Source organism: Hylobates moloch, unplaced genomic scaffold, assembly GCF_009828535.3.
Source record: "Hylobates moloch isolate HMO894 unplaced genomic scaffold, HMol_V3 SCAFFOLD_2, whole genome shotgun sequence".
Taxonomy (NCBI): Eukaryota; Metazoa; Chordata; class Mammalia; order Primates; family Hylobatidae; genus Hylobates; species Hylobates moloch.
The window spans coordinates 112232874-112377052 of NW_026652277.1; the positions used below are offsets into that span (position 1 = coordinate 112232874).

Below are 144179 nucleotides of genomic sequence, written 5' to 3' on the forward strand. Positions count from 1 at the left end.
GAGTGGGGGCCGATATTCAACATTCTTAAAGAAAAGAATTTTCAACCCAGAATTTCCTATCCAGCCAAACTAAGCTTCATAAGTGAAGGAGAAATAAAATACTTTACAGACAAGCAAACGCTGAGTGATTTTGTCACCACCAGGCCTGCCCTAAAAGAGCTCCTGAAGGAAGCACTAAACATGGAAAGGAACAACCGGTACCAGCCACTGCAAAAACATGCCAAATTGTAAAGACCATCGAGGCTAGGAAGAAACTGCATCAACTAATGAGCAAAATAACCAACTAACATCATAATGACAGGATCAGATTCACACATAACAATATTAACTTTAAATGTAAATGGGCTAAATGCTCCAATTAAAAGACACAGAATGGCAAACTGGATAAGGAGTCAGGACCCATCAGTGTGCTGTATTCAGGAAACCCATCTCACGTGCAGAGACACACATAGACTCAAAATAAAGGGATGGAGGAAGATCTATCAAGCAAATGGAAAACCAAAAAAAAGGCAGGGGTTGCAATCCTAGTCTCTGACAAAATAGACTTTAAACCAACAAAGATCAAAAGAGACAAAGAAGGCCATTACATAATGGAAAAGGGATCAATTCAACAAGAAGAGCTAACTATCCTAAATATATATGCACCCAACACAGGAGCACCCAGATTCATAAAGCAAGTCCTGAGTGACCTACAAAGGGACTTAAACTCCCACACAATAATAATGGGAGATTTTAACACCCCACTGTCAACATTAGACAGATCATCTAGACAAAAAGTTAACAAGGATATCCAGGAATTGAACTCAGCTCTACACAAAGTGGACCTAATAGACATCTACAGAACTCTCCACCCCAAATCAACAGAATATACATTTTTTTCAGCACCACACCACACCTATTCCAAAATTGACCACATAGTTGGAAGTAAAGCTCTGCTCAGCAAATGTAAAAGAACAGAAATTATAACAAACTGTCTCTCAGACCACAGTGCAATCAAACTGGAACTCAGGATTAAGAAACTCACTGAAAACCGCTCAACTACATGGAAACTGAACAACCTGCTCCTGAATGACTATTGGGTACATAATGAAATGAAGGCAGAAATAAAGATGTTCTTTGAAACCAACGAGAACAAAGACACAACCTACCAGAATCTCTGGGACATATTCAAAGCAGTGTGTAGAGGGAAATTTATAGCACTAAATGCCCACAAGAGAAAACAGGAAAGATCCAAAATTGACACCCTAACATCACAATTAAAAGAACTAGAAAAGCAAGAGCAAACACATTCAAAAGCTAGCAGAAGGCTAGAAATAACTAAAATCAGAGCAGAACTGAAGGAAATAGAGACACAAAAAACCCTTCAAAAAATTAATGAATCCAGGAGCTGGTTTTTTGAGAAGATCAACAAAATTGATAGACCGCTAGCAAGACTAATAAAGAAGAAAAGAGAGAAGAATCAAATAGATGCAATAAAAAATGAAAAAGGGGATATCACCACCGATCCCACAGAAATACAATCTACCATCAGAGAATACTACAAACACCTCTATGCAAATAAACTAGAAAATCTAGAAGAAATGGATAAATTCCTCGACAAATACACCCTCCCAAGACTAAATCAGGAAGAAGTCGAATCTCTGAATAGACCAATAACAGGTTCTGAAATTGTGGCAATAATCAATAGCTTACCAACCAAAAAGAGTCCAGGACCTGATGGATTCACAGCTGAATTCTACCAGAGGTACAAGGAGGAACTGGTACCATTCCTTCTGAAACTATTCCAATCGATAGAAAAAGAGGGAATCCTCCCTAACACATTTTATGAAGCCAGCATCGTCCTGATACCAAAGCCAGGCAGAGACACAACCAAAAAAGAGAATTTTAGACCAATATCCTTGATGAACATTGATGCAAAAATCCTCAATAAAATACTGGCAAACCGAATCCAGCAGCACATCAAAAAGCTTATACACCATGATCAAGTGGGCTTCATCCCTGGGATGCAAGGCTGGTTCAACATACGCAAATCAATAAATGTAATCCAGCATATAAACAGAACCAAAGACAAAAACCACATGATTATCTCAATAGATGCAGAAAAGGCTTTTGCAAAATTCAACAACCCTTCATGCTAAAAACTCTCAATAAATTAGGTATTGATGGGACGTATCTCAAAATAATAAGAGCTATCTATGACAACCCCACAGCCAATATCATACTGAATGGGCAAAAACTGGAAGCATTCCCTCTGAAAACTGGCACAAGACAGGGATGCCCTCTCTCACCGCTCCTATTCAACATAGTGCTGGAAGTTCTGGCCAGAGCAATCAGGCAGGAGAAGGAAATAAAGGGTATTCAATTAGCAAAAGAGGAAGTCAAACTGTCCCTGTTTGCAGATGACATGATTGTATATCTAGAAAATCCCATTGTCTCAGCCCAAAATCTCCTTAAGCTGATTAGCAACTTCAGCAAAGTCTCAGGATACAAAATCAATCTACAAAAATCACAAGCATTCTTGTACACCAATCACAGACAAACAGAGAGCCAAATCATGAGTGAACTCCCATTCACAATTGCTTCAAAGAGAATCAAATACCTAGGAATCCAACTTACAAGGGATGTGAAGGACCTCTTCAAGGAGAACTACAAACCACTGCTCAATGAAATCAAAGAGGATACAAACAAATGGAAGAACATTCCATGCTCATGGGTTGGAAGAATCAATATCGTGAAAATGGCCATACTGCCCAAAGTAATTTATAGATTCAATGCCATCCCCATCAAGCTACCAATGACTTTCTTCACAGAATTGGAAAAAACTACTTTAAAGTTCATATTGGAACCAAAAAAGAGCCCGCATTGCCAAGTCAATCCTAAGCCAAAAGAACAAAGCTGGAGGCATCATGCTACCTGACGTCAACCTATACTACAAGGCTACAGTAACCAAAACAACATGGTACTGGTACCTCAACAGAGATATAGATCAATGGAACAGAACAGAGCCCTCAGAAATGATGCCGCATATCTACAACTATTTGATCTTTGACAAACCTGACAAAAACAAGAAATAGGGAAAGGATTCCCTATTTAATAAATGGTGCTGGGAAAACTGGCTAGCCATATGTAGAAAGCTGAAACTGGATCCCTTCCTTACACCTTATACAAAAATTAATTCAAGATGGATTAAAGACTTAAATGTTAGACCTAAAACCATTAAAATCCTACAAGAAAACCTAGGCAATACCATTCAGGCCATAGGCGTGGGCAAGGACTTCATGTCTAAAACACCAAAAGCAATGGCAACAAAAGCCAAAATTGACAAATGGGATCTCATTAAACTAAAGAGCTTCTGCACAGCAAAAGAAACTACCATCAGAGTGAACAGGCAACCTACAGAATGGGAGAAAATTTTTGCAACCTACTCATCTGACAAAGGGCTAATATCCAGAATCTACAATGAACTCAAACAAATTTACAAGAAAAAAACAAACAACCCCATCAAAAAGTGGGCGAAGGACATGAACAGACACTTCTCAAAAGAAGACATTTATGCAGCCAGAAAACACATGAAGAAATGCTCATCATCACTGGCCATCAGAGAAATGCAAATCAAAACCACAGTGAGATACCATCTCACACCAGTTAGAATGGCCATCATTAAAAAATCAGGAAACAACAGGTGCTGGAGAGGATGTGGAGAAATAGGAACACTTTTACACTGTTGGTGGGACTGTAAACTAGTTCAACCATTGTGGAAGTCAGTGTGGCGATTCCTCAGGGATCTAGAACTAGAAATACCATTTCACCCAGCCATCCCATTACTGGGTATATACCCAAAGGAGTATAAATCATGCTGCTATAAAGACACATGCACACGTATGTTTATTGCGGCACTATTCACAATAGCAAAGACTTGGAACCAACCCAAATGTCCAACAACGATAGACTGGATTAAGAAAATGTGGCACATATACACCATGGAATACTATGCAGCCATAAAAAATGATGAGTTCGTGTCCTTTGTAGGGACATGGATGAAACTGGAAAACATCATTCTCAGTAAACTATCGCAAGGACAAAAACCAAACACCGCATGTTCTCACTCATAGGTGGGAATTGAACAATGAGAACTCATGGACACAGGAAGGGGAACATCACATTCCGGGTACCGTTGTGGGGTGGGGGGTGGGGGGGGCGGGGACAGCATTAGGAGATATACCTAATGCTAAATGACGAGCTAATGGGTGCAGGAAATCAACATGGCACATGGATACATATGTAACAAACCTGCACATTGTGCACATGTACCCTAAAACCTAAAATATAAAAAAAAAAAAAAAAGAAATGCTTTCTCAAGTTTCTCATCATTATTTTTAGTAAGATTTTCCAGTAAAGTCCAAAGGGAAGACCCTGCAAGTGGGCGCATTTGCATCCTTAATGGATTTTATATTCTTCGAGTCTACATTTGGCCTTTACCAATTTTTAACAATTTTTATTTCCAAAACAGTTCTCATGAGTGTTTGACTGCATGTGTCCAGATAATCATGTAAACATGACCATTTTCTACTTATAGGTTTGCATTGATTTCACAGATTTCAGATATCATAGATTTCAATTTGCAATGATTTCAAATTGGTTTTTGCTCTGTAAACTTAGGTCTGAGATGGGTTCAAAAAATGGTACATTTTGTACTGTCTAGTGGTTTGCCGTTGTCACTATTTCTGTAAGGATGAAAATGCACTTTCTATGTTTCTGTTTATACACCTCAACCAGAAACCAAAGTCCTTGGACTTTGCTTTTAAAAGATATTTGCATTAAATATAGAGTCCTACGTTCACAGTTATTCTTATTTTTACATTATTTTTGGATGACATTGTCTTTTGGTTTACAGAGTTCCTGACAAAGTGTCTACGATCATACATTTGTTTCTCTGGCTAGTAAACCTCTTGTTTTCCTTTTGTTGCTTTTCTTTTTAGCAGCTGCTGTAAATAATTCAATTATGAAACGTCTTGGTATTTCCTTAGTTTAGTCTGCTTGTTTACTGAGGTTCTTGAATCTGTGGATTTAAAATATTCATCAAATTTTGAAAAAATAGCCATTATATTTTTAAGGATTGTGTCTGCTCCATAATTCTGGAACTCTGATACATGTGTGAGTCTCCGATTGGATGTATGTTTGATGCATTGCACACAATAGATGTATTGCGATTTTTTTCAGTTTTATTTTTCTAGATGTCCTTAATTTTTCCGTTTGTTTCTGTTGCCATATTTTTGAGTATGCTGATCATTTGTTCTGCAGTATCTCATCTTCTATTAATCCAATCAAGAGGAATTTGCATTTCAAATATTGTGCTTCTTATTTCTTGACATTTGATTTGTGATAATTTTAAATCTTTCATTCCTATCCTTATTATGCTCATGCTTTCCTGTATATCTCTTTACATATTGAGTATTTTTGTAACAGTAGAGTTAATATTCTTGCCTGCTAATTCTATTAAAACCATCATGTTTCAGTTTGTTTCTATCGGTTTCATTTCCTATTTATAAATTAAATGTTCCTGCTTCCTTGCATATATAGCAGTATTTTATTGGATTCTAGGCTTATAAATTTTACACTGTTGAATGCTGGATTTTGTTTTACTCTATTAAACAGTTTTAAACTTTGCTTTGTCTGGCAATCAAGTTATTTAAAGATCAGTTTACTCATTCTGAAGTTTTTTGTTAAGTTTTAATAGTGCACATCTAGAGCAGCCTTTAATCTACTCGAATAAAAACAAATCAAATTTGAGTTTATTATCATTACAATACTGCTAATTCTGTTGCTGCTGTTATCACTGCTGGTACTATTAATACAGAAATGTTCATATTTCTCTCTCAAATGTGTAACCAGGAAAATCTTTAAATTAAATACTTGTTTTTCTCAATAAATTGTTTATTTTTATCTCAAACGTACAATTATTTTTTTCGTTTAAACTTGATCCAGACACTTCCTTTAATCTAGAATTAATTTAGCCCCGCTCCTAAGCTGTGATAATTCTGCTACATTCAGCATGATGTTCAACATGAATTTAACAAGGTGTCTCTGGTTTAGGAGAATTGACATGGCTCCCATTTTCATGTGATTTCTGATAAGTGAATTTAATTCTATAAATTTGCAAAATTGGGTTTCTTTCTTTTTTGTTTGTTTGTTTTGAGAAGGAGTGTTGCTCTTGTTGCCCAGGCTGGATTGCAATGGTGGATCTAGGCTCACTGCAACCTCCGCCTCCAGGTTCAAGCCATTCTCCTCCCTCAGCCTGAGATTACAGGCACACCCTGCCTCGCTGGGCTAATTTTTGTATTTTTAGTAGAGACTTGGTTTCACCACGTTGGCCAGGCTGGTCTCAAACTCCTGACCTCAGGTGATCCGCCCACCTCAGTCTCCCAAAGTGCTGGGATTACAGGCGTGAGCCCCGCACCTGGCCTGCAGAGGGGCTTTGTCTAAAGATGCAATAGGCTCTATATGCAGCTTTGTGGACATCTTTCTCTTCATTTATGTATCCTGTGGTACTCTGCCTATAAATAGGTAGCTAGCTTGTTTAATTCAAACAGTTTCTACCTTTTTGATTGAATGATTCCATTGGGCTCTGTTTGGATTCTTCCTTTCTTGCAGTCCAGAAAATGAGTCTAAGCAGAAAGCCTTGTTAATTGTAGGGCTTACTTCATTTGTTTCCCTGCTCTCCATGATTATGACCAGTGTTGTCTATTTTTCACTGCCTAAAAATTGTTGTTTAATATATTTTTCCAGTTTCCTGGTTGTTTCCTCCTTGCACAAAGCAGACAATTTTTTTTTTTTTCAGTCACAAAACCTGTCATTAAACTAATCCAAGCCAATCTTTTGGCGTCATAGCGGGACATCAATCCCAAATAAAGAGTTTTCAAGTACGGAAAATTTAAATATCACAGACATCTACTACATTAAATCTATATCAATTTACTTGTACCAGGTAATGTAGGCACTGATTTTATACTTTTAGTATTTCCAGGTGTTTATATTTAACTAGGGGTGAAAGTTATTTGATTTTATTATCATTACATTACTGCTAATTCTGTCACTGCTGCTGCCACTGCTCTTGCTGTTAATACAGAAATGCTCAGGCTTCTCTCTCAAATGTGTAAGCAGTAAAATCTTTACAATTCCTGTTTGTTTCCCAATAAAATATTATTTATCTTTTTTACCTCAAATGTACAATATTTCTTCTGTTAAACTTGATCCAGATATTTCCCATAACTGTGTTTCTTTACTCAATAATGGAGAAGCCACTCTTTGTAGGCATGAAGTAGTCTTTAGTATTTTAAAAGTATGGAATCTAGATATTCCCCTCACAGGTGTAAGAAAACTAGTTGTGAAAAATCAGCTTATATTGCATAGGTTCATGACATTTTAAATGTTTAAGAAAAAATATGGATTATAATCTTTTTCTTATTGAATTTGGCAGCCCCCCAAAAATCATTTTTATTGTCAGCTAGAATCTACCTGATTTAATAAGTTCAAGTGAATCTAATTTTGTGTAATTAATAATTTTTTTTATTTTAAATATTTTAAAATCTATAATCCGTGCTATTATAGAATGCAAGTCAGTCAGAAACTGGAAAGCAGTTATGATGTCATGAGTATTCACAGTGGTTATGGAACCTTCAATATTATAAACCTAATAATATTTTATGCTTGAAAAATAAAGATCAAGTTATATAAGCTCAAAGAATATAAACATTGAAGTGGGTCTAAAGAAAGTTTGCTCTGTTTTCCCTTTTTACTTTGCTTTCCTATACATTTTTGTCATTTCCTATGTATTCAGTACCAAATTTTAAAAAAAAAGCAGAAGACTAACAGTTGAAATATATCAGAAATACATAATTAGCCTCATAAAGTAAGAGCTGAAATCTCTCTAATATGTGTGTTTCCTGATGAGATGTAGGCTTCATGAGGACAGAAATCTGTTTCTTTTTATTATTGATATAAGTAGTTAGAGAAACTCTTTGTTGGTAATGGGTGCTTGAAAATAATTATTGAGTACTATTTATTGAATGAATAAATGAATATACTTTACTGAACATGAGTTTTCATTCTAAAAGCATTCACAAAACCATTGATCTTCCCTTTTCTATACCACACCAATTTTTATTGTTGCCAAGCCCAAACCATGTTTCAATGGGGTGTTAATCTGCCTGATGTCATTAAAGGAGAATAGAAGTCTTTTACTTAACATTCTAAGATATTTTTATTATAAATAACTGTATATAACATAGCAGTATTGTAGTTTGGATAAAAGATTATCTGAAAACATATTCCTTGTATATTTTCCAAAGAACTAGAAACATATGTTTATAATATATTCTTAAAATAATATTCTTTGGAAAAAATGAGATAAAATATGTTTTATATAGATACATATACACATGTAAATCTATACTTCTTTGTATTTGTACCTATTCAGCTACTGCTACCCAATTTCACATATATTATTTCTTCATTCACATCTAGTTTTCAGAGTGGGTGTAGCAGTTAATCTATTCCCACATCTTTGTTTTTCAATAATTGCATCATTGGGGTGATGGTTGTTTTGTTTTGCTTTTGTGGTTTGCATTTATTCTATTCCAAATTATTTTGTTTCATAATGTGCATAAGAGATCACATATTATAACTTTAACTTGTTTCATAATTGAAAAATGTAGGTAAGGTTTGGGGCAAGTATAGAACAGTTGTCATTTCTACAAGCACCTTTTCATTCTTTGTGATACAGACATTGGCTAGAAGAAAACATTTAGAAATGAGAGTAGTAAAATATGGTGAATTAGGCAACCACCTGTACGGTTCTAGTACTGGATTTCCATCGAAATGGGCAGGTAATGAGTGGCAGATCCCTTCTCTTGCAATACCTGGTCTCTTCATTTGTACAATCAAGATGACACTAAAATCCCAGGCGATGTATCTGAGGGGCTTTGCTTTATAATTGTGAGTGCCGATTTTACAGTAAGGTGTATTCATGTTTTAAATTTTAGATTGTAGTGACAGTCACAGGCCTCTTTGCTTTTTGCCAGCTACAGAAGTCTGTGTATGTCAAGTAGCACATTAGAAAAATATACTGAATTGAATGGTGGAGAATTATAATTCAGTAAAGCAGACTTTTGGTGTACAGAAATATAAACTGTTGGATTTCTCTCCTGTCTCAGGACAGCTAATGGCATGCAATCCAGCCCGCTTTTCCAGGCCATCAAACTATGAGTTTTGGATATAAACTTCTGTGTGATTCCCCACTGCTTAAAACCCTGCATGTACATATTTTCACCTGGTTATTGTGATTGGTAGCACAATTTTTCTAACATTACCATTTTTCTTGGCCATAACTCTCTAAGAAAAATGCCAGAGATCTTGCTGCACTAGACTGTGAATGATGTACTGCATGAAACCACACACTAAGAATTTCTGACTTAGCAATGTAAAATTAGTTTTTTATTCCCAGAAGGGAGTAATCATTACTTCTATAGTCCTGAAAACACCTAATTTTTTCACAATAGTATTTTTCTAACAATGTTAATATACTTCTCAATTTTATGTGCTTGAGAAATACATTTTCCAAAGGGTGGAAGGAAGAAGAAGTATTGGTCAAGTAAAGCAAAATATATATAATTTTAAATACTTTCATTTAGAAACTCCAATGGTTTACAAATTTTGATGGGGTATCTGAAAGTATATTTTAATATTTAAAAAAAAAACGGTGATCAGTCAGCCATAAGATAATGCTATGAGCATCATAACTGGTCCTAGACAAGCGAAGATGGTTTCTTCTGTGCATGGACACTGTGAATTCCCTAGGCTATTTATCAACAGAGCCTAACTAGGATGAAGCCCTCCAGCCGCCATATGCTCCAATATGCTGATCACAGAGGTTGGGCTAAAAATTACCTTCCAGAGAATAAAAAGGTGACTGTTGCTTTGACCATTTACTTAAGTGCCCTAAGCTCTAAGTGAGGTCCTAATAACAGTACTAACCACCAGTGCTATACTCTGAGGGGAAAAAGCCACATTCACATCATCTCTCAATTTTTTAACATTTATATTGTATCTATGTTCCTAAATACCTTCCCAGCCCCCAAATGTCTCTCTCCCTCTTATGCACTGATGATTTGTATTGTTAGTTTGGAAATTAATAATGACATTATATTTTATTTTGAAGTCTTTTTTTTTTTTTGCTATGTATAATGTAACTACATCTAGCTAGATTAAAAACTCTTTCATTTATTAATTAATGGATTAATATCCATGGGGTTCCAACTGAGAATTGAAAACTTTATCAAAGAGGTTGCAGTATTACGTCAGTCAGCCACATAATTGAATTACTATAATATAATATGTAATATAAGGAATACTAATGCTAATATGGAAAACCAGAAAAATTTCAACTCAGGTATATTCTCTTACATATCTTAGTATCTTTAAATAGGGAGTTTCTTAAGGTTGAAATGTCAGCATTTCCTCTGCATTCTTTACCCTAGAAATTGTATCCACTGCTGCTTTCTAATAGTCACCTCAAAAACAAACAAACAAACAAAAAACAAACAAAAAAACAAAACCTGTTGTTGTGAGAATTATTAGCCCCAATCTTGCTGTAGAGAGAACATTTTTGGGTGTTTCACAGTTACATTGAAATACTCACTGTGAAAATTAAATATAGAGGAAGAAGAAATAGGAAATTAAGTAGCTGTAGCTGTAGCTGAGTAGGTAGAGATACAGAGAGGTATAGATTTCTGTGTCTATCTAGCTACATAAAATATATTTTAATCTAATTTTTCCCAAAGAATTTTATTTTAGTAGCTGTAAGAGATATTTGCTTTGTATGTAACCCATTGCTATCCAGAACTATGTAAAGAAAAACAGGCAAAAACCTTCAACAGGTACTTTTTAAGTTTACTCAAATGGCTGATAAACATATTAAATTTGTTCAACATTGAGGAAAGCATCATGGGAATGCAAAGTAAAACTGTACTATTGTATTATTTTAGAGTTCAAGTGGCTAAAATTAAAAAGAATGACAATTCTAAGAGTTGACTAGGATATGGCCAACTTGAACTCTCATATACTGCTAGTAAGAGTGTAAATTGGAACCATTCCCCTGAACAATCATTTGGCAGTATGTAATAAAGTTTATCATTTTGCATATAAAAAAGAAAACACATACATATGTGCACCACAAATGTACGAGAACTATCATGTTAGCGTAATTTACAATAAGTCAACTTTGGAAAAAACAACACTAAAACAACATGGAATGGATAATACTGTTATGATCACACAATAAAATAGTGATATTTTTCAATGAAAATGCATGAGATCTTGCTCTATATAACAAAACGAATCTTCCAAAGAAAATGTTGAGAGAAAGAGGTTAAAGCAGACTAATACAATCTTTACATTTCTATTAATTTAAATTCTGAAACAGGCAATAAAAATCTATAGTATTCAAAGGCAGAAGATAGTTACTCTTGCATGGGAGAGAAAGGATAGTAAATGGCACTTGCACAAGGGTCTTCTATGATGTTGGTAATGTTTATTATTAATCTAAATGGAGGTTGCATAGGTGTGGTTAGTTTATGACAGTTCATCAAGCTCTACACTATAATTTCTCTATATTTTTCTGCATTATTTGTCAATAAAAAGTTAATTTAAAATTGAAGTTAATTTAATACACATGGATTGTAGCTACTTAAATGCTTAGGATATAGTTCATCTTCATTATTATACCAAATGTGTTAAAAAATTTTACGTAATTGCTGGTACTCATATGTCCTTTTATGTGGATGATATCTTTCCTACTTTTTATCCTTCCTTCATTCACAGTATGCATTGGAATTATTCCATTGGAAAATAGAGTAGTTATCTCATTTTAAATTGTTTAAATACTTGACTCTTCATGTTTTCAAAAAAAGGGCAGAATTTTTACATTGTCAAGCTCTGAGAGCACTTAATGCCTATATACTCTCAAGGAAGAAATCGTTTGTTCATGTATGTCCAAAAGCATATATTTATGAAATAAATTGAAAACTAAAAGCCTTTGCCCCATTATTTGATAAAATCTACCTCTGACATCCCAGAAATATTTGTTTTCGTGATTATTTGTCCAAAATGCTTATGATTATAAAATATACATTTCATCTTTTTAATGGTAAGTATAAAGAACATGTTAACTATATAAACATTATCTCATTATATAACACAATATATATAAATCATAAAAATGTTTTAAAATAATGCAATATTACTCTATAGCAAATAGGTACAATTTAAAGCCAATATAAATATGAGTGTGTTAAAATAATTTCATTAAGTGCATCTTCATTTGCTTATGAATTTGATAAAACACAACTGCATTTTAAAAACATATCACAAATAAGAACTATAGAAGTATTTAAAGCAGTAAATGAATGTATATAATTAATTTCCTAAGCAATAGTTTAAAATCCTATGACTAAAATATTCCAATATAGGCAGCATAGCTCTTTATTAATGGATTTATTTAATATTTTTCTCAATTTGACCTATTATTTGAAGGGCTTAGAATGATCAATATCAGACATTGGCCTATCAGAAACAACTTTAGAGCATAAAAATTCTATCTACTTCACAGAGAGTGCTTTGTTAATCTAAATGTCAAATACAGAATTATGACCATCTGTGCCATTGTACTGGCACATGTTTTTCTTTTATTATTCTGACTTTTAATTATGAATGAAATATTTTTCCACTGGTATGTGAATCATTTTTGAACCGACTGAATACTTGTATTCATAAAAAGTTGGATGTTTATTTTTCCCTCATGTATATGTATTGTTACATACAAAAATAAGAAAAATAACATCTTTTATCCCTTAGATTTTATGCTCTAATTTTGAAAGTTAACAGAGCTTAACACTTAGCTTTTCCTATGTAATCATGTAGAAAAATTACAGTTCTATCACTTTTACTTTATTTTCCTGGATTCTACTATTCTTTGTAACAATTCAATACCTATTTCAAAAATGCATTGGACCATTTTTCACTCTCACTGAAGGAGAAATATCTTTGTTCTTTTTCAAGATCCATTTCTTTAAGAAGCACATTCCAGCAACTATTTCCAAGACATAAACATTAATATTACAGTACACTATTTGTTCATAGCCTGTGGGGAGGATTTCCATGCTTCAACACAGTATAATATTCAAATTAGAAATAAAATTTTTAAAGCTTACGGGGAATAAAGCAACTTGGTTGGGTTGTGACCACCATCTTGAATTACACATTTTCTGACAGAGTGCTCATTTCTTTTCAAGCTTCATTTTCTTTGAAATATAATCTGAATATTTCAAATGTAGATTGAAGTTTATACTTCTCAGAAATCTAATTTATCTGTTCCAAGCTCATAGTTTCTATTTACTTCAAATACCAAAATACACAAAAAACCTTCTCTGTTTGGTTAGTATAGTGAGGACTTTAAAACAAGATGCTATATGAAATGCAATCATGCATGGCTTACCAATTGGAATAAGTTCTGAGAAATGTGCCATTATGCAATTTTGTCGTTGTGCAAACATCATGGAGTCTCTGTACACAAACCTAGATAGTATAGCCTAGTACACATCTAAGTTATATTGTTTAGCATGTTGCTTCTAGGCTACAATCCTGTAAAACATATCACTGCATTGAATACTGTAGGCAACTGTACACAATGATAAATATTGCTGTATCCAAACATATCTAAACCTAAAGAAGTTATAGTACAGTATAAATGATAAAAAATGCTATACCCATGTAGAGTACTTACCATGAACAAAATTTGCAGGACTGGAAATTGCTCTGGTTGAGTCAGGGAGTGAGTGGTGAATGAAACTGAAGTCCTAGAACATTACCATGTATTACTGTAGACTATACTGTACATTTAGGCTACACTAAATGTAAAAAAAGTTTTCTTCAATAATAAATCAACTCTTTGATAATAAATTAACTTTAGCTTATAGTAACATTTTCGTTTATAAATTTTGCATTTTTTTAAATTTTTGATTCTTTTGTAATAACAAATTAAAACTCAAACACATGGTACAGCATTATAAAAATTTTATTTTCTTTATATCCTTATTCTATAACCCTTTTTTATATTTAAAAATTTTATTTTTTTTTTACTTTTAAAAAAATTGGCAGTGCGTAGGTTTGTCTAAACAAGCATCACCGCAAACGTGTGAGGAATATATTATGCCTTGACAATGGCTTCAATTACCTCTAGACAACAGGAATTTTTCAGCTCCATTTTAATCTTATGGGACCATCACTGTATTTATGGTCTGTTGTGAACTAAAACATAACTGTAGATGACGGAAGTAAAGTATCAATATACTTCTACAGATATGTATACTAGGCCAATATAGAACCATAATTGACAAGTGTTCTATTGAAATTGGTTATTTTTATATTTTGATGAAGCAAATAATAATAATGCTATTAAAGTGAGAACTTGGAGATGCAAGCAAGGTTTTGCATCATCTAACAGGACAGTTGCACCATTGGTAGAGTTTCTATTTCTTAATTTTATATTGTGAAAGATGATCTCTGAGTTTGCAAATTACAGGATGAAGTCACTTTTGTCAGACCCAGACAAAATAGGGCTGGGCCAGCACCAAGAAGAGGAAGCTCATGCTTACATGTCTGAGATAAGAATTGTTTTCAAGGACTTTCAAAAAACACCACAGGAAACTCGTTTCTGCCCTTCGCACATCTCTGCTTTTATAAAGTTTATCACTAGACATTCTTTAAAACTGGCGTAATTCAGATAAGATGCTCTCAAAAGAACACTTGCTTAGTAATGGCATCACCACCAACTAACTGACAACTCAGACTCTAAACCTCTGGAAGCAATGAATTCTGTTTCTGAGCTGCTTATGTAAATCTCTTTTGGCTAATAAAAGTTCCCTTTACACTTTCCAGACCAAATGGGCTGGTGGCCTGCCATTCTATACATTCTGGATTAGAATCCTTATTTTTATTCTTGAATAAGCCCAATGTGTTTAGAGAAAATTTTCTCTACTACCTGATGATATGAAATCCAATCATATATTAACAAAGACTGCTATTAGAAAGAAAACGTTTCACGAACCTTTCACTTAGGAAATCCATTTTGCTTTCTAAGATACTATAATCTTGGTAGGGTATATTCCATAATTATTGGAAACTTTTTTTGTCATCTGTGAAATTGTATCTTAAAGACTATAGAAAAAGAAAAGTTGTGCATTAACTGTAATGTAAGTGGACTCTACTTATGGATAAAAAAGAACAGCAACATCTGATTCCTGTGTGACACAGAGAGAGTAGATAGATCTTTGTGATTAGAAGAGTAGACATTTTTAAAAGATGATCTCTGAGTTTGCAAATTACAATATACTGAAAACAAATTTCAAGAAGATGTATATGTTATATTTAAACCATATGTGTGGTACTTTCTAAATGTTTGATTACAAATGTAATTTAGGTCGAATTAAAAAAAAAAGAATTTGTTAGCTATAAGGCAATTATAAAGCATATTTAAATGACATATTTTGCATTCTCAAAATATTCACAAGTTCTTCTTTGTGCTTGTAGTATTGCCTGCTATTGTTGTTTTCTTTTTAAAAATTGCTTATTTCAACATGGTATTGAATGATAAAGGGTAACTGTCAGAAACCTCTGATTCTTAGGAAAATTACTTTTATAGTTGGCATGATACAATCAAATCACATTTTACTAAGACTGAGAAAGTCTTCCTATTTATTATTAAATGGAATGTGTATAGTAAGAGGATTTAATAAAATAAACATTTTAAAGGTGATTTCTTTGTATTTGGGACATCATATATTTCGAACATTTAACTTAGACTTCAGGTGTTTTGCAATAAAACTGTTAGAATTTGTGAATCATGCAGTATAGAAACTTTGAAGGAATATTCTTCCAGTTTGAAACCAACTTAATATAAACTGATGTTTTATAACCACTGAGTCATGCAACGTTTTGCTTTATTGTTTTGTCAAAAAATTATCTCCAGCCCGATTTACTCAAAGTAGTCATCACTGATGTAAAACTGTAATTGCTACCAATACTTTGATCATTGGTTTAGGTCTGCTAAGTAAGACGTTTCCAGCATTATTCAATATCTAAAGTATTTTAATATGTCATGGCACTTATCATTGTTTCTTCCTCATAACAAATAATCAGTAAAAGGTTGTTTTACTGAATATAAATAATATCTCTATATACAAAATTGCAGTCTTAGAAATAATCTGGTTCTCTGATTTTATGGAGAGTATATGACTTGCTTAAATTCATATCACCAAAAACTATTAAAGCCAGAACCAATAGGAATAACTAAATATAGTGACTATTCTACTATACCATATTCTCTCTAATTTATATTGTAATGCATTACATTAGAGTTCTTCTAATTTTATGGTAAACACATCTCTCATGTGATTTGAGTAGTGCTGGGTTACACATATTGTCATTGCACAATTAATAGCAACACTTTAACTTTCAAAATTACCCATATTTGGACAATAAATTATATGGTTGTCCTAGTTAATATCATAATATTGAATTTATGCTAATACTTATATACTCAGGTATGCTTTTGGGCTGAAATTGAACATAAATATATTAAAATGTTAAGTAAGAGGCACATGATATTATAAAAAGAGCATGGACTTTAGAATAACACAGAACTCGGGTCAAATCTTAGCTTGCCACATAGTACCCATCATGCCAGGAGTGTCATGATCTCTGTGGTACTCAGTTTTTGTTTCAGTAGAATGGGGCTTGTAATCCCTGCATTGCTATGTTACTGTGAAGATTAAATCAGCAACATACCAACTATAGTAGCAAACAATAAATGTAATTTCAATTATTTCAGTAACTTTTTATAAAAAGATAATATTTAGCATAATATTTTAGACTATTTATAGCACTAAATAACTTTTCAACAGCTTAACTGAAAACAGGACCTACTGCTTTGTTAGAATCCATTTTGAGCTGAAATTAACAATTGCTCCACTTATCACAGCAAGGAATCCATCTTGCTAAATATAACAAAGGGACATGCTGTATTCCAAAAATGTATATTGGTTTACTTAAAACAAGTGATTTTAAAAGTCTGCAATGAAACAGCTTGAAAATTTTATTTTCTCATTCTCTCATTTCCTCATAGATCATTGTTTTTCCTTATTTTTAACTAAAGCCTTATACATTTTTAGGAATAAGCTGTCATTCTTGATACAACATCCTATTATGTCTCCCAACAATTACTTTTTAAAGAAAAGCAAAATAAAGTTTTACATAGAAATTTCTTCACAGAATTCTTGAAAGATTGAGGTATTGAATGTTTTTATTTAGAAGATATCATAGAAATATATATGATATGTATAGTGCATAAAGACAAGAATTAAATTCTAATATAATTGAAATGGTTTACTCTCAAAAGTTTTATAACAAATATTTTGAAGTCAATATAAATGAAAATATACAATACATTTAAACATTTAGACATAAATTAAGTGCATATCATTTTTATTATTTTGATAAATATTTGTTGAGTTATTTTTAAGGTACTGGCATTTACTGAGGGCATGTCTCCAGGGACAGTGTCTCTACGGTCGTCCTTATTTGACATACATTTTATTCCTTCATTTTCTTAAACTGTGATTCTATATATTTCACAACCAACCCCACCCTCCCCCCACACAGATATGTGAGAGTGTATAAGGAAGATGGGAGGTTATTGACTGTATGAGTATAGGCTTCCGTGGAGATTTTAAAGTTAAAGGTGTGAATTTTGATATTATACACATTTAAACGGCATTAAATCCTCAGATTAAAAACTTGAGTCTTTAATACCATAACATTTCACTATTTTACCTCAAATTAAAAACTTGAGGCACTAATACCTTTTAAATGTGTATAATTTCAAAACTTACACCTTTAACTTTAAACTCTTTTTTTAAGATTTCACTTAAACATTGAGTATGAGTAGAAAAGGGGGGAAAAAAAGCACAGTACCTAACAGGACAATCCAACATTTAGATATCTAGTCTAAGAAGGTCAAATAGACGTGAATACAAAGAAATGGGCTGGATTTTCAATTTCTGTTCTGCTTTATAAGGAACTTGGAATCCTCATTCGGATCCCTAAAATGAGAAAAATACGGAAAAACTGAATAACAATGACTTTTCTTGGTCCAATCTGAAACTGAGTTTGCAAGACAAATCACCACCCCCAAATCTGGGAAGACATGGCTCATTTACATGGAGTAGAAGCCTTTCGTTAAATCAATAGGAACTTAAATGGAAGAAACCCAGCAGTGAGAATATTGACAAATAGCTTGAGACTGAGGATGGTATAGCATAAGAGCGAAAATAATTCTTGGCTACACGGACTCAGGGGAACTCTCTGTTTTGTATGCTTTACATCCAAGAACGCCAGTAATTTTTCATGACTAAAATCTGAGAAATATTCTCTCTATCTCTAGCAATGGGAGAGGGAGATTAATCATTGTGAAATACACCCAGAAGTTTCTTCATATCAAAGTTTTCACTTCAGCAAGAAAAGGCATTTGTAGAACCTAATCCCAGTTGGGCAAAGGATATTCCTCCCAACTTAAACCCCTCTAGACTTTCTGTCTTAGCAAAGGAGTCCAGAACTAGGACAAAAGAAAGTAGGATTCCAATAGAATCGTTTGGGAATACTGAAGCAAGAGAAGGTAGTAAGGAGCAGAGGAGAAAAAACATCTTAAGTCATAGCCTTAAGAAACAGGCTCTTCAAGTGGGGGAAAGGAACAGAAAAAGAGGAAAACAAGACCATCTAAAGATCAGACTCATACATGTCATAGAAATTGCAATCATTAGAGAGTTCTATGGATTGACTGTGATTTGTCCCCACTAAAACTTTGTTGATATCTTATTGCCAGTGTGGTAGTGCTGAGAGGTGGGGCCTAGTGGGAGATGCTTGAGACATGTGGGTGGATTCCTCAGGAATAAACTAATTTTCTATTGTGGGCATGAGAGAATTCTTCTCTTGCAGAACTGGATTAGTTACCTGAGAGCAAGCTGGGCTTCCTAGACTTTCTTTATTGCATCCCTTCTTGCCTTATTATCTCTTTGTACACACCTGTTCTCCTTCCACTTTCCATCATAAACTGAAGAATCCTGAGGCCCTCACCAAACGCAGCTGCCCAGTCTTGGACATTCCAGGTGTCAGAATCATGAGCCAAATAAATATTTTTTCTTTATAAATTACCAATCCTCAGATGTTCTATTATAGCAACCTAAATGAACTAACACAGGATGGGGTTAAATTAAAGGATCTTAATATATTAAAAGTGCTAATAGACAATGTATACAGGATGCAAGAACAGTTGGCTAATGTAAGCAAAGAAATGACAACTCAAAGAATCAAAAATAAATTCTAGAAATGAAAAACACTATAACAAAAATGAATATGCATTAGATTGATCTCTTAGTAGAATAAACACAGTTATAGAATCAGTGACTCTGAAGATAGGTCTATGCCAGCTTCCCAAATTAAAATGCAAAGACAGGCCAGGAGCAGTGGCTCACACCTGTAATCTCAGCACATTGGGAGGCCAAGGCAGTCAGATAACTTGAGGTCAGGAGATTGAGACCAGCCTGGCCAACATGACAAAACCCCATCTCTACTAAAAATACAAAATTTAGCTGGGTGTGGTGATGTGCCCTTGTAATTCCAGCTAGTTGGATGACTGAGGGAAGAGAATCACTTGAACTCAGGAGACAGAGTTTGGAGTGAGCCAAGATCACGCCACTGCACTCCAGCCTGGGAGACAGAAACTGTCTCAAAAACTAAAATAAAAATATAATGCAAAGAGAAAAACAAATTAAAATTAAGAAAAAAAGAGAACAGAAAGAAATGTGAAATAATTTAAAATGGTATAAAATGTGCCTAATGGAAAACCCTAGAAAGAGAAGAAAAAGAGAATGAAGCAGAAAAATTGTTTGAAGTAATAATAGATAAATCTTTCCAAAAGTAATGACAGAAACTAAATCACAGAGGAGTTCAGAGAACATCAAGTAGAATAAATTTTAAAATAACAAATAAATTAGAGCATCTAGATTGGAAAACAAGAATTAACATTATAAAACTTTATTATAAGAAATTTAAAAACCTCTAAATAAATGTAAAGACACTTGATGTTCTTGGGTTGGAAGACCTAAAATTATTAAAATGGTATTAATCCTCAAATTGTTTTACAAGTTCAATACAATTTCTAGCAAAATCCCTACTGACATTTTTGTAGACATTGACAAGCTGATCCTGAGATTTATCTGGATATTCAAGAAATCTTGAACAGCCAAAACAATCTTGAAAAAAGAATAACATAGTTGGTGGACTCATATTTCTCAATTTTGAAAGCTACTTCATATCAACAAGAATTGTCTGTAATATTTTCATAAAAACACATATCAATCAGAGAGACAGAATTAAGAATCAGAAATAAACCTATATATTTATGGTCAATGGATTTTCCACAAGTGTAAGAAAACAATTCAAAGATGTGATAGTTTTTTCAACAAATAGTACTTAGACAGCTAAATATTAACATGCAAAAGAATGAAATTGAACCTCCTACTTCACATCATATACATAAGTTAACTTAAAATGACATAAATGTAAATGTTAAAACTATAAAATTCTTAATAAAAACATAGTTGAAAATATTGTGAATTCAGATTAGGCAATAGTTTCTTAGTTATGATACCAAAAGATTAAGTTAACTAAAAAGTAAATAAATAAATTGGACTTGATCAAATATGAAGCTTCTGTGTTTAAAAGGACACTGTTGAGAAAATGAAAAGTCTATATACAGAATGAAAGAAAATATTCACAAGGTATAAAAATAATAATATCCATGATCCTGAATATATAAAGAACCTTTAAAACTTAGCAATAAAAAAGACATATAACTCAACTTAAAAATGGACAAAACATTTAAATAGGCATTTTTCCAAGAAGAGATACAAATGGTCAAATGTACATGAAAAGATACTCAACTTAATTGGTTAATAGAAAAACGTAAATTAAAGGCTATAATGAGATACTATTTTATACCTACTAGGATAGTTATAAATAAAAAAGAGACAATAACAAATGTTGGTAAGAATGTAAGAAAATTCAAACTCTCACTGACTAGTGTTAAGATTGTAAAATGATGCCATTATTTTAAAAAACACATAGGCAGTTCCCTACTAAGGGAAACACTGGGTTTCAATATTATCCAGCAATTCTACTCTTAGATATACAACTAAGAATTGAAAAATCTATACCCACAGAAAATCTTGTACACAGTTGTTTATAGGAGCATTATTTATAATTGCAAAAAATAACCCAAAAGATCATCAACTGACAAATGGATATGTGATCCAGCCATACAAGGAAATATTATTTTGCCAACAAAGTAAATGCATTACTGATACATACTACAATATGGATAAACCTTGAAAACATTATGGTAAATTTTAAAAAAACGGATACAAAAGATTACATATTGTACGATTATTATTTATAATTATTACCATTTTTGAAACAGGGTCTCACTCTGTCACCCAGGCTGGAGTGTAGTGGTGTGATCTTGGCTCACTGCAACCCTGCCTCCTTGGCTCAGGCGATCCTCCATCTCAGCCTGCCAAGTAGCTGAGACTGCAGGCACATGCCGTCACAGCCGGCTAATATTTGTATTTTTTGTAGAGATAAGGTTTCGCCATGTTGCCCAGGCAGATCTTGAACACCTGAGCTCAAGTCATCCACTCACCTTCACCTTTCTTTTTCTTTTTTCTTTTTTTGAGATGGAGTCTCGCTCTGTCACTGAGGCTGGAGTGCACTGGCACGATCTCTGCTCACTGCAACCTCCACATCTAGGGTTCAAGTGATCTCCTGCCTTAGCCTCCCAATTATCTGGGATTACAGGCATCTGCCACCATGCCCAGCTAATTGTGTATTTTTAGTAGAGATGGGGTTTTGCCACATTGGCCATGCTGGTCTCAAACTCCTGACCTCAGGTGATCCACCCACCTTGGCCTCCCGAAATTCTGGGATTACAATTGTCAGCCACTGCGCCCGGCCCCACCTTCACTTTTCAAAGTTCTGGGATTACAGGACTGCAGTACTGCACTCAGACAGATTATTTTTATATGACATGTCTAGAATAGGCATTCATAAGAGTAGAAAATATGTTGTCAGGGGCTTGTGGGAGGCAAGAAATAGGAGGTCACTCTCAATGAGTATTTGTGATGATGCCAATATTTTGGAATTAGATAGTAGCGATTGTTGACATTTCTGTAAATATACTAAGACCCCCAAAGTTTTACACCTTAAAAGAAAGACTTAAGGTGTGTGAATTATATCTCAAGTAAAACCAACAAAATTATGAGAAGAAACATTATGCATATGCATGGATAAAAGTAAACAGAAGAACAGGAGATTATTTTAAAAATTATTTTAAAAACATAATGAGATACTTCTACACATCTGTTAGAACAGCTAAAATAAAAATGACTGATCCTATTACGTGTTGGAGAGGATGTGAAAGAACTGAACTCTCTTATGCATCTGGTGGGAATGTAACTTGGTACATTCCATTGCTTTTATGGAGCATTTTGCAAACTGCAAACAGTTTGGCAGACTCTTAAAAAGTGAAACTTACACCTACCACATGATCCAGCTATTTCATTTTTAGTTATTTATCTAAGAGAGGTACAGGCATAGTTGCTTTACCTGTAATAGCCAAAGAGTGGAAACAACCCAAATGATCCACGAATGGATCCACGAACAGGTGAATGGATCTACGAACTGTAGTTATAGAAATACAATGGAATGCTATTTTGGCAATAAAATAAATATTGAACATGCAACATTATGACTGAATCTTAAAATAAGTATTCTGGGTGGGGAAAAAAAAACAGAAACAAAAGGACTGCATACTGTGTAACTCTATTTCTATACAACTCTAGAACATGCAACACATCTTTACTAATAGAAATCAGCAGTTGCCTGGGAGAGGAGGTGGTAGGTAGAGTAAGAGGTAGGAGATGTATTTGTTATGTTCATCGTGGTGATGTTTTCATATGCATGTGTGTTTGTGTCAAACCTTTCATATTTACAATTTAAATATGAGCAGTTTGCTGTTATTATTTACATTTCACTAAAGCTGTTAATATTTTCTGTTTCAGAGAGCTACTTTTAAAACATTCATCCATTTTCTATGATTGAGAATATAATATAACATAATAGTAATAAATACATATTCTATGCTATAGAGTTCCTGCTGAGTAAAATCAGTGACTACATTTGTCCTGTTAATATTCTATCCCAGAACTTAGCATATTTCCTCACATTAGGACATTTGTGTTAAAAATATGTTTTGTTACAATTTTATCCAAAAACCAACAGGCCATCTGAAGGAAGCTCACTCAGCAAAGTATGTTCCTAACTGAAAAAAAAAAAAAGAAAAAAGATTTCATGTGACCAAGAATTAAATGCTTTCTTGAAAATACATAATCTGAATAATATTTAACCTTTAGGAAAGTGGTAAGTTAGGATATTAACACTATTTCTTAAATAATTCCATCGTTATTTTATTCTCACAACCATTTATTGAATAACTACTGTGTACCAAGTTCTATACTAGTCGCTCAAATTTAATAAATATTTATTCAGGTCCCCGCCCTGCAAAGTTTCTCTGACACACCTACAGTGCGGGCCCTGATGATCGCTGCCTCAAGGGACTGAACTCACCTCCTGGTCAGTCCGCCTGCCCCGTCTCCACCAGGCTACCAGGCTCCGCACCAGTAGCAGTCGAGGTACTAGGGCCAGAACCCCCGCCACCTGTCGGCCTGTCATCTCGCCTACTCCCTGCTCCCGCCACCGTGGGTCGGAGGTCCCCGCCAGCTACACCCCTACTCCCAGGGCGAGGCTCCGAGCTCCTAGCTGGCCTGCGGAGAAGGCGGGAAGCCAGCTGTCCCCTGAGCCAGGAAGCGGATGGGTGTGAGCGGGTGACCGGGCAGCCCCTTACCTCAGAGGAGCTTGTGGAGGATGAGGCGTGGGGCTGGGATCTTGCACCCAGATGTCACCCCGGGGTGGGGACAAGATGGCCGAATAGAAGCAGCAGCAATCGGAGGCTCCCAACAAAAAGAACGATAATTAGTGCGTGGATCCTGCACTGGCAACCAAGGTATCCAGGTTCTCTCATCAGAACTGACTAGGTGGCTGGCGTGATCCACGGAGAGAAAGGAAGAGCAATGTGGTGCAGCGGCACACCGGTCAGGGAAGCCCTCACCACAGCTCCCTGCCCCTCCCCGCCCCCCCCCGCCCCCCTCTCCCCTGCCTCCTCCCCTTCCCCTACCCCGCCAAGGGAGGCGGGGAGTGAACGTGCTACCCAGCCAGGGAAACCATGTTTTTGTTTTTTCCGTGGAACTGTTCAACCCACGCCACCAGGGCCTAGGGTCTCAACCCTGGAGCCATGCAGATTTTCAACAGCCTCTTAGCTAGAATCTGCATAAGCCTGTCAAGCTCCGGGGAGGGAGGGCGACCAGGGCCACAGTTGCGCTGCCTGCTCTCTAAGCTGTTTCAGTTCCTTCCTTGTGGGGAGAGGCAGCAGCCAACAGTGGGACTCATAACTGCCTAAAACGCTAAGCTCCCTGGGCGGGGGAAGGGCGGCATCCATCTCTATAGCTCCAGGCCGCACCCTGCTCCCCTGCTGGAGCCAGGGAGATTGGACAACGTGGTCCCAATACTTGTCCTACACAGCCCAACACACCGGGTATGGCAGACTGTGGCCCGAGCACATCTTCAGGCCTGACCCTGACCCATCCTTCCTCAGGGCGGGGGCTCCCTGCAGGAACTACAACAACTCCTCAGCCATAGGCTCAGGGACAGAACCCTAATCTCCCTGGGCCTGAGCCCCTAGAGGGAAGGGGGTTCTGCAGTCTCTGCGGACTTCCTCCCAGAAGAAGGAGCAGGCACCCATCTTTGCTGTTCTCCAGCCTCCTTGAGTGACATCTGCAGGCACAAGAGTGAACCAGAAGAACCGATGTGAAGCCCCAGAAAATTGCAGCAGCCATACAGAAGAGGGACCTGACCACTGAAAGAAAAACAAACAAACAGAAAGCAACAGCAACGGCATCAACAACAAAAACCCCATCAAAGGGCCAGCAGCCTGAAAGATCGAAACTAGACAAATTCAGGAAGATGAAAAAGAATCAACCAAAAAATGCCGAACACCCAAAAGGCCAGAGTGCCCCTTCTCCTCCAAATGATTGCAATGCCTCTCCAGCAAGGGTACAGAACTGGACAGAATATGAGATGAACAAATTAAAAGAAGTAGGCTTCAGAAGATAAAAAACTCTGCTGAGCTAAAGGAGCATGTTAAAATCCAACACAAAGAAGCTAAGAACTCCGATAAAAGGTTATAGTAACTGCTAGCTAGAATAACCAGTTTAGAAAGAAACATAAATTACCTGATGGAGCTGAAAAACACAGCACAGGAACCTCGTGAAGCATACACAGTATCAATAGCCGAATTGACCAAGCAGAAGAAAGGATATCAGAGTTTGAAGACCATCTTGCTGAAATAAGGCATGCAGAAAAGATTAGAGAAAAAAGAATGAAAAAGAACAAACAAAGCCTCCAAGAAATATGTGACTACATGAAAAGACCAAACCTATGATTGATTGGAGTATCTGAGGGAGATGGGAAGAATGGAAACAAGCTGGAAAACACACTTCAGGATATTATCCAGGAGAACTTTCCCAATCTATCAAGACAGGCCAGTGTGCAAATTCAGGAAATACAGAGAACACCACTAAGACAGTCCATGAGAAGATCAACCCCAAGACACATGAACATCAGATTCTCCAAGGTTGAAATGAAGGAATAAACGTTAAGGGCAGCCAGAGAGAAAGGCCAGGTCATGTACAAAGGGAAGCCCATAAGACTATGGGCAGAACTCTGAGAAGAAACCCTACAAGCCAGAAGAGTTTGGGGGTCAATATTCAACATTCTTAAATAATTTTAAACCCAGATTTTCAATTCAGCCAAACTAAGCTTCATAACTGAAGCAGAAATAAAATCAGAGGAAAAAAATAAATGGTGAGGAATTTCATCACCACCAGGCCTGCCTTGCAAGAGCTTCTGAAGGAAGCAAGCATTAAATATGGAAAGGAAAAGCCAGTAACAGCCACTGCAACAACACACCAAAATATAAAGACCAATGACACTATGAAGAAACTGCATCAACTAGTGTGAAAAATAACCAGATAACATCATGATGAAAGGATCAGATTCACATGTAACAATACTAACCTTAAGTGTAAATAAGCTAAATGCCCCAATTAAAAGACACAGGCTGGCAAATTGAATAAAGAGTCAAGATCCATTGGTGTGCTGTATTCAGGAGACCCATTTCACCTGCAAAGACACACATCTGCTCAAAATAAAGAGATGGAGGAAAATTTATCAAGCAAATGGAAAGCAAAGAAAAACAAGGGTTGCAATCCTAGTCTCTGACAAAACAGACTTTAAACCAGCAAAGATCAAAAAAGACAAGGGCATTACATAATGGTAAAGAGAACAAATCACCAAGAAGAACTAACTATCCTAAATATACTGCACCCAATACAAGAGCACCCAGATTCATGAAACAAGTACTTAGAGACCTGTAAAGAGACTTAGACTCCCACGCAATAATAATTGAGACTTTAACACCCCACTGTCAATATCAGACAGATCAATGAGACAGAAAATTAACAAGGATATTCAGGACTTGAACTCAGCTCTGGACCAAGTAAACCTAATAGATATCTACAGAAGCCTCCACCCCAAATCAAGAGAATATACATTCTTCTCAGTGCCATATGGCACATGTGATAAAAGAACTGAACTTCTCAGTGCTACATGGCACTTATCATAAAAGAATCTTCAGCAAATGCAAAAGAACTGAATTCATAACAAATAGTCTCTCAGACCACGGTGCAATCAAATTAGAACTCAGGATTAAGAAACTCACTCAAAACCACACAATTACATGGAAACTGAACAACCTGCTTCTGAATGACTCCTGGGTAAAAATTGAAATTAAGGCAGAAATAAAAAAGTTATTTGAAACTAATGAAAACAAAGAGACAATGTACCAGAATCTCTGGGACACCGCTAAAGTAGTGTTAAGACAGAAATTTATAGCACTAAATGCCCACGTTAGAAAGCTAGAAAGATCTCCAATCAACACCTTAACATCACAGTTAAAAGAGCTAGAGAGACAAGAGCAAACTAATACAAAAGCTAGCAGAAAAAAAGAAATAACTAAGATCAAAGAAGAATTGAAGGAGATAGAGACAGAAAAAAACTCTCCAAAAATTCAATGAATCCAGGAGGTGGTTTTATGGAAAAAAAAAAAAAAAAAATAGATAGTCCCCTAGCTAGAATAATAAAGGGGAAAAGAGAAAAATCAAATAGACACAATAAAGAATGATAAACGGGATATCACCACTGACCCCACGGAAATACAAACTGCCATCAGAGAATGTTATAAATATCTCTATGCAAATAAACCAGAAAATCTAGAAGAAATTGACAAATTCCTAAACACATACACCCTCCCAAGACTAAATCAAGAAGAAGTTGAATCTGTGAATAGACCATTAACAAGTTCTGAGATTGAGCAGTAATTAATAGCCTATCAACAACAACAACAACAACAAAAAGCCCAGGAATAGATGGATTCACAGCCGAATTATACCAGAGGTACAAAGAGGAACTGGTACCATTCCTTCTTGAACTACTCCAAAAAATTGAAAAGGAGTGACTTGTCCCTAACTCATTTTTTTAAGCCAGCATCATCCTGATACTAAAATCTGGCACAGACACAACAAAAAAAAGAAAATTTCAAGCCAATATCCCTGCTGAATGTTTACGTAAAAATCCTCAATAAAATACTGGCAAACCAAATCCAGCAGCGAATCAAAAAACTTATTCACCACAATCAAGTCGGCTTCATCCCTCGGATGCAAGGTTGGTTCAACATACACAAATCAATAAATGTAATCCCTCACATGAACAGAACCAAAGACAAAAACCACATCATTACCTCAGTCTATTCAGAAAAGGCTTTTGATATAATTCAAAATCCATTCATTTTAAAAACTCTCAATATACTAGGTATTGGTGGAACATGTCTCAAAATAATAAGAGCTATTAATGACAAACCCACATAAAATATCATACTGAATGGGCAAAAGCTGGAAGCATTCCCTTTGAAAACCAGTACAAGACAAGGATTCCCTCCCTCACCACTCCTATTCAATATAGTATTGGAAGTTCTGGCCAGGACAATCGGGCAAGAGAAAAAAATAAAGCGTATTCGAATAAAAACAGAGTAAGTCAAATTGTCTCTCTTTGCAGACAACATGATTCTGTATTTAGAAAAGCCCATCATCTCAGCCCAAACTTCTTAAGCTGATAAGCAACTTCAGCAAAGTCTCAGGATACAAAATCAATGTGCAAAAATCGAAGCATTGCTTTACACAAACAACAGACAAATAGCCAAATCATGAATGAATTCCCATTCACATTTGCTATAAAGAGAATAAAATACCTAGGAATACAGCTAACAAAGGAAGTGAAGGAACTCTTCAAGGAAAACTGCAAATGATTGCTCAAGGAAATAAGAGAGGACACAAACAAATGGAAAAATATTCCATCCTCATGCATAGGAAGAATCAATATTGTAAAAATGTCCATACTGCCCAAAGTAGTTTATAGATTCAATGCTATTCCCATCAAACTACCATTGACATTCTTTACAGAATTAGAAAAGACTACTTTAAATTTCATATGGAATCAAAGAAGACCCTGTATAGCCAAGACAATGATAAGCAAAAAGAACAAAGCTGGAGGCATCATGCTACCTGACTTCAAACTATACTACAAGGCTACAGTAACCAAAACAGCATGGTACTGGTACCAAAACAGACATACAGACAAATAGAACAGAACAGAGACCTCAGAAATAACACCACACATTTACAACCATCTGATCTTTGACAAACCTGACAAAAACAAGCAAAGGAAAATGGATCTCCTATTCAATGAATGGTGCTGGGAAAACTAGCTGGCCATATACAGAAAACTGAAACTGGACCCCTTCCTTATACCTTATACAAAAATTAATTCAAGATGGATTAAAGATTTAAATGTAAAACCCAAAACTATAAAAATCCTGAAAGAAAATCTAGGCAATACCTCTCAGGACATAGGCATGCACAAAGACTTCATGACAAAATCCGCAAAAGCAATTGCAAAAAAAGCCAAAATTGACCAGTGGGATCTACTTAAACTAAAGAGCTTCTGCACAGCAAAAGAAAGTATCATCAAAGTGAATAGGCAGCCTACAGAATGGGAGAAAATATTTACAGTCTACCAATCTGACAAAGGTCTAATATCTAGAATTTATAAGGATCTTAAAAATATTTATGAGATAAAAACAAAACCCCATCAAAAAGTGGGTAAATCATGTGAACAGGCACTTCTCAAAAGAAGACATTTACACAGCCAACAAACATAGGAAAAAAAGCTCAACATCACTGATCATTCGAGAAATGCAAATCAAAACCACAATGAGATACCATCTAATGCCAGTCAGAAGAGCTATTATTAAAAAGTCAAGAAATAATAGATGCTGGTGAAGCTGTGGAGGAATAGGAACACATTTACACTGTTAACGGGAATGTAAATTATTTCAACCATTGGGGAAGACAGTGTGGCAATTCCTCAAGAATATAGAACCGGAAATACCATTTGACCCAGCAATCCCATAACTGGGTATATACCAAAAGGAATATAAATCATTCTACTACAAAGACACATGCAAATGTTTGTTTATTGCAGCACTATTTACAATAGCAAAGTCATGAAACCAACCCAAATTTCAATGAATGATATACTGGATAAAGAAAATGTGGTAAATATACACCATGGAATACTAGGCAGCCATAAAAAGGAATGAGACGTTTGCAGGGACATGGATGAAAGTGGATGCCATCATCCTCAACAAACTAACACAAGAACAGAAAACACAAGAACAGAAAACCAAACACCACATGTTCTCACTCATAAAGGGGAGGTGAACATTGAGAACACATGGACACAGAGAGGGGAACAACACATACCAGAGCCTGTTGGGGGGTAAGGGGTGAGGGGAGGGAACTTAGAGGACAGGTGTTCAGCAAGCCACCATGGCACACGTGTACCTATGTAATAAACCTTCACATTCTGCACATGTATCCCAGAACTTAAAGCAAAATAAAATAAATAAATACATATTTATTCAGTGTAAATAAACCAGACAATTTTCAAGGTTTCAAGGCTCTATACATAAAAGAAACATGAAACCCTGTTTTCATTAATTCACATTATAATAAATTTCTTAAAAATTCAAATGGGTAGTCATGAAATTTCTGTGTGGGTTTAAAGCTGATTGTTCACATGCCTCTGTGTGGGTTTAAAGCTGATTGTTCATATATTTTCCCATTCAGATTACTTTGGAGTTGGAATATTAAAAGCAACCTTAAAAATTACATTGGACATCAATATATAGACTTATTTCAGTGATGCATATAAGAAAGGGACACCAAGCCATGAAGAAATGATCATTTTTCTTTGTTTATTAACTATGCCCCATATGGACTTATCTTAGAGAACTTATAATATAGAATTACAGGGTTTACAAATATTTCTTCCCTGGTACACACTAGGATCCTTGATGTATCTTTTTAACTAAACTGTCTAGCAAGATCAAGACAGAATGGTGATCAATATTTTAAAAGTAGTTTAGCCCAGAATGTTGGAAGTGAGGAAAGGAAAGGGCTTTGAGGGCATACCTAGGTACATAAATCATAATTTGATTTAAAAATATTGCTTAATGTCTAAGGCAGCTATTATATTTCTAAAGAAAGTAGCATTTCATTCAGAGGCTGCCCAGAGTTTAAATTACACTATAGTTTTTCTTTCTTTCTGCAAATCATTCTTTCTGATTTGCAGTTTTTTCCAAACAGAGCCATATTATTGGAACAAAAGTTTGATGTTCATGTCCAACAAGCTCTGATATTTTATGGATACATTTGTATAGAGCAAGAATTCTTGCTCTGAACCCTGGGTGACCACAAATAAATTGAGAGGCCGTGATTATTGGATGCTGAGAGAAAGTAGCATACTTAAACCCACAGTGCAGATAATCAGGAGGCAAGCAAAAACAAAGTTAATATGCCCCATAAATGTCTTCAGTGTTCTTCAGGGTAATTGGGATCTCAAAAGATTTGGTTCAGATCCAAACAAATACACATTCTGTGTTTTAGCTCAGTATTTTTTAAAACAAGAAACTGCCACACAGCAAAAAATTGTTTACTTTGTTGGACAAACCAAATCAGTTCTCAAAAAATGACTGGTGCTTATAAAAAGTTATAAATATCGAATAGCTCTAAAACAAACCACCTGACCAAGAGGGAAGTCAGCTTGTGATTAGTATTTACATTGGACACCAGTTTTGTAATCACTGACTTATGTGCAAACTGGTGCAGAAATTCTATAAACTTTTGCTGTTTTTGATACCTGCTTTTTGTTTCATTTTGCTTTGTTTTGTTTTGTAAAAATGATAAAACTTCAGAAAATAAAATGTCAGTGTTGAATCAAAAAATTTAAAAAATAAAAATTTTGCTTAAATCTCCCACTTTCAATTTGTGGACATGGGAGTAACATTTACTTAAAAAGCTGTGTGAGATTGTGATTATCTGAAACACCATGTATGAGGTATGACACTCAGTAGATAAAACATCAATGGCAATTTTTACTCAAGGATGAAAAGGCTCGATTATATTTTACATGCTATAGATATAAAACTAAATTCATTGATTTAATTCTGATTAATTTTGCTTACAATAAAATTTCTTACATGATAATTTAAATGGAGTATACAGAGTAGTTTATTGGTTCAAATTATTTATTATATTTTAAATTTCCCATAAATCATGTTTCTCCAGCCTAGATTTCTTTTAAGTTACATTTAAAAAAAAATCCCAATTAAAATATAATGACATTAAAATGCATGTTATCATAAAACAAACAATTCAGATATGTTTCTTCCTTTTTTTAAAGATGGTAAGGCAGACTTTATTTTGGAAGGGGGTATGTGGCCTATTGCAAGGGCCCAGGGACTGTTGCAATGGGATCTTACAGTGGGTAAGAAAGATTGAAATCAACTCTCAGGAAAGTTTCCTTAGATGCTTGGTGACATTACAAACAACAGACAGCTATCTAGCATTCCTTTTTTACAGGGTACTATAGAAAAACAAGAAAAGGAAATATATTGTTATATTAACAGCAAGACCTTGGAGTGAAAGCCCTTTCACTGCATATTTAGAAGAGCAACTAGTAAAATTTGCTTTTACAAAATGGATACACAACAACATAAATTAAGGCTATGACTTCTTAATTAAATGAATGAATGCTTTAATTCATTTAGTTATTTACAAATGCATTTCTTAAGTGGTGATTGCTCTTAGGTTTTCTTGCGTCCATTGTTAATTTCATTTAAAGGTGGTGTATCTTTGCATTCAAAAAATGATAAATTATTATCTTCAACAGAATCTAAGAACAAAAGGCAGAAGAATAAGCCAGTAGATAGACATTTTGGAAGAGAAACGGAACTTAACATAGATAACAAGTTTCATTTAAGCCAAGAAGAGGAAATCGTGCTGACAATCAAACTTTTAAACCTCCTTGATTTTTTTTTTAATCAAGTGCCTGGAATAGAAAAGATCCCATCTCAATGGTTTTACATATTTCACCTTCCTTTTAGCTGTTAGGATTTTTTTGAAAACTCATCTGTTTATCATTCATGACTTCAAAGCCATAAACTAAATCTTCAGCCGCTGGGGAAATCCTTCAAAAACCATGATTCACTTTTAAAAAGTGCATTCATGCACTGAAATTTATTTTTCTCTATTTGTTCTATTATATTGGATACTATTTGTACAATTAATAGGCAATGGAAATAGAACTTTGCTTATATTATTTATTAATCTTGAATACATCTGTCTACTATAAACAAAGGCCAATTTGACTGCAGTTTCAGAGGTTAGTGTTTTGGTGAGCAAATGCCTTCTAATAGAAACATCCATTGCAAGTACTAAAGTTAAATAAAATTTGCCAGAATCTACATCTTCGATTTTACACCGATGGTAGTTTATTTGACTTGAATTTAAATAATTTTTTCATTCAGTTTTTTTACTCAGAATGTATCAATCAGATTGGATTTGATCCAACATTTTGTTGTTGTTTTCTTATGAGAGTAACAGTAGTTTTTTTCTTATGAGTATGTTGTTTTCTTATGAGAGTAACAGTAGTTGTGTCCTGGTGTTTCAGTCACTTAAAATGGGGAGGTAGTGTACAATCGACTATTTTCACTATATATGATCATATATGATCCCCTTGTTTCTGTAACAAATACTTTATTATATATTAATTTAAAATAATAACAGATTCCAGAGAGTGAATCGTAGAAGTTGACTAAAGATAACAATAGTAATATTACAATTCCTAGAAATCTCTTAAATGCTTTTAACAATTTAATTCTTAGAAAAGTTCTTTAAGACATCTTTGTCATCAAAATGTAATCTTTGCATTATTTTATGAGTCTACTTTGGTCAGAGATTACATCAACCACAAAGCATTTATACTAATATATACCTGGGTGTAAATAGCCAGAGTTAAAAAAAAAAAATCAAGTAGTAGTTGATTTGGTGGATACTTTTTCAGAAATAAAAATGTATTTTTCTTATGAACTGTAAATGAAAAGGGAAGAGTTGCATAGATGCCTGTCAGTATCATATTCCTCAGTGTTGCAGGCACTTTTCCTGATTTGATAAGGTGAAGTAAATATGCAAATTAATGTCAACCTTATTTTTTGTTTTGTTAATTGCTACACACTCTGAAAGGGAATGTTACTGATAGTAAATCACGACTTTTAAAATAAGTGTTAGGACATTTATTATTTCAATTACCATATGTAAGCAACCTAATAAAAATATTAGCATAATCCCCTAATGCAGCTTTCATCATCTCTTTAGATTTACTTGCTATGCTATCAGTCAGTTATGAATGGAAATCAGAAATAGTTTAAGTAAATTAAGCAAAAATTACTTTGAATGCCTACTGATTTTCTGCTCTGACATATACAGATCTTATCAACTATTCAAAACTGAAGTGCTTTAGCATTATCTTACATTGCTCTTATAATTAACAAGGTTGATACAAAGGACATGGTTGTAAGAAATACATTTTCAACATATTTAAACATAACATTATATATAATTACTGACTCCTCAGATAAATGCAAATCAGTAAGGAATGAAGGAATACTCAGCAGGTCTATTCTAGGCTCCTTTTGTGAACCCCTAGCATAAAGGTAAATTACTGTACTTTATTATACAGTTATCCTAAAGAACTCAAGGAAATGTGTTTTTAATGCATTAAACATCTCGTTTGAGCCTTTTATCCCACATGTGTTTTATTTTGCCTTTCTGTACCTTACTGCCCTTTTGTCCTGTTTCGACATTTGTCTAAAGGATTTGTTCTCCTCCTGATGGGTCTAATATTCTCCCCATGGAACCCTAAATTTCTATATGGGACCTCACATTTCCTACTTCTGAGCAATCCAGTAATGCTACATCAACCTCCCAAGGGAATCAACAATTTGGTGACTTTTATCAATACTTTGCTTTCATTGTGCTCTAATCTTATGAGTATACTTTATCTCACTCAAGGTTTTATTTTATTTGCAGATGATAAATATAATAATTGCATTATGTACTATGGTGCTACAAAAACTATCCCTAAGGGTTCTGAAATCCACCAGTTTATATGAGCTAGCTATTTTTGAAAAGAAAATAATTCAGAACTTTCCAGGGAATTGTAATATATAATCAATTCAAATAAATAAAAATGAAGTTAATTTATAACAGATTGTGTCAAGTTGTGTTATACAATCTCTTTGATTTAGGATAAGGTATTTCTTTTTCAAACATAATCCATTCATCCTCAGTGTTGAAATACATGGGTGAAAATAGATTACACTCACATAAAATTAATTGTTTAGTCACACCCTGTAATGGTTTGAATCATGTCCCCTAAAATTTCATGGCCAGCCAGAACCTCAAAATGTGTCATTATTTGGAAATAGGCTATTTGAAGATGTAATTATTTAATATGAGGTCATACTGAATTAGGTGGGCCCTAATGTTCTTAAAAAAGGAGAGAACACATTTGCACACATGCACACAGTAAAGGCCATGTGTAGACAAAGGCAGAGATTGGAGTAATGCTGCCACAAACCAAGGAAGGCCTGGTCTACCAGAAGCTGGAAGAGGCTATGAAGGATTCTTTCCTAAAGATTTCTGAGAGTAAATGACCTTTCTGATACATTGGTGTTAGACTCCCAGCCTCCAGAAGAGTGAGAGAATAAATATTTGTTGCTTTAAGCCATCCAGTGTGTGGTAATTTGTTACAGTAACGTTAGGAAGCTAATACACATTCATAAGATCTAGCTTAAGGGGAAAAATTGGTGAGAAAAAAATAAAAAAAAAAAGAAGTGTATTGAAAAAGTTATTTATCAGTAACTTGGATGATAATTTTAGGAAATAAACTCATATTAAGCTGTAAAATTGTGACAATTTAGGGATTGTTTTAAAAGAAAGAAAAATAATAGAAATATAGTATGATGAAAACAGAATGGGTTTTATTTAGAAAATGTACAGACCAAATAATATTACTCAAATGTAACTTCTCTATAGTCTTAAATGAATTATCAAGTTGGGATATAAATATCCCAACATTCATATACTTAAAGTGTTTAGAAAATATAGTGATTTTTTTCTCAATAATTATAAGATTTATTATTGATTGTTGTCATTTTGATATTTGATTGACAGTTTTACTATGATGTTCCAAGTTGTAATTTTTTTTTTTTTATTTTATCCACCTGGTGGTTTCTGGAAATACTTACCCTGTTTTTGGATGTCATTTATTACTACTATATTAAGAATTCTGACCAGTATCTCTTCAAACATTGTTTCTTCTGTCTTCCCAATTTCACTTCTGAAACCTGAATTAAATACAAATTATATGCTTTTGTTATGTCCTGTATATTTTTCAACATCCTTTTCTGTATCTTTCAGTCTTTTCTTCTTTTCATGCTTTGACCTGGATATTTTCTACTGACCTCTTTCAGTTCACTTATCCTTTCTAACTCTGTTTTTAATTTGCGGTTAAGTCTATTATGTTCTTAATTTTCACTAATATATTTCAGTGGTAGATATTTTAAAGTTGATAATTTTCTAATAAAATGTCTCTCTAAGTATCTACTTTCTTTATTGTTATCACAGTTATTTTAAGACTGTGACAGAGAATCAGAGAACTCTGCTTTTCTGATTACCTGTGTTGTGTTTCTACGTTCGGTTTTCACTATCTTGATTTTTAATCAATTGATACTGTCTCTGATCAGACCAGCCAATTTTTTATTTGCTACAGATATCTGTGTATAAAATTGTGTGACAAATATTTTATGTTTCTGCAAAAATGATTGACTCTTATTCTGGCAGGCAGTCCTGTAAAGGCAAATCACCCCACTCAAGTCAGGGATTGAGGTGATTTGAGGCTGGATTTTAATGTTTGTGAGGTCGGCCTCTCTCTGATTTGTGATGATTCTTAGGGTGTTAGACTTACCTCAGGGGTCTCAATAAATAAATAAATAAATAAATAAATTCATAAATATAAACAAATAAAAAAGGTGTTTATTTTGTTTCTGCACCTTAATAGACTCTAAAATCCAATCTTTGTTTAACATCATAAGTCTGCCAAGTGCTCTGGTTGGTAATTAGCTCCTCAGATGTCACTTTTACATGAGCACATGACCCCTTGCCAGCTAGGTTTTGGAGTGTACTTATTTATAGGTACACTTTTCAATAATACCATGGTCTCATGGTCACTCAAGTCTGGTTGCCGTGATTACTCAAATTAATTTAAAAGGATGCACTTTTATACAAATTTTGTTTTTCTTCAGGAGAATCCTTCTAAATGCAAGCTGATGCAAGGTAGCTTTTCATATCTAGAAGCAGAGATTACATTAAGAAAATGCATACCTAGACTAAGAATAAGGAGTTTCTTAAATTTTGCAGGAAACTTTTTATTTTTTTGTCAAAGAAAAACTGCAATTTACCTGTGACTAACCATATGAATGAACTTAAATCAGAAACTATGTTTCTTACCATTAGGTCATAGAGATATCTGAGTATTTCTCCTAAGTTAAAAGAAAAATTTCCAGAAGTATAAGTTCTCTTGGTCTTTGTTTTTGGTTTCATAATAAATGGAATCATTCACCAGTCATCATGAGGTTGACTGCTTTTGAATGGAAAAAATGGTCACTAAAAATGGTCCAAATGAAAAACTGCCTTTATCATGTACTAAATTTGCATTTAGGTTTTAAACTATCTCTATTTTTATTGTCAAATAACTAAACTTGGACATACATAACATGCTATTTTAAAATAAAGTTTTAATTTAATTTTCAGAAATTAATGAAAATAAATCATACATTTCTGCAAATCATACACAGGGAAATGTAAATCTTCTCTCACTGCATCCTCTCCACTATTTTCAGCCATATTTTTCTTATGCAGTGTCCATTATATTTACCAATTTATTGTGTATCCTCTTAACCATGGCTATCTAGTCTCAAAGATTGTTCTATTTAAATGTTTATGGAATACTAGTATTTTTAACTGCTGCATGGTATTCCATTCAATCTCTATTTATGTCATTTTTGACTAAGTTATTTTTGGTGATTTTCTAATATAAACAATGACTATCCTAATATATACATTATTGCCCACATAGTTATTTCTGTATAATAAATTTTAGGTGAAGTCTTATTTAATCAATTGATATATGACATCAGATTCTTTTAATTTCTATAGTTTTTGATATGATCAAACTTATACAGGAAATCACATCTTTTATTAGCATTTTGGTAATTCCTGTGCAATTCTTCTTTCATATCACTTTCAGAATTGGCTTACGATGCTTTGTAAAATAGAAACACTTATTTAAATTTTGATTCAGATTATTTTCATTAATACAATAAGTTTTTTTTTAATGGTGAGTCTTCTATCCAGACTCTTAATAAGCCTCTTCATTTACTCTCTTTTTTTTTTTTAATTGTCCTTCTATAAAGTTCCATACTTTTTTCCTTATTGGTCTTCTCATTTCACTTTAGATATTATAATTTATTTTGTAGTCATTGTGACTGAAAACTTTTTTTCATTACTTTTTCTTACTGGTTAAGGATGGCATATAGAGAAGAAAATGTGTTTTATATGATAGTCTTGTAGCCAAATACCTTGCTGACCTCTCTTATTGTTCTCATGGATAGCCTATTTAGATGATACTATCTTCTGCGAATATCAACAGTATTATCTTTTCTTTTACGATGTTTATACATTTCCGATTTTTTGTCATTTGTTTTAAACATTGGTTTGGACCTCAGTACATCTTCTTAATTTTTTGTTCTCTATTTTTTTTAACAGCTTTTTGTAGTATGGCTTACAAAAAAATGGAATTCACCTGCTTTAAGTAAACAATTCAACACTTTTTAGTAAAATTAGAAAATTGGGCAAACATTCCCATTATTGAATTTTGAAACATTTCCTTTACCCTAAAAGATCTCTTGTGCCCATTTGCAGTTATTCACCATTCCATTTCCAGCTCTAATAAACAAAAATCTCATACAGTATTGCATAGTACTAAGTGACTCGTTTGCCAAACTTGCCATTTCTGTAGTTCATGAGAATGGCAGAAATGTTTTATTTTTAAGTGTGATTTGAACAATTAGTTTCTTATCAACTAAGTAAAATAAGTTTCTTTTTTCATGAATTTACTAAGATATTTTTATTTGAAATTTATTTTTAATTTTGTCAAATGGATTTTCTGAATCAATTCGGATAACACCATTTTTTCTCATTGAATCTAGGTAAGTTTATGAAGAAATTTTCTCAGGTTGAGCTTTATTTGCGTTTTCTTTTTGCCTCTATTTGCACATGAAGTATTTGTTTTCAGATATCTGTATTAATTATTCATTGCTGCACAACAAATTCAGTAGTCTACAAAAACAATAATCCTTTATTATTTCTCATGCTTTTTGTGAGTACAGAATTTGGTAGCATTTAAGTTCAGTAGTTCTGGCTCAGCGTCTCTCAAAAGTTGCTGACTAGAGATGTAGTCATCTGAACTGTGGAGCTGGAGGATCCTGTTCAAAGGGGGTTTATTCACAGGCCTGGCAATTAAGGTTAGCAAATGGTTTTCTCTTTTCATGAACCTTTGCACAAGACTTCTTGCATCTTCTTACTATACAAAGGATGACTTCCTCCCCAAACTAGCAATGCAAGAAACCTGGGTGAAGACTGCAGCACATTTATGACCTCACCTTGGCAGTAATACACTGTAATTTCTTTCTTATTCTATTGGTCAAATAGGCCAGCCTCAAATGAATGGAGAGACTAAACAAGGGCAAAAATAATATGAGACAAACATCATTGAAATTAAGATTCACAGATCCTAACATATTCTTTTGCTATTGTTAGTGCATAATTTTAACATTTATGATTCTACATGACATTGGGCTATCCTTTTATTTCTTATGGGATGCTTATTAAGATGGTGTTATATCAACCTTACAAAATTACTTTGCTACATTTCTGAATTTTCAGTTTAGTGCAGCATATTTGTTACCTGACAAATTGTATAAATCCATCATGAGAACAGGTAATTTAAACCTATGTCTCTCAAACATGGTGAGATCAAACAGAAGAAAACAGAGAGTGATAACAAAGATTAGTTGGAAAATATAATTATCAAGCTGGATAATTATGTATAGAAATCTACATTTAACAATTAGAAATTAAACTTCACATATTCTCAAAAAGGAACATGCATCGGTTATGATATTAATTAATTAGCTATATTTTATATAGCTCTTACTACAGGCCAGAACATGTTCAGAAGTCTGTACATATATTAGGTCATTTAATTCTCACAAATAACCCATACTTCTACTATACTTCTACTATATTCATTTTACAGAATATATATCTAAAGAAGAGATGATTGAAAGGTATATAACTGTTAAGTGAACATGATTAGTATTTAAATCTACCATTTTCACTCCAGAATCTGGGGAGTTAGCCAATGCTATATGACCTCTCAAATAGTGACTCTCAACAAATAAATAAATACTTAATGAACTATCCAAAATGGTTTTTGAAAATATAATCAAAGCACAATTATTAAAGAGGATAAAAAAATTTAAAATCGACATTTATTTGAAAAAGCTAAAGATACCCATAAGTAATGTGTGGTTAAAGTAGAGATCATAGTGAAAATCAAAATAATACTATTTGGAATTGAATAGTATATAATAAAACTAAATATACATTTGTGAAATTGAAAAATACATATATTTGAGATAAATGTATACCCTTAAAACTTATGTTAGAAAGTAAGAACATTGAAATTTAGTAAGTTAAAAGGCCATATTAAGAAGTTAGAAAATCATAAATAGACTAAATACAAAGAAGGATGATTAGATGACAAAAAATTGGAGTCAAATATCAATGAAATAGAAAACCAAGAAGCAATATAGAGGATAAAATTTGTGTGTTTTGGTTGTATTTATGAAGAGGAGAGAAATATAACAACCTACAATATTGGATTTGAATGACACCTATCCTCAAGTAGATGTCTCAGGAAGTGTTGATAGGTGTAGAATTTCATCATTACTTATGCATTGAAAACTGTTTTAAATGGTTAAATAATTTATTTGGGAGAATGTAGCTGTATATAAAATCTTTAGAGCACATTTTCTTGAAGTTCTTTAGAAAATTATTCACTATTATTGTTTACCCTGTAAATTGGTCTTGGAATGCTAGTATACAATTTTTTGTCATCCAATCTTTTTTCCTGGAAGCTTTGAAGATTTTTGCCTTTGAAAAGTAACAGTTTTATTATTATAGTTCTCAGCATTGATTGTTCAGAGTTAATTTTCCAAAGTATCTGGTGAGCCCTTTCAGTGTGTATATTCAGACTTTGTTGTATTTCTGAAGTGTTGTTTTGCATTATGGTTTTAAATATTAGTTCTGTTTCATTGTTTTGTTTTTTATCAAAGATTCCAAAATAGTGTGAATGTTATTTTTCTATGCAGGTGTTCCATATTCATATTTATTTTTTGACTTGTTAGATCTCTTCCTTCTTAAAACATATTTTCCTATGTTTCTTCAATGTTTCTTACTAAATTTTCGTTTGAGCCTTGTCTCCCTTGAGCACGAAATAATTCACTTTTATTTAGTTGAGTTAAATTTGTCTTCTTCCATTTCTTTCCTAAGTTCTCTTTTATCCCTAAAATTTCCATTCTGCTATTAAATCAATTTTTTCATATACCTTATAGGTTTAAAATATTTATTTGATTTCTGTTATATTTGTTTTCTAAGGTTCATTTTCTTTTCATTAATTATGAATGTATTTTACTTTGATCATCATTTTAATATCTATATTAAAGTTCTTGACTGTCAATTCTATCATATGGTTATTATCATGGCTGGCATCTGTTGATTGTCTTTTTCTTTGACAGTAGATGGCATTTTCCTGGATCTGCATATATTTAGTAATTTTAGATTATATCTGTAGATAACGAAAACTGCAAATTCTGTTATATTCCTCTGAAGTATTTATTTTTATTTGTCTTTTGTAGAAAATTAACTCATATGTGTTCAAACTGAAAACTCTAGTATGCTTATAGAAAGTGGCTAACATTGTTTGAATGTTCCTGTTAATTCTTAGTTCAAAGGCCATTAAATAACCAGGATCCACCTTAAAACCATATTTCTGCTCCTCTTCTCTGACTTTCTCCTTTTTGGCTCCTTTCTCCTTCTTTAATAGCCTAAAATGTTCAGCCTCCCCTGTCCAGAAACATACTGGGCTTTCTATTACATTTTTAGCTACCCCAAATCGTTGTCTTGGTTGTTGCTGTCAGTGGAAAATATAAGAAAAGAAGGAAAGAGAGAGAGAAGAAGGAAGGAAGGAAGGAAGGAAGGAAGGAAGGAAGGAAGGAAGGAAGAAGGAAGGAAGGAAGGAAGGAAGGAAGGAAGGAAGGAAGGAAGGAAGGAAGGAAGGAATATTACTGCATACCTGGTTGTTTCCTCTAAGTTTTAACTTCCTTTAAAATTTGCCTGCATTTTGTTATTATATTATATATTTGTTTTAACTTGAGTTTACAGCTGGTATCAACAACATTTATTTATCAGTTTCATACTCTGTAATTACAGAAAAATGCCTCTATGGACTTTTTTTAAGAAATTGTTTATTCTTTCTGTTCTTCTGAGTGGACAAATCTACTAATTTGCCATTAAACTAATCAACCTATTTTATTTATTGCAATTTTCAGTTTGCTGTTATCCCTTCCAGTAACTTTTCCATTTCAGATATTTTATTTTAGTTCAAAAATTTCTGTTTGGTTCCTTTTGGAGTTTTTCTTTTTTTGCTGAGATTTCTCATCTGTTCACTTATTTGGACTATCATTTTCTTTAAGTCCTTAAACATTTTTACTTAGCTGCATTAAAGTTTTTTCCAGCTACTTAAAATGAATACACCAATTTAAGTCTTTTTCTACTTTTGTCCATATCTCTTGTTTATGAGATATATTTACCTACTTCTTTGCATGTCAAGTAATTTTGGTTAGGCAGTAGAGATTATATATGGTCTATTATAGATAATCTAGATTTCTTACCCTCTTCTGAAGTGTTTTGATTTTTTTTTTTCCAACAGGTAATAAGGTAGTTTTGGTACTCTTTTCCCTTTAGTTAAAAAATGTTTGGAAAAATTTAGTTAAAAAATCTAAGGAAAATCCCTTAGATTTTGGACATAGTCTTTACTCCAAAAATTGAGCCTCAGTGGAAAGCCTGAGGTGTTTACCAGCTGCCTATAACTTGACAAGTCTCAAACTCACATTTCAGTTACTCCTGCATTGGATAGAGCTTAGATCTCTGGTCAGAAGTTTCAGAATTGCAGCTGACTCATGCTTTCCGGTAAGTCCTTACAAGTATCCCCAACATATACAAAATGCAAGACTCAGTCAAGGTTTGGGGTGTACATTGTATGTAGATTTTAGAGTTCCCAATCTGTGTCAGATTCTTTCCCAGGATTTTTCCACTCAGTCTCCAGCCACATTGACAATGTTTAAGCCCATGCTCTACTTCCCAAAGAAGGAAGACTGTAGTTTTCTACTTGAGTTCTTGATATTTGTGCAATACTAAATGTGGCACTAAAAGTGCCCTCAGAAGAAAAGTCTGTGAAAAAGGGTATTGCTCAAAGTAGTTTATTTCTTACATGGGCTGAGTCCTTTCCATGTCTATCACAATCTCCTTTTGGCCACTCTCCAGTTTCTTTAGAAAGAAGTTTTGTTTTTGTTTTGTTTTCTTTTTCTTTCTGTATTTTCTCGAGCTTTTAAATTAGTATCTGTAGGATAGTTAATCTAATAGAAGCTACTATACCGTTTCTGCAATAAGAACCCTTTCTATTTTATTTTGTATTTGTTAACATACATCTGCAAAATAAGTAAACACAAACATAAGGAGCCAGGAAGTATGCTAACATATTGCAATAAAGCATATTAAAAATAATGGGACACATTAAAAAGTTGTCATTATAATTGTAGGTCCAAGAGAATTTGTCAATTGATTGGTTGTACATTTGTTTATCAGCTTGAGATTTTATTAATAGATACACTTTGCCCTTTATATAGATGCTTTTCTGAGTAAACATTAACTAGAACAATTTCATAACTTGATATTCTGTTGAAATATTCCTACTTCAATGTACCTTGAACTTCTTTTGCTTATAATTGGTTTCATGGACTTTTAGGATCTTAAAATTAGAAGGAACTCTTCTTACCACTTACAGCCCAATCTCCCATTCAGTGCAAGAAATCCTCCACAATCTCCTTAACAAACAATCATTCGAACTCAGATTGAATACTATCAATGATAGAGTGTTCATTATTCTGCTTTCTCTCAGACACAGATGCAAACACGATGTTCTGTGAAAGACACACAATGAAAAAGGACAGGTTCCTCCTTATCCAAATTTCTGCAGAGTTAGTTAGCTGTATTTGACAACTTAATTTCAATTCTTAGCTAACCAATGTTTTCATCTAAAGGGGCCATGACTCAGGCTAAACAGTTCCAAAACCTCTGAGACGTCAAGCATGAGAACAAGGTTTGAGGTGAAAAAAAGAAAAGATCCAATTTTTAAACTATTCTTAGTTAAATTTATGTCCAAAGCATACGGTGAGCAGAGTAGAAAGTTTTGTTTTCTAAGCCAATATTTTTTCTCCTCCAGTTACTTGGAGTAAATTAAGCCTGGTTTGCTACTTCTCAAAGCTTCTCTCTGCAAGGACATACTGGCTTTGCTTTAGGCTGAAACAGACAATGAGGCACAGGTTTACAAATGGCACTAAAGACTTTATGTTTGTACAGCTCGCAAAGTCAAATGCTTTCATTTAAAACTGAATACACTACCTTTCATGTTAGGATAATTTGTTACTATTTATCACCTAATGCAAGAGTAATTTCTACACATTCATTCTGTTTCTTAAAAGTAGGCTTAAATACACAAATTTAAACTTCACACACTGACTGTAGGTTTACATATACTATATGTATTTATAAACACTGACAAAAATGATTCAATATCAGTTTGTGGGCTTTTAAAATATACTTTAGTCATGCAAATTTTTGATGACTGTTCTGTCCAAATGTTTGGTGTCATAAAGCACATAATACAATTTTAAGATGACTAGTTAGTAAGACTCAACTTTGCCACAAATTTCACATGCCTATGGGATATACAACATTACATAATTGCAAATGCTATGATAAATATGGTGGTTTATGGCATGTATATTAAAGTGAAATCTATCTATCTATCTATCTATCTATCTATCTATCTATCTATCTATTATCTATCTATCTATCTATCATCTATCTATCATCTATCTGTCTATCTATAATGTTATTTTAGGGTACTCCATAGACATGCAATTTAGAATCCATGTTGTTTAGGTATGTTCTTATGTATGTTCCTTTATCTGTGAATTGAACTAGATCAAAGAACCATTGACAGTTCACAGGTTAAAACATCAAAGAAAGAGAAAAAATGTTGTTTAAGGCTCTTTGGATCTTCTGTCCTAAGTGCATGTCTTTAAATAAAGCTGCCAAAGCTTACAGAGTTATTTATTTAGGGGATATATTGTAACCTGATGAATGTTGGAAAAATAAAATATCGTATTACTTTTTAGAGGTGATTTTTTTTTTTGACAATGCACAAAGGAAGTAGTCCTCCTCTGCTGTTTTAATAAAATAGAAGATTGTGAGATGATTAAATGGCTGAAGACAAAATCTCAGGATCTGATGTTATCAAGAACCAATGAAAAATAGGGAGTTCATGAGCTTGGCAATTTGCTAAGAGAGTAAGCTGAAAGTATTATAAAAAGAGGCCACATAGAACTGTAGTTTTATGTGATATTTCAAACCTGAGATATATGGAAGCTAAGAAGCTATTTTAATAGCAAAAAGAAATGTGTTAAATTTTCTTTTCTGCCAGAGCCAAGTGTATGTTTGGTAAATGAGAGCCAGTTGCTACTTACTTAGGAGGAAGTTAAGTTTTGGGTAATGTCCATCTATACACTTAGGAGGTATAATACAAAGAGAAAATCGTGAGGTATAAAATTATGATGAGGCAGACAACATTCATAAATATTGAGAAACAGATTCACAATAATTCATAAACAGAAAAGGTAGAGCATGGAGAAGAAAGAAAAGTATGCTTTATTGGAAGCTACACAATAAATAATAATCTCTAATGTTCCATAAACCTATACTTTCTAGAGAGGAAATGCTGAAGAATAAATAAATGAGAGCTGGCTCTGGGAACAAGGTACTCTTTTAAACGGGTGAGCTTCCTGATTTATGGTTGAAATGGTGGCTGAATGCCGGCTTGGAGAACTAGCATACTCAGCATGTATTCTGGTTCCCCTAAAGTATGATCTTAGAATATTCTGAGAGTAAACTGAGATTTAGCAAATGCTCCAATCATAGCAAAGACACAGAGATACAGAGACAGAGAGACAGAGAAAAATACATGACAGAAAGTTGCGAAAGATCTTTGGCAGGAATCTGGATGACAGGGTGCCAGGATAATTTTTCCATTGTTTTCAGACATTTTTTATCTTATATGAAATAAAAGAGTTATAAGAAAAAATGAACTTTTGTCTGTGAAGATTGTTTAAAGCAAAAGTTTCTGATTTTCAAAGTATACGTCATGATCATAGAGAAACAACCTAGGGTTGATGATTGATTGATTGTGTGAACCCCAAATATCTGAGACAGGCCTTGGTCATTTAACAAAGTTTATCTTGCCAAAGTTAAGGACGCACCTGCGACACAGCCTCAGGATGCCCTGAAGAGACTGAGAACCTACTCCTGAGAGAAAGACATTAATCTCCCTTAAGGACCTAATCACCTCTTAAAGGCATCACCTTCCAATACCACCACATTGGGGACCAAGACTCAACATTAGTTTGATGGGGAAAAAATATATTCAAGCCTAACAGTGTTACTTATTTTATTTTATTTTTTTTGAGACTAAGTCTTGCTCTGTCGCCCAGGCTGGAGTTCAGTGGTGTGATCTCGGCTCACTGCAACATCTGCCTCCTGGGTTCAAGTGAATCTCCTGCCTCAGCCTCCCAAGTAGCTGGGATAACAGGTGCCCATCACTATACCCAGTTAATTTTTGTATTTTTATTAGGGATGGGGGTTTCACCATGTTGGCCAGGCTGGTCTCGAACTCCTGACCTCAGGTGATCCACCTGGCCTGGTCTCGAATTCTTGACCTCCCAAACTGCTAGGATTACAGACGTGAGGCACTGCGCCCAGCTAACAGTGTTAGGTTTGTATGCTTATTAGACATCAAGGTATAAATGTCATGCAGTTGAATATACAAGTCTGGAGTGTAAGTAACAGTTTACAAATCTGTCAAATACTCACCTCTGCCTGGAGGGCTTACTAGAATTCTTTCTGATGTTTTTTCAAAATCACAGTCCCCAAATTTCTAATAATTTTTAAAGAAATTATATTATTGTTCTTCAATGTAATATTTCTTCATATAAAAAGAAATATTTTATGGCTGATTTTTATTTGTCATGTAAAGTCCATGGAAACAGAAGTTTCTAAAATTCAGAGGGCAATAATAAAAATAAAACGGAGGCTGTGCACTATTATTTTGAGTCAGAGTTTTACTTTTGTCCCCTTCCACTTCCCCATATATCCTGAGAAATTAACCCTGACTGTTGGAATGAATCCTGAATTATATGGTCAAAACAGTGAAGGTTCTTTAAATGCGTTTTATTCTTGACATCTATAGATTTTTTAATTTCTCTTTCCAAAAACGTTCTTCCTTCGCTTATTTTCTCTTATTTTTATCATCATGTTATAAAAAAAATTCTTCATGAAACATTCCTGTTTTTATAACTCTATGCTCCTTTCTGTTTCTACTTACATAAATGGAAAAAATAGTAGCTTACTTACAATCTCCCTCTAGCTTCTTACTTCCATATGGCTCAGAAGTATGATCTTTGTTCCTGACTTCCTACCATTGAACAGCCTAACTGATTTCTGCCCTCAACTCGAACATATACACTGTATGTCTACTATGTTAATTTGCTACTCTCTTTGAAACTCCATTGTTCCAAGCCCTTCCCTGTTCTGTTTTCAAGGAGTTTTGGCCCTACACACGTATCACCCAATATTACTTGAATTTTAGCCTCTGATTGGGTTTGGCCGGTAGTACCACAGAAAATTAGAGGGCTGGCTGGAACAGAGAAAGATCAAGGTATTTATCACTCCTAACAAACCCCTGTCCTTGCCTTGCTTCAATCTGGGGCAATGACTATATTCGATGGTTGCAATTCTTGCTAGGCAGCTTTACTTCTAAAGCTTCAAACTCTCTACAAGGCTTGAGTAATATTTTTCTTACTCCTTGCTCAGGCAATCTGTCACTAATGCTACAGTATACAATCAGACGTTTCTCTGTCTCTTCATCTTGGCCATACCTGTGTAATGAGTCCTTTCTTCAAAACCTTTTAAATTAAAAACTGAATTTAATGATAGTACTCTGAGTGTTACCCTACTGTGTATAAAGCAGTGGTGTAAGCATTGCCATCATCAGTACATCCAAGGACAAAATAATTCTGCCCAGTTTTGCCATCGTGTAAAACCTTTTATTTAGCTGTGTACAGATGTGGTCTTGGTGGTTCAGCTCAGTCAGTGTCACAGTTTTAAAAAGCACATAGAAATAAGGAGCAATTTACTTGCTGTTACAACGCTCCATTGCCACTCGGAAAAGGAAAATGTGCTAAACACAGAATGCTATCTGTCATTGTTCTCTTCTGAAAGAATGTTTCCATAATTCTTCAGAAATCAAAATATGTGTCTATTGAATTAATGTCAGGGATTCAGTGGTAGTGATTCACTTCCTCCTACACAATTTCAGAGAAGATGGTTTAAAAAAATTGCTTTCACAAAAGTACTTTTGATTTACAGCACAAATGTCAGGCAAAAAAAGTTACAAAAATATATTTATATCAAACAAGTGAATTTTAGAATGCTGTTGTAATTTCTTTTCTAAACTAGTCCTGGATTTTGGTAGATGTAAAAGGCCACAGTATCAGTTACAAAAAAATGCACACACAAACACACACTCATATATACATATATGGATACACAGAAAAACACACACGTATATAGGCATATACATTATCATTTATACACATTTTATGAATTTTGCATTATAAATATATTTTTATTTCTGACCAATAATCGGAGAACACATACAGAAATTCTTTTTTAAAATATGCATCCATTACACTATTTGCTTAATTGGTACAAGTAGTAGGAAGGAACTTGCATATTGACAGGTTTTATGTGAATATTCACATCTGTCAATGTCATCCACAGAAACAGAAGCAGTAGGAGATAGATGATAGATTGATAGATACATAGGTAGATAGACTGATTTCTGGGAATCTGTTATGTGTTCATATGAGGTAGTAAGTCTAATCTAAAATCTGTTGGGCAGGTAGGGATGCTGGGATTGTCCAGCAGTAGCTAATGCTGGAGTCCTGAGAGAAAATTACTTCTTCCTCTAGAAAAGCTCAGTATTGCCTTTAAGGCCTTTCAATTGATTGGATGAGGCTAGCCCACATTATCAAGGAAAATCTCCTTTATTTAGTGTCAACTAAATGTAGATGTTAATCACATCTACAAAATCCCTTCACAGCAACACCTAGATTAGTGTTTTATTGAATAACTTGATACTATACTCCAGCCAAGTTGATATATTACTATCACAGAGAGTAAAAAGTCTGATGTCATAGTGACTGATTTGAATAGTAATTTAAAATAAAACAAAATTACTTTAAAACCCATTATTAGAACTGATCATGTGCAATGGGATTGTGACAGAGGTATTAATGTTATTAGCCCAATTTTTCACTTGAGGCATATGAACCCAAAGTAGTGTATACAAAGTACCGTGAAAGACAACCTATAGGAAAAAAGATTTAAATATCAGAAATGTCTCAGAGAAATCCTTAAGGAGACAGAAACAATAAGAAGATGTTTTTATATTATAGCAACTTATTTGCAAGTATTTTGAAGAAATTAGCAAGGCTGATAGGATTGGCTCTTATGTCAAAATAAATTTTAAAAATTAATTAATTCATTCATTTTATTTGGCCTTTCTCATCTCATTTTTTTCATCTGTATAATGCGTATAAAAGTCAAGTTAACTTGTACAGCTGTTAAGAGGAATATTAAGGAATTCTATGTAGCATGCTAAGTACAGAGCTGTATATATTTTAAGTACACAATATTTGTCAATGTACTTACTCTTTATGTAGCAATCTGCAAGATGTGTTCTTTGTTAGGTCTGCCCCTTCTGTAGAGAGTGAATTTTGTTAGCAAGTAATATTTAGAATACTTCCAAACTGCTAGTTATCACTTCCTAAATTGCCTTTTAACTTGAGGTGACACAGTAACCCCCTTGCATCAAGGAAATTTTCTATGGTTAAAGCTTAAGCACAATATTAAGCACAAGTTATCTGTTTCTAGTATCAATTCTCAATCCCTAATGAATAAGTGATTAGGAGAATTCTTTGCCAGAATTTGTAAGGAAAATATATCTACCCAGTTCCAGAATTTATACAATTCTTTTTTCTGAATTAACTGATCCTCATGTTTTTATTTAGATAATTTAGGATTCACATTGTTCCACTGAATGGTCAATTTCTTGCTTCATATCTTTTAACATCCAATGCAGAAAATCATTTTTTTTTAATCAATGGTATTTCTTAACACTAACTGCTGCGTAGACTTCTGCAGTGCTGAAATACAGGAAAGAATTGAATTTCCCTTAATTCATTGTTAAATGCTGTCTTCCGCTATTTATTGTCCCAGAAATGACTTGTCTCTGAGATTTTTCATGGTCTTTCAGCATTCCTCTCTAACTCTGAAAAGAAACTACAGTTATTCCCAATTATCATCTCTGGTCAAGGTTTAAAGCAGACCTCATGAAAACTTACATTAACCTTTGTACTGAGTAAAAACCAAATGAAAGTAATGGTTTTTTGTTTTTTTTTTTTTTTACCTTTTTTTGGTCTCTTGCCATAGAGTCAAAATATAATACTTTTAAAATATAAAAGAAATATGTACCTGAAGTACATTAAAAGGGCAATAAAGAAAAATATAAGACATAAAGTAAAATTTTAAGAAATAGATTCTTAAAAAATAGGAAAATAAAAGTTTGGGGACAAACTAGGAAAAATTGTCTGTTACATATGATGGATACATTATTTCTATTTTTAGCATTGACAAAATACAAAATGACATATATTGTCAAAAACAATGAGAACCTCCTGAAAACATAATTTGGCAAAATTTTTAAATAAACATTCTGCACAAGAAAAATATCAGTGTTTAATAATAAACACATAAAAATATCTACACTTACTTGTAGTAACAAATATGAAATTAAGTAATATAAAAATACCATGCTTTGCCTATTAAATTGGTAAGATTTAGATCTACGTATTTATGTATTCATGTATCCATCTGTCTGCCAGTGTGAGTAAGAGCCTGGTAAGGAGACATTATGTGACACTGTGGATAGTAGTATGAAGTGGCACAAACTCCTGGAAAGCAAGAGGAGAAAGAAATGAAGATATCTAAACATGATGTATACTCTTTATACAGAAAATCATCTTGTAGGAATTTATAATTATAATTCTGCTGGGTTTTAATATATGTGTCCCCCCCAAATTCATATGTTAAAGTCCTAACTCTCAAGGTTATGATATTAAGAAGTGGGGCCTTTTGAGAGGTGATTAGGTCATGAGGGCAGAGCTTTCATAAATAGGATTTGTGCCCTTTTAAAAGAGGCCTCAGAAAGTTAATTTACGCTTCTGCCATGGGAGGACACAGAAGGCATCCTCTATGAGGAAAAGTTCCTCACTAGAAATGGAATCTGCTGGCCCTTTGATCTTGGACTTCCCAGCCTTCAGAATTGTGAGAAATAACTTTCTGTTGGTTAGAAGCTACCTAGTCTATAGTATTTCCTTATGGCAGCCCAAATGAACCAAGGCAAACTGTAAAAAATTTAAAAAAAAAAAAGAAAAAAAAGTATAAGGATATTCATCTTAATATGATTTCTAACAATGCATAATAGGAAAAAAGTCTGTTTCCTCAAATATTAAATTGCTTAAGTAAATGTCATTCTATATAACTCTTCGAAGTCAAACTGTAGAATACTATTACATGAGTAGAGGAAGCAAGTTTAGAAAGCAAGTCCTCAAATCAGAACTTGTAGTACTTATACCATGTATATTAGGCAAAAATATCAAAAATGTTTTCCTTAGTGATGTGAAAATATGGATGAACTCTTTTTTTGGATTTTAACCAACTTCTTTTGCAGTAAAGATGAACTGGTTTCCTATTAAATAATATCAAATTATGAAAATGAATAAAATGTAGAAAATGTGTTGGAAGGACATTTCTATTTTTTAATGTAAAAAAACAAATTCCTTAGCTCTAATAAATGACACTCAATATGAGAAATGGAGTAAAAAAGAATAGTTTTTACTTCCTCTAGTAACACTGATTTAGAAAGCAAATCTGCAACAAATTGATCTGTAATTAGGTTTAATTTCGATCCTGATGTAGATTTTAAGGGCTTTTTTTAGAAGCATAAATTGCATTATAAATAACATTTTATATTTATTTAATTATGGCAGGAAGTAGAAAAAAAACAGCTAATTATGTAAACAGAAAGCATATTTTGTGCAATGCTATGAATCAGGTTATTGAGAGTTGTGTATAGGCAGGCCTGTGGTCCGTTTCAGCATTGTTAACTCTTCATCCATAATTTCTAATGAAGTCTATTGAACTGTACACTGGGGATAATATATCTGTTTAAAAATGAATTTCTGAGCTTCAAGGGTTTCTTTTTGATCTAAAGAAATTGCAAACTCAAATTCATTATGCATATTTGACCTATGCTCCTCTATTCTAAATAAAAAAAGGACAGAATAGCTATGTTTTCTCCTGTTAAATAAAATAAAATTGTCATTGTGAACATTAATAGAAACTTCATGTATTGATCTAATCTTTAGCTAAGTGTTGTGGATGTCTGCTTTTGATTTTGTCACTTGGCTCTAAAGTTTGTCAATATTTTATTGATTGGAAAATGGAAAGTCAATGGTTTTATTCACTATGGCCAATATAAAGTTTAGTATAGCCTCATAATCAGACATAGGAAGAACTAATAGGTATACAATTATGTTAGAAATTTATTGTTAGACATCATTATTATTTAAAAGAAATTATAGAGAATGACATACATTCAAGCCTCTAAAGAAACTTCGCATTTATTTTTTCACATTAGTTGCAGTAATAAGCTGATGAAAATCCTAGTTACCATACGGTGATGGCATGTTTTATACCCATGAATCAATATTTGACTTGTTACATAAATATCTTATTACAGTTTCTTTGTATATAGAAAATGAGTAAACTAGTCCAACACCAAAACAAGAAAGGACTATAAAATTATGTCAAGGCAGGCAGGCATGCTTTCTCAGCTGCTGGGTGAAATACTTGTTTCAAGTGAAAAATTCCAACTTTTATTTTACCTTATGCTTTTTAATATATCGTGCTATTTAATCTTCTATCTGGATCAGTGCTTACATGCCCATTTTGAAGGTCTCTTTGCTGTACTAGATGCTCTTCGATTTAAAGGCATTCTTAGGTCATTAGTTTCATAAGTAACATTTTTTCAGGTCACTAGGTTCTCAGAGTCCCTTTTTTATGATATATTTTACTTGATATTTCTGTACATGGTCTCTTGATAGACTCTTCTGGGTAAAAGCGCAAAAGAGAATAAAGGGCAAAATATGTAGGCTGTAACCTAAACAGCATTGCCAGATTGTATTAAACTCTATTTGAGCAGATAGAGTGCACAGGCCAATTTTCTGGTTGTAAAGGGGCATTTTTTAAAGGTGTGTAGCAATGAATGTGTGTGAGTGTGCATGTTTGTGCTAATGTATATGGATAAATAGACTTAAAATATTTCTTCAATTCTAGTCACAGTTACAAAGAGGCAAAATCTGTTGAAAAACACAACACTTTCTGTTGAAAGTGCCATTTCATGTTCTTAACTTTCTCTACCCTGAATGAACTTTGTTTGAATAAAAGGAAGTACATATTATCTTGAATTATAACACTTGTTGATATAAACATAAAATAGGAATACAGGAAATGGTTTGACTATCTTTTCTGGAGAAGGTGAAATGGTGCATTTAAACCCTTGAGGAATGAACTCTATCTTACATTTGCCTAAATCCTTTGGGATATATGGAAGGCACTGTTTTTCTCCTACTTTCCTTACCCTCAAGACATGAAAAACAAGCATGATTTAGAGAGAACAAATCCATAAAGTGGAAACTTAAGAATAACAGTCTGGTGTAAAAGAACTGGGGAAAAGCTAAAGTGATAAAAACAACAGAAGTCATTCTGGAAAAGCCAAGGGCCAAGTGGCAGGAACACTCCTTTAGTGGAGAATAAATTCAGAGACTGTGAGGCAAGAACTTCTGGAGAACAGTCCCGAGTTTTCCTGAGAGAGTCTGAGTGACAACCTGTTAAATTTAAGTGAGGAAGGTCCAGGGCAATTGCTGACCAAAGTTGCCACCAAGTGGGGAATATATGGTTGCAGAGCTTGTGTTTAGATGGTTAAAGGGCCCCAGATAGAATGCCATTGGTGTTTTAACCAAAATGTAGATTAAAAATATCAACTGAGTAAAAATTAGATTATTTAAGGTAATTTTCTGAGTGGCTTAGCCCTGTCATATTTGTCTCTTATGTGTATAAAATAGGCAAATATTTTGGGGTTCAATTGAGTAGCAGGAAATATTTAAATATGATGATTATAATTCCTATTCAAGAAATAAATGATAAAGTACTTCAAAGTATTTGTTTAAGCAGAAACTAAAACCAACTATTTTGTGGGGCATTAACTAAGGAAATAATTGGAATATCTTAGTGTTTTCTTTCAATGCTGAATTGTGTGTGTGTGTCTGTCTGTGTGTGTGTGTGTGTGTGTAGATACAAAGTTTTTAGGGACAGGACTGATGTATGGTGGTGGGATGGACCTCATTTTGTTAAAATTTAAAACCCTAGTCAGTAATCTGCCTGGAACAAAAGTTGAACTGTCTTTGCTCTAAAGATAAAGTTTCTTTAAAGCGAAGGTACAAGACATCTAATGAAGCAGTTCTGACTGCTTCAACACATAGATGCATGTTTATAGTAGCTGTTTATTTGCTTGATTATTTAATTTTTTTACTTATACTCACTCCAGTGTGACAGGCACAGTCAGAAGCCAGCCCATACAACGTTGGCATTTCTCCTTCCCATAAATGCTGATGATTTCTTAATGCAACATCTGAAAATTCTTTCTTAAGGATGCTAGGGAGTTAACACCCCAAGTTCAGCTCGCAAGCAAAAATGGGTGGGGATCAATGGATTAATACATTCATTTTCTCTGCCCTGTGGTGGGAAAGTTTGAGCAGGGTTTATACGGTCTTCAAGCGATCCACTGATTCACCCACCAGTGGCCCCAGTACTAACTCTCACATTAATGTGTCTTTGGTTGGCTTTTTTCCTGTCCAAGTCTCACTTTTATTCTTTTTCCACTGTTTCCTTGAACTATCTCTCATAACAACCAAACCTAAGACAACCTCTGTTTTTATATAAGTTTTCATGATAGCTTACAAGAATACAAATGATTTAATAAAATAGAGTGGAGAAATATTAAGTTCCTAAATTATATAATGTAAAGTAAGCTCAAAAAATTTAAAAGTAGGTATTGAAGTCACTTATGATTAAGAAAAAAAGTAATGTTATAATTTTCTCAGCATATTATTGAAATTGCAATACAGTAATATATTTATTAAAAATCATTACCTTGAAATTTGCCCCCCAAATTTTCTGAATATCATTATTAGACCTGATTCATTAAATGTTGAAAGCACAAACCAAAATATTTTAGAATTGTTACTATCAGATGATTTTTTTACACAAGAGAAAGTTTCTAATTGTTTGTGAAAGCCAAACTGTCTTATCAATACTTACAGGCCTTATATTTTTATACCTGAGATGGGACACAATTTGGATAATGAAAAACCATTGCTAGTTGCTAAGATACAAGTTATGTGAAGGGAGATGAGTATATAGCACTTTATATCATTGTGCGTGTGTGTCTATTTTGTGTGTGTGTGCGTGTGTACATTACGCATGTAGTTTCTGATTCTCAAATAGTATTAAAATTCAGTATTTTCAACAAGATGGAATACATGAACTTTTCTCTATTTCTCCCTTCAAGTGTAGCTGAAAACCATGGACAAATGCAATTACATAAAATCAACATAAGATAACAAAAATATGGAGGGAAGAAGGTAGACTGTTGAAGGCCCTCAGGAACAAAGAATGACATGGCAGTGTGTTGTCTGGGTTTTCTTTTTGCTTCATATATGACTGATTGGGAGATAGAGAAGTCGGGAGTCACAAAAACACCAATAGTTAAAGACAGAAAAGCCAAACAAGAGCCTGATCTCTCTAGTTGAAAGGCCGGGGAAAGACAGCCTAGCAGGAAGGAAAACATCTAAGTAAGAACTGCCCCATTGTGGCCAGACATTAAGCTGTGGACTCACAATAGCCCTTCTGAGAAAAACCTAACTGGGGGCCTAGTCTTCCACCCTTAGCCAGCTGTAATGAAGCACCCTTGGATTGCCGCCAGAAGCATGTCACAAAAGGCCAGAAGGCAGAATGAAGAACTGGAATTTTCACTACATCTGCATGATAATGAGAGGTTTTGTTTTGCCCTCACCCATCTCTAGTTAGTGGAGACCATATAAAGATCTTAAACTACATCCACCCTGATTTAATGAGGGTCCCTTTTGGTTCAACCTACTAGGTGTCAGAGGAGGCCAACTGGAGAGCCAGGACTTTTCACAGCCCGAAGATAACATGTCTCTCACCTGTGAGAGAAGGAGGGCATGTGGAGCAGTCATAAGGCACCCCTGACTCTCCAGCCAGCCTAGTACTAGGGAAAGCCTGGGAGAGGTTTCACCACACCCTGCCCTGTAGTAGGGAGGCACCTTCTCACTCCTGGGGTATGAATGGAGGTTGAGTGGAAGACCTGGACTTTCGCCCCATCTGGCAGTAATGAGATAGTACTTTCTCTCCTCTGTGGGCACAGTGTTAGAAAAGGCCTGGTAAAACAGATGATTTAAATATGATTCAGAGTTTCATAACAAAAGATTCAAAATGTCTAAGATTTAATACAAAATCACTTGTTACACAAAGAACATGAAAATCTCAACTGGAATTAGAAAAGTCAATCAATGGAGGCCAACACCCAAATTATACAGATATTGTAATTATATGGCAAGTATATTAAAGCAGCAATCACAAAAATGAGTATACTTGAAACAATTGAAAAATAGAAATGATTAGTAGAGACATAAGAAATACAAAATGATCGAAATGGAAATTTGTTCTTTGGTTCCATTGAATCGAAGCATATAATAACTGAAAGAAAAAGACATTTTAAGAATGGATTGCTTAATATTAGAATGGTGAAGACAAAGGATAGACTCTGTCAACTTGAAGAGAGAACAATAGAAATAATCCACTTGAATAACAGGGAAAACAGATTGAAAACAAAAAAAAAAAGAACAGATCCTCAAGAACTGTAAAGCTGTAACAAAAGACCTAACATTCATGTCATCAATCTGTCTCAGGAGGAGAGGAAGAGAGTGGATGTGAAAAAGTCTTTGGAGAAATAATAGTTATAGAGTCCCCAAATTTTGCAAAATATGTAAATCTACAGATTCAAGAATTTAAGTGCACCCCAAAGTGCACCCCAAAGAGGACCTTTACTCTCACTCAACTATAGTGAGGGAAATCAGGACATTATCAGATGATGGAAAACTAAGAATTCGTTGCCAGGAGATCCAGCCTTTAAAAAATTATGAAAGTGTTAGAAACAGAAAGTAAGTCATAAAAAGAAATATGATGAAAGAAAATACCCACTTTATAAAAGCAAATAAAAAGGTAAAGCACCTCCAGTGACTTCACGTTTTTCAGAATAGAATGCAGTCTTCTTTCTTTAGGCTCCAAGGTCTTAAATGAGTGACCCCTTCCTACCTCTGTGGCCTCAGCTTCTATCATCTTTGCCTTGTTCACTATGCTCAGGGTGTAGCGGGAAATCAGAGACTTGGAGAGACCAGGTGTCCTACTTCAAGGGCTTACTGGCTATTTTCAGTTTCTAAAATTTGTCAACTCCTGCTGCCACCAGGCTGTTGTGCAGGTTGTTTCTTCTGTCTTGAATCCTCCTCCAGTTCCAACATTTTTTCCTCAGCCAACCCATGCTCAGCCTCAGAGAAAAAGTTTCCCATCTCAATTGGAAGTACCACCTGTAACATTTTTTTTCCATCACACTCTGTGCTTTTGTCTCCTAAAACATATCACAGGTAATTGTGCATCTGTGTGTTTCGTGTATATTTCTTCTTCTAGACTTCATCCTCCATGACATTAAGAAGCTCCCTCTGCTTTGTGATTGTAAGCCCTGAAACCATATAAATAGTAGACATTCAATAAACACCTCATGGCTGGAAAAAAAATTTAATGGTAGAATTTAAGTGTTTGGGTATATGGATGTTCAGTATAAGTTTCTCTCAACTGTTCTATACTTTGCAGTTAATTTAACCACTTGCAAATATTCTTGCAATATAACTTGCAAATATTCACAATAAAATGGGAAAAATGTCAGTATTCAATGAACATTAATACCCCAGAGCCAGTATTGTATGCATTATGATTTAGATTTAAATTTTCCTGTGAACATTTAAATTTCAATATATATTCAAAGATCAGGAAAGGTTAATAATGTTATAAATGATCTATTTTTCTTCACAACGTTCCACAAGGTGAAAGAGCATCACAATGATTAATTATGGAATTACTATCCATGCATTCCTTTCTTTTCATACTTTTAGACTCTATTATGTCAACTCATTGATAGGGCCTGTTCTGTGATGGGCTATTTGACCATATAATGAAATGGTATTTTTAAAAGACATATAGATTAAACTTATCCAATAGAAATATAACACAAGTCAAATATGTAATTTTGTTTTTTAGTAGGCATATTTAAAAGAATAAAAAGAAGTGGTTAAATTAACTTCAATAATCTTTTGCTTAATCAAATATATTAAAAATATAATTATTTTAACATGTAAGCAATGTAAAAATTGTTAATGAGTTATACATAACTTTGTATTCTAAAGCTTCATAGTTACAGTATGTGTTTTACATGTTCAACACATCTCAACATGTTTCAAATCCAAGACTAGTGAAGCTAGTGTAAGAAAGATCTAGGCAATAGGGCCAGTGCATTTAGGTTAAAACATAACTTATATTCATGAAATGACTAGTGATCATCAATGTATTCAGAGTTCTTCAGTTAAAATAGACATTGAATAATTCTAGTAGCTAAAGTATGCACTGAGTTCAGTTAAATCAAATGAATTGTTTGAACACGAATCTAGGGCTCCAGACTCATATGACATAATAGGCACCAGGAAACCTGAGGCTTTATTTCAAATGCTATAAACCTGCAAGAGTTAAGCATCCTGAACAATATTAGACATCATTGTTTATCTACAGCCTTTCCTGTGTGTGCCAAATCTTGGACATCTATGTTCAAAATCCATATTTATTGTTTAAATTAGACTCAAGGCTGTCCAAAATTATTTGATTTATTAGGCTTACTTATGCTTTCGTGGTGCAATAAGAAATTTATAGTAAGTTTAACATTTTATAGGGTCCTAAAAAGCTTCTGCAGTGTTTGATTTCATATCCTATCAGACCAACCTTGCCAATGGCTCATGTTTGTTTGTTTTGAGTTTTCTTTCCCTACCCTGTAGTCTGTCAAACTAGAAGCTGAGAGGATGAGATTCACATTTTCCCAAACAGGGACCAAGAAGAATTGCCAATTTCACTTCCTGTAGCTTGTCTTTTATCTCCATTATGTAATCTAAATGAGGAAAGTGGTCTCATTATTCTTTTTTAAAAGTGTATTTTTATTGTAAATTGACAAATTAAAGTAGTATATCTTGAGTTCTCAAAATCATTATTCACACAAGTCGGGCTTATAACACAGAATATACAAATTATGGGAAGCAAAGGGCTTGCCCAAAATCTAGAAAATAAAGTATAATTTAACATATCTCCTTGCTTACGAAGATTGGACAGAACTCCCAAAAAGATTGAACCCAGATCCTTGACAGCCTTATGCATCATGGGAAGAGTGTCAGTCCAGGTCTTCCAGTTAACAGACATTGGGAAGGAGTTAGGAGTACAGGAGGTTTTGGGGGAAATAACATCTGTAAAATATAACGGAAGGGGAAGTAGGATTGAATACAGGCTGAGGTAGAATGAGAGGAGTAAAAGGTGACATGCTATATTTGTCTAAGAACAACTGGATTAACGGTGGTGCTGCTTGCTGAGTGAGGAAAACTGAGAGGAGTAGGTTTGGGAGGAAAAAAGTCAGCATTGCCATATAAGGAACCTATTAGGTATCTATGTGGAGACATTAAACAGGTAGTTAGATATTGGAATTTGAATCTCAGAGGAGCAGTCTTTGCTGAATATATATATGTGTATATATATATATATGAATATATATGTGTATATATATGAATATATATATATGTGTATATATATATGAATATATATATGTGTATATATATGAATATATATATACACACACACTCACACATATACACATAATATATTATATAAATATAATACATGTATACATATATAATATTTATTATACACATATAATGTGTATGTAAACTATGTATTATATGTAACTATGTATATAATTATATGTGAGAACTACGACTTCATATATATGCACATATATATGAATTTCTTTAGGACTGCTTCCCAAACTCAATTATTCTCGGTCTCAACAAATAAATGTGGATTTTCACCTCTGGGCCTACATTGTTTTATATATATTAAGTTATTCTGTAAAGAAGAAAAAAGTGTACCGAATTCTAAGACCACAGAAATAAAATCACAGTATCTTACCATTTAATCCTTCCCTTATAAAAATGTAGCTGCTACTTAGAAAAAGCATTCTACTCTATTAATAAATAATAAATGACACAATAAACGTTTGTTTTTGTGACCATTTAAAGAAATATTTTTCTAATTCTTCTCACCTCATTTGATGGCAGAAGAGTATTTGAATGAATGTAAAACTGAATGTAGGCCTGTGTCTGGTTTGTCGAAGGATTTATAAATATGCATTTTATAGAGACAGTATTTCTTTCCCCAATGCCTTACATGTTGCAAGAGAGACTTATGGGGAACTAATCTTTGATGTTGGCCAATGTCCCATCTTTTATGCCAACTGATTTTTGTTGTTTTGTTTTTCCTCCTCTCATAACTTGATGGAGGTAAGCAAAATTCTGGCTTCAAAACCCCATACACTCTTGTTGCTCTGAGGAGATTAACTTTTCATATTAGCAAACATTTTGTGGTTTGTGATATTCTTCAGCTATTTTATATTTTCTTTGACAGATTTTGAACAACAGTAACTAAGGTCTTCCCAGATGGCATGTGGAAAACCATAGTCACTCTTGTCACTGCTGTTATTTCCCCTTTCTCTCCATTTCCTTCCCTTCTTTTAATTTCTAGTATTCCTTAGAGACCCCCTTTTTATTTTGCAAACTCTGTTTACTATCCCTAGTATCAAACTATATCAGTGACAAGGCATACAAATCATGTGTATTTATTAGCACTTTATTTTTCATGTAAAAGGTGAGTCTTAGCTAAAAAATAGACAACTTATAAATAGAGAAATATCTTGAATTTTTAAAGGAAAATTACCTTTCCAAAATTTCAAGACACTTCATTTTTGCTAGGGAATAAGTGATTTTTACACATCAATCACATACATTAGAGTAGTGTAAGTGTTGTTTTTTGTGTTATTGTCTCTTGACCTCCACAGGGCGCTGAAATCCACAGAAATGCAGTGAGTAGGTGTTCAAGTGGAATAGGGTTGGAGCGGACTATGCAAGACAGGGGTGTTTCACTTCTACATTCACTTCAGCAGAACTGAGAGGCAGAGACTGGTGAAATGTTTTTAATAATTCACTGTCAATGATACCAAGAGGGCTTGTTCAGTGGCTCATTTAATACACAAAATACTTCTCAGGTCCTGAAGTTTTGGAAATTTCTATAGCTCTTTGCTTGGCTCTTAAAAAATTTAATTTCAACATCTACCAAACAAATATATACATTTTTAAAAGTATATTATTATAAAGTATGTTGCACAGAGTTACAAATATATACCCAGGTCTGCAATGGTGAGGAGTGCCTATAGCCCCTACTGAAAGGGATGAAACATCAGGCTTCAGAGGAAATCTCACTTCAGAAAACTGTGAATCTGGAAGGACATGAGGGAACACTGTGAAACTCACACATTCTTATTCACTCATGAGAAGTCCGGCATTTGGACTCTTTCTCAATGTGTTGTCCTGAGAAAGCTCAGGGAAGTTACAACCACAATCTAGCAGTTTTGGAGGGTTGGGCCCTTTCTTTCTCCCTAGGTTTACAAGAAGGACTGGATCCTGAAGGAAAAGATAAATGAGATATCTGAGAGTCAGGCCATGCCTCTCTTTTTTTCCATGTACTTCAGAATCTCTGCTCAAGTCAGCCCTAAGGGCAGAAGAGATGAATAAGTTTAAATTCTGTTTGAAATTGAAGCTTTAAACTGAATGTAATAATAGACAATGATGGACATTTAGGTCGATTCCATTTCTGCTATTGTGAATAGTGCTGCAATGAACGTAAGTGTGCATGTATCTTTATAATAGGATTACTTCTATTCCTGTGGGTATATACCCAGTAATAGGATTGCTGGGTCACATGGTATTTCTGCTTTTAGGTCTTTGAGGAATTACCACACTGTCTTCCACAAGGGTTGAACTAATTTTCACTGCCACCAACAGTGTAAAAGTGTTACTTTTTTTTCCACAACCTCACCAGCCTATGTTGTTTTTTGACTTCTTAGTAATAGCCATTCTGACAGACGTGAGATGGTATCTTATTGTGGTTTTGATTTGCATTTCTCTAATAATCAGTAACATTAAGCTTTTTTTCATATGTTTGTTGGTCACATGTATGTCTTCTGGAAGCCATTTTCCTCAGCATACTAACACAGAAACAGAAAACCAAACACTGCGTGTTCTCACTTATAAGTGGGAGGTGAATGATGAGAACACTGGACACATTGCTGGGAAACAACACACACTGGGGCCTGTCAAGGACCATGGGAAGTGTAGCTAAGGGCTGTCCCTTAGCTCTTTCCATGAAATGTAGCTAAGGAATACTGAGCTTAATACCTAGGTAATGGGTTGACCTGTGCAGCAAGCCATGATGGCACATTTACTTATGTAACAAACCTGCACATCCTGCATATGTACCCCTGAACATAAAATAAAAGTTGAAAAAAAAAATAGTGACTCAAAATTTATGGCATTTGTATATGACATAATTAAGAAGGATGAGAAAACAAAACAAGATTTGAAAGAGCATTGATATGGTTTGACTCTGTGTCCCCACCCAAATCTCATCTTAAACTGTACTTTCTTAATTCCTACATATTGTGGGAGGGCCCCAGCAGGAGATAATTTGAATCATGAGGGCGATTTCCCCCATACTGTTCTTGTGGTAGTGAATAAGTCACAAGATCTGATGGTTTTATCAGGGGTTTTGCTTTTGCATCTCTCTTATTTTTCTCTTGCCACCACCATGTAAGAAGTGTCTTTTGCCTCCCACCATGATTCTGAGGCCTCCCCAGCTATGTGTAAGTCCAATTAAGCGTCTTTTCTTCCCAGTCTTGGGTATGTCTTTATCAGCAGAGTGAAAAAAATGACTAATACAGTAAATTGGTACTGGTAGAGTAGGGCATTGCTGAAAAGAAACCAAAAAATGTGGAAGTGACTTTGGAACTGGGTAACAGGCAGAGGTTGGAACAGTTTGGAGGGCTCAGAAGAACACAGGAAAATACGGGAAAGTTTCGAACCTCCTACAGATCTGTTAGATAGATTTGACAAAAATGCTAATGATATGAACAGTAAGGTCCAGGCTGAGGTGGTCCCAGATGGAGATGAGGAACTTGTTGGGAACAGGAACAAAGGTAACTCTTGTTATGTTTTAGCAAAGAGACTGGCGTCATTTTCCCCTGCCCTAGACATTTGTGGACCTTTGAACTTGAGAGAGATGATTTAGGGTATCTGGCAGAAGAAATTTTTAAGCAGTAAAGCATTTAAGAGGTGACTTGGGTGCTGTTAAAAGCATTCCATTGTAAAAGGGAAACAGAGCATAAAAGTTCAGAAAATTTGCAGCCTGACGATGCAGTGGAAAAGAAAAACTCATTTTTTTTTTTAGGAGAATTTTAAGCTGGCTACAGAAATTTGAATAAGTAACAAGGAGTCGAATGTTAATCCCCAAGACAATAGGAAAAATGTCTCCAGGACACGTGAAAGGTCTTCATGGCAGCCCCTCCTATTACAGACCCTGAAGCCTAGGAGGAAAAAATGGCCTCCTTGGCCAGGCCCAGGGTCCCCATGGTCCCCATGCTGTGTGAGCCAAGGACTTGATGCCCTGTGTCCCAGCCACTTCAGCTGTCACTAAAGGGGCCAAGGCACAGCTTGGCCCATGGTTTCAGAGGGTGCAAGCCCCAAACCTTGGCAGCTTCCACATGGTGTTGAGCCGGCAGGTGCACCAAACTCACAAATTGACATTTGTGAACCTCCACCTACATTTCAGAAGAGGTATGGAAATGCTTGGATTCCCAGGTAAAAGTTTGCTACAGAGGCAGGGCCCTAATGGAGAACCTCTGCTAGGCCAGTGCAGAAGGGTAATGTGGGATCTGAGCCACCACAGCAAGTCCCTACTGGGGCACCCCCCTAGTGGAGCTGTGAGAAGAGGGCAACCATCCTCCAGACCCCAGAATATGTAGATCCGCCTATAGCTTGCACTGTGTGCCTGGAAAAGCTGTATACACTCAACACCAGCCCATGAAAGCAGCCAGGAAGAAGGCTGCACCCTGCACAGCCACAGAGGCAGTGCTGCCCAAGACTATGGAAACCTTCCTTTTGCATCAGCGTTACCTGGATGTGAGACATGGAGTCAAAGGAGATAATTTTGGAGTTTTAAAATTTGACAGCCCCACTGGATTTTAGACTTTCATGGGCCCTATCACCCCTTTGTTTTGGCCAATTTCTCCCATTTGGAATAGCTATATTTAACCAATACCTGTACCCCGATTGTATCTAGGAAGTAACTAGCTTGCTTTTGATTTTACAGGCTCATAGGTAGAAGGGACGTGCCTTGTCTCAGATAAGACTCTGGACTGTGGACTTCTGGATTAATGCTAGAATGAGTTAAGAACTTGGGGGACTGTTGGGAAGGCATGATTGGCTTTGAAATGTGAGGGCACAGGATTTGAAGAGGCCAGGGGCAAAATGATATGGTTTGGCTGTGTCCCTACCCAAATCTCATCTCCCATAATTCCCACGTGTTGTGAGAGGGACCCATTGGAAGATAATTTGAATCATGAGGGAGGTTCCCCCAATACTGTTCTCATGGTAGTGAATAAGTCTCACAGGATCTGAGGGTTTTATCAGATATTTCCTCTTTTGCATCTTTCTCATTTTTCTCTTGTTGCAACCACATAAGCAGTGCCTTCCACCTCCTGCCATGATTCTGAGGGGGGCCTCCCTAGCCGTGTGAAACTGTAAGTCCAATTAAACCTCTTTTTCTTCTCAGTCTGGAGTATGTCTTTATCAGCAGTGTGAAAATGGACTAATACAAGCATTTATTAATTCAGTTAGCAAATTAATATTTACTGAGCACCTACCACATAGCAGGTATTGCTGTAGTTGCTGGCAATACAGCCATGCACAAAACAAATAAAATGCCTGCCCTCAAGGATCTTAAACTTAAATTTGATTGAGAGCATACTTGAATGCAGTGATTGGAGATAAATTAAACCATTTTCTATATTAACTTCACCTAGATGAAATACATCAATAAACCTGTTAAAAGCAGTATAGAAGAATCTATACTGCTTGTATAATCCTTGTACTTGAAATCTGAATTTCAGCTGTTTTTTTCTCAGATATATATGTTTGCAATTTCTTGCAGTAAATAAATTTTTACAAATGTCTCTTTCTGAGGATAACTCTGTGTTCCATGACTCAGTACTTTAAGAATTGCTTATTTTCCTACATTGTCTTTGACTGTATCTGAGAAGGCCATCTGGGCCTTAGGAATGAGTAGCATTTTCAGCTTGTTCTCAGTCCCTAGACTCCTAAGGATCCAATTTTAAGTCTTAAATAGTAACTTTTTTCACTGTTTTCCCAGATCAGTGATTCTTCTAGCATTACATCTCTCATAAATAGTCAGTCAAATACATTTCCAAGTAAACAAGCCCCAAATTCCTTATGAGACAATTTCCAGAAGCAGGATATGCCTTTGCTGTTTCTCCATCTTGGTTCCACTTTACTTAATTGTGTTCACATATAATTCAAGCTTATCTAACTTTGGCGGAAGAGTCAACATTCTTAATTGTTTCTTCCTGAGTCACTTTTTGTCTAATTTAAAGGGTTTGGTTCTCCCTAGACCTTTAGATTTCATCTGAAACATTTCTATTTACCTTGGGTTTTAATCGTATGTGTGATAGCAGACCCGTAAGTCTATCTTTCTTCCCCCACCAAAACATTTTGCATTTCTTCTCTCACCATTTGGAGTATGAAATTAGTTGATTGGCCGGCTTTTCCAACATTGCAAGGCCATGAATTTCCGGTAACCTTGCAATCTTGCTTGCCAATGCAAACTTTTTCTTGAACTCCTCTCTTTCTTATCAAGGAGAAGTCAATACAACATGACAAACAATAATAACATTGTTTTGTGTCTTTTTTCTCTCATCCGACAAATTTATTTTATATGTCACCTGTCTCCCAAGTACTGTATTTCAGGTAAAACTTTCACTGTTTTTTTTTTTATTTTTACCACTGCATAACATTAGTTGTCATCTTTCAAGAATGCAAAATAATGTTTCTGCTGTTCCCTCCTTTGTTTCCAAGAAAAGGTTTACAAACTTTTTAAGTAGCAACCTTCTTCTACAATGAATGACAGGTAGAAGATGGAAAAAATTAGAGTCACATTTTAAAGGGCTAAGGAAGGGATTTTGGGTGAAAAGGCAAGAAAAAGTACTATGGCCTGGGAAATGACAAAGGTGCATTTGGGATGGAGATAAGAAGCTCTGCAATATAGACTGTGGTAAATTGGGTTTAATCCTATAGGAACTATAGGAAAGGATGTTGTATGTTAGACATTTCTTGACTTTGAATGTCTTTTGAGGGATAGAGGTAAAGAATGAATTTCCTTTTATATTAAACCATTGACACTCAAGCTATGTTGTAGTTTCTCAGAGTTTGAACGGTGGGTTATAATTTCAAAGAAGCTATTCAATACAAATCACAATGGCCTCATTTTAAACTTAAAAAAGTCATTATCATAATTTATGGATGTAATAACACTGACATACTTCTAACAAAATGGTGATCTATTTTGCTTTATTGTAATCTCTGATTAGATGTGCCTAGGATTAACCATGTAGATTTAAGGAACAATTTTCCCTTTATCACAGGTTATCTAGAGATTTTTGTATCTTTTTTTAATGTTGAAGATAATTTTTGAAGTGTGAATGGGAGTAAGACAAGAAATAAAACTCAATTATTGTATTTTTCTTCTTTCAACCCAAAAAGTCAGTACAAAAGCCACAAATATTATACTGTTTTATACCTATCATTTTGATTCACAATCACATTAATTTTCTCTACATTTCTCCAAAGCAGAAATACAGATGGATAGCTTAAAATGGGAGAGTAGGGAGCAGTTAAAAGCAATTACATTTTCAAGCCTGTGATGCTTGGATTGAAAATTTATCAGAGTCCTAGGTCAATTGGATTGAGTAATATATATTAAATATATGTTTGAGACTTTTATTTTGCTGAATTTTGCTCACCGTATTTACCTTTAGACATTTGAAGAATAGAGAATAGTGAAAACTCAAATTTAGGGGCTGAATTTCATAGCCTATTCTAATATATTTTATATGTTACAGCATATATTCTCAGGATAAGAGGAGAAAGTGATAGAGTAGTTTAAAGAGCCCAGTGATAAGTTAAGAGATGGTGGTAATTGTCCTTTGACACTAACTATAGCTAGAATTTAACTAGTAACTTATACCTCTCCAAATCCTAATTTTCATCTCTTCATTTGAATGGGCCGATGATTTAATCAAATCCTATTCCACTGTAAAATTTTATTGAAAAATGATTTTGATTAGTTATATGTAACAAAATATTTTCTGGTTTATAATTAGTAAGATCCACAAAATATTAGCTCATTATTATAATTTACTCCCAGTAAGTAAAAAGAACATTTGAACTTGAGTATTCACTCAAGTCCATTTTTCTCTGGAAGAGATGGTTATTATCTCTGCATGTTCTTTCCCAGTTTTCTTATCAGTAAATAGAGAAAATAAAATAATGTATATATCCATTAAAGCAAACTAATAAACTATGCACTAATAAACTGTGAGGCAAATGTGTACTGCATTATTTTCTCTCTTAATATATACGTAAAGATACTTCTTTCAACCCAAGTCAGTACAAAAGCCACAAATATTGTACTGTTTTATACCTATCATTTTGATTCACAGTCACATTAATTTTCTCTACATTTCTCCAAAGCAGAAATACAGATGGATAGCTTAAAATGGGAGGCCCAGCCACAGGCTGGGCACAGTGATTCATGCCTATAATTCCAACACTTTGAGAGGCAAAGTTGGGTGGATCGCTTGTGCCTAGGAGTTTGAGACCAGCTTGGGCATCATGGCAAAACCCTGTCTTTACCAAAAGAAGAAAAAAAAAATAGCTGAGTGTGGCGTTGCGCATCTGTAGTCCCAGCTACTTGGGAGGCTGAGGCAGAAGAATCCCTTGAGCCCAGGAGGTGGGGGTTGCAGCGATCTGAGTTTGCACCACTGCACTCCAGCCTGGGCAACAGAATGAGACTGTCTCTTCCTCTCTCTCTCTCTCACACACACACACACACACAATATTATATAGTATATAATATACATGTATTATATATGATATAATTTATATATTATATATACACATATATATACTTTATCCAACTTAAGCAGAAATAGAATCATATTTTAAACATAGGAGCCATACGTAGAGAATGGGAACACCAATTGATTGTAAGGTCATAGTATTACTGCTTTAAAAACCAAGGGGAAGTAGTCAATGGTGATACTAACCTGCTTACATGATTTTGTGTTTTGAGGACATCAAAATACAATAATGGAAATAAATTACCAGAAAACTATTCATAAACAATTTTGGTGTTCATAATTACTATTTCTACTAACACCAAGAAGGTGTTAGTAGGTGAAGCAATACACTTCTAATCATTTTTTGCAAAACATATCATGTTATGATACTGGATGCTAACCAATCATCATTCTGAAAGTAGAGAGGTATATAGGTAAATACATATGTACAATCATATGGCTAAGTCTACACACACATGCATTCTTACTGTGTTTTTAAATGTAGTTTAATGGATTTCTGTGAAATGGAGAAAATTATCAAAAAGGTTTTTCCTAAAAATGTTTGGAAGTTTACTTATTCTGAGTTATCTCTTTCCAAAAAATTACCAAAAAAATGGGAAAATTATCTATTGGGAACTTCCATTGTTCACAAATGTTAAGATATATTAAGGATTATGGATTTTTTAACAGAAAGCAAGACAGGCTTTTTTCTTTTTTTCTTGGCCAGCACACATTTTTATAGTGAAACATGACCCCACTTGCACAAAGCTTATATTCTCTTTCAATGCTCATTAAACCCTAAAGAGCTCAAATCACCATTTCATGGATTTGAACTCTTTCTAGTCAGTGTCTTCACATTTATTATTTTGTCCATATGTCCTATTAAAAGTAATAGATAATTCTTCTCTCACTTTCTGACTCTTGTTTTCAATATGGTGCTTGTAACTGATAAAGTGCTTGTAATTGATAAAGTGAGATAAGATGAGATCTTTGTTTGCCCCTTAACTTTGTACTGTGTATTTCATTTGGCATCATGTCCTGGGAAATCCATTAGCTACCCCATTCGGAGAAGTCAGAATTCTCTTCATGTTAAATCAGTGAAAATTGCTGTAACTAAATTTTACCAGTTTCTTCAAACAACTATGCTTTAATGGAACATTTCCAAAAAGGGATGTATCTTAATGAATGCTATAGGAAAACTCTGAAATACTGAACTTGTGTCAAAAGTGATTTTTTAAATTAGTGAATGCTTGAAAAGCTACTTATACAAAAACAAATCAGAAATATCTGCATGAAAATCCAAATTCAATATTTTCATTTTTTAGTTACCCAGGGCTTATAAACCACTAACTGTATATGATGATTCTTAATTATGAAAATAAATATACTTTCCATCACATAAAATGTAAATATTATAATTATGTGGTATTGTTTAAGTTTTGAAAGCTAAATTTGTAGAGAAATTAATAATTTAAGGTGTTGTATTTTTTCTATTGTATTTAAGTGTATCTCCATAAAACAAGATAAATTCATCTTTACTATCAGTTAAATGTATAATTTTTTTTCACTACTTACTTTGTTTTATCTGGAATGAATGGTCTTTCAGGTATTTTTGTTTTTGAGTAAATAGACATAAAAGAGTTAAATATATTAGTCAATGAAAAATAGACACAATTTTGTTTTATGAGGTAACAGAAAGAATATTTAAAGAGGTATATTACACAATATTACCATGTTAGGAAAAACAATGAGGTAGCAATAAAGAAGAAATGGATTGTTTCAGGGCAATGTGATTGATTTGTAAGGAGAAAGTCATATTGTATAAAATGCCTGTTCAAGGTTGGAGTATAAGCATGATTCTTTTCATTTTGTACTGCAAATCTCCAACCTAATCTTTCTGAAAGTCTTTCAGAAAAAGATGAGATAATGACAATCTCATGCTTCTTGGCTTACCTTCTCATAAACCCTGCTCTCAAACTTTAGAATATTGATTGTTTTCGAATATTATCCATTTGGTGACCACTTTCTTTTCAACAAATATTACTAGAATGCTCAATTATCAGCTGTTAAATCTCTGAACAATATCCTTTGTCTGGCCAGCTGCTGAAACGTTCAGTTGCTGGGCTTATTTCATCTCAGACACATAGGCAGCCTGCCAATAGCATCACATCCCAGCACCCTTCAAGGGGTCCTGATACCGTCCTTTCAGTGGCCAGCTGTTGCAGTTATAGTTAAACAATTGCCAAACTAAAGGCCACAAAAAACAATGCCTTGTCGTTCTTTTTATTTTTGAGCTTTTATCTTGCCCAAGCTTCATCATCAATGTCATATTGCTATAAGCCATAGCCAGCATCTTACAGATCTCCAGAAAGCTTTTAGAAGTTATTTTGTATTCATTGTAGATGGTGGATAATTGAAGCAATCCACCTGCTCTGGGGCTTGTCTGTCAACTTTGATATTGGTAGCGGCATGAGTGACACTGGCTTACTGTTATGAATTTGGGTACTGGTTTTTTAGACATAGAGAAAAATGTATGTTTTAAGATATATCTCTATAGCTAATTTTGCTCCTGAAAAGTATGACTAGGTATTACACTTTTTAGTATTCATTACTGCATTACTATTTTATCCTTAAACATTTATTTCAAATAAGGAAATAAATTGAATTATGTTTATAAAATAAATATGTGCTAAGTGTACAAAAATATTTAAATTATGGCAAATATATAAAGGAGTAAATAATCTATCTCCTTGACATCAAAATAATCACTTTCAAATATTAGACTTTGCTTCTAGTCTTGCCTCTGAAAACTATGTGTATTTCCATTGATAATTTCTTTTTCTCCCAGAGCTTTAATCTGAAGATTAAAAAAGTTAACATTTACTGTTATCTTTCCATGTCTATCTTTAGGATTTTACAAACCAAAACAAGCATGTGCAGATAAATATAATTCAGCTTTTTTTTAGTTAAAATGTTACTCCATAGTTTTCTGTTTTCATTTAATAAATTTGTGTATTATTTTGGGTAAAGTTATTTTTCTCATAAGTGATATGTTAATAACATTTGCTCATATCAGTAAAAATATTTAAAAATTTAATTTGAATTAAATATAAATTTCCATCTTCTTTATTAACAATCTTTACTTGATCATTAAAATGATGTTTTGAATTTAGGGCATCTATGTTTTTTATTTTATAAACATAGTTGCAATGAGCAACGTGGATTATAAGTGTGGATGGTTTTGATTATTTATTAAGGTTAGGCTTCTAGAACTAAACTTAATGATTAAAGGACATAAAACTTTAAAAAATCTTGATTCAATAATCATTTGATTATTGAATTTGATTAAATTTCAATTTGATTAAAGATTTAAAAAATCTTAAAAGAAAGAAAATATATACTCTAAAAAATAATATAAAAAAGTCTGTTTTGACAAAGCATATATCACTATTTTTATGCTATATATTTCTCATTCAAAGATGGTTATTTTTATATTAATTATTTAAATATTCTATATACAGTTACTTTTAAAATATTTTATTGTTGTATGTAAAAAATCAGAAAAAATAGTTGAGAAAATAATTACTACTTGCATTTTATGAATGCATATGTAGAAGATATATGTTAATTTAAATGGACATGTATGTATAAACATGACCACAGATACTAATGCTATGTCTATATAAAATTTGTCACTTTTTGCAAAGTGGAATCAAACCCTAAAAACTGTTTTATAATCAAATAGAGGACATTACTAGGAGAATAATATAATCTAATCAAACATAGTATTGGGAAAACTGAATTTTTATATTTATAGTCATATAAATCAGAAGGATCAAGAATTAAGTGCAACCAGATTGAAGATTCAAGTGTAAATAAGAGATAACTTTAAAATAATTAACAACGATTTTTTTTTTGCACAAGACTACATTTTCTTAAACAAAATATAAAATGTAAACAAAATATTAAAGATAAACAATGGTATGTGAAACTGGAAAAACTAAAACGTTGAGACATAGTTTAAAAAACCCAGTTTAAATCATAAAATACATGAAATGTTGGAAAAGTTATGGTGAACAACAAATGTTTATTTATTGCTGTGAGAGTACAAATTGTTCTAAACATTTTGGAGTACTATTTGATTATGTTTAGTCCAATTTAAAAGTCATATAACTTAAGGCATAAGAATAGGAATTGTACTTTTAAGTATCTATTTTAAAAAAGCACTCATACATGTACCTACAAAGTTATATAAAGCTCAACCAGCAGCTTGTATGTCTAAATGGTAGAAAACCAGTAAGATGAACAAACATGCATGATGAGATTAAACAGTATTCATTTCCTAGTGAGTCTTTATTTGATGGAATTAGGTTTTTAACTTTAAAAAGCTGACAGGGCTTGTCATTTTTCTCTGATTATTTTAAATCACAAAAAATCTAAAATAAAAAAATATACAAATATATATATATACAACAATAAAAAGCCCAGTCTCTTATAATAATAATAAAAAAATCTAGTTACAGTATTTTCCAAACCTAAGTTCCACCCTGTAGTGAGTGATAAGCCTCTACTCTGAGAACAAGAGTGTAAGTTAGATTACTTTTTCTTTATCTCTCATGGTAACTCACCTTCACAGTTTCTTATCCATTTACCTTCCAAGAATGGAAGCCTAGGGATGGAACAAAATAAGAGAAATTAGATGACATAACAAGTCTATCCAGGAAGTCATTTGTGGTTCCTTACAGAAACTCCCCCACTGCCAGTCATGTCTCACAGCAGTGCCCTCCTTTGGGTCAGGCTTTCTCCCACTCTGAGGTCTTTCTAGCTTTCCTAACTTTACTCTGCTGAGTCTATTTTCCTTGCCAAGTGCATTTCATGGAAAGACCTAGAATGACACTCTCCTGTGCACTCTCCTTTCATAGCTTCCAGCCAGTCTACATAAAACACTAATAATATATATTCATTATTTGCCCTAATAAAATCTTGTCCTAACCAATTCCACTACAACAGAAAGATCTACCTTGGCTTGTCCGTAAGCAGCTAGCTAGTTCACCTCTAGACCTGTAGAGCTGTCAAGAGGGAATTTGACAGTAATACAATGTATTCTTCAGCTATAGAAAATGCATATGGCACTTCCCACATGGCATTCCTTGATTCGATTTCATTAGACTTGAGATGAGGAACACGTACGTTTTATCCCATGAATGCATAGAAAACCAATAGTGATCACCAAAAGTCCTTTAAAAACTGATAGTCTGTTAGTATCCAAGAAATGCACTTATTCTTAATATGTAGTTAAAATATTTAAATATTTTACAATAGTAACCCCTAGAAATAATAAATGGCTATAAGTAATTTAGTTTATTTCATGTGTATAGCAATAAAATTACTTAGCTTTTAAGAATCATTACAAATATGTGCTGAAACCAATTGTTTATGAAAACAAGAATATTGTTAACTATTTTATCAAAATATAATTTATGATTAAAATAAAAATAATAATAGATATTTTGTAGGGCTAGATATAATTATGTAAGATTATAGAATGGATTGGAGGAAAGTACAATAATGATGACTATGTATTAGTGACTACTATCACCAGGAAATAAAAGAAAAGATTTAAGATGGTAGTTAAATAAATAGCTAATGTGTATATATACAATTTTTTTCCCATTTTTCAATTTTTCTTCCAATGTAAAATTTTAAAATAGTCTTACATATATTCAGTTTTCTTAGAAAAGTCATTTGCAAAAGTATGGTTTTCTATATATGCTTCTCATTTTGATTTTTGTTTCCCTTGTTACAAGTTGTCTTATTTTAAAAATATTTGTATGCACAGTGGTCTGACTGCACTGTACATATAAGTATTTTTAAAATAAAACAATGCAATGAAACTAGAACTCAGGATTAAGAAACTCACTCAAACCACTCAACTACATGGAAACTGAACAACCTGCTCCTGAATTACTACTGAGTGCATAACGAAATGAAGGCAGAAATAAAGATGTTCTTTGAAACCAATGAGAACAAAGACACAACATACCAGAATCTCTGGCACACATTTAAAGCAGTCTGTAGAGGGAAATTTATAGCGCTAAATGTCCACAAGAGAAAGCAGGAAAGATCTAAAATTGACACCCTAACATCACAATTAAAAGAGCTAGAGAAGCAAGAGCAAACACATTCAAAAGCTAGCAGAAGGCAAGAAATAACTAAGATCAGAGCAGAACTGAAGGAGTTAGAGACACAAAAAACCCTTCAAAAAATCAAGAAATCCAGGATCTGGCTTTTTGAAAAGATCAACAAAATTGACAGACTGCTAGCAACACTAATAAAGAATAAAAGAGAGAAGAATCAAATAGACACAATAAAAAATGATAAAGGGGATATCACCACCGATCCCACAGAAATACAATCTACCATCAGAGAATACTACAAACACCTCTATGTAAATAAACTAGAAAATCTAGAAGAAATGGACAAATTCCTGGACACATACACCTTTCCAAGACTAAACCAGGAAGAAGTTGAATCTCTGAATAGATCAATAACAGGCTTTGAAATTGAGGCAATAATTAATAGCTAACAAACCAAAAAAAGCCCAGGACCAGACAGATTCACAGCCAAATTCTACCAGAGGTACAAGGATGAGCTGGTACCATTCCTTCTGAAACTATTCCAATCAACAGAAAGAGAGGGAATACTCCCTAACTCATTTTATGAGGCCAGCATCATCCTGATATCAAAGCCTGGCAGAGACACAACAAAAAAACAGAATTTTAGACCAATATCCCTGATGAACATCGATGCAAAAATCCTCAGTAAAATACTGGCAAACCGAATCCAGCAGCACATCAAAAAGCTTATCCACCATGATCAAGTGGGCTTCATCCCTGGGATGCAAGGCTGGTTCAACATATGCAAATCAATAAAGGTAATCCAGCATATAAACAGAACCAAAGACAAAAACCACAAAATTATCTCAATAGATGCAGAAAAGGCCGTTGACAAAATTCAACAACGCTTCATGCTAAAAACTCTCAACAAATTAGGTATTGATGGGACATATCTCAAAGTAATAAGAGCTATTTACAACAACCCCACAGCCAATATCATACTGAATGGACAAAAACTGGAAGCATTCCCTTTGAAAACTGGCACAAGACAGGGATGCCCTCTCTCAGCACTCCTATTCAACATAGTGTTGGAAGTTCTGTCCAGGGCAATCAGGCAGGAGAAAGAAATAAAGGGCATTCAATTAGGAAGAAAGGAAGTCAAATTGTCCCTGTTTGCAGATGACATGAATTGTATATCTAGAAAACCCCATCGTCTGAGCCCAAAATCTCCTTAAGCTGATAAGCAACTTCAGCAAAGTCTCAGGATACAAAATCAATATGCAAAAATCACAAGCATTCTTATACACCAAAAACAGACAAACAGAGAGCCAAATCATGAGTGAACTCCCATTCACAATTGCTTCAAAGAGAATAAAATACCTAGGAATTCAACTCACAAGGGATGTGAAAGGTCTCTTCAAGGAGAACTTCCAACCACTGCTGAATGAAATAAAAGAGGATACAAACAAATGGAAGAACATTCCATGCTCATGGGTAGGAAGAATCAATATCATGAAAATGGCCATACTGCCCAAGGTAATTTATAGATTCAATGCCATCCCCATACAGCCACCAATGACTTTCTTCACAGAATTGGAAAAAAATACTTTAAAGTTTATATGGAACCAAAAAAGAGCCCACATCACCAAGTCAAACCTAAGCAAAAAGAACAAAGCTGGAGGCATCATGCTACCGAACTTCAAACTATACTACAAGGCTACAGTAACCAAAACAGCATGGTACTGGTACCAAAACAGAGATATAGACCAATGGAACAGAACAGAGCCCTCAGAAATAATACCACACATCTAAAGCCATCTGATCTTTGACAAACCTGACAAAAACAAGAAATGGGGAAAGGATTCCCTATTTAATAAATGGTGCTGGAAAAACTGGCTAGCCATATATAGAAAGCTGAAACTGGATCCCTTCCTTACACCTTATACAAAAATTAATTCAAGATGGATTAGACTTAAATGTTAGACCTAAAACCATAAAAAACCCTAGAAGAAAACCCAGGCAATACCATTCAGGACATAGGCATGGGCAAGGACTTCATGTCTAAAACACCAAAAGCAATGGCAACAAAAGCCAAAATTGACAAATGGGATCTAATTCAACTAAAGAGCTTCTGCACAGCAAGAGAAACTACCATCAGAGTGAACAGGCAACCTATAGAATGGGAGAAAATTTTTGCAATCTACTCATCTGACAAATGGCTAATATCCAGAATCTACAATGAACTCAAACAAATTTACAAGAAAAAAACAAACAACCCCATCAAAAACTGGCAAAGGATATGAACAGACACTTCTCAAAATAAGACATTTATGCAGTCAACAGACACATGAAAAAATGCTCATCATCACTGGCCATCAGAGAAATGCAAATCAAAACCTCAATGAGATACCATCTCACACCAGTTAGAATGGCATCCATTAAAAAGTCAGGAAACAACAGGTGCAGGAGGGGATGTGGAGAAATAGGAACACTTTTACACTGTTGGTGGGATGGTAAATTAGTTCAACCACTGTGGAAGACAGTGTGGCGATTCCTCAGGGATTTAGAGCTAGAAATACCATTTGACCCAGCCATCCCATTACTGGGTATATACCCTAAAGATTATAAATCATGGTGCTATAAAGACACATGCACACGTACGTTTATTGCGGCACTATTCACAATAGCAAAGACTTGGAACCAACCCAGATGTCCAACAATGATAGACTGGATTAAGAAAATGTGGCACATATACACCATGGAATACTAGGCAGCCATAAAAAAGTATGAGTTCATGTCCTTTGTAGGGACATGGATGAAGCTGGAAACCGTCATTCTCAGCAAACTATCGCAAGGACAAACAACCTAACACTGCATGTTCTCACTCATAGTTGGGAACTGAACAATGAGAACACATGGACACAGGAAGGGGGACATCACACACCGGGGCCTGTTGTGGGGTGGGGGGAGGGTGGTGGGATAGCATTAGGAGATATACCTAATGTAAATGACAAGTTAATGGGTGCAGCACACCAACATGGCACATGTATACATATGTAACAAACCTGCACATTGTGCACATGTACCCTAGAACTTAAAGTATAATTAAAAAAAGAGAGAAAATATATACATATATATTTGTAAGTACCACTAAAGAGCAAAAGACTTACCTATGTGAAGGGGAAAGAATAACTGAAGGAGGAAGACCCATGAAAATAAAGGAAGAGAATGTGATCAATACTAAAACCAGGGAAGTCATTTTTCCTGTGACATTAGAAAGGACACCTCCATTTGTAATACAAATCTAACCAAGGAAAGGTGGATGTAAATATTATTTTAGATATGCAATAGAGGGAGCTGTTATTTACTTAAATATATGTTTTTTCTTATAATGAATTTCTTCTACCATACTTCCTGCAATTTATCTGTTTCAGATCACTGTAGAAGAGCAGTTTAAGTAATAACAGACATAATCTATGTGAAAAAATAAACATGTTTAACCTATGAACCAAAAGTAAGGGAATGGCTTTTAAGGCAGATAAATTATCGTAATTTAAAACCCACTTTTCTCCACACCTTGGAGAAGAAAGGGCAATTTTGGCATTTTGTAGACAGTGTTTCCTAAATTGGTGGAATAAGTATTTATTGCCACAATCTTGATAAAGTTACAATTTTCAAAGATTATGCAATGGCATTTGCCTATTAATTTTCTTCATCTTGCACAAAAAGCTATATGTTTCTTTCACATATTTTGATATTTCATGCTTGTTTTTCTGTAATTGTAATAATAATAACGTCTTAAGATTTAACTCAAGGGCTAAGGAATGTTTTTCCTTGTTCATTTAAATCATTCCAAGAAGGTGGGTTAGAAAAAGGCCTATGTGACTTTTAATATAATTTATTTATCATCTGTCATCTTTCACAGTTTCACGTAATTCTTATTTGTAATCTCAAAGTATGCATACTGATTTGTTTTTTTAATTTTTTCCTTACTGTGCTTTGAAAAGTTAATCACTTCACGCATTTAAAAAAATGAAATCAATATTATCAATTTGTTTAAATGTTCCCCTCCTTTAGTTACCCTTAAAGATCTTGGAATGTATGTATTTCTTTGACACATGTGGACAGTGGCATGATAATTATTTTCAGTATTATAAATGCTCCCTTGATGCATTTCATCTCTAATAAATGTTATAGAGGCAACAAAATGTAAAGTATATATTGAGGGTGAGCCTGACATTATCCATAGACTCATGCCATGGCCTTAGATAATCAACATATCCACCTGTATTAGTCCATTCTCAAGCTGCTGTAATTATGTACCTGAGACTGCGTAATTTATAAAGGAAAGAGGTTTAACTGACTCACAGATCTGCAGGGCTCGAGTAGCCTCTGGAAACTTACAATCATGGCAGAAGGGGAAGCAAACACATCCTTCTTCACAAGGAGACAGCGAGAAGTGCAGAGCAAAGCTGGGGAAAGGCCTCTCATAAAACCATCACATCTCAGGAGAGTTCACTCACTATCATGAAAACAATAGGAAGATAACCACCCTGTGATTAAACTACCTCCCACTTGGTCCCTCCCACAACATGTGGGGATTATGGGAACTACAATTCAAGATGAGATTTAGGTGGCGACACAACCAAACTAAATCATTCCAACCCTAGACCTTCCCAAATCTATGTCCTCACATTTCAAAATACAATCATGCCTTCCCAACAGTTACCCAAAGTCTTAATGCATTCCAGCATTAACTTAAACGTTCAAGTTCAAAGTCTCATCTGAGACAAGGCAAGTCCCTTCCACCTTTGAGCTTATAAAATCAAAAGCAAGTTAGTTACTTCATAGATATAATGGAGGTACAGGCATTGAGTAAATATACTCATTCCAAATGAGAAAGTTGCTGAAACAAAGGGGCTACAGACCCCATGCAACTCTGAAAATCGATAGGGCAATCATTAAACCTTAAAAGTCCAAAATGATCCCCTTTGACTCCATATCTCATATCCAAGTCACACTGATACAAGAGGTGGGCTCCTTCAGCCTTGGGCAGCTCTGCCCCTGTGGCTTTGCAGGTACAGCCTCCCTCTCAGCCGCTTTCATGGGCTGGCATTGACTGCCTATGGCTTTTTCAGGTGTGCAGTGGAAACTGTTAGTGGATCTACAATTCTGAGGTCTGGAGCATGGTGGCCTTCTTCTCACAGCTCCACCAAGTAGTGCCCCAGTGGGAACTCTGTGGGGGCTTCAACCCCACATTTTCCTTCTGCACTGCCCTAGCAGAGGTTCTCCATGAGGGCTCCACCCTTGCCACAGACTTTGGCCTGGACATCCAGGCATTTCCATGCATCCTCTGAAATCTAGGCAGAGGTTCCCAAGACTCAATTCTTGACTTCTGCACACTTGCAGGCCCAACACCATATGGAAGCTGCCAAGGTTTGGGGCTTGCACTCTCTGAAGCAATGGCTTGAGCTGTTGGCCCCTTTTAGCCATGGCTGGAGTGGCTGGGAAACAGGGCACCACGTCCCAAGCCTGCACAAAACAGCAAGGCCTTGGGCCAGGCCCACAAAACCCATTTTTTTATCCTATGTCTCCAGGCTTGTGATGGGAGAGACTGCTGTGAAGATCTCTGACATGCCCTGGAAACATTTTTCCCATTGTCGTGGAGGTTAACATTTGGCTCCTCATTATGCAAAATTTTGCAGCCACTTGAATTTCTACTCAGAAGATGGCTTTTTCTTTTCTATCTCATTGTCAGGCTGTAAATTTTTCAAACTTTTTTGTTCTGCTTCATCTTGAATGCTTTGCTACTTAGATATTTCTTCTGACAGATACCCTAAATCGTCTCTCTCAAGTTCAAAGTTCCAAAGATCTCTAGGGTAGGGGAAAGTGCTGCCAGTCTCTTTGCATAGCAAGAGTGACCATTACTTCAGTTTCCAAAAAGCTTCCTTATCTCCATCTGAAACCACCTCAACCTCAATATTATTGTCCATATTACTATCAGCATTTTGGTCAAAGCCATTCAACAAGTCTCTAGGTAGTTCCAAACTTTCCCACATCTTCCTGTCTTCTGAGCCCTCCAAATCTCTTGGAAGTTCCAAACTTTCTACATTTTCCTATCTTCTTCTGAGCCCTCCAACTGTTCCAACCTCTGCCTGTTATCCAGTTCCGAAGCTGCTTCCACATATTTAGGTATCTTTACAGCAGTGCCCCGTTACCTGTTACCAATTTATTGTATTTGTCCATTCTCAAGTTGCTATAAGGACTTACCTGATAATGGGTAATTTATAAAGAAAAGAGGTTTAATTGACTTACAGTTCCCCAGGGCTGGGAAAGCCTCAGGAAACCTACAATCATGGTGGAAAGGGAAGAAGACACGTCTTTTTCACATGGAGCAAGAAGTGCAGAGCAAAGTTAGGGGAAAGCCCCTTATAAAACCATCACATCTCATGAGAACTCACTTACCATCAAGAGAATAGCATGGAGGTAATGTCCCCGTTATTCAATTACCTCCTGCTGGGTCCCTCCCATGACACCTGGGGATTACGGGAGCTATAGTTCAAGATAAAATTTGAGTGGGAACACAGCCAAACCATATCACTACCTTTATTTTATCTGACCACAAAATATTACAAAATAATAATATCAGTAATAATCTCAAAGAAACATAGAGAAGATTAATAAAACACAGTTTTAAGGACACTATTTGAGATGCTTTGTGTAAGCCAAAAATATTCCTATTTGAGAAATAAAATATGATTTGCAAACTGTAATTTGGATATTCCATGATGACACATACAAAGAAAACTACAATATTTCCTTAGCTTTACATATAGATTTATAATTTATCAAGTACTTATATATATATATGATATTGTTTTCGTGGCTTAATTATTTCTATTTTATTATTATTAAACAGCTGTTCTTTGAAGAAAATGTTGAAAATGTAGAAAAAACATAAAGAATAAAACCTCGGCCGGGCGCGGTGGCTCACGCTTGTAATCCCAGCACTTTGGGAGGCCGAGGCGGGTGGATCACGAGGTCAGGAGATCGAGACCATGGTGAAACCCCGTCTCTACTAAAAATACAAAAAATTAGCCAGGCGTGGTGGCGGGCGCCTGTAGTCCCAGCTACTTGGAGAGGCTGAGGCAGGAGAATGGCATGAACCCGGGAGGCGGAGCTTGCAGTGAGCCGAGATTGCGCCACTGCACTCCAGCCTGGGTAACAGAGCGAGACTCCGTCTCAAAACAAAACAAAACAAAACAAAACAAAACAAAACAAAAACAAACAAAAAAAAAAACAAAAAAACCTCAGAATGCACCTCCAAGATACAACCAAAATTCATATTTGTTTTTATTTATTTGTTTATTTATTTAAGACAAGTTTTGTCTCTATTACCTAGACTGGAGGGCAGTGGTGCAATCTCGGCTCACTGCAACCTCTGCCTCCTGGGCTTAAGCCATCCTTCCACCTCATCCTCCTGTGTATCTGGGAATATAGGCATGTGCCACCTCACCCAGCTAATTTTGTACTTTTTGTAGAGACAGGGTTTTGCCATCTGGCCCAGGCTGGCCTTGAACTCATGAGCTGAAGCCATCTGCCTGTCTTGTCCTCCTAATGTGCTGAGATTACAGGCATGAGCCACAATGACCAGCCTCACATTTATTTTTAATACATTTACCTGATTATTTGAAATTGAGTGTCTTAAAATACATCTCTTAATTTGAAAATATTTCTGTCACATTTAAAATAAATAATTTATATCCAAAATGTAATGATGACATCAACTGGAGTTTGGGGCCTTACTATCACTAAGGCAGAGCAAGGAGAGACATTCAGAGAGGTAGAGACAGAGAAAAAGGGAATTAACAAGCTTCTTTTAAAATAGGAACTGACAACACTATTTAGGAAATGTTCTTTAGCGTGACTGATTTAATATGCGGAGTTTGAAATCTGACAGAGTCCTAAAGCTACTGAAAGCATTAGTGACTTTTTTCCTGAGTTTATATTAAAGAGTATGAAACATCCTATGAGCCCACCCTTCAAAGCACCAAGTTACAATGCTCTAAAGGCATTTGGCATATTCTTATTGACTTACAGACCATGGAAATAATGACAAAGGGAAAAAAAATTCTGCAGATATTTGAATATATTTATTGTGTTTCTCTTGACAGTCATCTTATAACTTGACTACCAAGTGGGGATTTTGGGGCCTATTAGTGGCAAAGCTATGGGAAAAAAAAAAGTCATTTATTTTAAGCTACTGGAAACTTTAATAGTGCTGGACTACTAGTGCGTTAACTTATCTCTACAACAAATTTTCAATCTACTAAACAAGAAGAAGATAGCGTGAATTCATATAAGATCAAAATGATAAATTCAAGTGATTCTTTTGTATATTTAAGTGTCTCTTGGGAGTTTTGTGGCTGTGCACAGAAGAAAAATTTCTAAGACGCTGCAAACTAAAGAAGGTTTTTAATAAAAAATGAGTTTTATATTCAGCTAAAATGGAATATTAAGTGATTTTGATTTTAAAATAGCAAAGACAAAGAAAAATTTTCCTTGTATGATAATAATAATAGTAATATAATGTAATAGTAATAGGCCTAACATCTATGGAGTCATTGCACAGATGCTGTACAAAATATTTTATACATGTTTTCTTTCTTCTGCCACACAACTCTATGAGGTAGGTTCAGTCATTACTTCCTCCACAGATCATAAAACTCAGCCATAAAACAATTCAGTACCTGGAACAATAGATCCAGTAAGCAGAAGATCTGGGATTTGAATCCACAGAATTTGACTCTAGAGCCTATTATTTGAAATACTAATCTTTAAATCTCATTAAATGAACCACAGATTAATGCAGAGAAATCATTTTGGACATTATCATGAGAGAAGATTACATTTTAGGAATGTTTTTTGGAACTTTTCATTCCCTGCATTTTAGTTCATCCTTTTCTCTCTGTCTTCTACAACTTTTAACTTTGGCCTAAACAATGGCAATTGCTATTCAGCTACTTCTAAACTCAATTCTGGTCACGACATTTTTTACTTTGTTATCTTCAGATTAACAGCAGATAACTGAGGCAATGGAGTATAAAAAGCAAATATTATGTCATGCAATAGTCAATAAAAATATAATATAAAATAGTCTCAAAGAGATTAATATATCAAAAGAAATACTAGGCTCAGCCTGGGCGTAGTGGCTCATGCTGGTAATCTCAAGATTTTGGGAGGCCGAGGTGGGAGGATCACTTGAGTCCACTAGTTTGAGACCAGCCTGGACAACATAATGAGACCCCATCTCTACACAAAATGAAAAAAAAATTAGCCAGGCATGGTGGCATGCACCTGTAGTCCCAGCTACTCCTACTCAGGAGGGCAAGGCCTGAGGATCATTTGAGCCCAGGAGTTTGGGGATCCAGTGAACTATGATTATGCCACTTCACTCTAGCTTGGATTACAAAGTGAAACTCTGTCTCTAAAAGAAATAAAACAAATATTCAAAATATTAGGTTCAAAGGACAGTCATGATGCCACATATTTCATTTTTATCCTCTTGTTGTTGTAGGTGATCCAACAAATAATATTATTTTAGCTATCCAAGTTAAGATCCAGTTAAAAGATAGGAGGGGCAGAAACATGAAAATGGGGATTTGCTCAAATCTGTCATGGCAGCAGTGGCTTGTTAATACTTCACCCATTAATAAGCATCTTTTCTTTGCATACATTGGCAGAGCTAAAAACTTACAGGCCTGTGCACAGTACAGGGACAGGGCCTGCTCCATTAAGTTCACCACATGTCTAAGGCCAAACCAGACTCATACTGGGAAGCAGGAGATACCAAAAAAGGGAGAAGAAAGTAAGGGGCTGAGCAACACATTCTTAGGTCCTTCTTCATAAGGGAAAGTGAGGTAAATTACTGTTCGTGTGTGTGTGTGTGTTTAATTAGATAGAGGTGATCATTGAGGTAAGACAAACGCAAATACTAGCCCTCTCATTTAAAAAAACAGCATTAGAAAATTATATTCCCCTTATCATTATTGTTTATATTTTAGTGTTGAAAGTAGCTTAATACTATCATACCAAACATTCTCATCTTATAACTTTGAAAACATATATGCAAAAATATAAAAATAAAATTTTTCTATAATTTTACCAGCCAGGAGAAAATAACTGTTATGTTTCCTTTGATATCATTTTAGTCTTGTGTTCTTTAAGCATAAAATCATTAATGTACATTCTATTATTTAGATTTACTTGTCTCTTCCCTCTTTCCCAATCTCTTTCTCTCATGCACATGCATATCATGACAATGTTTTCATGATATTATATCTTATCCTAAAACATGTTCCTCACTGCACATAGTTCATAAACAATGAGCTTTTGTTAACAAACTCCTTTGCAGGGACATTTGATTTCTTTCTAGTTTTCATTCCTATTCTCACCACTTGCAACTAGTGGGTAACTACTCATGGTTATGTCACTTTTAATAAGCATATTGGCCATTTGGATATCCTTCTTGGACAATGCCTGTCTGAAATTCTTGTCTACTTTCTTTTAGCTTGTCTACCATTTCTTATGAAATTATAGATCTTTAAATATTCCAATATGACCTTCTTGTCTTAGACATTTTCTCCATAGTTTCCTTTCTCTCACTTACAGACTCCATCATTTCTTTTTGTTTTTATAATATCATTTAATAAGCAATTAAAAATTTTTATGTAGTCCAGTTGAGTAATGTGTTAGTCTTTCAATGATTAACCATTTAAATACATCATGATTTCAAGGTTGTAAAGATGTTCTCTTCTAAATTTTCTTCTGGAAGTATTGTTTTGCTGCTTCCACAAGGTGCCTGGGATTATTTTCTGTAAAGGATATATGATACATATTAAGTTCATTTATTATTAATATTACTACTTATTTGCCCATGTATATATTCAATTGACCAAGCATGGATTATTAAAAATGCCACACTTTTCTACTGTCTACCATGCCACTTTGGCCTGTGCTACATACTATTTCTGGATTCTATACCTGATTGATCGTTTGCCTTCCTCCCCTAATTAGTATAGTTTTAGTATAAATCTCAATGTCCAGTGAAGAATTTTTTCCCACCTTGTTTTCCCTTGTCAAGTATTTATAGAACATTCATGACCCTTTGCATTTCTAGATAACTTCTAATTGCATGTCAACTTCTACCAGAAACCTATGAGATTTTATTGGGATTTCATGGAATGTTTTGGGAACTATTGATAGCTTTAAAACATTGAAATAACTGTTTCATAAATATAATATATCCCTCTATTTTATGTGTTTACTAATGTGTTCAATAATGTTCGAAATGTGTTTGAAGAGTTTATAAGTATCTTTCATTTGGTTTATTTCTAGATTTTACATTTTCAAATTTTATGTTATTGCTAATTACACTTTTTCAGTTTAATGTGTAATTGCTTGTTAATAGTTTAATAAAAATGAGTTGATTTTTGTATATTGACCTTGTATTCATCAATCTGGCCAACATAAACTTTAAATTTTTATGCAGGCTTAATTTTCTATTTTCATAATTAATGTAAATAATGGCAATTTTATTTATTTATTTGCCATCACCCACGTCATATTGTGTTATCGCACTGGTTATGGCTTCTAATAAATGAAAATGGTGATAGTGGACATTCTTAATTCATTTCCAATCTGAAAAAGATTTAACTTTATTTAAAACATTTTACTATTAAATGTGATAGTAGTTATATAAAAGTCACCTATCCATATGTTTTTCTATCCCCTTTTAGATTGATGAATAAATGTCTTCCTAGTTTGCTTAAAGTTTTGTATTAATAATTGTTCAATTATATCAAAGTTTTCCATGTATTGAGCTAATCATGTGAACTGCCTCATTTATTCTCTTAATGTAAAAAATTATACTGATTCGTTTTCAAAAATGTTAAACCAACTCATAATTCTGGAAAACACAAATTTAATTACAATGCAGCATTTTTATATACCATAATAAGTTTGCTAGTATGTTTTGAATCTATGTTTACATTTATGGATTGATCAAATTTTTGATATCCTTACTTATTCTTTGGTGTTCCATCAGTTTCTGCAAAAGGAGTATTAATATTTTCCACTGCATATTTGATGTTTTTCTCTTTTGTATATTTTTGTTTTATAATTTTGAGGCTATATTACTAATGGTATACAAAATTAGTACTATAATATCTTCCTGATCAATAGCATTCTTTAAATCATTATAAAATGATTCTTTATATTTCTAATCATATCTTGTACTACTCTTCCTACACTCCAAACATATTTGGTTCAATTACTTGCTAACACCTTTCAATATATGTTCATGATTAAGACCGCATTATCTTTCTAAAGAGAAAAATCTCTTCAAAAGTCTCCATATGATTCAGGACAGATTGCATGACATGACATAGCAAACCTTCCATGATGTTCATAAAATTGGCTCTCTAATACTGTCTTCCATTATGGCCACCTGATCTTGTGTAGCCAAATCATTCTGGATTTTGAGAAGTTCAGCTCCTAGTTCAAAACTATGTGTAATCTTTTAGGTCCAAACACAGGTAATTACAAAATTTAACTTGGTTAGGTTGGTGCAAAAGTTATTGTGGTTTTTGCCATTACTTTAACTTTTGCACTGACCTAAATGGTTCTAATGGGAGAAAGTTGCCCCTCTCACATCAGATTTGGTGCACAGCCAAGGTATTGCAGGCCCTGAAAATAGTGCAGCCAACATTTCAGGCCTCAATGGCCAGTTATGGTCTTACGCATAACTGCTTTCATAATCTGCATTTGGAAGTCTCCTTATTGGAAGACCTCGAAAACACTTGGTCTCTACTCTGAATCAGCATTCAGTACTTTTCCATTTCTAGCACTTCCCCCCCCCCTCAATACCTGGGACCATAAAGTAGCAAGAATCATTTGTTCACAGCTCCCTGGGCAGTGAGAATTCTCCATGTAGCATTGATCCACCTGATCTTCACCCAGTATTACTCCATGGGGAAAAAATAGAACATTTAGAGAGAGCCAATGCTTTCTTCTATTTAGCCTCTTGCTTAAACGATCACATTAAGTGATTAAAGATTTTACAATTACTGTTATTTTGGCTTATTGTCCGAATTAACTACTTTAACACCTAGAAACTCAGCTGCCTTTAGCCTAGCTTTTGATGAATATGTTATAACTTTGTACATGTTCCTTCCTTTTGCTGTTATAAGTTACTAGAATGTCTATCCACTAAGTTACTTTATCTACACATTTTTATCTTTTAAGAATCACCTCAAATACCAACTCACTTACCAACTCATGTGACTATTTGCCATGTCGACCACTCTTTTAGGTTAGCTTCATATTATTCTTTTTTTAATAACATGTATAAACACACACATATAAAACATATAATATATGATATATACATATATTATTATACATGTGTACATGTTATATATTTATATACATTATATGTTAGTATGTATAATATATGTTTATATATTATATGTAATATATGTGTAATATATTATACATATTATATACATTATACAAAATATATTATATAGCATATGAAACTATAATTTTTATATATATATATACTATATGTAATATTCATTCTAGTTTGCCCAGTCAATTACATATTGGCAAATACAGTACCTCATGCATAGTAGACACTCTCTAAATGTTTGAAGAATGGATGAAGGTAAACTACACAAAAAATGAAAAATTAATGGTATCTTATAGGATATTTAAAATTTTGTTTCCATGTATTTAGTGTTAAGACAACTAGAGTCTAATATTATAACATTTAAATTTTGAGTCAATTAAAAAAATCAGTGCAAAATAGATCTTCCATATTTTAGGTCAATTATGTTTTAGGTAATTAAGTTAATGTTTGCAACAATAGTTTCAAGTAAAAGTTTTAATGCATGTGGAAGTAGTAAATTTAAAATATAAGATTACTCTGCAATAAGAGAAGCACTTTGGGAGGCCGACATGCACAGATCACGAGGTCAGGAGTTCAAGACCAACCTGACCAACATGGTGAAATCCCGTCTCTACTGAAAATACAAAAATTAGCCAAACATGGTGGGTGCTCCTGTAATCCCAGTACTCAGGAGGCTGAGGCAGGAGAATCGCTTGAACTTGGGAGGCGGAGGTTGCAGAGAGCCAAGATCGCACCACTGCATTCCAGCCTAGGAGACAGAGCGAGACTCTGTCTCAAAAAAAAAAAAAAAAAAAAAAAAAGAATAATAAAGGTTAAAAACTTAAATGTAAGACCCGAAACTATGAAAATCCTAGAAGAAAACCTAAGAACTCTTTAAGACATTGGCCTAAGCAAAGAATTTATGTTGAAGATCTAACAATGGGCACACATAGGCATAAAGACAGAAATAACAGATACCAGGGACTCCAAAAGGAGAAAAGGTGGGAGGCAGAAAAGTATGAAAAATTTTCTATTGGTTATAATGTTTACCATTTGGATGATAGAGACAACAAAATCCCAATCCCCACCATGACACAATATACCAAATGTGCATGTTCCCTCTGAATCCAGAATAAAATAAAATTATTTTTTAAGGGATAGATTCATAATGGCACTAAGAATAGTTAGAATAGCCATAAAGTGGCTCAGACTTAAAATAATTTTCTGAACATAATAGTGGATAGTTTGAAGAATACACAAAAACATAGGAAATTATACATCAAAATCAATAAGACAAGATGGCAGTGAGGATGAAACAATTTGCAATTTTTAATGGAGACATTTTGGAGAGAGATTTCAAGGTAGGAGCCCACATAACTGAGAAGGAAAATGGAGAAATAGGACTGTAACCAGAGTAATTAGTTGCCAGTCTACATAGGATATCTATGCCAGTTGTCTTATTCACTCGTTCTGTATCTTTGAACATCCAATATTGGTGACAGCGGTATTGGCTTCTGTGCTAATACAGAGATCTGTTCTCTAAACAACTAAATAATCTGCTTGATAAAATGCTTTTTGGATGAAAATTTCAGAAATTTCAAATAAATATTGTTTACATAATATGAATATTTATCCTACATAACCAGAAGTCTGGGGAAAAGACTAATTATGAACTAGCCTTTTATTCTCCACCTTCCTCAGCACAACACCTCATTTTCATGCTTGTACGGTCATTGACTCAAAATGGACTCACATGAAAGTACAGCAACACAGAAAAAAAAGAAAAATCTATTTTTACTGAAAATTTAGCAGAAGCATCTAAGGACTTCTTTTTTAGTTTCCATTGCCAAAATTGGACCAGATATTTGGCTTATATCTAAACCAAAATTGTTCACTAGAACAATATTTAGCTTGGAGAAATCATGATTTATGCCCTGAGACAAGGCCCCAATTATTTTAAATTAAGAAACACAAACAAATAGATAAAAAAACGAGGTTGCTTTAACAAAATACTAGATGTTTAATCAGCTGTTGGATAAGCAACAATGTTTGCTTTATAGTCTTCTTGGTGCAGATGCTAACAATCTACAGTTTTAACATCCATAATTTTGTATATGGAAAGTTGACATCATGCCTAGCTGATATTTATCCACCCAGTATGATAGTCAATTTGCTTTGTCCATATACAATATAAAGAACCACACTCCATGCAAGGGATAGGGAAAAAGAATAAGTAGTCCTTCATACTCTCTGCGCTTAATATATAACTTAGTTTTGGCAGGGCGCGGTGGCTCACGCCTATAATCCCAGCACTTTGAGAGGACAAGGCGGGCGGATCACGAGGTCAGGAGATCAAGACCATCCTGGCTAATACGGTGAAACCCCATCTCTATTAAAATACAAAAAATTAGCTGGGCGTGGGTGGCGGGCGCCTGTAGTCTCAAAGTGCCAGCTACTCGGGAAGCTGAGGCAGGAGAATGGCGTGAACCCGGGAGAAGAAGCTTGCAGTGAGCTGAGATCGCGCCACTGCACTCCAGCCTGGGAGACAAAGCGAGACTCCATCTCAAAAAAAAAAAAAAAAAAAAACATATATACACACACACACACAGACACACAGACACACAACTTAATTTCCTCATACATAGATATAAATGGAAGTCAAGGATTAGCAGACATCTGAAGAAACAGATCAGGTACAAGATGAATAAACATGATTCAAGGGATGGAAAAAAATTGGAAGATATATTCAATGAAAATGTTGAGAAATAAATTAGAAACTTGCTTTTTCTTACAACACGGAAAATAAATACAAAAACATGGGGAAATCGAGAGAACAGTTAAAATAGAATTCAGGCATCCAACATATTAATCCTGAGATTGCAAGAAACTTCCCTGCTAGTCCAGATTGTTTTCTTTGAAATAGAGGGAAACCTCACTCAAAATTGTTTAACAAATAAAGGCAATATTGGGGTCTCCCATCTGAAAATTATTCTAGGCTTGAATGCTAACATCAGGCATAATATATCCAGAAGGTCCTTTCAAGTCACAAGCTATCCATTATTACTTTTATTTATTTCTGTCTCTAGGCTTTTGCTCTTTTTTTTTTTTTTTTTTTTAACGTATTTTGGCTTCATTCTAAGCTAAATTCTAAGCTAGACTCTCTTTATGTGGTAGTCTTATGCAAAGTTGTATCAGTTTTGTAATTCTAGCAAAATGAAAGCTTATTGGTCTCAGCATTTTCAGCAAAAGTCTTAGGGCTGTAAATAATGCAGTTACATTCATTGGTCTGAAGTAATGTGATTATCTCTGAAGTAACACATATGTCCAATATTTGGCACCAGTCTCACTGGAAAGTCTTGGGTCACAAGTCCATATCTCGAGCCAAAATGTGGAGTCAGACTTGCCTGAATACATGGACTGAGAGTGTGGAAGGGTAGATTTCTTAAAGGAAAAATGTGTTGGCATTCAAAGAAGGGTGGGGAAAATGCTGAACAGATTGAAAACAACACGTCATTATATGCATTATGCCAAACAAGATGAGGGAACACACACATGCGTACACATATGTATGCAAACGCTACTATACAAATACTAATACAATTTCATAACAAAGATTAAGGGAATCTCTTAAAAGTTTTAGGAGAGCACAAATAGATTGTTTACAAAGGGGTAAGGATAACATTGTGTTCATACATCTTAAAAGCAACATTGAGTGCTGGACTATATTGTGACAAAGTGTTAAAAATGAGAAAAAGTTTTTCAAAGCAAAGTGCTGTATCTACTAAAGCTACTAAGTATGTTTGAAGAATAAAAAATGCTATCAAAAATTAACAAATTTATCTCTGTACCTTTTCTCTACTCCAGCATATTATTAATAATTTAAAAAATAGAAGTCCCACAATCTCAAAAACCAGGACCAGTAAGCAATGTAATGATGAGAAATCTCATACTAATAATCATAGAATATTTCTTAAAAAGAAATTAGTATAACATAGAAAAAAAGTAATTCAAGAACTCTAAGTATCTTAAAAATGAGTGAATATTTTCTTCCAAAGCAAAATTCTGTATCTACAGTAGTAAAGTACAAATCATTCACTTAAAAGTTAGTCTATTTAAAATATAGATGTCCTTAAGGATATAGTATATGTATATTATATCAAAAAGAAAAACCAGGCAATCTGGAAATCAAGGAAAAACATAAACTCTATAATAAATTCATGGGGCAAATAAAACAAACTAAAAAGTGCAGAAAATTAATGGAATGTGGTATCATTGGAGTTTGTCATTGATGGTTGGAACATTCTTTGAGAATCACTGTTTAATATACTTTGGATTTACACCTTCTTTATAGGTAGAGTATATTTCTCTAGTGACTAATGTTATGTAATTTTAGTAATTAAACTACAGTTTAGTAGTTTTCAATTTTTAAAATTTTTATCTATACTCACCTTTAACTACCGAGAAGACTGTGGACGTTATAAACCCTAATAATACAAAAGTAATGGTTTAAGTGACAAAGTATGGAAGTTGTGAGTAGAGGAAAAATTAATGGGAAGAATACAAGCAAAAATTTCTCATGTAATAAAATATAGATTCAAGGTCGGATGCAGTGGCGCACGCCTGTAATCCTAACACTTCGGGAGGCTGAGGCAGGTGGATTGCCTGAGTTCAGGATTTCGAGACCAGCCTGGGCGATACGATGAAACCCCATCTCTACTAAAATACAAAAAAATTAGCCAGGCGTGACGGTGTGTGCCTGTAATCCCAGCTACTTGGGAGGCTGAGGCAGGAGAATTGCTGGAACCCAGGAGACGGAGGTTGCAGTGAGCCGAGATTGTGCCACTGCACTCCAGCCTACAGAGCGAGACTCCATCTCAAAAAAAAAAAAAAAAATCTCTCTCTCTCTCTATATAAAATATCTATATTAAAAACTATATATATATATCTTGTTCAGAATCTCAGAATTAATATTTCTAAAACCTTCTCAAATAATTCTTATGCCTGACTAGTTTAGGCCCCACACAACTGTGACATTCTATAATAGTCTAATTCAATTTGATGACTAAAGTGAACTTAAATTGAGGTTGTTTTTCTAACTACATTGCCATGCATGTATGTTCTTCTCTCTTTGTAAATGAAATTGATTTTGTTTTCACTTCCACCCACAGATAATTTTGCTAATTGTTTTTAGCAAACTATTGTATTATTTTATGTTTGGTATTCTTCATGTTGTAAATTAAATTAAAACCAGAAAATATTTTTTAAAGTTATAAAATTCAATAACACATAGTCACACCAAGAAAATTCCCACAATGGTTCTCATATGTCACAACAATGGCAAAGCCAACCTGAGCTCTTTTAATGTAAAATTAAGACATTTTGTCATGGTTGGGCCATTTACTTTCAGCTTTTAAGCACATAAGCAGGTAGAAGAAATTTCTCCAACTTCTGAGGCTTTAGTAATTAGCATTTAGGGTGTCTAAACTCCTCTCCATTTCTCCAAAGTTAATGACCCTATCAGAAATTACTGGGAGGAACGGTGACTGGTCATTAAAACAGTGAGATGCCCTAAGTAAAATGAAACATAATCGCTTCTCCCATTTAAACAGAAGTAGAAGGACTCTGGTCCTTCAGCCACCGCTGTACTAACAGTATCTTTTCCAGCCATTATCTCAATCATTTTTAAAAATTCTGCTTCATGGATCCTTCAGCCCAGCCTCTGCTGATGCTATACAAAATGCTGGACATCACCAAGGATCTTAGTGTAAGGACGCTTTTGCCTGGTTCTGGCACTTGAGTTAAGAGATTTCTTTTAGCAATGCCCTCTGAGGCTTACTTAAAGATTTTAATCCAATTTCACAAGGAATTGTGCGTATCTAAAATCTTTAGTTGAGATCACTAGCCAGATGGCTGTGATCAAATAGGGATAATTTGTGTGACCTTCGCTAAGATCAGCATTGCTAATGTAGGCAGAAAAAATGTAGCTGATGTCTTTGTTCACAACTATTCACAGATCTGCGCTCTGGTTGTATGTCTACACAGCACAGTGAACTGGTGATCTCATAGGTTTTTAGATTAAATTAAATCAATTGATATTAAAATTATATTTTTTCCAGGTTAAATCAATTACTATATGCCATGATTTATTAATAGGACTTTTATTTACTTAATAAATAGGCTTTTATTAAAGTAATACTTTTTATCATATTGTATATTTTCATATTTTTTGTAATTCCGGAATGCCATGTTAAATCAAGCTTAGCCTATAGCTTCTTTCTTATATATTTTAAGTTCAGCCTAAAGGTTTCTCTGTAAATCATGAACTGAAACCTAAATAGATGTGTAGACAGACTGTAGCCTACTCTATATTTTGTTTGTATAATTATTTTTTTCAAACATTTATGAATTTTGTCCAAAAAGCACAGAAGCACACTTACCTACAGCATATTCATTCTTTTTAAAATTATATTAAAGTGTAATACCCCTAGCATCACATTGATACTATTTGTAATATATTGTGGAAATATATGTTATGTATGATAAATTAGTTCAGCTTAAAAATTATGACTTTGACTTAAAAGAGAAATTAAAAATACATAAGTACAATGTAATCTATCAAAGACATATTCAAAAATTTAGTGCTGAATTTTCAAGAGTACCCAATATCCATGTAAAACTGTTGAGCACTTGAAATGTAGTTAGTCCAAACTGAAATATTTGTTAAGTGTAAAAATACACATTAAATTTCAAAAACTTAGTAAAAAAACATATTTTTTGTCTTGATTACATGATAAAATGGTAATCTTTGGGGTATACTAATAACATTTGGATATATTAAATATGTTATATTGTTAAAATTAATAATACTTGTTTCTTTTCATTTTTAATGTGGTTGCCAGACAACTTAAAATTACATATGTGACTTGTTTTGTGTTGCTTTAACACCTTGGCAAATTTAATTTTGCCTTTAACTTCAATGTACATGATTTATTTGGTCTATGACTATAACCCTAGGGTTAAAGTATAGGTTACAAAAGGAGTAGTAAATTACTGACTCAGAATCATTTTCCACAAGTGAAATCAACTGAAATATTTTTATATTGCCAATACTCAAGCATTGTTGACCCATAAAATCAGTTAATTCATGTACCTCAGTTTTTTCATCCTTGATCTTATTTCTTAGATTTAAAAGCTCATTGGAGTATAACTTGTTACACTAAATAACCATGACTATCTCCTTACCTCTAGCATCCAATCTAATTATTTCTGTATCAGTACTCAAAATTCCTATTTTTATAAGAGGTTTATTTGTGTATTAGTCTGTTTTATGCTGCTAATAAAGACATACGTGAGACTGGGTAATTTATAAAGGGAAAAGGTTTAATTGACTCACAGTTCAGTAAGGTTGGGTAAGTCTCAGTAAACTTACAGTTATGGCAGAAGGGGAAGCAAACGCATTCTTCTTTACATGGTGGCAGCAAGGAGAAGTGTACAGCGAAGAAGGAGGAAAGTCCATTATAAAACTATGAGATCTCATGAGAACTAACCCGAGAACAGCATGAAGGTAACCACCCCTATGATTCAATTACCTCCCATTGGGTCCCTCCCAGGACACATGAGGATTATGGGCACTACAGTTCAAGATGAGATTTGCGTGGGGATACAGCCAAACCATATCAATTTGTGGGAATATATTCACATACGCACACACATATATATGCAATACCTAGCCTGTATGGTTCTCTCTATAGTTCCTCTGAAGTCCAGTTTCATAGCTAGCAGCAAAGTCCCTCTTAACAGGCTCAGAACAGTGGGAATTTTAAAACATACACAGTGACACCCTTTGATTTAATGGGGAGAAGAGTTAATCTCAACTCCTTTACTGAGTGTCCCAGAAGCTGATAATAGGGAGAGAGAATGGGAAACTTAGAAGGAAAATTGTAACTGAAGAAGTGAGGCTGTCTGGATCAGAAAGATGAGGCTAAACAGCAAAATTAAAGGACATTTCTGATACAATGTGAGCCTATGCCCAATTGTTCTTTGATCTGACTCCCCTCAGTAGGTAGTATCAACTAAAGAATTGTTTCATTCTTGGCCCAAGAATTTCTCTGAAAAAGCCGAGGAAGAGACAACAAGGAGTGTCCATGATGAAGTTGAGAATGAAAAAGAACATAGAGGTCAATAGAGCAGATAAGCCCAGGTACTGCACAGCCATTGACAGTAGCATTGCAGGATGCTGGCTGGCAAACAAAGTGAACATCAGAGCAGAAAAAAAAAATTAAGTTACAAATAACAGGTCTGATTATGAGTAATAATTCCCCATTCCCAGGGATTGCTAGAGAAACTCTTCAGGGAAGTTAATTATAAAAACAGCCTACGTTTCCAAAGGACGCTAGAAACACGTTGAAGTCTCATCAAGTGAGGACATAGAGAACTTTTCTGAGATATTGTAAATATGACAATTGATTATACTCTCTGGTGCTTTAGGCCAGAGAATAGACAGCACGTTAACAAAAGTTGCATTCTTATTCAGCTTTCCCTACTCACACATTTACATTCTCTCCTGAAGTTTAATTCATAGTGTCTATACTTTGGGGTCAAGCCATTCTGGTCAAATTTAGGACCCATCAGAGTCTGCTTTGATTATAATTCATATGAAAGGCCTCTGTAAATTTCAGTAGTGTGTGTTTTGTCATATAAGTTAAGGCTTCCCTCAGGTTTATCTTTTATATGGAGACATTGTGATATATAGTTTAGATTTTAAGATAATTTTTCTATTATTTTCCAGTGCCTGTGTTGAAAAATTCTCCTTAGATCAGCTGGCCATATCTGTTTCTCATAGGTTTTAAGTGACTTGCCTTAATGACTTCTTATTCTGTGATAAAACAGCCCAGTGGAGCCGCTCAGTGGAGGATGGTCCTAGGAATGGAATTCCACTGAAATTATTCTTTGGTCTAATCTAATAGCTTGGCTTGTTTCCTGTGAGAGATACACACACTTACTTATATAGACCTTTTGTCCTCTGATCTTTGAAAAATCACCTGATTGAGGCCCTGTTCCTTTTCCCGCACCCTGCTAGATGTCAAGGATAGAGTGGTAAATAGAATTTGAAAATGATATATATCAAAATGAAATTATTTAACTCCCAGTAGTAATTAGTAATTAACCTTTGCCTGTGACTATGGAAATTAAAAATATAACCATTTTGTAATGCTCATTTTTTCACTGCTCATGTTGCCACATTCTAGTTTCCAATGACATGTGTCCAGATGATTATGTGGGCTTCTTGATTTCTAGCTGAAATATGTTAAACCAGGACTCCTCTTTGTTCTTCTCTTCCTCTTGTTCATTCAAAGTGGATAGTTTGAAATGTGCCAATTTGGAGGAAAAGCAAAATAATGTGATATGTGTTGTCTGCTAACTCATTTCTTCATTCAATACACAATTAAGTGAAGACTATTCACCTGAACTTGATAGTCATTAATTATAACTGTGACATGCTAATTAATAAGGCCATCTTAAACACCTCTTTTTTCTTCAAAATCAATTGATATGACTCTCTTCATATCTTTCTCATTTATGTATCTTTCTAGTGAGACTGCCTAGAATGCCTAGTTCCTGCCATGATTTGCTTTCCTTAAGGATATAGAACTTTTGCTCTTAAATGGACACATCAATAGAGTAGTAAGAAGGAGAATAGACATCAAGAAGTTACTAAACTGAAAAGAGAGACCATCTGATCATGTTAGCAGTAGTGGAGATGGGGAAAGTGCTGAAACATGTTTAGAACATAGCATTGCAAAGGCTATGTTTTTGAAAAGATATATAGGATGAGGAAAAATGAATCTAAAATGGCTTGTTTAATGTGTAAGTGCTTTGCAAATTTTGTGTGTGTGTGTGAAAAAGTGTTCTAAACATTTTTTGCATGGTCTCCTTTGAAGTGCCATTGGATTAGTTGCAAATATGTGTGATTATTAACCTGTTTGTGGCCATAAAGAAACATAACACAAGTATTGGATGGAGAAATAAAATAGTTGAGAACTAAATAACTAAAGCCATCTATTCACTTATTTCTTGAAATTTGAACTAATGATGGTTATTGTTTATTTTGCAGAGCCAGATACTCTGAAATGCTTTACATGTATTATATAGATTAGCATTAATACTAACCCTATAAATTAGGCACTATTATTTTTACCTTGTTACAGATGATAAAACTAAAGCCTGGGTAGTTTAGCAATTTGTCCATATAATTTCACAGTGAGAATTAGAATAAACCTGAATATTATAGACTATAGACTGGACTAGTAATATAAAAACTCGATGTCTCTATTATTAAACAGGCTGAAATGTTCCTTAAGGGCAGAGACTATCCTTTTGTTTTGGACCATATTAACAATTCACCATGAATTTTATTTTTTATATAGACTTCAAAATTTTTTATTTCTGGGGTTATTTTTTACTTTGATATTTGCGGCAATCTAATTTTATATGTAGAAATTATACTACTTAACTTTATCTGTGTTAACAGATTATTTTTTACTCCCTGTGTGGGAATTGCAAACAAGTTGATATTCTACACCAATAAAACAATTTTAATGAAAGCTGATAATTCTTCTTAAAAATCTCCTAATGTAAAGCTTAGATTTTTGATAACTTCATATCAATCTCATTAGAAGAACTGGGAGTATAATGACCGCAAATCATTTCTTTCCAAAGTCATTTTTCAGTTACATCATCATTTTTATGTTTGATCATCCTATATTATTTCCAGAAAGGGGCAATTTGGGGACAAATCTGAAATAGCATGCAAATCTTGTCATAAACTTTTTAGTGACAAAAATGTAATATTTTAAAAATAAGCATAACTAGTCAACAATTTTCAAATATTTGTTTATCACATTTGACTTTTGAAAACTTAAAGTGAAAATAACTATAGATCTCTGCAATGTGTTCAAGAACTATACATTTTATTATCATTTTAAAGAACTTCTTCTGGTTTTAAATAAGTCTTCTAGTATAGTGCTTTTCAAGCTTTGGCCTACATCAGCATCATCTGGAAGCCTTCTTAAAATGCTGACTCCTGGATCCTACCCCGAGATTCTGTCTGATTCAGGGTGTCTGAGGTGGTGTCCATGACCTTTCCTTTGTAACAGTGTCCTAGGTGACACTGCTTCTCTTTTGTGGATCACATTTTAAGGAGCTTTGCTATAGTCCACATTTAAGACTACTGAGATACCAATGTGAAATGGAGCTAAAGCAAGAAATAAATCAAAACATAAAAAAGAGCTAGATCTGTTTCCAGCCTCGATACTTCTTGTTTTGTTTATTTGTTCAAACTCCAAGCTGAAAGCCTCCCTTGAAAACAGAAAAACAAAACCAAAAGCAATACATTTCGCTTGTATAGTTTGAATAGTAAAAGATAAGCTCCATAAGTGTCTTTGCTGGAAAGTACATCCAATCAGCCTGCAGACAGAAGCTGATCTGACCTATGTGATTTACCTTTTAAATCTTATTCCATTTTGGCCATCCTTTTCTCATTATATCCAAAACACACTAATAGTGTATACTAAAATTAGAAGCTGTAATAGAAAAATTGCAAAGACAGGCCATGAGAACCAGAAATCTTAAAATTGTAATTTACATTCCAGTGGGAGCCATATATGAAAAGACTTATTTTAATTTAATCCCCAGTTAGGGGTCCAGTTTTAAGAGCAAAAAAGAAACACTGAAATCGGCTCTCTATAATGTAGATTTTTAATATAGTTAGATTATAAGGAAATAACATTTTGCAAGTTTCTCAAAACTTAGGCTCCCACACAGGTTTAATTGCTATAAGCCATGAGTTGAGAACATTATTATCTGTGAAATGTATATTAAACAAAAATATGAATGGAAACAACTGTTTCAAATATCTAGAACTGTGAAATTTTCATGTAAAATATTTTTTATGAAAAGAAAGAGAAGATTAGGCTCTAATATAAGTTTTTAATTTCTCAAATTTCTCATTTGGTTTTTAGTATATTGGTGGGAACACAATATCCTGAAGATAAAAAGGAAAACCATTTTATCAAAATTCCCTTTCTGCAATTTTTTTAAAGAAGACCAAGTCAATCCAGATAGCATGATGAAAACTCAAACTAAAGTAGATAGGTCTGCTGTTTTTCTCTATTTGCCACCATTCTAGCTTCATTCTCCACCCTTTTCTATGTTGCTCTCAGCCCAAGAACCCTGAGCACCCAAAGCTCCCTTGACAGCTAGCTTTGGTTGGGTTTGGATAATGAAAGCATGTGTAATTTAAAGGAGGGGAGAGAAACTAAGCTATTTCTTCCCTGCACCCTGCATGTTATCATATTTATCCCTGAAAATCATTGCATACCTCTGTGACAATAACTTCACTAGTACTTATGCAAGATTCTAGCTTTAATGAACATGAGTATCTATTTCCCCCTTTTCCCTCCAAGCCCCTCAAGATGGTGACTGTTTCTTTGTAGTTGTTCTCTGGATATTTCAACAACTATTGCTTTATCTTTTAACCCAAAACCATTTTGTGTATTGCAGGACATTTAGCAATCCTCCTCACCCTTATCAGAAACAAGTAGCACCCCTCACCAGTTAAAATAATTAAAAAAGAGTCTGCAGATTTTACCAAATGTCCCTTGGGGGAAAAAATCCTACCTTCTCCCCTAAACCAGCTGAGAACCATTGCCATCAGCCATCTCACGGTCAATAGGTATTCTATTATTTAAAGTATATTTAAATAATTGGAGTAGAATTTTGACTCATATAACAGAAAGTTATTCTTTTTTAAAATAGGAAAAATGTCAATAATGTTAGAAAAGTAAATCATGGTTAATTAAATCAGTACGGTAAGATTACAGTAGACCATGAACAATCTTTAATCTTTAAAAATGTAGAGAAATAGTTTTTAATGATGTAACTATGTAATTCTCTTAATAAAACAATATTTTTTAAATTAAAACATTATCTAAATAATAAATAACATTCCCAAAATGAATATATTACAAAACGATCAGAATTGTATTATATGAAATAATGTAAATTATTCTAAAGAATTTTAAGAATAGGCAACTAGCCCAAAGCATATAAGACAGCCATTATTAACATTATTTTTTTATTGTGGAAAATAAATTGTGTTAAAAATTTTTGAAAACATTTTTAAAAACATCATAAAGTGGTCATTATTAATGCTGTTCACCAAGCAATTTCGAGTCTCAACTTACTGAGCATAAGGCATGATTGCACTTCTCTGCCCCAAAGAACTTAAGCCTCCACATATAGCTTTCTTTACCCAATCAAATATGCGCAATATCATTTTTTCTTTTATTTTTTAGAATTATATTCTGTAATTGGCTCTCATACTTAAACACAATGACAGTAGGTATTGGTCAATCACACATATAATGATAAATAACATCAGTTAGTCATAATTACTTAGTTCAGTTCAAACATACTTCATTTTTTAATGCCCATCCTGAAATTTCAAGCTAGTGAAAACAAAGTTAGCTTCTTGTTAATTCATCATTCATGATGAAGGTAGGGATAAAGCACTGCATATAATTATAAACATCTTAGATTAGATTTAATATCATATTAATTCACAGGGAAATATATTTAATCGCTTAAATAAATTAAAAGCTAATATTTGTATCATATAATTCTTAGTGCTTTAAGAAGAGTAAACTACTTTGCAATTAATTCTCTCTAAAATTATAAAATAATCCTTCAATTATTAGCTCACCTACTGTTAACCCCTGAGAATTGTGGAAACTGGAAGTATGCTAATTGTAGCATATCTGAATTTCAACTCCATATCATTTAAATCCCCATCCAGTGATTTCCTAATATTATTTCCTTTCTAATGCCATTAATTTTTAGATCATAAAATATGGTAGAATATGTAGAGTATCACGTACTGTTGTTCTCTAGCTGGTAGAAGTAATAAAAGAAAAAAACTAATATTTAAAAGTATCTGCAATATGCCAGGAAACATGAATGGGTTATTCCATGTGCAAAATCATTTAATCCTCATGTCTGTACTATAGGTGTTTGTTACTATTGCTGTTTATGTGGTATTTAAAATTACAGATGGAGCAAACTCAGCCATATTACTGTATTTCCCAAATCACTACTCAGATGTATAAACAGCGGCTGCTCTTGAAGCAGCTTTTCCTTCATAGAAGGACTAGTGCGGTAGTAAAAACCATAGTCTCTTACAGTAGCTTTGAGTGTCAAAAGGTAGGGAGAAGTCAGCAAGCAGAAAAGAGAGAAGGTTAGGTTTTTCTTTTGGCCATAGATTTTCCAGCTCAAGGACACTGCACGTGGAATACATAGGGAAATCATTTTGGTTCTAGTTTGGTGAATCTTTGTTTTATTGGCATGAAGTTGGACAGGAGAATGATAGCATGCCTCAAAAGGATATTTACAGGGAAATGTGAACTCTACAGAGGCAGGATTTTTAACTATGGAATTTGCTGAAATAATTTCAAGTTATCTTGTTCAAAGCATCATCCTCAAAATATTGGCTATAGCTTAGTGAAGTGTGTGTTGTTGGAAAAATCAATAAATAAATGAGACAATCAGACGCACATTTGGAAAACAGAATGAGAATGTGAGAATGAAAATTAGCGGAAAAGATACTGGAAGAAGTGACAAAACACATGCAGTTATTATATTATAATTGTGAAATTTACCTCCGTAGTAGCCCATTATTTTTGTCTAATAAAAATTATCTTATAGTATTCCCATAAAGATATAATTGTGTAAGTATGAAATGTACATTGATTGAGGGACACTTGTGCAGCTCTATTTGGGATACTATTATAATACTATTGTGATACAAAATGCACATTGTCATAAGAGTAATGGCAATCTCCATGCGAGAAGCAGTCCACTGGCAGTCACTGTTGTGGCTATAGTCAAGAACTTAGCACATACGAGTTTCATAAACCAGCTTTCTGGAATACGACTTATAAAACATTACTTTCTTCATTCACATATTTGCGTGTGTGTATGCATGTGCGTGCATCCAGTTATAGTCACTGTTGTGGCTATAGTCAAGAATTTAGCACATATGAGTTTCAAAAACCAGCTTCCCAGAATATGATTTGTAAAATCTTACTTTCTGCATTTGCATATTTGTGTGTGTGTGTGTGTGTGTGTGTGTGAGATTAGATGAGATGTTAAAACCTCTTTAAACTTCAAAGCAGATATTTGGTTTATTACTTTTATCATTTCTGAGCCATAATATCATATTGGTTGAAAATTAGGATTGGAGAATTATGCTTATTTTTGGAAATTAATTATTCTGTGTCAGCTTTCACTACTGTTTCTCCTCCCCTCCATTGACTTCAGTCACAAACAAGTCTTTTAAAATACTCTGCCACATTATAGCAGAATAGCCTGGTGAGTGAGGAGCTAGGAGCAGTAACAGAAACCATTAAACCTTACACAAATGATGCCAGTAAGGTTTGCCACAGCAGCAGTGCTGCATTCAATTATAAATAATAACACGACTACAAGTGCGTGCCCTGGGCTTTCAGCTGATTAAATATCATAACTATGCAAGCTCCAGTACAGAGGCATGAAAGAAAGATTTTCAGATTTTACCTAGAAACTGAAACTCTAGCACTTCAGTGTTAATTGGTGTTACATTGTGCAACAATGCTGTGAACTGAAAAGGCAAGGCAAGGACTCCCTGCTGTAATGTTAAAATGGTATGCATCCATTATCAGCTTGCTAAATTATCAGTAGTTCGTACACCATCTCATCTAGTTGAAATAATGCAGGGGAACAGTAGGGGGTGAATGGGACAAATCTGCAAACTGACAAATAGATTCAGCTCATGAAGATCTGAATTGTATCTTACTATCACATATCCTACATGTTCTGGCTATAAACGATTAATAAGAGAAGAAACTTAAATGAGACTTGGTCACCAATGTTACAGGTAATGTCATATAGATGTGAGCTTTTGAAATTAAAAGGCATATGTAATATTTTGCACTATGCACATAATATACACAAATAAAAGTAAATATTCAGTGTTGTCAATACTTTTTCTTCAAGACAGAGTCTTGCTCTGTAACCCAGGCTGGTGTGCAGTGGCATGATCTCAGCTCACTGCAACCTCTGCCTCCTGGATTCAAGCAATTCTCCTGCCTCAGCATCCCTAGTAGCTAGGATTACAGGCACCCGCCACCACACCCAGCTAATTTTTGTATTTTCAGTAGAGACGGGGTTTCCCCATATTGGTCAGGCTGGTCTCAAACTCCTGACCTCGTAATCTGCCCTAGCCTCCCAAAGTGTTGGGATTACAGGTGTGAGCCACCCCACTCGGCCTCAATGTTGTCAATATTTATATTGAGTTGTAATGTCAGATTCCTGGGGATTGTTCTGACCAAAACAAAACAAAAAGGAGTCATAATCATTGAAATATTCATAACTCATTTTACTCTTAGCAATGGCATGAGGTAAATCATTGTCTCCAATTTACACAGGAGGAAAATGCCATTCAAGAGTTGATGTCAAGAGAGGTATACAATAAGCCAAGATGCCCATTTCTAATTCCCAATTTTGATCTCTTTGTACTGGAAAATGCTATTATTTACAAATACGTCAAAATTGAATGTAGTGGTAAAATAGATGTCTCTTTTTTCAAACTTTCATATTTTGTTAAATTTACATGTATTTTATTATATGGAAGAAGCCCCATAATCCTTCAGGGACTTATTTCATGAAAATGTAGGTAACTAAAGTACTTGATTATCTGAACATATTTTACCAATCTACCTTTATTGATTCAAAATAAATAGTTTGTTGGTAGTCATTAATGTTTTTAGATATGCACATGAAAAATTATTGGCTGTGATTGGTAAACTCTAAGTTGTACATACATCTGTATGTGACCTTTCACCTGATAGATTTATTAAGAGTTGTATAGCACTTTTATTGTATGTATCCTAGTGTATGGGGGAGTAATTTGTGTTAAATTATAGTGTTTTTTTAATAAAAAATAATAAGACTGTCCTAAGATTTGATAAACCCTAGAATTGTACTGGTACAATTCTGGTAGCCATCAGCAATATATGGCTACATAAATTTATTAAAAATTATGTAAAATTTATAGTTCAGTTCCTTTGTCTCACTAGCTATTTACACACTGTCTAGCTGCAAGTGGCTAGTAGCTGCCAAGCTAAACATTTTCATTGTTGCAGAAACCCTACCAGATAGTGCTATTTTAGAACATAAAGAGCTCATAAGACACTGGGTTGTTTATATAATTTTTCATATAAGATATACTAGAAATACTAAATATATAATATTCATTTTAAATATAATATTTATGACTCAAATATTGCAACTATCACACAGGAAGGTTAAAATAACTTTATTTAATATAGTAAAGAATGGAGTGACAGGAACAATACAGAAGATGTGTATGAGAAATTCCTTTTATAGATTACAAGCAGTAAGAATGCAGCTGAAAAGTGAATCACTGAATTTGAAGACAGGTCCACAGATATTATCCAAACTGAAACCCAAGGAGAAATAAAAGAGTAAAAATCATCACTAGTCATTATCATAATCATCCAGACAATATAGCAGTATATCAATCTAATATCTGTGATTAGAATCTTAGAAAAATAAAAGTACAAAATAGGTCAGAAGAAATATTTGAAGTAATGTCTGAGAGTATTCAGAAAGTTATAAAAGCCAATAATCCACAGTTTCAATTAGTTCAGAGATATGTAAGAGGCAAAAACAAAAACAAAAACAAATGAATGCACAAATAAAGAAAGACATAGCACCAGAGGGTAGACAGCTTTGCAAAGAAGGAATTCCAGAAATCTACAGAGGGGTCCTCTTGAGTGATTAGAAGAATGCTGATTAGTGAGTACGTTGATGGAACTACCCAAGGCCAAGGAAATAACCATCTGAAAAATTTAGGAAAACAGAGTCTGGCACTGACAAAGGGGAGGAAATAGTGCCTATTCTCACCAGGCAGGGTGGAATATCTCAAAATTCCTGGAGCAAGTATGGAGTACCCAGAAACGTCTTGATTCAGTACTAGGAAATATTTAACCCTATACTAAACACTAATCTAACACTGATGAACCTTAAAAGACTATTATATTAGTCCGTTTTCATGCTGCTGATACAAATATACATGAAACTGGGCAACTTACAAAAGAAGGAGATTAAATTGGACTCACAGTTCCACGTGGCTGAGGAGGCCTCGCAATCATGGTGGAAAGCAAGGAGGAGCAAGTCACATCTTATATGGGTGGCAGCAGACAAAAAGAGAGAGCTTGTGGAGGGAAACTACCCCGTGTAATACAGTGTGATCTCATGAGACTTATTTGCTATCACAAGACCAACACGGAAAGACCTGCCCTCATAATTCAATTACCTTCCACCATATTCCTCCCACAATATGTGGGAATTCAAGATGAGATTTGGACAAGGACACAGCGAAACTATATCATTCCACCCCTGGCCCCTCCCAAATCTCATGTCCTCACATTTCAAAACCAATCACACCTTCCGAGCAGTCCCCCAATGTCTTAACTCATTTCAGCATTAACTCAAAATTCTACAGTCCAAAGTCTCATCTGAGAAAATGCAAGTCCCTTCCACCTATGAGCCTGTAAAATCAAAAGCAAGTTAGTTAATTCATAGATACAATGGGGGTACAGGCATTTGGTAAATATAGCTGTTCTAAATAAGAGAAATTGGCCAAAACAAAGGGGCTACAGGCCCCATGCAAGTCTGAAATCAAGCAGGGCGGTCAAATCTTAAAGCTTCAAAATGATCTCCTTTACTCCATGTCTCACATACAGGTCATACTGATACAAAAGGTGGGTTCCCATGGTCTTGGACAGCTCTGCCCTTGTGACTTTGCAGGTTACAGCCTCTCTCCCAGCTGCTTTCACTGGCTGACAGTGAGTGTCTGCAGCTTTTCCAGGCAAAAGGTGCAAGCTGTCAGTGGATCTACCATTCTGGAGTCTGGAGAATGGTGGCCCTCTTCTCACAGCTCCATTAGGGGGTGCCCAAGTAGGGACTCTGTGTAGGGACTCTGACCCCACATTTCCTTTCCACATGCCCTAGCAGAGATTCTCCATGAGAGCCCCACCTCCACAGCAAATGTCTGCCTGAACATCCAGGCATTTCCATACATCCTCTGAAATCTAGGCGGAGGTTCCCAAACCTCAATTCTTGACTTCTGTTTACCTGAAGGCTCAACATCACTTGGAAGCTGCCAAAGCTTGAGGCTTGTGCTTTCTGAAGCCACAGCCTGAGCTGCACCTTGGCCCCTTTTAGTCAAGGCTTAAGCAGCTGAGACACAGGGCACCAAGTCCTGAGACTGCATATAGAATGGGGACTCTGGGCCTGGCCCATGAAACCATTTTTTCCTCCTAGGCCTCCAGGCCTGTGATGGCAGGGGCTGCCAGGAAGATTGCTGCCATATCCTGGAGACATTTACCCCATCGTCTTGGGGATTAACATTCAGCTCCTCATTACTTATGCAAATTTCTACAGGGAACTTGAATTTACCCTCAGAAAATGGGATTTTCTTTTCTCTCACAATAGTGAGGCTGCAAATTTTCTGAACTTTTATGCTCTCCTTCCCTTATAAAACTGAATGTCTTTAACAGCACCCAAGTGACTTCTTGAATGCTTTGCTGCTTAGAAATTTCTTCCACCAGATTTCCCAAATCATCTCTCTCAAGTGCAAAATTCCACAAATCTCCAGGCAGGGGCAAAATGCCACCAGTCTCTTTGCTAAAATAAAGCAAGAGTCACCTTCACTCCAATTCCCAACAAGTTCATATCACTATCATCATTTTTGTCAAAGCCATTCAACAAGTCTCTAGGAAGTTCCAAATTTTCCCACATTTTCCTGTCTTCTTCTGAGCCCTCTGAAATGTTCCCATCTCTGCCTGTTACCCAGTTCCAAAGTTGCTTCCACATTCTCAGGTATCTTTTCAGCAACACCCCACTCTACTGGGACTAATTTACTGTATTATTTCATTTTCATGCTGCTAAGAAATACATACCCAAAACTGGGCAATTTCCAAAGAAAGAGGTTTAATTGGACTCACAGTTCCACATGACTGAGGAAGCCACACAATCATGGTGGAAGGCAAGGAAGAGCAAGTCACATTTTACATGGATGGCAGCAGGAAAAAGAGAGCACTTGTGCAGGGAAACTCCCCTTTATAATACCATCAGATCTCATGAGACTTATTAGCTATCATGAGTACAGCATGGGAAAGACCTGCCCACATGATTCAGTTACCTCCCACTGGGTTCCTCACACAACATGTGGGAATTCCTGATGAGATTTGGTTGGGGACACAGCCAAACCATATCAACCATTCATGTTTTCATGAAGGGATTAGAGTATCACCAAGTAACATAACTACACCACAAAACAACACTGAACAATATTTACAAGAATATAAATATTTGCACCCAATTTTTAAAATTTACAATGTATGTCATCCAATAAAATATTACAAGACATGCAAAAATCCTGATAAAATGAATCCATGAATAAGAAAAAAAATCAATCAAGTGAAGTAACTCAGAAATGGAAAACCAAACATCATATATTCTCACTTATAAGTGGGAGCTAAGCTATGAGGATGCAAAGGCATAAGACTGACACAATGGACCTTGAGGTCTCAGGGAGAAAGAATGGAAAGGGGGTGATGGATGAAAGGTTACAAATAGGGTGCCATGTATACTGCTTAGGTGATGGGTGCACCAAAATCTCACAAATTCCCGCTAAAGAACTTACTCATGTAACGAAGCACCACCTGTTCCCCAACAACCTATGGAAATTGAAAAACAAAAACAAAAAAAACCGAAACTGAATTGTCAAAGGTACTAGTAGGACATTAAATTTTTTCTTATTTTCAGAGTTCTGTAGAAGCATACAGTGTAAAAAGATGCAAATATAACTTCTAGGGATGAAAGTACAATATATGAGAGGAAATATACACTAGATTCAATTAACAGTTTAAACATTGCAAAAAGAAAACATTAGCTAATCTGAAGACATAGGAATAGGAATTATTAAAAGTACAACATAAAAATAACACAAAGAGAAACAGTGAGCTATAAAACAACTTTGTAAGTGCTAATAATATACATGTAATTGAAGTCACCAAAAGGAGGCCAGAAAAAATATGAAGAAATAATGACTGTTTTTCAAATATGAAAGTACTGTAAATCCACAAATCTAGGATGTTCAGCAAAGCTCAAGTACAAAAATCCTGAATAAAATGACACTTACACACATTATCCTCAAATCATTCAAAACCAATGATAAAGGAAAAATCTTAAAGACAGACAGAAAAAAGACACATTACATACAAAGAGAAGAAAAAGATAAGATTGATAGTAGATTGCTCATTGTAAACAATCAAGCAAGAAAATACATTCTTGTAGGGTACTAAAAGGAGAAATAGTAATGTATCCCAAGCCATTAATCTTCCTCCTAGGTAGTGAACAGAAATAATAGTAAATGGTCAAACACAAAACTATATATGTTTATAGAAAACTTAGTCATAATTGAAAAAAAACCTGGAAATACATCAACTCCCAGTCTGGTGAATAGATGAGCAATATTTACTACAACTATCTATATAATAGAATGCTATCCAGTGATATAAAAGAAAGAACGAGTGATACATGGCACAACATAGATCAAATACAGATACATTGTTATATGAAATAAACCAGACTAAAGAAGGCTACAGGCTGGGTGCAGTGGCACACATGTGTAATCCCAGACTTTAGGAGACCAAGGTGGAAGGATCACTTGAGCTCAGGAGTTTGAAACCAGCCTGGTCTCAAACATAGCAAGACCTGTCTTCTCTTTCCCTTTCCCTTTCCCCCTTCCCTTTCCTTTTTTCTTTTCAGAAACCTAAAATACTACATACTAAATGACTCTATGTGATTTTTTGTGAAATTATAATTATGACAGAAAACAGATTAGTGGTTGCCAGGCAGTGACTTGGGGTGGACGTGGAGATTGATCATAAAGGAATATAAAGGAATTTTTGGGGTGAAGGAAATATTATGGAACTTGATTTAAATTATGTTTGTATGATGTACCTTTTTTCAGAACTCAGAGAATATACATATAAAAATGGCAAAATTTACTATGTGACTTTTATAACTTAAGCCTGACTTAAAAAATATTGCTCCTATTGCCTTCTCAAAATATCTGTAAGAAACAAGTGGAATAATTTATATTAAAGCAATTTTCATACTTCAAAACATTATGTAATATAAGCATCAGTATAATAAAAATTGCCTTATGCTTTGGAAAAAAATATCAGAGTACTAATTTGATTGATGCTAGAATATGATTCTGACCCTCTTTGAGCTTCAGTTTCCACTTCTCTGTTACTATAGATGTTTGTATGAGAATCAGATGAGGTGATGCCTGGATATAGCCAGGGTGTATCTGAGACTCAGTGACTCCAATGCATGACACATTATTGTTGCTATTTCTGCTGCTACTATTATTATTGCTGTTGCTGCCAGGAGGCCTGTCAATAAACTAAATTTATAAACTAAAATTTATAAAATAATATATTTATCAGGCTTTATGTTAGGCCTACATTTTAAAGACTTATTAATATAGAGAGAACATTTTTGATACATGAAATAGAAACTGGTTTGAAGAACTTTGGCAGCTGTAAGTCAGGACTAAGTTAATAGCCAGGATAAAAAACCTGGGACAATTCAAAGAGAGAGAGTTTTTTCTGTGTGTTTCTGTATCACTTTATGCTTACCTTCATAAAATCATTAATACTCAGTTTTGGGTTTACATTTGTCGGTTTTCGTCTTTAGTCTGTTCATGACTTGCGGGGAGAAAACACATTCATTTGCTTGCTATTTCTTTATTCTTTACATTCACAGAGGAAACCCCGTGCCTACCACTTAATAGAAACTCGAGAAATACAAGCTGAGTGACAAGGAATCATGTCCAAGACTTTTTTCAGCTATATGATTGTTTTAATAAATTATGATAATATCTCTAAGACACACAAAAAAGTCATCTGTAGTCATCTAAAAGGATATTTGATCTTTTTAAAAAACTACTGAAAATTACAATAGAACCGTAGCGTGATAATTTAGGGTTAGATTACCCGTCTTTCTTTAATTCTTCACACTTTCATGTAATTATTCCTCTTTATTCTATTGATGGAGGTTCATACATTTCAAAAATTTATTTTGCTATATATAAAATATTTATTTAAGTTGTTCTAATATATAATATATTTTAATGAAGTAAATTTCTAATTTATTATCTTCCAAATTAACCTTTTTCCAGCAAATTAATTTTTCTGGCAATTGATCAAAACCGATAGTCCTTTTATGTAAAATGGCAGCTCTGAAATATTATTTTTTCTCATTGGAAAAATCTTTTTAGTTGACAATCCTAAGATGCATTACATATTCTAAATAAAGAACGGTACAAACTAATTAAAAATAATATTTTCTTCAACCTAGATATAACCCTATTAACTTTAGCATGCATCTTAAGCGTCTATGTTTAGAAGTCTTATATTTCTATTAACTTACTTTTAAAATTTATAAATGAAATATATTTGGTGGAGAAAAGTTGTCAATAAAAATAAACAAACATATAGAGGGTAAGATTAGCTATAACGCCATGTGCCTCCACCAACTACTGCTAACAGGTTAGCATGCAGCTTTCCAGCTATCACCTATGTATATACATACACACACACACACACACACACACGACATATTTACACACACACACATATATATCATATATATGAAAAAAAAGAGAAAGTGTGTGAGAGAGAGAGGGAGACAGAGACAATGGAATACTTGTAAAAAATGTAGACGCTCCTAAAATAGGCAATGCGCAAAATGCTGTCATTAAATGAGGAAAATCAAACCTTCGTGCCAATTCACATTGAAAACTTCCCAAACACCTGGAAATTTTACCTCCAGTTCACTACATATCAGCTTGATGCCATATTTTAGCTGCTACTTTACATTATAATGACATGGTAAGGAAGAGTCAAAACTGTTGTTTCCCTGCTGACGATCTAATCAATATACACCTGTTTTCTGCTGGGAACACTGCAGCCGTAGATGTGGTGGCTTTTTAACCTGAAAAACGATGACAAAGTAGCATGCTGAAAACACATGAATTTGACAAACTTTCACATACTGTTTTCAAATTGAATACAAGCAGTGGGATGCTGGCATAGGTGACGATTTCCATGATGACACATTATGATGCATCAGATAAAAGTTACAATCATTCATGAAAAAGGAGAGGAAACTCAGTCATGAGAAAATACTATAGAATATATACTCAATGTTTTCTAATATTCTTCAAATGTATTTCATTTTAATATATAAAAGTTTTTTTTCTAAAAGCAACATGGTTAAGTCAACACTATACATAGAAGTAGGAGTATAGAGGACACATTCGACTTTTTCATGAATTATGTGTATTAATACATTTCAGACACAATAAAAAGCTCTTAATATGATGTTTTGGGCAGTTGTTTCCATTTTCTTTGAAATTAGTTTTTTTGCAGTACATATGTAAAGATAAGCTATGTCTGAATGTAAGTACACCACCAATTAATATTCCTCCAAATTGGGATGTATTATCTACCCCTTTGGCCAATTTCATGCAAAATTGAACAAATTAGCCACATGATCAAATTTCTTTCCTACTTAGAACAACCAAAATTAACACAGCCAAAAACAATATTTACTTTTTGATCAATTCGATTTTGTCATTTATTGAGTATACTTTTAAAGAAAGTATTTTATATTTGTGGTGAAGATAAATCCAATTGCAATTTAGAAACTATGCAAAATTACCATTTGTATTAGCAAGTATAAATATGCCTCCTTATTAATTATTAAAAATAAAATTAAAACCTTTCTATATTTATCTACCAATACACTTATTGATTTATTAGCCAGTTATTATTTTTCACATATGCTCATACAAAAATAATGTTTGTCTTCTAGCTCTAATTAAGAAATGTTGATATAAAAATAATCTAAAAAAACTATTGCATTTTGAGAGAAAATTACATTTTAACTGGAAATCGTCTAGAGATTATAATTTTCAACCACTTATTTTCTGGAAAAATAGCACAGTTTTTCTAGATCTTCTCTATCTTGTTTGTTTTATAGATAATATTATAATATGAAATTTAGTTGTTATTTATACTATTTAGATATAACTGTATTAAAGAATAAATAGGTTCTGAATATGATGCTAAAGATTCCAATGACACATTTCTGTTTATAACAGGAAATCTTAAATGATACTGTAACAATAAGAAAAAACGAATGAGATTAAAGTGTTAGCTTTTTTAAAAAAAGTTGAAGAATGTAATAAAATTAATCAATCACCCAGTGGAAGTTTTAAGAGATACAAGTCCAAATATTTTTTCTGTTCCCAACAGCCAATAGACCACCTCAGTCATTTGCAATGTATAATCTGTTATTTATCGAGAGAGCAATTAATTATGCTGTTGAATTGCCCCTCATTGCTTATGTCTGAACTCCAAGTTTACCAACTTATAAACTTTCTCCCCCTTCGCTTGTTCAAGTATTTTTGTCTTATTTAAAATCAGTCTTGTTTATTTGTTTATCTTTGGTTTTGTTGAGTTTTTTGACTTCTTAAAATAGAATAGAAGAATATTTAAAGAATTAGCTATCTGATTCACTGCTATTTTCAACATTTCACAAACAGCGCATGATGTATATTACATTCTAAGTTAATACAAGTGTTTACTGGAATAAAATAATAAATGAACATATGAGTTATCTAAATTAATTGAGTGTTTAATTGACTCACATTGCCCACACTATATAAGGTCTATTTTGACTTTTATTGGGACATTTTATATGACACTTTGTCAATAATAAGAATACTGTCAAAATCTAGTCCAAATCTCTAGGTCCACTAAGAAGTTCCAGTCAATCTTGCTGACAAGACAGATATTTATCTTTACTTCTTTTCCCTAGTGGAACTTACTTAGTGACACAGAACAAAACCGCAATTTCAGACTTGGATATTCATCTGTTTGTTAATGCTTGCTCTCCTTGAATATAGCAGAGAGTCCCCTAGAGTAGTATATTGTTGCTGCTATGGTAACAACAGTAGTAGAATCTAACATGAGAATTATAGATTCTTAATGCAGTACAGAAGAAAATCTCATATAAACAAAATTACTCTTGCAAATACTTTATGAATCCCTAAGAATTGAATCTTTATTTACCCCCTCATGATAAATCCAACTCAGCTGGTTTTCCTTCTAGTTTTAAACAGATCATTATGTCTTCAGTCAATTTTCAACATTAGAAATGCATTTGGTGTTTTATCATATTTACATTATCAGAGGACATAAAAGTAATATTATAGTCTCAAATCTTAAGCTCACGTCTGGGGATACCTTAATTGAATGAAAAAGTGAGGATAAATGCCTGCACAGCTAAACTTACTGTCTCTTTCTCAGGAATAGAATTCAACTCAACTTGAACACATTAAGGCCCCTTTAAGGACAGCTCCAAAGGGTGTAGGCATTAAGCTGTTCTTGCCTTGAGTTCAAAGAATTATTTTTTTTTTTTTTTTTTTTTTTTGAGACGGAGTCTCGCTTTGTCGCCCAGGCTGGAGTGCAGTGGCGCAATCTCGGCTCACTGCAAGCTCCGCCTCCCGGGTTCACGCCATTCTCCTGCCTCAGCCTCTCCAAGTAGCTGGGACTACAGGCGCCCGCCACCGCGCCCGGCTAATTTTTTGTATTTTTAGTAGAGACGGGGTTTCACCGTGGTCTCGATCTCCTGACCTCGTGATCCGCCCGCCTCGGCCTCCCAAAGTGCTGGGATTACAAGCGTGAGCCACCGCGCCCGGCCGAGTTCAAAGAATTATTATGAAATGGAAGAACGCACCAATAGCAGCTCATATAGAACTACCCTTGATGCTCCTCTTGTCTGTGTTAATTCTGATATATTTAGTTGGCCAGCCAGTGCTTGACTTGTGTTTAGTCCATCTCTACTTTCTTGAATCCCAGCTGTGTAGGGATCTGACTCTGCCAAAGCCTGGTCTACACCATCTGTTCTGACTGACTGCCAGGATTCCTGGCTGCCCTGACATGCTTAGAGAGACATTCTGTTTTTTATCCTTTTTTTTCCCTCCTGTGAATACTTGAGGCTTCCAAATAAGTGACCACTGGATAAAGTAATGTATTACGGTGTCCTAGTGATAGACAACAGTAAATTCATCTTCATTGATATTTAAGGTGACTTCCAGCTGTAAACAGTCCTAGCACCTCAAGTATGATACCTGGTTTTAGGGGACAATATTGACAATTCAAATTGATAAACTGAAGCATATATCAATGGGAGCAGCAGGATAATGCTAATTCTTGTAACTATATTAGTTAAGCAACACCTAAAGAAATTGACACGTTTATCCTGGAGCACAGAACATTAACAGATAGAATCCTAGTACTGACTTTATCTTAAGATGATAAAATATAATTTGAAGAATAAGAATCTACATCCTCTCATTGGATGTACATCAAGTGAAAAACTCTAATTCTCAAATCAGTTCAGTTGAGTAAATGTTTATAAAACTGTGAGCACTTGACTATTCTTTGAATTTGGAGCTTCAACACTCAAGACCCTCAGTGTCTGAATTGTTCAAATACATAACGTGGTGTCTCTGAATTGATTGATCCGTAATATCATCCTACAAGCATTAACATACATCTTTGAAGTAGATATTTGCGTGCAAACGATTTCAAATCACACAGTTTTTTTCACTTTCCTCAATTGTGAAATATAGATATCTATGATCATATCAATCTGAGCCCTAACCATTTCTGTAAAATATTCAGCTTTCAAGCTATTTTAAAAACTTTGAAAATCCTGATATTGAAATTCTAAATTATAGCCAATATATATGCTTTCTAATAATTTAAAATAAGGGGAATTTAATCCCCTTTCTGATTTTTATATTTATTATTGTTATATAGATTAGATTAATGCATTGAAAAATAATACTTTGGCTTTGTTTTTAATTCTGCTGCTTAAGTTTCAACCACTTCTATAATTGGACATATTTTAAAGAATAACATTGAAGTAATTCTTGCTTTGAGGATTTATATTTACAAGATATTCTGTTTATTGTGATATATTTTTGTTTTAACACATCACAAGACTTTCTATTATGTTTAAAACAATCTACAACTTGCAAATATGTTTTTCTTAAAAACAATATATAAATCGTCATATTTTTACTCCATTTTGAGAAGCTGTGGAATCAAATTACCCATAGCAATATATAAAGCAATATAATTAATAAATATTACAGTTGTTTAATCTAGAATAAAACTTTACTTCAATGAGATTTGGAATTTTGGTTTGTTGTTTGCTTATACTGAGATGTTAAGTAGTTTTAGCAAACATTTTCAAGGCCTAAGTTTTGGAGAACATATACTTTAGGAAATGCAAAATTATGCCAAGATTGGAATGTTGAAAGGTATCTCTGTCTCTTTTCCATTCTCTCTCTCTCACAGATGCATAAACACATAGACACAGTCACATGTATTCATACATTCCTCACACGCACCTATTAGGGGTTATCATTTTTTTCCCCATACCAATACTAAAGGAAGAGAGAAATGCCTTTATGAAATAAAGGAAGCATCCAATCCAAAATTGCACTTTGACATACGTATATACATATATATATATACATATGTACCAAATACATATGTATATACATATTTTTCTTTTTTATTTCTGTGAGTTTTAAGATGATGACGATTAATTTTTCAAAAGCTTTTTTGCATTTAAATTCATTGATCTTAATGATTTCCATCAAATAATATTGAGAAAGCATACTGTGACAGTGAATATTGACTGTCAACCTGATTGGATTGAAGGAAGCAAAGTGTTGTTCCTGGGCATGTCTGTGAGGGTGTTGCCAAAGGAGATTAACATTTTAGTCAGTGGACTGGGAAAGGCAGACTCACCCTCAATCTGGGTGGGCACAATCTAATCAGCTGCCAGCGTGGCTAGAATAAAAGCAGGCAGAAGAACGTGCAAATAATCGATTGGCTTAGCCTCCAAGCCTATATCTTTCTTGCTTGCTGGATGCTTCCTGCCCTCGAACATTGGACTCCAAGTTCTTCAGCTTTGGGACTCAGAATGAATTCCTTGCTCCTCAGTTTGCAGAATGCCTATTGTGAGACCTCACCTTGTGATCATGTGTGTTAATACTCCTTAATAAACTCCCCTTTATATATTCATCTATCCTGTTAATTCTGCCCCTCTAGAGAACCCTGACTAATGCACATACTAAATTATGAAAGAAATAAAAAAGTTACAAACTACATATTTTTATTAAAAATTGTACATGCATATGCATCTTAGATCATATTATATATAATGTTCTATTCATATGGAATTGGATCTTATTCTACAAAGAGTTCTCTGATAAGAATATTTAAAACACATAGATTTTGGATTGGAAGACTCTCAAAAGCTAATAGCGATTATCCACTAACTGGTAGATTTGTTGTTAATTTATCACATGAACTCCATTGATTAATAATTAAATATCACTAAACCTTATTTTATTTACTCTTAAGGAATTTTTTAATTAGCAATAATTTTATAGCAATTACATTACATAGACAATGTGAGAACAGTTATAAGTAGGCATAAAGTTAAACATACACTGTTGTATTTTTAAAAAGTTACTGGTTAATATTATGATCGACTGCAACATTTATAGTTATGCAAAGTAACAGAAGAGTATTCACATATTATGCTTCAGTAATCGAATAATTATTTATGTGAAATAAAATAATTACTTATAATTTTTATATTGCTTTTATAGAATTATTTCTGTAAATATAAAAACATTCTTAATTATTGGTACAAGTAAAACAATTATCCGTTCAGTTTTGCAAAACTACTTTAAAATATTTGTTTTTAAGAAATTGTTTCACCAAAGTAAATAAATATTTATAGGAGAGGAAGAATTACTTGGTACAAAACTATTTTTCACTGTGACATTCTTATAAATAAGCCTCATGGCATTACTTAATGCTATGAATTTACTTCATACATTGGTTTAATTTAATTTAGTCAACTAATTATTTAAACCTATCTTAGAACTTTTAAAGAGGCTCAATTTTCCCTCTATTTCTTCCCAAATTTCTTTATAGCATCATAAAATTACACAGTAACCTAGAATTAGCAGGAAAAAAGCAAGATGTTTCCTTTTTTCACATTCATTTATAATTAATCCCCACTAAACTGCTTTTATTTCTCAGAATCCCTGTGCCATTCTTTCACTATGGTTGGCATATTATCTTCTAAATAATTTTTATAAAAATGCCTGAAATGTCACTTTTTAAATTCTACTTTTGCTTTCTTAGGGTTTTAGTGATAAAAAAGTAAAAAAAAAAAAAAAAAAAAAAAAGGAAAATCCCACTCGCTTTCCCACTATGAATCTGTTTTTTTCTCATTTAGCAAATTCTACCTGAAGAACAACTCATTTGGATATTTCTTTATGTCGAACTTGATTAAACTTTCCATCTTCATTCAGTGCTGTAGGATAATGTGAATTTTTGCTCATTTGAGTCTCTTATCCAATCCAGTCAAAAAAATCAGTACAGTATTTCATAATGTCTGTTGTTGAGTATTCTGATCTACTTAGGGTAGATATTTACTACATGCCAAAGGCAGTGCTTCACAACTGCTGTTCATTATGGTTTTTGCCATATCTATATATTACTATAAATCATATTTCAACATATGATCCAAAGGATCGCAACTGTCTGCATAAAATCTTATAGAAACAGATATAATCGATCACCTCCTGTGTTGTTTCTACTAACCAGGTTTTGAATATTTAAGGGTGAAAATTAAGTTGTTGCAATTTCAAAGCTGTCAGAAGAATCAAATCTGGCTTATGCAAACATATTTTGTTAAAATTATGCTTAGAGATACAAATGCTGTAGCCTAATAATTTTATGAACAGTTTGAAAAAAGAATCTATACTTATTTATTTTATTACTTGTTGCATTACTAGTATGTGGCATATTGCCTGAGCATAGTAGACACGCAAGATATATTTGTTGAACTGAAATGTTTAACTTTTAAAAAATATAATTAATAATATTCCTTAATGCTATAACATAGTACTATATATGTGTATATATCATTGTGTACTAGTACAGTACTAGAATTAATATACACATTCCTTTGACATAGTTTTTCTTATTAGTTGATTTCATTTTACATATCTATTTGAATTATTTTTAAAAATTATTTTCTGCATTCTTCAAATATTTGCCCAGGTAGCTCAACAAATTCCTGAATTACATTCTCAGATTCTGATTTATTGGGTCTCTAGAAGTACAAGGAAGTAAAATTTTAGCAAAGATGTTTGGTGATCCTAATGAAATCAATAATAATACAATCAATAATATTTTACAAAACTACTTTAAAATATTTGTTTTTGAGATATTGTTTCACCAAAGTAACATAAATATTTTAAGAAAATATTTATAAGAAATGTTTATAAGAAAAAATTCAATAATATTTTGATATGCTCAATAGTATTTTAATATGCTAAACAGATATCAATAGATTTTCATATTCTCCTAATTCTTATGCTGCAGGGGAATTTGGTTTTCTTGCCTGTTAGATACAATATGAGAATTGAGTTTGCTAGAGTGCATTCTCCAAGATTACCTGTGACCCAAAAAGCTTACAAAACTTGGATTAAAACCTTACAAACCTACTAACACTTTATGTGCTGTTGCAGTACTTCGATTGCAATAGCAACTTATTTTTCTAGACTCCTTTATTCATCTCTTCTTCCTTATTTGCTGAGATACAAGAAACTAATAGATTTGTTTGTGACCAAGATGGTCTCTTCATCTTCCTCACCTCTGCTAAACTTTAGACAGGTTTCTCCCTGACTGTAGGTCCCTAACCTCCCTGTTCTTGGAGGGTTTAGTTTGGAAAACTTAGAATTATAAATTCTTTCTCTGTCCTTTTGAGATGTAAATCTTCTCCCTGCCTCCTACAACCCAGGAATATCTGTTTCAAGAACCTGAGAACCATCTCTTTGAAATATAGTCATCAAAGAACAGAGTGTCACCATCTCCCAGTTTCTGTGAGAGGGTATGGGCCTAATGTCCACAGGCACCAGTTAGCACACACAAATGGCCTCATCACATACACCATGCTTCCCTATAATGTCCTTCAGTACTTTTCCACCAGCTCACTTTTCTTGCTTTTTGTTTCAGCAGAGTTGAGTTCAGTCTTTCTTCCATATTGTAATAGTCTTGAATTAAGTCTTCCTTGTCTGTTTATGTCCAGTGCAATTTTTCTTCAACATTAGTTTTCACCTCTTTTCTTTAACAAGAGAAACTCTTATATTACCAAGAAGAACCTTAGCAATTCAAAAACTTCCTATTTGTAATATCAGAAAAAAACTTCAGCTCCAGGATATCTGACTAGTCAATTGCTGCTTAATTAGGTTTAAAATTGCTAGTGATTCCCTCATTATAAATAGCAGTTGATATTGATGTGTCACTTTAACTTATCTTCATAGTCTCAGGGAACCATAAAATCTCCACCAAAGGTCTCTTTCTACATGCTCCATATTTGTATTAACATTGCTTCCTAATTCAAATAAAGACATGTAAAATATGAAATTAATGGAAGCTTCTTTGGGAAAGTGAACAGTAACTATTGCTCTTCAAAACTCTGTTTGTAGATGCTCTAAGTTTGATGTATGGAAATAATTTACCCAGAAATATCTTTACACATTATTTTTGCAATAAGTGCATCTAATTAAAGAACAATGGCTATGACAAATAAATGTAAAAGTTGATTTATTCTACCAAAGAAATATGTATTCCACATGGCCTATTTTAAGAAATCATTAATTGAATACTTTGAATTTTCTCTAGACTCCATAATAATATTCTAAAAAAGAAAATGATCATAATGAAAATTGCTTAAATAAAAATAATTTCTAAGTATAAATTATAACAGTATTGTTGATGTATTTGCATAATATTCTAATTGTTGCAAGACAGAAGCAGCCATAAGTTGGCATATAAATCACGGTATGAGGGTATTATGGATTTCGCTGGGTGGACAATTAAGTTTCAGTATGTAAGGGAGTGCTTTGGGAAATTTAAATTTGTTTTATAACCTCATTATATTAAAATTTAGCTATATAATTGAAGCACATATTCACAGCTTAAGGCTTCCTTAAACTACACTAGAAAATTGTTTAATCTTTGGAAATCGGTTATACAGGCATAGTTTAAAAAATTTTTCCTATGAGGCTGAATTTTTTCTAGTTAGAAAAAAATTACCATATAAAATAGTAATTAAAATGTGTACTTATTGCTTACAAACAACAAACAACAAAACAAAATAAAACAACTTCCACCCCTCTTTCCATATTGCATACCACTTCTCTCACTTTATCTTTCTTTTCATATTTCTCCTAATTAAGACACAACAGCTGTGCATCCAGCTTTTCTTCATATTCCTCATTTCTTGGCTTCACATTCCTCATTTTGTTAAAATATGTAACATAAAGTCACAGCTATCAGACTCTGTGCTTTGAATTTTCTTAATTTAAAAGTCCTAAAATATCTGCCCAATAGAGGATTTGTTCAATCCCTATTTAAGCAAAGTCCTTAGTGCTACATTTTGAGATGTTAAAATGAATTTAAGTTTCAGCTGTAACAGGTATATTGGATTGTTCCTGGAACTTATAATTCTCTAATACTGGGAGACTGCCCTGAAAAGAAGCTGAGAATTAAATAAAAATAGACTTATCCTGGTTTGGTCAGCTTCTCAAGTAGGAAAAACAATAGCCAATGTGGCTGTTTATTAATTTTTCTTAAGAAATATTTGTTCTAGTAAAATTATACTTTTCTCCCTCAAATTTTAACCAACTTTCATTTTCAAAACATTTTTAGAAGAAATAGTCATTGATAAAAATGATATTAACTTGTTTTAAGCTTTCTAAATAGTAATATAATAATAATGTGTCTTTATTGTTTGCATCTAGAAAGACCATTTTTATTTTCAGCTTTTACATTTACTTAGAACTCTCCACATTTTACCATCCTCAAACATTTAAATGGAAACATTTTTTCTCATAAATTTATTTTCTATTAAATTGTGTGCATGATTGAAATGCATTCTTCTCTTCCAAATGTTCATATTGAAATTACTACAGTATTAATGTTTATCATTAAAACAGCACAAAATATTGAATATTATAAGATCAGAATTTCTGTTTGCTGAATTCATTCCCACAGCTCTTCAATATAAAATAAGTTTGGAAAATTCAAACTTTAATATACAGTATATCATTATGTAGCAGTGTTTTAATGATTCATTGGCTACATAAGTTTTTTACACAGATAAGATTGTAAATTAATAAAAGAAATCCAGGTTATTATAGGAGAACAAAAGAATGTGGAATAAATATGGAGCATAGCAATGAGGAGATGTGGACACATCCATAGGTTCATTGCTTTCCTCCTTGAAAATACAATGATAAGTGAATCAAGAATACTAAAAATTCAGCAGTCTCCTTGGCCCATGGCTAATTCTACACTTAAATTGAGAGATGGAATAATCATATTACAAATACTAACGATCATCATCTCTTTTCATTGGCCTTACATTCTCCTCCATTTAATATGGAAAATTGCTTTGTCTACAAAATGTTCATTTTTTCTATTTTTAAAATGTAGCCTCTGTATTTTAATCTATAATCTCCTAAAGTATTGAATTACGTGGTTTGACTTTACACTATGCGAAGATTAAGCATTTCCTTTTGTTCCTTTTAAATTAACCTTCCATTAGTTTTGAGTGATCCCTCCTTCTTGTATTATGAAATAGCACATAAAAAGGATCTTATCAATTTTTCCTATACCCTTCACAACCTTAAATAACTCAATTATATTCACTCTATCTCTTCACATTTCCAGGCTAAATAATCTTGGCTTCCCTGCTTTCCTTTTGTGTATGCATAAGTTTCATTCTACTTTAACCATCTTATGTGTCCTTTTGTGAACTCTTTCATTCTTATCTTTCCCTGGGGGATATATCTTAAGACAGTATTTTACATTGGAAGATTCCATATATAATTATAACATACATTAGTGCTATTAATTTGCATTTATATACCATTTCATTTATGCAAAGTGCTCTTCAGTTTATCTTCACAATATTGCTGGGAAATTATTAGAATATGTTTTTGGAAAGAGAAAGTACAAAGAGGTTGAAACTAACCCCAAATCACTAGAGGTACATCTAAATCATCTTTTGAAACAAGAAAAAAAAATGATCTTTTTCATTTAAATAATCTATTTAAAATGCTAATTTGATTGATGGGAACTTACTAAAAGCCCTTGTTAATTTTCTAGTAATAGAAGGAACAAGCGAACAAAATGATAATTTTGAAATAGTTATTCTCAAACTAGTAAGACTACTTTTTTACGTGTGAGAATGAGTTAGAAATGTAAAAGTTTGTAACATATTTTGAGTTTAAAATAATTTTTATCAAACAATAAAGAATTTCCAGTATTTTAAAAACAAAGTAATTGTACTCAAAATTTTAATTGGGGTGGATTGAATCTAGCAATATCAATTACATATGTAGATTTCAGCTTTATATCCCAGGAGATAGCTCCTCTCCATGCTTATGTAGATTGGAGGTGGTCATTCTGATGATCTGAGTTACACAACCCTGTTTTAGACCCTTGGCTTGATGGAAATTCACTATATTCATTCCCGGGCTTTTGGTTTCATTGGTGTTATACTTACAACTAAGGTCTAATATTTTGTGCTGCTTGGACTCGTGAAATCATGAGCCTCAAACGCCTTAATCACTAGTTTTAATGTCTTCTCTCTGCTCCTGCAAATTAGGTCCTCTAGCCAAACAAACCACCTTATCAAATGGATCAGGTGAAGCTCCTGCTTATCCCTGAGCAGCTTGCAGTTCTCTGCCAGCCCACAAAATGATTCAAACAAGCCCACCACATTCTCCCTCCAGGACAAGAAGACACTCTACCTTATGTGGGTCTGCCCGCACAGCCCCTAGCTGTTCCGTCTGTTATAGATTGCAACCCCTGTGTGGAATGCAGTGTCCTTTTCCCTTGGGGAGTGGGTGTGTATGACTCATAAACTTCTGTGGATCTTATCTGTCTAGTGACAGTTGTCTTGTGTTTGGCTATTGCTATAATCTTAAGGTGGGAATATCTACTTCACCTAAAGGATGACTAGAAGGCGCCAAAACATCACATAATGTCAGTTCTTGAATCACTGGTCACTTTGTTCACTAATGAGCCACAGCCTTAAAGAGTATTTCATTTGTTAGCATGCTTATATCCTACACTGATAAATTTAAAAATTGTGAAGATGTGGGTTTACAAATAGGCATGAAGATTTTCTAAGAAGTTTTGTTTTGTTTTTAATTATACAGGCCCCTGGAGTAGTCGTTGGAAAGTAATTTCTTATGATAAAAGCAATTTCAAAGCATCTACTATTTTTACTAGGGTGTCCAAATTTCTGCATTTGTAAGAACCTTAGTGAAATGCAGCTAATATCAGTTTGGCATGCAGAAAAACCACAAGCAGAAAGAAAAAAATATCTCAGGATTAGAAACAGGGAAGAACCATCAATAAGTAATGAATTTACTGAGAAGATATTGTGTAACAAAAAAAATATATTAGGCCACTATCTCATTTAATTTTTATAACAATTCTAAGGGGGGTCATTATTTCCTTATTTAAAATATAAGAAGTCTGATTCTGAGAGATATTATATATTTTTCAAAATGTATACAGCTGGCGAAGAGCAGAACTCTTTTCTGTTGGTTAAAATACATACATTTTTCATTATAATAGAAAGCCAAAACAACACAAAAATTAAAGAAAGAGAAAGGAGGGAAGGAAGGGAGGAAGCAAGGAAAGAAAGAAAAATGAAAGGAAAGACACAGATTAGGGAAAAACAGTTTTGTTACCTTTTCTTAAATTTTTAAGTGGGAGCAGTTAAAATTATGGCAATAGGATGGTTCTGGTATTCTCTTAAAAATGAATCTTCAGCTTCTTTTTCAATAAATTACTGTGGAGACTAGTATGCTAATTAAAATTGCTTCACCATAAGTACCAGCATTCATGATAAAGGTAAACATCTTATTTATAGTCAGATATTTGTTTTTATTTAGATGTGTTATTTAATAATTTTTTTACACTGAATATTTTACTGATGATGTAAGATCTATAATCTTGTATGGTATACCCTGGAAAATGTTAGAAACATAATCTGTATAAAATTTCATATATAGAAAATGCATTCTTAATTCTAAACTTATAATTTTATTATAACAAAGGGAGAGAGTATTGCTTTATTAAAAAAAGTAAAAATAAAAGTTTCAAAATGCAATGCAGTTGGAATAAATGTTTACCACTTTTTCTTTTTTAAAACAGGAAAGTACAGTGCCTTTTTCAAAAATCTTTACAACTTTTAAACACTTCTCAGTCAATAATCTTGTGTATTAAAACCTTCATTGGAGGTGACGTGACACACATCATTTGTCTTGAGTCATATTTACTATATCATATAATTATTAGCAAATGAATACAATGTGACAAACAAGATTGATAAAAAGTTCTCTCTACCAACTTGCAAAATGTTTTGCCCAGGTTTCTTGCCTTTGAGAGAAAGTAATCATAACTTTGGTTTGAGGAATAGAAAAGTAAATATGAAGGACTTCTGCTATCACTGTCTGAAAAATAGCAAGTTTAGAAAAGCTTCTATTTTTCTTCAATGTTTGTATGACTATTAAGGAAAGTGCTTTTTTGAGATATGTATCTACATACTAGATACACTTTATAGAGGAGTAATGGGTCTTTCTTTGAATATTCCTCCAGTCCAGTATTTCAAACTTCCCCTATTGCAACAATGCGCCTGGGGAACTTGTTACAAATAGAGGCACTTGCCCTCACTTTCACCTTCAATAGGCCCAGAGTAGGGCTCAGGATATTTGTACTCCCCAGGAATTTACTTTGTACTTGTTGTAAATAATTAGCAATCACTATTTATGTATTAAAATTTAAAATGCTAAAAATCTAGAAATCTACCTCAAGTCTTATAATAGTAAATTTCTATGTTAGTAATTTTTTTATTTTTAATTTTGGATAATTTTATCATTTCTCAAAAATGTCAATAATTTCCAATAGCCTGGTTATTCACAAATGATTATCATTTTGAAAAGCCAAAATCTTTATAATTTGGGAGGATCACCTCATTAGTACTTCAATATTATATTGCCTCGTGTAGCTGAGTTAATGGTAAGCAATTTGAATTTAATTTTTTTTCTATATTTTCTGAATCTGTGACATTTTCCTAAATTCTTTGCAATTTTTGCCTTATCTGAATATCACTTTTCTTTGTCTAATTAAGCAGTTTTTTTTATTTTTAGATTTTTTTTTATGTGAAGATCTATTAAATCACAGACATAATGGTTTTGTTGTATGGACCACTATGTGAAACTGATAGGGAAAGCAGGGCAGGGAAGTGCTGGAAGGAGAAGGGCGGATCCCTGGTGAGGTCTCCATCCCCAGGCCTGGGCCCATGGACCTAGGTGAGGACAGGCACTCCTGTGCAACATCTGCCTTAGCACCTAGATGTTGCATTTCCAAAGACCACCCTGGCCTACCATGCCCCCATCCTGTGCCTATAAAAACCCCAAGACCCTGGCAGGTAGACACACAAGCAGCTGGACATCAAGAGCACGTCAAGGGGAGCAGGCCAGCAGAAGAACACACGACAGACTCAGGCAGGCCATTGACCTGTGGAAGGAGGTGGAATTCGGCCAGAGCAGTCAGAGGAGAGCCCAGGGACTGCAGGGGAAAACCATCTTCCTTCTGGCTCTCCCATTTGCTGAGAGCTACTTCCACTCAATAAAACCTTGCACTCATTCTCGAAGCCCACATGTGATCTGATTCTTCTGATACCTAATACAGAAAGCCCTCTGTCCTTTCTCTAAGGCAGGGGTGTAACTGAGCTGACTAACCACAAGCCACCTATGGATGGCTAAACTAAAAGAGCCCCCTGTAACACATGCCCACTGGGGCTTCAGCTGCAAACATTCACCCCTAGACACTGCCATGGGGTCAGAGCCCCACAGCCTGCCCGTCTGTATGCTCCCCTAGAGGTGTGAGCAGCGGGGCACTGAAGAAGTGAGCTACACCCCCGTCGCACGCCCTGTGAGAGAGACAAGGGAACTTTTCCAGTTTCAAAACCATAAATACATAACTAGAAAAATTAACATAGTCTGAAAAAAACCTCAGTAATCTTAACATGTCATTAGTTGCATGCATACCACACTTTGAGAGGTGCTCTGAGAAAATACTAGAAAAGCCATCGATCATAATACAAATGCTTTTGATAAACTGGCGGCAGCACAACTGACACCTTGATGGGGCTTAATGATGGAGCTGGGGCAGTACATTCTAAAAAACGAAGTCTTCCAATAAAGCAGTCTTGTGGTAGCATGTAAAACAAAATACAAGACACAAAATAGAAGACAATTTAAAATGTCTTGGTATCTATATACGTATGTGTGTATTAATTCCTAATGTAGAAGACATTACTATAAACTGAGTGGCTTAAATTTATTATCTTACAGTTCTGGATGTCAGAAGACCAAAATGCACTTTATAGGTTACAGTCAAGGCACTGTCATTGCTTTATTCCTTCTGGAAGTTGTAGAGGAGAGTCCATTTTCTTGCCTTTTCCACCTTCTAAAGATTTTCTGAATTGTTTGGTTCATGGCCCTTTCCTCTGTCTTCAAAGCACATAAATTCAGCCTCTGATTCTGTCATAGTCGCTTCTCTCCAACTCTGAAGATCCAGCCCTTGTGATTACATTAGACCTGGCTGGAAAATTCAGTATAATATTTACATCTCAAGGTCCTTAATAAAATCTATCCACAAAGTCCCCTTGTCATGTAAGATAACATATTCATAGGTTCTGGAAATTAGGACATGAACATCTTTAGGAGCCACTATTCTGCTCACCACAGCATGGGAAGATGAAAATGATAATAGATAGCTAGGTCAGATAGTGATTAAGGATAAAGGAAGAAGAAAGAGCCAGAGTGTGCACAACGTGTGTATGTATTTGTGAGAGGGTGCTAATTAATTCAGTTATTCATATGTTGGATACTGTAGACCAACACTTAGGATAGAGTTCAGAGTTGTTAGAATTCTAAATAACTATAAATTTGGGAGACATTAATATAGAGGTAATAGTTTAATATGTTGAACTGGCTAAGTTTGATAAAAGACAAAAATATATACCTAATAGAAGACTATGGAGTGGAGTCTGAAGAGGAAGAAAAGAGAGGTAGTAAAGGATAAAAGGAGACCACAGATACAGTAAAACCTGGGAGGACAGTGTTCGAAGAAGAGGACTGACAAGGCAGAGAGTCAGATAGGACAGGATCTAAGCAACAGTGACCGAATACCATGAGAAAAAGCAATTAAATAGATTGAATACATACATGTCTAGGACTTTCTGCCAGCCACTGTGCTAGGTCTATTAGATAGATTAGGTCCTCTCATTCTTACACTAAAACTACAAAGAACTTAATACCAGTGACTGTTCACAGATGAGGAAAGTGAGGCTGAGTCTTTCCGTGATAATTTATTTAATAACTGCAGGGGATAAAAGCAGTTGTGTCTAATTTCCAAACCTATTCCTTGCATCATGCAGCCTTTTAGGGGAAGTGGAAACCAGATTAGAAATGAATCAAGAATGAGGGTATACAAACAAAAAACAAAAGTAAAATTGAAGACAGTGAGTGTAAGCTACCTTTTAGAGAAAGAAGAGAAGTGAGAGGAGATACGTAGCTTGAAAGGCAGTTCTGTAAAATTGTTAAGCCTAGGAAACAAGCATTTCCAGGCCATAGAAACAGAAAACATTTTTCTTAAATGATGTATTTGAGTGCTCAGGATAGAAGACAGAGAAGATATTATTGATGAAAAAGAGTTGTTAGAGAGATAGGAAACAAGGAAACTAAACTTTAGATAGAAAAATCAGCCCTAAAAGGAAGCCAGCAAAATGGAACCAAACCTCATCCAGTCATATCATTACGTTCCACTGTGTCAAATGCTTAACTGCTTAGCTAACAAAAGGTGCAGAATTACTGTTTGTGTCCCCCCCACCTCCACAAAATTCATGTTGAAATCCTAACTCCCATAGCGATTATATTAGGAGATGGGGTCTTTGGGGAATGATTAGGTCATGCCTGTGGATTAGGGCCCTTAAAAAAGAGACACAAGAGAGTTTTACTTCAGCTCTCTCTGCTCTTACAACCATGTTATAATACAATGAGAAGTAGATGATCTATAATCCAGAAGATGGCCCTCACCTGAACTCAACCACGTACTGCCACTCTGGTCTTGAAGTTCCAGCCTCCAGAATTGTGAGAAATAAATTTTAGCAGTTTATATGCCTTCCAGTCTGCAGTACTTGGTTACATCAGTCCAAACTGACTAAGACATCTATGATCTGTGTTATAGTTCCCAGGCATTTGCTCATATAATTTTTTCAGCTTGAAATTCCTTTCCTAAGATTTTGTTAAAATTCTACTCATGGACTAAAAACCTGCAGGTATATGATCCTCATTCATGAGGTAGTATTGATTCTTTCTACAGAAGTATTCTCTTATGCTTACTTTTTCAGTGTGTGCCTCTCTTTCAGCCTGTGCCTGCTTCAAAGTGAGTAATAGTATTAACAGCTATGTTATTATTAGTATTCGTAAGTACCAGATACTATGCCGTAAACTTTGTGTACAATAACTCATTTAATCATAACACAACTGGATAGCTCTATTTTATTAAAAACAAAAACAAAACTGTGTTTAGGAATAAATTTTGAAGTTTACTTAACATTATGTAGCTAATTATGAGAGAAAGAGGAATCAATACTTTATCTTTTGTTTTAGCTCACCTCTGTTTGGAAGCAAGAAGAGTTCTCAAAATTGTTTAAATAAAAACAAGGGAGAATTATTTTAGTGGCATGTGTCTTACAACGTGGAAAAGTTTGTATCTGGATCTTACAGAGATTATGAACTGGAACAGGTTTGGATCTCTTAGCAACAGGTGATTACAGGCCTAGACACTCATGCTCCACTCTTAATGGGATTTCATAACCAATCAACAATTTCTGCATCCCCTTGGGAATTCTAATCAAGAAAGATACCAATAATCCTAAACCACACTATTTTATGAGATCAAGAAATTTAGCAAAAATATATGAACAATTTTTTTAATTAATTGGTCAAAAATTTAGGAGAGTTAATATTTATTCAGGATTCATTTGTTTTCTTTACTTTTTTTTTTTTTGGTATGTTTTTTGAGACAGGGTCTTACTCTATCACCCAGGGTGTAGTGCAAAACCTCGGCTCACTGCAGCCTCAACTTCCCAGGGCCAAGCGATCCTCCCACCTCAGACTCCTGAAGAGCTGGTATTACAGGCATGTGCCACCACACCAAGCGAATCTTTATATTTTTTGTAAAGATGGGGTTTTGCCATGTTGCCCAAGCTGGTCGTCAACTCCTGGGCTCAGGCAATCTGCCTATCTTGGCCTCCCAAAGTACTGGGATTACAGGCATGAACAACATGCCCAACCCAGGATTCATTTTCTTACATGAAACTATTTAAAAAAAAACAAAAATGAAGAAATTAAAGGGAAGGTGAAAAACGTATTTCACAGAACACAGATACAGTAAGAAAATCTAAAACTCTCTGCAGGGCGCGGTGGCTTGCACCTGTAATCCCAGCACTTTGGGATGCCAAGGCAGGCGAATCAAGGTGAGATCAAGGGTTCGGGACCAGCCTGGACAACGTCGCAAAACCCCGACTCTACTAAAAATACAAAAATTAGCCAGGCGTGGTGGCACATGCCTGTAATCCCAGCTCCTTGGGAGTCTGAGACAGGAGAACCGCTTGAACCCAGGAAGCGGAGGTTGCAGTGAGCTGAGATCACGCTTCTACACTCTAGCCTGGGTGACAGAGCAAGATATTGTCTCAAAAAAAAAAAAAAAAAAAAAAAAAGAGAAAGAAAAAGAAAATCTAAAAATCTCAATTGGTGAGAACCTGAGATATCAGGGTTATCAGAAGCCCTGCTTACTTTACTGAGGGCAAGTTATCTTTGCTTGTCTCTGCTTCTCTGGGTTGACTTCATTCTTATCTCTTTCTGCTGATGGATTCTCGTGTTTCAAATAGTTTCACATAACTTTTACTTAAATTTTCTTCATAGATTATATTACTTGAATATAAATTTCTTATTAAAATAAACTGATAAATCCAGCTTGGATTGGTTGTTCACTCATTTTTCTATCAGCTAGAGAGAGGGGCTTAATGTCCCACATTCTACAACCAATTCAGGAGGCACTGCGAGAGCATATAAAGCAAGAACGTGACAACTGGATGATGACCCTTCATAAAAAAGGCACTTTATTGTCAGGAAATCTGTCCAAGAATTGTTTTCCTATTCTCTTCCTAAGGGTAGTACCAACAACACTCATGTACACTCTTAATTATAGACATATTCATACTTAACATATTCATTTAATTTATATTTAGTGGTCTAACACATAAGCCTATATAACAGTTTAATAAGAATTTTTACAAAAAATAAAATAAATATTTCTATTTTTGAGACTTTTATCCTTGTCAATCTCTATCTTAAAATACAGCAATCCAATGATTTGCATCAGCTTTTTTACCAAAGGGAAATGTTTCTAACATCCATAATAATATGTGTCTATGTAAGCTTGAAAAATAACTCCAACATTATGATTGATGAATTTTTGGCTGTCTCAGGTTTTAAAATTGATTGGAGAGAAGTGGAAATTGTAATACAACTTGCTTTGTCTGCACAGCATGCCTTCTAAGTAAATCACTAAATGAACACCAGAGGGAATTAAATATTTCGGAATGCTATAAAAATAAATTTGAAAGAAAAATAAAACTTTGAATGAAATATGTATGGATTTTCTTAAGTCTATTATGACATAACTATTAAACTTAAAATAGAAGGATATATTGGTCTTTAAAGACAATAGTACTTTAGAAAAAGAGATTGATTAGTCAGATTTTTGCTCATTTTGTTTTATGGTTTAGAAAAATTTTTTAAATTGTTTTTTACAACATGACAGCCTAAAATTTATTACATCATATCTTTTTGCCCAACACTCATATTTCCAGAGGCAGAAAGTTATTCTACAAAATTTCTCAAAGTGAACTGATGCCCTTTTGAAGTCAGGGCTTCAGTCTCCATATGGGGAACCAGGGCTCCATTTCCTGGGCACAGACAACTCAAGTTGTTGTCAAGCTGATGACCTGCTTAATTTAATCCCTAAAGCTGATCTGCTTGTGTTTCCTGCCACAGTGATTTCCTTTTTGAGTAGGTAATCTGATTGGCCTTAGATTTATTGAAGTCAATAGTTTATCTGAATTATGCTTGAGATGTCATGAATTTACATTTTGGATGTTAGAGTTGGTCATTTCCCCACACTTGGCCTTTCCTGTGATTTTTTTTTTTTTTTAATTTGAGAGTTCACCTAAGGAGAATAGTCATGCAGATTTTTAACAATCTGTTTAACATGAACAATGTGGAACCAATATAGACTGCAAGACTTCACATTCAATAGATTTAACAAAGGTTTTATACAGAGAGGAAGCCTTTTTCCATATTATACCCATTTTTTTTTCTGTTTCTTTTCAGTTTGTTTCTCTTACCATTAACACACAGCTATCCATATCCATAATTAGAGAGGGTTACAAAGATAGAGGAGTGAGGGTAACCCTACTCATGGGACAGATTCTTCCAGCTTGCAGTTTTTCCCATCAACCCTTGAGAATGTCATTGGGCATCTTACTTCTTGTAAGTTTGTAGCACCTATTGACTTATCAAATATTTTCATTCACCAAAGTGTACTAAGTGACTGGTTTGTGCCAGTCACATGCCAAGCACTGTGTTAAGCACTGAGCAGATAATAATGATCACAATATGAGTGCATGCCCACATTGAATGTAGAACTCAATTAAACTTAACAATCCCTCGATGGATCTAGGTGTTCCCAAAATCTTGCTGCCAAGGTTATTGATGTGATCAGCATCCATATATGGTAAATTAGACAAATCTTTTTTTTGTATAATTCATGCATATCAATGTGGGGAGAGAGAGGATTATTAGCAGTTCTATCTTCTTTATTCAAATATATCCTAGTAGGTAACAATAATACACAATAAACAAACAAGTTCTAAGGAAATAAATAGGAAATGTAGATTTATTTAAACCAGGTACTGCCCTAAGTTCTGGTTATCGCGTTAATGACACTGAGGAGCAAAGAGAAAATAAACAATTCAAGATTATTTTTGATACTCCTGTGTTAGCTAAAGGAAATAAAGCAAGTGACATTATCAATGGTGCTTTTCAGGGGTGTGTACAGCTACCTCAGCTTGGAAGATCATGGGTGGCGTGACTGTTGTATCGATCCTGGGTTTATCATGAGACTTTCCTATCTATTGAAGAAGAAACACAGAAGAATAGAGAATTGTAAATCTCTTATTCATGGGGGAAAAAAAATAGGTCAAGGAGTTTTAAATTGAAATTTTAACTTCCAAACTCTTAGAGGCAGGGATCCAGTATGACTACATCAGTTTTATGTATCTATGTTCCTTGCTGAAATGATAATAGAAATTTGTTTCCTTTCTTCTTTATTATGATAAGCAGATCTTAATCTGTGTTCTGATATTTTGGCTGTAAGGCTATAGACACATTTGTTTATCATCTCTGTGTCTCAATTAACTCAACTGTAAAATAAAAGTAGCATAAGTATGTACCTGAGAAAGAAACTTTTAATCTGAGGAATATGAGCCGCATTTAAACTATCAGGCCCAGAGAGGCATTGGAAAAAGACAGCACTTGTATCCCACTGCCCTCCTTGAACTAAATGATATCTCTTGAACCTGCTTGCCATGTGACTCTAGACTGACTGATGACACAAGTCGCTATAAATTAACCTAACAATGTCACATGCTGGACACCACTACTCTCATCCTATAGCTTAACAATGGATAGAAATCACTAGTCAATGTCATTTCTGTAAATCAATGAGAATTCCTGATGATTTTGTATCAGCGCCTTCCTTTTTTTCATTTTTGCCTTTAAAACCTGACAATAACCGAGGCCAAACAGAGCACTTCTTAAGGTAACATAGAAATGTTTCCCAGGCAGCTGTCCTCACGTTGGCCCAAATACACTCTTTAAAATTATATTTTGTGCCTCAGCTTCTTCCTTTAGGTCAACATACCTCAGAAGTTATGAAAATTAAATGAACTAATATACGGAAATTTATATACAACTCATAAGATCAATACCAATGTATCTCATATACATAAATGTATATTCATAAATAAATTACCAAAGAAAATCATAATGTATCTATCTGAAAACACCTGGCACAATATAAGCAACAATTACTTATTTTATGAGTTTCAAATAACTTATTGCAATGAAATATGACCAATTATATCAGTTTCCCAGGACTACAAAAACAAAGTAACACAAACTGGATGACTTAAAGAACAGACATTTATTCTGTCACAGTTCTGGAGATTAGAATTCCAAAATAAAGGGATCAGCAAGGTCAGCCTCTAGAGGAAGATGGTGCCTGGCCTCTTCCAGCTTGAGGATTTTTTGCCTGCACTCCTGGCATTCGTTTGCTCATAGACGCATCACTCTGATCTCTGCCACTGTCACCACATGGTATTCTCCTTGTTTGTTTCTCCTGTGTCTTTATGTCCTCTCTTTTTACAAAGACACCAGTGACATTGTATTTAGGGTCCACCCTAAGCCAGTGTGACTTCATCTTAACTTGATTACATTTGCGCAAAGCAGGCGTTACGACATCTTTTTTTTTTTTTTTTTTTTTTTTTTTGAGACAGAGTTTCGCTCTTGTTACCCAGGCTGGAGTGCAGTGGCGCTATCTCGGCTCACTGCAAGCTCCACCTCCTGGGTTCACGCCATTCTCCTGCCTCAGCCTCCCGAGTAGCTGGGACTATAGGCATGCCACCTCGCCCGGCTAATTTTGTATTTTTAGTAGAGACAGGGTTTCTCCATGTTGATCAGGCTGGTCTTGAACTCCTGACCTCAGGTGATCCACACCCCACCCCTTGGCCTCCCAAAATGCTGTGATTACAGACATGAGCCACCGCACCTGACCTGTGGTTTTATATAACAATTACTTTTAAAAACTCATTTGTCAATTGCACAACAATTTACTGAGAAATTTTGGCCACTCTATTTAAAATATTTTTTCGTTTTAAAATTAAAATGTGCATGAAAGAAAAAGATGGATGGACTGAGTTATAATCAGGCTTGATCAATAAGATACTACTCCTAACTTCATTGTACACTTGATTTGTATGTCTGTGTATGAAGTCCATATGTTTACATTGTATACACCCAGACTGTAAACACATGTGCATTGGGTTTATTATAATTTTCTTGATGTTCTCAATAGTTTAAAAATTTAAAAAAACACTATAAAACCAACAATAGAATTATTTCTCAATAATTATTTAGAATTACTGTTCTATATAAATGTTTATAATTCATAGCTTCATGTAATTGGAAAACACTTAAATGACAGATGCTAATACAACATTTTTACCTGACAGGCTATATGATATCCAACAAATCTCTATGGCAAAGACATGTCAAATAAACTTTTTTAGTAAAGTCAAGATTTACATATTCAATTTTATATTCAGTATCCTAATAAATAGTGTAAACTATTACTTAAAGTCATCTTAATTATATTGATTATGTATAAAATGTTTAATAAAAGATACAGAAATAAAATAAAAACATGATCCTTATTTCCATTATTACGTAATTAATGAAAATACATTAGAAAGCATGTCAAGATGAAGATAGTGATTATATTTTTAAGTGAATAATTCTGACGAATTGGACAAATCCTTAAGAAACCCCCAAAAAACGGACATAGAAAATTTAATCATTGAATGTTCAACTCCAAATATACTCTTACCCTTTAAAAATATTACCATTAGAGTAAGTAAGATGATGTCTTAATTAATACTTGCAGATCTCAAACAGTGTTTCATTTACTTGGGAGAGGACAAAAAGGTAGGAGACTATCATTTCTGGACAAGACAGTAATTTAAATGTGCCAAGGATTCAACTAAAACTCTTAAAAGACATGAAAAATGGTCCACTATTTTTTTTAAATGTTCTCACTTATTTGTCTTATATGTCTATGTCTCATTATCCCATGGCATAGCTTGTGTGTGTTGACTCAAACCAACTACCCAAACCTAGGAGAATGATTAGAAAATGTTTCCTTTTGTAGCTTTAACATCATTTCTGTGCTTCAGCTTCATAGTAAAGAATTATGATTTCTATGTTGGAAAAGAAAAAAGGCCAAATTTGTTCATGGCTAGTCAGAATTTTTTGTTGCCAGTAATGTATTGTTTAAAGGAATATTTACACAGTACTTATGAAGTCTAATTAATATACTTGATTATTTTCAACTAAGAAGAGCATTAAATGTTTTTCCCTGATATTTCCATGATATATTGAGAAAGGAAATAGTTCAATAACACAATTGAGTAAGACAAGCTTCTATTTATTGGTCAGTACTAACTATTTTTATATTTCATATGTGCCTGGAGACTCTATAATCACACACCTTTTATAAATCACACACAAAAATAAATATATATGGACTGCTTATATTGTAAGAGAGAAAAAAATAACTGTTTACTTTCACAAATGTCCCAATCTTCTAATCATAATGTACCTTTACTTTTATGTGCCAATGAAAAGAACACCTCCTACAAGAAAAAGTCTAAATATCTCGAAGAAATTATCCCTATGATGGAGTTTTATAACTTTAAAAAATACATGAACATATGGCCTTACAATGAGCACAAGCCCATATTGCTAAATTGTATATCATTTTAAGGGATAAAAAATCCTTTTACTGCTGCTTGCATTTAAGGGTGTAATTTGAATACCTAGGAAATCAATATCTGCTTTACTATGTGATTACAGTCAAATAATTGAAGTATCAGACAAGCAGTGAACCACAGGGTTTTTCTGTGCAAACAGCAAGGCATTCTAACTACAAAGCTCCTCTCAATGCTAGTGGACCTCAGGTTGTAATTACATAAAACTTTTAAATGTACTATTTTTTCAGAAGATCCTGTTGGGGTAATCATTCAAGGGAAGCAAGAATTTCTAAAAATACCAGAATTGACACTTCCTGCTGAGGCAAGAAAGAAGGAACTGTTTAAAGGTAAATTGATAAGGAAGATTCTGGAGGGCTCTTATTAATAGCACCTAACAATGCCATCCTCATGGTCATTTGGAGCATTTCATGCACAGCTTGGAGTACCTTAGAAGCATTCAGCTTCATTCTTCACCAGATCATCAGGGATGCTGCTTTTTCTTTATTCACTTCCACAGGCTTAAATCTCTCTTTCTGGACAACTCTCATATCCTCTACTGAAAATACTTTCTATCTGATCGGAGCAAATTCTTCAAAACCAAAGCCAGTGTGCTATTGCAGCCGCTGAGCCAATCCTTGCTACACACTTCATCCAGCAATACCTGGATCAAAGACAAATGTGCCTACAGGGACAACCAGGTTGGGTTGAAGCTAAACAGGACAAACAGTTAATAAATGGCAATTGATACTTAGTGTCAGGGTTCAGTTGGAGTGGGGTATGACTCAGAGTATGACAAACAGAATGTCCTCCCTCTGCTGTCATTCAACTTCAGTGCTTTAATGGACATTTCCGTGTGTGAGAATTTCAGCCCAGTTTTTCTGATCTTTAAATTATTCAAATGAAAAAAAAAAAAAAACAAGAATTTTACACATTTCTGTAAAATGTTTCAACTTGCATATGTTGACAAATTGGCTACTAGCTAACAGGCTTTTGTAGGAAAGTAATTCCTTCATAAATTTATATAGAAATTATTTTGTGTAGTAGTCATTTAAAGTAATTATAAAGCATAGAAATTAATCTTACTTATTGCTGTATATCATTGATAACTTACGATGTTACTAGAATTACCAAACGTATTTTTTGTGCACATAGAGTGATACTGCAAAATTAAAGTATTTGAATATGCTTTATAATTCTAATTTCCCATTTAAATAAAACAGTTCATTGGCCTTAAGAGAAGCTGAGTTAAATGCTCTTACTTTTGACAATGCACACAGTAAAAGCTTCCATGTAATGAAATCTATAAAATTACTTCCTGATTTCAAAGATATTTCCAATTTGGATGATGTCATCAATTTCAACTCTATACTTATTGCAATGAGGTCATGATTTTCCTTGTATTTCTCAATTAAGAAAAAAGAAACAAATGAATACATCATGTGCGACATTGTTTAATCAATAATAATAATTATTGCATTTTAAGCAAAAGACTACATTTTAACAAATATTTTATCATATTCAGTCACTTAAAGGCCTCGTTATATTATTTTTGTATATTAAGTCTATTTCTCTATAGTGGGTATTTTGTCAAACAACTCAAACTAAAACTTTAAATTTCATGATTATAACTAACATGTTATGTAGTACATGCCGAAGGAAAGGGAGGACTAGAGAGTATTCTAAGTTATTTTTCCAATGTCTAGGTTCTAGAGACTGTGTATACTTTTTCTTGATCTTCAAAAGTAATATAGGAAATGAGGAGTCACACGAAGAGTGTCATAAAATTGTGCTTGCTGAGTATGGTGGTGCATGCGTATAATCCTAGCTACTCAAGAGGCTGAGGCAGGGTTTAATAAACTATGGTTCATTAATATATAAGGCCACATTACTAAATTATTTTCTATTAATTACATTGATTTTATCAGCAGTTTTTTGATACCTGCCCAGCAATTTTAGCCTGTTTCTCTGTTAATAACACCTGGGCCGTTACCATTCTCTCCTGTGTGGCTGTTTTGTACTTTCAAACAAGATTTAAACAATTACAAATAAACAAATTTCTACAATTACAGATAAACACATTTTTTATTGATATTCAAGACCAGCCTAAGTTTGCAACTAATGAGTTATTCTTGCCTTATTTCACAATACGCGGTATATACTCATTATATAAACAATAAATTCTCAACATACTTAATATAACATGGTGAATATCTAAAGTACTCTATCAGATATCTCAATTATGCCTTACATTTATGTCTCAAAATTTGTTAAGTTTCTATGCTCTTTCTCTTTCTGGAATACCTTTCTTCCTACTATCTTTAAAAATGTTACTTAATTATAATAGATGCATTATTATTTATTTATTTTGTCCAATATCAAAAACCTCTTTTTATATTTGATGAACTTGGTGGATGACAGATGTTGTCTCACACTACAAAAACCCAAATATCTGATATTCATGGCTCAAGTCTCCCATACAATGAAAACACAGGAATGACCTTAGCTTGGGAAGTTAAATGTACCTCCTCTGAATTTTGAATTGGAAGCTAAGGTTAACAAAAACCAAAAAAGTGAATAAATGCTAGTATTGACAGAAGTGGTAGCAGTGGTATACAGTCTCTACACACAGAAGTAACCTTGTAAGCAAGGGTAGTGTCCCGTGGCCTTTTGATGGATAGGTTACATCTAGTGTTCTACTGGTTGCTGTAATGTTATTCTTGCCTGTGGCTTTGGATGCATGGCCTTCTCTTCTCTTGTTTGTTTCTATATCCTGGTTCTTCAATTGTACCAATATTTCTGTGACCTTCCCATCTTTCAAATAATTTTTTATTCAATTACAAATCAGTTTTTATTGCTTGCAACTAAGAAAATGAAGAATAACACACATTGGTAATGGGGCTGGGATAGTAAAGGCAACTGGTATCCAGCTGTTGCCCAAGAATTTATCTGTCTCATTAAATAAAAATATTATAGAAATATGTAGATTGTTTTCACCTGTCAGGGACATTAATTTGTCTTTCCCATTTTTTCACTCCAGATTATGTGAATTCTTAAATTTTGTGCAGTAATTTAAACTGTTTTATTAATTTATTATTTTAATGTACATATTTTTGAGAAATGATCTCACTCTGTTGCCCAGGCTGGAGTGCAGTTGCACAATCAGAGCTCACTGCAGCATTGTCCTCCTGGGCTCAAGCAATTCTCACATCTCAGCCTCCTTAGTAGCTGGGACCACTGCCATACACTACTATTCCTGGCTAATCTTTTAATTTTTTTGTAGAGATTGGGATCTCATTATATTGCTCAGGCTGGTCTGGAATTGCTGGGCTCAAGCAATCCTTTTGTCTTGACCTCCCAAAGTGCTGGAATTATAAGTATGAGCCACCATGCCCAGCTGTAAAGATTTCAATAATCTCCTCTGATCAATTGTAAACCACCACGTTAGTCTATAAATTAAAGATATTATATTCATAAAACAGGAAAACAGAAATTAACAGACAAGCAATATTCCTTATTATATCCAAAGGATATATGGGATATATCCTTGTAAGAGATATATCCCATAATGTGTAGAGGTTTGACACCTCCGTAAATCATCTGAGGAAAGGGGATTCATGTACATGTACATGTACATGCCCTCAAAATAAAGGACAATTTTCTTTACCTTGTGCTCTGCTATTTAATATGCCTGGCGGAGTTGATTTATAGTGGAAAGGCATCATATGACATGTTTTGGCCTACTGACACACGAATCAGGTAATTGATATATACATTTCATCATTTATAATTCTGTCAAGGCAGAACATGGTAGCTCACACATGTAATCCTAGCACTTTCGGAGATGGTGGTAAGAGGGATCACTTGAGCCCAGGAGTTTGAGGCCAACCTGAGCAATATAGTAAGAACTCATCTCTAAATAATAAATAAATAAATTCTAATTTTATCAATTTAATCGTCAAAATTTGCCTTTCCTTATTATTAGTGAAATAGAGTATCTCTTTATATAAACATCATTTAAAAAGTATGTTTTGCAGGTATTGATTTTATTTGTATGACATTATTACTCAAATATCTTTATTTATATTTTTATATAGGCAACATACTTATTTTTGCTTTATGGTTTCTCTCTCTCTCTCTCTCCCTCTCTCTCTCATGTGTGTGTGTTATGTATAAGGTCATGACCCCACATTTTATTTTCTACATTATTGTATGTAATAATTTTGGAATTGTTTTTAATATAATTCGTGATTTAGAAATACAGGGATATAATTTCATTATTTAAGAAAGTACCAAGTTTTGGCTGGGTGCAGTGGCTTATGCCTATAATCTCAGCACTTTGGTGGCTAAGGCCGGTGGATCACTTGGAGCCAGGAGTTCAAGACCAGCCTGGCCAACATGGTGAATCTCTGTCTTCAATAAAAATAAAAATTAGCCAGGTGTGGTGGCATATGCCTGCAGTCCCAACTACTATATCTTGAGTACACAAGACTCTGTCTTAAAAAATTAAGCATGGAGCCACTTGGTCTCAGGCTTTTCTTTGTTAGGAGATTTCTTATTATGGCTTTGATCTCACTGCTTGTTATGGTCTGTTTGGGTTTTAGATTTCTTCAGGGTTCAATCTTGGTAAGTTGTATGTGTCTAGGAATTTATCCATTTCCTCTAAATGTTCTATTTTTTTGGAATGCAGTTGCTAATAGTAGCCACTAATGATCTCTTACATTTCTGTGTTATCAATTGTAATGTCTCCATTTTCATCTCTGATTTTATTTATTTGGGTCCTGTCTCTTTTTTTTCTTAGTCTGGCTGAAGGTGTGTTCATTTATCTTTTCAACAAACCAGTTTCTTCTTTCATTGATCTTTTGTATTGTTTTCTTTATTTCAAATTCATTTATTTCTTCTTCAATCTTTATTTTTTTTTTTTCTAATTTTGGGTGTGGTTTGCTTTTGCTTTCCTAGTTCTTTAAGACACAATATTAGGTTATGTAGTTGATACTTTTCTTCTCTTTTGATGTAAGCACTTATAAATTTTCCTCTTAATATTGCTTTCACTGTTTCCATAGGTTTTGTTATGTTGTGTTTCCATTATCATTTGTTTCAAGGAATTTTTAAATTTTCTTCTCAATTTCTTCATTGAACCACTGGATATTGGGAGCATACTTTTAAAATTTTCATGTGTTTTTATAGTTTCTAAAATTTCTGGTTTTATTCCATTGTGGTCGGAGAAAATGCTTGATATTATTTCAATTTTTGAATAAGACTTGTTTTGTGACACAACATATGATCCATCCTTGAGAACAATTCATGTGCTGAGGAGAAAAAATGTGTATGGCAGCCATTGGATAAAATGTTCTGTAAATACCTATTAGGTCAATTTGGTCTACAGTGCAGATTATGTCTGACTTATTTTTGTTGTTGATTTTCTATCTGGAAGATCTTTCCAATGCTCAAAGTGGATGTTAAAGTGTCTAGCTGTTATTGTATAGAGATCTATTTCTCTCTTTAGCTCTAATAATATTTGCTTTATATATATATATATACTCCCAGTGCTGGATGCATATATATTTACTATTGTTATGTCCTCTTGTTGAATTGGCCCCTTTATCATTATATAACGACCTTCTTTGTCTGTTCTTAAATTTTTGTCTTGAAATCTGTTTTGTCTGATATAGCTACTCCTGCTCTTTTTGGTTTCCACTGGAATGAAATGTCTTTTTCCCTCTTTTTATTTTCAATTCATGTGTATCTTTACAGGTGAATGTGTTTCTTGTAGGCAACAGACCACTGGGTCTTACTCTTTTATTCATTCAGCTTTTCTATGTCTCTTGGTTGGATAGTTTAGTCCATTTACATTCAATGTTACTAGTCATAAGCAAACACTTACTCCTGCTATTTTGTTATTTGATTTCTGACTGTTTTGTTTTCTTCTCTTTTTTTCTTTCTTTCCTGTCTTCCTTTTAGTGAAGGAGATTTTCTCTGGTTGCATGATTTAACTTTCTGCTTTTTATCTCTTTTGTGTACCTATTGTATGTTTTGTGATTTGAGTTTATCCTAAGGCTTGCAAATACTATCTTATAACTTAATATCTTACACTAATGACAACACTGATTTCATAAACACAGAGGACAAAGGAACACCAGTAACTCAGATTTGTGCCTTTTGAGGCTATTTTATAGATCCTGTAGGCATGCTTCATTCTTTTTTATTATTTTTTCTTTTATCTACTTTGACTGTGTATTTCCAATTAGCCTGTCTTCAAGCTCACTAATTCTTTCTTCTACTTTATCACTCCTGCT

The 144179-nt window shown here is 34.1% G+C and overlaps 1 long non-coding RNA gene across 2 annotated transcripts; it reads right to left on the bottom strand.

The window, feature by feature from the left end:
- Window positions 1-32651: 32651 nt before the first annotated feature.
- Window positions 32652-114897, bottom strand: LOC131382849 (uncharacterized). Of its 2 annotated transcripts, XR_009212427.1 has the most exons (8): window positions 114800-114897; window positions 112851-112899; window positions 73770-73810; window positions 70717-70740; window positions 50208-50256; window positions 44155-44299; window positions 36164-36262; window positions 32652-32748 (listed from the first exon to the last, which is right to left on the bottom strand). It is a non-coding gene; the product is annotated as an uncharacterized LOC131382849 (long non-coding RNA). The 2 variants fall into 2 exon arrangements; XR_009212428.1 differs by lacking the exons at window positions 32652-32748; window positions 36164-36262; window positions 44155-44299 and adding an exon at window positions 48751-48796.
- Window positions 114898-144179: the final 29282 nt, after the last annotated feature.